General features: G+C 39.3%; 1 protein-coding gene across 2 annotated transcripts; it reads right to left on the reverse strand.

The window, feature by feature from the left end:
* Positions 1–12,695: 12,695 nt before the first annotated feature.
* Positions 12,696–117,101, reverse strand: LOC126278968 (transmembrane protein 68). 2 transcript variants are annotated; one of them, XM_049979261.1, is made up of 7 exons: positions 113,678–117,101; positions 113,401–113,539; positions 59,314–59,408; positions 54,607–54,774; positions 35,132–35,325; positions 24,626–24,829; positions 12,696–23,560 (listed from the first exon to the last, which is right to left on the reverse strand). In XM_049979261.1, exons 1-7 carry the CDS (start codon positions 113,721–113,723, stop codon positions 23,450–23,452), a joined length of 957 nt encoding a protein of 318 aa, XP_049835218.1. In that variant the 5' UTR covers positions 113,724–117,101; the 3' UTR covers positions 12,696–23,449. The 2 variants fall into 2 exon arrangements, with proteins under 2 accessions (XP_049835218.1, XP_049835220.1); XM_049979263.1 differs by lacking the exon at positions 54,607–54,774 and having other exon boundaries at positions 113,678–114,093.
* Between the last annotated feature and the right edge of the window lie 27,078 nt (positions 117,102–144,179).

Raw genomic sequence — 144,179 nt, forward strand, 5'->3', positions numbered from 1 at the left:
AGATTCGGGAGTATCTAACCTGGGCGACATTGTATAAGGACATTCGTAGATTAGTAGAGTCCAAGCCCAACTCTAATGCGAGGAGAGGGTTGCTGCGATCTACCAGGGAGAAAGCACCAATGGACAAGGTGTTCATTGATTATATCAGACCATTACCGAGCATGCAGAATGGCAACAGATATATACTGGTAGTGCATGCACTTTGTAGGCTCATCCCTAGTAGTGGAACAACAGCAGGTTTAACCATTCGCCTTCTGACTAACATTTTTTTAATCTTTGGTCCACCAAGGTCGCTTGTTAGTGGTGACGCCCCTGCTTTTGTTTTGTGGCAGTTTGAGAGATTTTGTTTTGAAAGTGCTATATATCATGTCACTACTATTCCCTACTACCCTCAACCTTCATTTGCTGAGGGAGTAAATCGCAATCGTAAGGCCGCTCTCATAGCCTTCCACCAGAAATCGCATTGAAGATGGGACGAGACGATTCCCTGGTTGAACTTTGCCTTCATTTCCACCTGCGACGATGTGAGTAAGGCATCCTCTCTCTCTCTCTCTGATGCTTATTTATCCTCTGAACAATATGTGGTCCATCAATGATTTATTGCTCAAGGAGGTGACCAGCAAGCTCATTCAGCAGAATGGAAAATATGCCAGGGAAAATATCGAGCTCGCACACTGGTGCAGTGCTACAGTTAAGGTCCAGACAGGGGCAACAGTTTTCACTTGTAATTTTGCGGCGGGGGAGGGGGGGGGGGGGCTAGGGAAAGACAAAATCTTGGGCAAGTTATCACTATTCTTGAACCCAATCAGTTTGCTGGTTTGGAATAGTTGAGTGGGGAAAACTTCATGGGTCCACACTTCTCAGGTCAAGGGAGGGAGCTAACTCTCGTCTCTTGTCTTGGACGAATGGGGGATGGTTTTCGGTTTTCTGAGGGGGAGGATGAGCTGTGTGACTTGATCAGCGATATTCCCACCGCCGGTGGTGTGCATGGTGGTGCCACCTACCGGGCCAGTCGGGGAGTGAGTGGTAACCTCTAGCAAGCAGCGTGGGAATTTGGCTTTGGGACGCCTAGCAGTAATGTTGTTTGCCAAGTCTGACGGACAGCACAGGTGCCGCGTGAGGCAGCAGGGAAAGCACATCAAAAAGGGGCTGTTTACCCAGGTGACGGTGCCGTAGGAAATATCCGGTGTGGAAGCAGTCACATTACTGGGAAGCCGTTAGTGGATTTCACTTGCTATATGTCTCCTGCCACCGGAACCTGCTGCAGCTGGCTTCATCAAACAAGCAAGAGGGTAAGAGCCTTGCTTGTGCTGTAAATTGTGGCCAGAATTGACTACTGGGTTCAGTGCTGTTGACTTCATTTTCTTGGCTGGCTGTTGCTACTCCTACTGAGTCTGTCCTCGAATGTGGTAATTTCAGCTTACTTAGTGAGCAAGGTTCTAGTGACAGCTGTATGTGATGTGATGATTAACATTTACTAGGGCCTGGAGTGCTGATACATTCTGTTTGTAGAGTGTTACTGTCAGTGTTAATTGCAACTGAAAACAGTTTCACTGGTCCTTGTCTAAGTGCCGCCTGGCTATTGTATTTATATCACACATTGGAGTTAAGCTAGCCAATTGCTATAGATATACACGGACAAAATTTTCCCTGGATATATTTTGCTGCGAACTGCAATAACATTACTGTCATGTTTCTACCTGAAGTCATAGTCTGAGACACACGTGCCTAATTCTAAATGAGGAGTCTCAAATTCTTACAAGTTACTGAGAGGCCAGTTGCTATTGTGTGTTTAAATAGTTTGAAACTGATTTTATTAATGAAAGTACAAGAATTCCTTCAATGACAGTATGTGGATATGGTAATCAATACTGATTTAATCACAAATTTAACACTTTCGCTGCGGCATCGGTGCAGGCATGCAACTCTCGAGTGCGGCCCCAGCAACGTTCAAATGCGGGCCGGTAACACTCGAGTGCGGGCCGGTAACACTCTGAAACGGCAGGTACCGCTTGGAGCCAACGCTCCTAAGCACACCTGAGCTACAGGCTGATGTCAAGACCTTGTAAGATCTGTAGGATCATGTTATATACTGACTTAGTGATGACACCTTAGATGCTTCACTTCAAATAAACTCCAAATGTATTGTGGTCATGTTTTAAAGTCTGTTTGCTGTCTGATGCATATAGGGGCCACAGGCGTTATTCAAATGTTTGTAATTTGTTGATAATGTAACAAAAAATACAATTTAAACAAGCAACAAATCTACTGCATTCAGGAAAAATTTGTATTCCGAAATGCAAAATCTTAAGAATGAAAAAAAGGAAATTAAAGTTACTTCAAATGCACATTTTTAAGATTGACTCTGATAGAGGTCGTCAATTTAGTAGCATGTTTGCTCCTGGTATGAGAGAATTAGCCGTCTACATATACCATAGACGCCCAGGGGACGCCCGTATGTGTAGAAATTAGTAAGCGAAACACACCATACGTGGAGGCTTCTCTCATGTCCCCCATCACTTCAAATGTGGTGCTATTAAAACAGATTTAGTACAACAAATTCTTTCGCAAAAAAACTGAAGTGAATGCTTTACAATGCAATAAGGAATAAGTCAACTTAATACAAAAGAAAACCTCATTTTCTGAGTACTCGTCAAAAAAACGTTCTAACCTTTCACGTCATAAAAAGAAACTGTGCCATGTCGAAAGAAATAAGAGTTGTCTTTGATAATTGGAATTTCTCCGATATTATCACGTTTTTGTTACTTATGGGAAGCAGTTCAAGCAGTATCCAGGTTTGTCTGGGCAGGTTGTACAGTCGTATGGTGTATCAGTGGGTTTGCCTTTTTCCGTGCACTTCTTACACCACTTCCTCATAACTTGCTCCTTCCCTGCAGTAGCTTCCCACTTTTGTTCAATGTTCAATGTGTTTGTTTGTGATGTTTCTTGCTCAGATTTCGTGGAACGTCCATTGGTGGAAGGAAGCCCTTTATTATGTTCATTCTTTAATCATACATCATCATTTTATTTCTTGAATATTTGTTGTACAGATATAGAGAATTGAAAACTAGCATGTCAGTGACATGAAAGAATAGTTTTTTCAGCCAGCAGATAGTCTTTTGTTCACAAAAATAATACGATAACATCTGCTCTTGTTTATCAGTCCCAGACATACATGCATTTTACCTAATAATAGGCAAAGGTTTCGTGACGATTTGCTGGCACGCATTTGTCACTTGCTCCATAACATTTAGATGTTCTGTGGAAATGTAGGAAACCTCTCTTCAATCCTTCCATTTTCCAATCATAACTCCATTAGAATACCGTGCATTTGTCTCTCCTCTCCCAAGTTTTGCCGACACAATATCTTTGGAGGTATATTTCCTATTTAATTCAGAATACCTGTGGAAAGTGTTTTTAGGTCAACAGAGTTGCAGCTAAATGAAAACTGTTATAATAATTGTCCAAGTAAATATGATGACCAACATGCAGCTTTTCTGCCATCAAATGCAAAACGACCTTTTCAGTGTGACCTTTATTCCCCATATCTCCACTACTTCCCGTGTACAGAGCACACTTATTTATGAAACTGTCTGGATTGTCGAGCACGTTCATCTTAACGCCATATTTATTACGTTTGCTTTTTATGTATTGTCTAAATGACTATCTTCCCCTCCAAAGAATCATTGATTCATCTATTGATAAATCTCTTCCCGGGTAATACACTTGAGACATTCTCTTGTTAATATAATCCATTATAGGTCATATCTTATACAAACAATCATCTGGTTTCAGGTTTTCTGGAAGTGGATTTTTTGGAAAATGCAGAGAACGTAATATGATCAAATACTGGTCTCTGCTTATACTTATCGCTATTCCTCTATTCTCAAACATCGGTTCTTTTTTCCAATAGTCTTTTAATTGTGGACATTTAATGTTACCTATATGTAACGAAACACCCAGGAAAACCAGTAATGCACCTAGGTTTCCATTTTCAGATCCTAGATCCCCCTTTTGTATTTTCGCTCAGCAATATGTTGACTGCGTTATCATTCATTTTGTCAACTACAAGTTGTAACACTGTTACCAATAATCTGAAGAAATTCACAGGAGAATTGCCAGCAGGATGAATCTGCAAAACTTCTTCCTTCGTAAATGGGTGATACTGCATATTACGTGGTTCTTTATGCCAGGAATCACCTGGATTATCTCTGTGTGACAGGTTGGGTTCATTTTCGTTGTCGGTTTCCACACAATCATCATGATCCATATCCTCAGATTCAGAATTGTCATGAAACAGATTCAAAAGCTGTGCTTCTACGCTATCATCACTCTGCAATTCTTCTGCAGCCTCTAAATGACAATCTCGATGGTATGCCTCGTCCTCACTACACAGAAAATCACTGTCGTCTAGTACACTAAGTAACTGTTCCGCTGTCAATTTAACACTTTTCCTGCTCCTTTTCACATTGGAAGGTCCAGGTATCAGTTCATTAGCTGCCATTATGAACAATATACATTCAACAACTGACCACACAAAACAAAAGTTTACATGCTTTGATGCTAGCTTAGACGCTACACTAGACTGAGTAATCTGACAGTGTGCACGGACGCCGGACGCTTATAAGTGTCAGCTGCACTGGCTTGTGGCTTGTTTTGACACTTATAAGCGTCAGCCGCAACGAAAGTGTTAAGTGTGGTTATTTGCTGTTAGTCGCCTTGTGTATGAGGAGAGGGGGGGGGGGGGGCGGCTCGATATACTGTTAGCCTGCATGCTAGTTACTTGCATTTGATTTTGTTTTATCGGGACTTCTGCTGTTTCGCTTGGTAGCGGATGCGTCCTACTTGTGGTGTTCTGTATTTTTCAGCCCCTTTGCCTGCCCATGTCGGCTGGCCGAGTATCTAATTCACTCGTGGTTTAATGTATAATTTCCCTTGCGCACATAGGATAATAGATTTGTACTCCTTAGCTGATGTTCATTAATAGGTTGAGTAATTCTACAGATGATGTGCTGTAATGAATTACTGTGCTTCTAGATACTTAGGGCAGATGTCAGTCTGTTGTAGATACCCACTAGTTCTGGAATTTTTCGAGCCTATTCGTGAGCATTGCTGCTCCTGCTTGTCGGCCCATGCCAAGCCTATATTGGAAACAGCTGAGTGGGTGGGCGTCAGCTTCTGGGTGTAGTTTGTTGAATTCCACAAGGCTGCCATTTAAGTAACATGGTTGTATGCCATGGTATCTGATTTGTTGTTGCCTGTACTCTGAATTACTTTGGTAATACCAATCACTGCAGTAATGAAAGACTACATTTCCTCATTAAATTTTAGTAAATTGTTCTTCAGGTTGATCATAGATTTTGAGTAAATAATTTTTAACTCATTTCACTAAATGTGTAATACACCCTAAGTGCAATGGTTTATGAAGATTTAAATTTTGAAGTAACTTGCCCTCACCTAACTGGTAATTTTAAAAATGTGTTGATGGTATTATTTGTTATTTGTCTTGTTTAAATGTGCCAAATAAATATTCAGAGCAACTATCAATGGTGATTGCCTGATGTGTCTGTGGTCCAGTCCTACCACCCCACAGCCTATTGTGCTGAACTTGTGTTGTGTAAAAGTTGAATTCCATGCTGTGCTGATACTTTGTCAGCATTTGCTATGGGTCCATATTCACTAAGGCTGCATAATATTTTCTGGGTTTTATCTTTATTTAATTTCATTTTGTTTGCTTTGAACCACATTTTGGCTACTTTGAAAAAAAAAAAAAAAAATATCAACATCGTTCAGTGCTTCCACTGAATTTCTACTTTTAGCTATTAATGTTATATCATCTGCAAAGAACAGGGTATGACCATCACAGCTTAAGACATTGTCAAATATCAAAAGAGCAGAGGACCAAGCAGTACACATCATTCAATCGCCATTTCATGAGATACAAATACTCTGCTGGATACAAATACTCTGCCACCTGTCTCTTAGGTAAGATGATAGTCTCATAAATGACACAATTTATACCATAAGATTTTAGTTTTTTCAACTTTATCTTATGGGAGATGAAATTATTTTATTCAAATGCATACATTATTTTTGTGATTACATAAAGCATTGCAGTAAATATAAATTTCTCTCCACTAAATCAATGTTTGTTATCCAGGATGTGCATATCATCTTCAAAATAACATGACAGTTGATACTTCATAATCCTTGCAATCACTTTTGTTAGTATAGATATTACGGAAATTGCTCTATAGCTGGATGGACTGTTAGAATCACTCCCCCCCCCCCCCCCTTTTTTTAATACACAGGCACTATTTTTACATCTTAAGAAACCTAGACAAGGATTAACCTCAAGGTACTGTTTAATGACAGCAGCCAAAGGTTCAGCAATATCAGATACCGTATCCTGTTCATATACGAGGTGAAATCCAAAATTTTCAGAACCGGTTCTGCGATCTGGAAAGTAGGAGTAGTAGATCTTTGCATCACTAGTTGGTGAGAGCTGCACATCTGATGAGTCAGTGTGCGGAGTGGCATTCAGCTGGGACGACGTGTTGTGTGTCCACAGTGATTTCCGTAATACTCTGTGTTTGGTGTATGGCGATTTTACAATGGATCCACGAACAGAACAACGTGTGTGTACCAAATTCTGTGCAAATCTAGGGAAAAGTGCTACGGAGACCCTTGCAATGATTCAACAAGTGTTTGGGGGACTGAGCACGAGTTGTACGCATGTGTTTGAGTGGTACACTTGGTTCAGGGCCAGCCGTACAGACATCGAAGATCATGCTCACACTGAGAGGTCCATTAGCTGCACAACACCTGACATTGTTCCAAACTTCAACAGTTGGTTCGTGCTGATCAACGTCAAACCATTCAAGACCTTGTGGATGAAGTGGATATTGGTTATGGTACATGTCAATGAATGTTGACTGATTAATTGGGCATGCATCAAGTCACCGCAAAATTTGTGCCACGGATCTTGACTGCCGGTCAGAAGGCACAGCATGTTGAAGTGTTCACGGACCTTTGTCAGACCGCATCTAATGATTCAATCTTCTTGTCACGGGTTATCACCGGCGACGAGAGCTGGATTTACGATTATGACCCAGAGACAAAGCAACAACTGTCCTAGTGGAAGAGCCCGGACTCTCCAAGACCTAAAAAGCGAGACAGGTCAGGAGGAAAATGAAGAGCATGATCATCTTTTCCTTTGATACTAAGGGAATTGCGCACAAGGAATTCATCCCACCCAACCAAACAGTGAATTCCGCATACTAGTGTGACACTTTGCGACAGCTCTGTGAAAACGTGCGTGATAACAGCCTGAACTTAGGCATTAAGGGAACTGGTTACTGCATCACGACAACGTGCCCTGTCACACGTCCTGGCTCACCAGGACCTTTTTGGCACAAAACAACATGGCGGTTGTACCCCACCCACCATACTTGCCAGATTTGGCAGCTTGCAACTTTGCGCTGTTCCCAAAACTGAAACTCAAGTTGAAAGGCTGTCTGTTTGATACTCTAGAGAGGATTCAAGAACTTTGATGGCAGTAATAAACACCATCAAAGAACAGGACTTCCAGAAAACGTTTGACCAGTGGCAGAAGCGCTGGGACCGGTGTGTGCGTGCAGATGGGAACTACTTCGAGGATGATGGTGACCATTAGACCAAAGGTAAGATTTTCAACAGGTGGCAGCACCAGTCCTGAATATTTTGGATAGCACCTCGTATATATGGCCGACAGTGTTTAAACCTTTCACCTCTAGAAGCACTTTCTTCCACCTGGTCAAGATAAAACTATTGATAAAGCTTATAATACTTGTAATTCCAATTTCTAAATCTAATACTTCAGCTGCTTTCTTCCCAACAACATTATAAAATATTTGTCATAATAATCAGGGCCGCAAGTGTTTACTGGTACTGGGCTCTTTTTTCTGTGTTAGTTAACCATTTCCCATGCCACTTTGCATGGGTTGCAGGCTTTAGAAATGAACCTAACATTATAAGCCTTGAAACTTACTGGCAGATTAAAACTTTGTGCCCAACGGAGACTCGAACTCGGGACCTTTGCCACTCGCGGGCAAGTGCTCTACCATCTTGCTGCTTCTAGTTACTTCCTTTCTGTACATTATTTTAGCTTTCAGATAATTACAATTGGCCCTGGCATCTGTGGCTGTTTTAGCTTGGTCAATTAGCAAGAAACAGTAACTCATAAAAAGACATTGGACTACAATGTCTGAGAATCAGAAACTTATAAAAGGAACATTTTGGAAGCTATTTTAGTCAGTCTGCAGATAGGTATGATGTGAGCAAGACCTTTGCCCAAAAATTATTGCACAATGTATGCAGACAAGTTATAACAAATCACAAGTCATAAGAAGGTGCCGAGTTTTATTTTAATTCTTTGTCCAAGTGTTTATATATTGACTGTTTTTTCGATGATTGGTTGTGAACTCATAATTAGATTCATGAATTGTGTTAATCTTCAATAATATTTTCTGTGCAAATAGTAATGGATTGTGGACTCTGTTATTTCTGAATTATATATGAATGCTCGATTTCAAGGACAGTGATTTGAGAACTATATTCAGTGACTATTAATGATTTACTTGCCACACACAAACGTTTGGGTCACTTCAATGGTAAGTTACTGAACTTGAACAATGTCAATATAGAATATCTTGGATGAGAGCCTAGTGTGGACCACATCATTTAAAATCGCCTGCTTCAAACAACTACTTTTCAGCCATATTCAACAGAGGCGCAGTTACCACAGGCATATTAACACAAGTAAGTATGGCTAAGTTGTGGCCCCTTCTGCAAAGTCAAACATTTTGACACGACATAGTCAAACTGGCCTCTTATTAGGAGAAATATGTTCACTGCCAGGGTGATTATGTTGAGAAAAAAACATGTAGACAAGAAGAATTAAAATGTAGAATGCTGACATTTTATTTAGAATGCTGATGTTTTATTTAGAAAGTTTTAAAAGTTTTCACATAAAAAAATATGGGAATTACTTTTCAGCACACCCTCATATTACTAATTACCTCTCTTATTGAACACTATATCCAGGCTAAAGTTCTGCAGTATTTAATAAGTATGTACCGAGTGGCAATTATGATTTGCCTTGTAGTTCACATATACAACACTTATCAAATTCAACACGTGGCTTTACTCCTACCCATCCTTTCACAGATTGAATGAATAGTTTGCACAGCTGCTGACATCAGACAAGTTATACACTACTGGCCATTAAAATTGCTACACTACGAAGATGACATGCTACAGTCATGAAATTTAACCGACAAGAAGAAGATGCTGTGATATGCAAATGATTAGCTTTTCAGAGCATTCACACAAGATTGGCGCCGGTGGCCACACCTACAACGTGCTGACATGAGGAAAGTTTCCAACTGATTTCTCATTCACAAACAGCAATTGACCAGCGTTGCCTGGTGAAACGTTGTGATGCCTCGTGGAAGGAGGAGAAATGTGTACCATCATGTTTCTGACTTTGATAAAGGCCAGATTGTAGCCTATTGTGATTGTGGTTTATCATATCGCGACATTTCTGCTCGCATTGGTCGAGATCTAATGACTGTTGGCAGAATATGGAATCGGTGGGTTCAGGAGGGTAATACGGAATGCCGTGCTGGATCCCAATGGCCTCGTATCACTAGCAGTCGAGAACGGGCATCTTATCTGCTTGGCTGTAACGGATCATGCAGCCATGTCTCGATCCCTGAGTCAACAGATGGGGACGTTTGCAAGACAATAACCATCTTCATGAACAGTTCGACGACGTTTGCAACAGCATGGACTATCAGCTCGGAGACCATGGCTGTGGTTACCCCTGATGCTGAATCACAGACAGGAGCACCTGCGATGGTGTACTCAATGACGAATCCGGGTGCACAAATGGCTAAATGTCATTTTTCAGATGAACCCAGGTTCTGTTTACAGCATCATGATGGTCGCATCTGTGTTTGGCGACATCATGGTGAACGCACATTGGAAGCGTATGTTCGTCATCGCCATACTGGCGTATCACCTGGCGTGATGGTATGGGTGCCATTAGTTACACGTCTTGGTCACCTCATTGGCGGCACTTTGAACAGTGGACGTTACATTTCAGATGTGTTACAACCCGTGACTCTACCCTTCATTCGATCCCTGCAAAACCCGACATTTCAGCAAGATAATGCACGACCGCATGTTGCAGGTCTCGTACGGGCCCTTCTGGATACAGAAAATGTTCCACTGCTGCCCTGGCCAGCACATTTTCCAGATCTCTCACCAACTGAAAACTTCTGGTCAATGGTGGCCGAGCAACTGGCTCGTCACAATAGACCAGTCACTACTGTTGATGAACTGTGGTATCGTGTTGAAGCTGCTTGGGCAGCTGTATCTGTACACACCATCCAAGCTCTGTTTGACTCAATGCCCAGGTGTATCAAGACCATGATTAAGGCCAGAGGTGGTGGTTCTGGGTACTAATTTCTCAGTATCTATGCACCCAAATTGCGTGAAAATGTAATCACATGTCAGTTCTAGTATAATATATTTGTCCAATGAATACCCGTTTATCATCTGCATTTCTTCTTGGTGTAGCAATTGTAATGGCCAGTAGTATATATAGTCATGTTACCGTACTGAAGAATCACCACCTCATAAAAGCAGTATGTAGCACTTTCCACGTGATATCTCCAAACATCAACAAAAGCAAAACGAGGATAATGGAATGTAGTCGAATTAAGTCGGGTAATGCTGAGGGAATTAGATTAAGAAATGAGACACTTAAAGTAGTAAAGGAGTTTTGCTATTTGGGGAGCAAAGTAACTGATAATGGTCAAAGTAGGATGGATATAAAATGTAGACTGGCAATGGCAAGGAAAGCGTTTCTGAAGAAGAGAAATTTTTTAATATTGAGTATTGATTTAAGTGTGAGGAAGTCATTTCTGAAAGTATTTGTATGGAGTGTAGCCATGTATGGAAGTGAAACACGGACGATAAATAGGTTGGACAAGAAGAGAATAGAAGCTTTCGAAATGTGGTGCTACAGAAGAATGCTGAAGATCAGATGGGTAGATCAGATAACTAATGAGGAAGTATTGAATAGGATTGGGGAGAAGAGAAGTTTGTGGCACAACTTGATCAGAAAAACGGATCGGTTGGTAGGACATGTTCCGAGGCATCATGGGATCACCAATTTAGTATTGGAGGGCAGCGTGGAGGGTAAAAATCATAGAGGGAGACCAAGAGATGAATACCCTAAGCAGATTCAAAAGGATGTAGGTTGCAATAGGTACTGGGAGATGAAGAAGCTTGCACAGGATAGAGTAGCATGGAGAGCTGCATCAAACCAGTCTCAGGACTGAAGACAACAACAACAATGCATTACATAATTATTTTGTGAAGAAATTTAAGTTACAGTGTTTGTAAGTTATTTCCGCAGTACAACAACAACAACATCTCCAAACACATGATGCGTACATTTTAATTTATTTAAATTAATTAAGGCAAGCATACAAGTGTATTTCAAAAGAAAGACTAAATGGCATATTTACATTTAGTCTTATTCTGCTATCTCTCTTTGAGAGTTTTACATATAGCCTTTAGGCCACTCCTTACCTCATTTCTATGGCTGAAAGAACTATTTGTTCTGAAAGCTTGAGAGTCAGCTTTCTTTAATAATAATGCTTTTTCTGTAGGCTTTGCTTTAAGACACTAGAAATGTTTGTGACAGTTATCAACTGAAAAATTAAGACTGCAATTGGATGCATCAGTAGTGCTGGCACATCCTCAGGAGCTGTAGCCAGGCCTTAGCAAACAATTGTAGACTGTGGTTTGCCTGAAAGTGTGTCAGCTGTGGTTGCATTCCATTGGAGAAAATCGTTCCTCTCAGCTTTATTGTGGTGGGAGTGATACTAATTTTTCTCAGACAGTTCTCAATATTTTGATCTAGGTTGCTACTATCTAGCATGTATGTCAAGTCTATTTTGTCATGGTCAGCTAACAACTATTTGTCACAGGGAGCTAACAACTAATTTTCCTTGCAAAAACTCAACTGAAACACATGCACACACAGACTAAAAATGTGTTTCTTGGGCTGACAGAGTGGTGAAAGAGGAAAGATGTCTGGCAGTTGGCAGTGGTAAGATGTTCGGGCCTAGGGTGTGGGAAGTTAGCGAGAAAGAACACCCACACTAAAAAAGAGAAACTGCTGGATGTTTCTCTTTTAATTGTGTGATACCCACACTCTTGATGTCACTTTTTCCACAGCTAATGCTGGTTCACACATACTGTTTACATTGTTGAACAAAATGTACAAATGTGAACAACGTAAGACTCATTTTGCCCCATGTATTAAATATGCTCATGTAAATAGAGAAACAGAATGCTGACTTACAACAGAAAGTGCTAAATTCTTCTTTAGATAAAAATAATTGGTTTGGTGCAGTAAAGTGTAGGTATCTGCTCCATATTTACCTAAATAGACAGTGAGTTTTTAGACATCTTGAATAGTACAAAGGAGAGTGTATAGCCATCTACTTTTCTTCTGCTCCACACAGTCTGAATGTAATATGCAGACACTGTAAAAGTATACATGGTGTGGTACATGAGACAACTACTACTTCCCAGGTACTATTAATACTTAATGACATTAAGAAAGAAGTCACTAGTGAAACAAATAATACTGGTGTCTTTATCCAAATTCATTCATATAATACTTGTCACACATTTCCCAATAAAAATTTGTTACATCAGTCTATAACAACAAAACCTCTTACTACAGTAGTAACATAACAATAAAATATGCCATACCCTCATTATAACAGAGGTGAATGATGTATCCATATCATTACGTACAAAAATATAGGCTTCTCTCTTATACAATATTGCACATAGGTGCCAAAGAAATAAAGAAAAACAAAATAATCATTTTCTGTAGTCCGTTAGTATCCAACATATATGCGCAAAAGAAAAATGTGTCACTATTGACACATCACATAAAAGATATCACAGCTATAAAACAAACCAGTACAAAAACATCTACCAAACAAGCTTCAGTGCTTGTATTTTACAAACAGAACTTCAGAAATATCAGTGCTTGTGAAAATATTTGATTTTCAATAATAGCTGAAGTTAATGTTCTGTAATTTACTTCTTAAATAACAATTTACAAGATGCCTTGGTACATTTGCAATACTATGTTCTGAACTATTTGAGATTACTGCTCTTCTCCTGTAAGTGAAGTCAGGAGATCTTTTCCCTATTGTCTATGTCTTAGATCATTACACATTTTTTCCTTAAAAAAGACAAAATTCTTACATAGAATCAAGATATCATTATTCCCTACAGATAACACAAGAATACTTAAACAAAATACAAAATCAAAACACCATCAGAGAAACAAAATCCATGAAGCGCGCCTCATTAAAGGACAAAAAAATTTTGTCATCCACAATTATTTCAGATCATGACTACTAAATTACATGAGTATTAAGTCCTAAAAATAGAAAAATACGGTAGCAGAAAAGGACAGAACACTTTCAGATACATAATGTAAAATTCACACCTTCAGACAATAATGTCAATGTCTGGGAATGTAATAATAATTCCAATTCTGATGCAGCAAAAATTGAAATGATAAACTACAGTAATCACGTATCTCAGGTAGAATATCTGCACATGTAAAAAATCATCTTTTGAGCCACACCTGGAAATTTGTGATCTATTATAAGGATGACATTAAAAATTCATTTTTGCACATTCAATTTGATTATCACCTTGCAATTAAAGACCAAGTTTACAGTTATGTACTTAGATAGATCCAGTTTTTAAACATATACATTACAGCCCATATTCATTTCTAAAACATATTTAACTACAATGGACTACTTCAGGAAAGAGAGAAGAGTGTTGAAGAAATGCACTTCCTGGGAAAGCATAATTGGAACATACAAATGTTGGCATGTATAATGACAATGCGTGAAAGACTGAGTACATCATCCTGAAATTCACATCACCCTGGAATTCACAGCAGTGTTAAACTGAAGAATCAGTTACACCTTAAAAATTCCAACTACACAAACAAACAACAGAGGAGTCTAGTCCATGGGAAAAAACAAGGGGCCACATAATAGAATCAACAACTTACTGCAGCAAAGGGGCTCAGAAACACTGAGGATTTGACTGTTCCCATCACTAGCATTTGGACAGCTGGACGTGTGAAGGAATGTGAGAATTTTCTTAAGCAGAAAACATAAACAGAAAGATAATAAAGCACACAATGAGAAGTAACAAAAAAGGGACGAAGGAAATGTAATAGAAACAGACACACATGGTACCTCTTTATTTGATTAGAAAACGATTGCTGATGGTAGGAAGCTACAATAGAGTGGTCAGCAGCTACACACCAGTCAGTTTCTGTAATTATATTCTGAAAGGTAGGAACTAGAAGTATGTATTTTCAGCATTTTTCTACTGCAAACAGATGATTCCATCACTCCCACTTAATTTGGGATGTATGCTATACAAGTCTTCCAGTATTTATACACCCCTCCTCGAGCTACTGGTTTTGTGCCTGTGGTGCAGGAAAATGAATACTGCAGATGTGTCCTTACATCACGTGTGTACCTCTCCAGTGGCTCCCCCTCTGAAGCTACTTTTACCTGCAACTGGACAGCAGTAAGTACAGTGACTGCATCTTTCAGGGTACTTATGCAAATTTTGGTGCCTTTTATGTCAGCAAGTCCATCTTCTGTTCATATAATCAGACACATTCTTAAAATCATAATAATGTCCAATATTTATATTAATCATAATGACAATATCCAGATTTCCTATATATGTATGTGTTTAAAACTCACACCTAAACAGTAATCACCAGCTTTGCTGTCATGGCCACTGCTACCCAGTCCTATCAGTTATTTGTTTCCACCTGAAGCTTTCTGTTACTGTAATATTACATTATTATTCTAAATCAGTTTTCACACACATCATCCTGATAATGACAAGAGACAATTGCCCTGTAAATGCTGCCAGGGAAGAAGTATATTCTAATACTGTAGAAATGGATGTTAGTTACTATGATTTCCATATATACTTGCTGTTAACTATTCAGACTTGTGTTTTCTGTAACTACCTAATGGGCTTTTAATAAACACCTTGGCAGAAACTACGTAAGATATAACTGGCTCTGTACAGATGAACTGCACAGTTATTTAAACTAGCTGTGAATGGCATATCACTTAACATTCAACAAGCAGAATTGGTACTTTTTGCAGACAACACAAGTGTTATAATAAATATTATTGGAGAGAAAGCAACAGAAGAGATTGACAATGTTTTACAAAAAAAAATATTTAGAGGTTCTCTGAACATGGACTCTACCTCAATTTGAAAAAAAAAACTACAGTTTGTTCAATTCAATACAAGAAATAAGGTCATATCAACAACTCATGTAGCACATGAACAGGAGTCAGTAAATACGGTGAAATGATCCAATTTTTTTAGTTTACTTACTGATGAAAACTTGAACTGGAAGAAGCACATTACAGAGCTTCTCAGACAACTAAGTTCAGCTACTTTTGCTCTGTGTATAATTGCTAATCTTGGAAACATATGAACCAACCTATGACATATTTTGCACATTTACATTCAATAATGTCCAGTGGAATAATTTATTGGGCTAACTTATCACTTACAAAGAAAGCACTGATTCCACAAAAGTTAGCAACTGGAATAATATGTGGTGTTCACTCAGGGTCATCACATAGGGATCTCTTTAAGAAGTTATATCTTCTAATGAAATTCATCACAATTTGAGAAGAACATTCATGTCTGTACCTACAACACCAGAGGAAAAAATGACCTTTATTAACAATGATAAAAGCTGTCCGTAACTCAGAAAGGAGTTCAATATGTAACAACAACAAAAGTTTCAAATCATTTGCTCCACATCATGAAATGTCAGACAGGAAGCAAAAGGTTTCAAACCTAACCTAAAATCATTTCTCCTGGACAGCTCCTTCTGTTCCATTGATGAATTTCTACTTAAACAAATGGTAGCATGTAAAAAAACTAGTTTTTAAGTATAACTGCATGAGCAAGACCAAAAAATGAATTCATTAATGTTAACACTAATCATATATATACTAAAACTGACTCGTTCTACATCATTTAAATAAAAGACTCATTCTACATCATTTTAGTAAAAGAATCATTCAAATGAACTTTGGAACATGTAACTAATTAACTATCAAGCTAGTCACTGGCAGAATGTTTTGTTCAATGTCATGATGGCTTGGAATTTGCTGTACTATCAAATGCAAAAATAAAACATATTTTGTTTCAAAATAATCCACTGTAGCACAAGACAAGTACCATTTTATTTACAAGCTAAACTTCTGACTCACTTTTACAAGGTGCGCCACTTAAAGATTTTTTGTATATCTAGGTGCCATTGCTTCTGTACTCAGAAAGTCAAACAGACTAATTGATACAGGGAAAATAATTATTGATGATGGTCCTTATGGAGGAAATTCTAACACACAAAGAACGATATTAAAACAATATGTATCTAGGTTGGGAGGTGCATAAAAGGGAATATGTAAAGGCACTTTTCATTACTTGATGTAGTTTGGTAATAACAATGTCACTTTAATGATCAGCCATCATTTACCATAAGGTTAAATCAAACAATGAAAACTTCAAGTGGGAATATTAACAATATCAGGAAAAGGATAGATTGCTGCTCACCACAAAGATTACCCACTGAGTAGCATGTAACAGTGTGCCTGTCTTACACAAGGTTACATAGACTGTACTGCATTTATGGTCTCATACATAGTTCTATGATTTATTATGTGACTACTCTTCACACTTACAGCCCCCCCCCACTATTTCATGAAGTACTTCACTTTCTACATCCCAGGTGTGACTCACCATTCTGAAAGACTTTGATGAACACTTCCTTTTTTTCTCAGCTTGTTTTCAATGTTTTCATATAAATTCATGAGGAATAACATACAATAAATCTCACTGAAATGAGAAGTAACCCAAAAAAACATCCATGAATTATATAAATTATATTAGGATACTGTATCAATAGAAGTTGATCATTTGATTGAATTACATAAAATGTGAACAGTGAATGTTATCCACACTAGTTAGTAATAAAAGACCAAAAACTTTCTTGTTCTGGCAAACAACAATGAAGCTTTATACATATAATTCAATGACACACTTGGTTAAAGAAATGTAAATCAATGTAAAGCTTTCCCATATAAAATCTGAAACACAACACTTTACCATATCCCTCAATTAACAAAGAAAACTACTTCATCTAACCTTTGCTAGCATTTAACATTCCAATAACAATATAGAATGTACAATAACTATTTAAATCAGGAGCAGCAGTAACAATTGCTGGGGAGTCTGAATGGCTAACAATTCCTATGATAGCAAACAAGGAGTTTGACAGGAGGGAACAGAGACATTACTTGTTGAAGATTCCACCATGCTTTAGAAGAAGGCGTTAATCATATGTTTGGAACTGGTTTTTATGTCAGAAATGACAGTGTATCAAACTAAACAAATTTTACAGCACAGCGAATCCAGGAATTTCTGTACTCTTACTTGATTTGCTATATCACATTTTACTTTTGTTGACTGCCAGGCACCTACATAGGATAGAACACACTAGAAGAAAGATACTTTCTATGTAGAACTGGAAGACATTGTGAAAGCCGTCCTGAAAGCAAACATTAGAATCCTCATTGACAACTATAATGCCTAAGTTGTGAAAGGGCTATGTTTTACTTCAGTCGTCTAAGTTTTCATAGTCTTCGTGATCATTTTAATAACAATGGAATAAGGTTTGTCAATTTTCCTACATGATATGGCATATCTGTGAGCAGCACTAAATACCTCCACAAAGATATGTATAATGACACATAGGTATCTTCATATGGAAAAACTGCCAAACACATAAATCACATAGCAAACAAAGTTGAAGCTAAGAGCTAGATAACAAATGTCAGAAGTTCATGTGTAGTTGAAAGCAGATTTGACCATTTCTTAGTGAAAAGTAGCTTTTCTAAAATCAGTGAAGAGGAGTGATCTAAAGAAACTGCAGTATTCTGATGTAGTTAAACAAACCCAAGAAGGAAGTAGAAATGATCTGCAATTGATATTCAAAACAGTTTTGTCATATTGACTTATGCAGAAGAGCAGGATGCGGAACAACAATGTAAAGGTATTAAGAGTGTATTCATATATGGGGAAGAGTCAGTCACCAAACAATAAGTAGTGACAAAAAGGAGTGGTTTAAGCAAAACTGTGAGAAAGCAGTTGGAAATAGGAAGCAAGTCAATGAAAAATAAAACAGTGGCCAATTTTTCAAATCAGCATTTGGAGAAAATGCACACAGACACACATTCTGCACCAAGCAGAAAGAAGAAAAATCTCTTCAAAGTGTAATACATGATGCAGATGAAGTTTTCTTAGATACGTTAGCAACGATGTTTACAGAAAGAAATCCTTTCTAAGGACAAATCACAAATCTATCGAGAAATTCATATAAAAACACTAAACGAGAGGTGTCAACAAATGACTCAGATTGCAAATACATGAAAGGAGTGCTTCAGCAATCTACTGAACTGCCCATTCTCAACAACACTGTTTTCTTTTCACAACGAGCACACCATGCACTCTCAGTATGAACCATCAACAGTGGAAGAGATGAAATCAAACACGATATGAATAAGCAAGTGGTATTCAATTAGAAATCATCCATAAATGTGGTGAAGACATAATTTTGAGAATCCACAAGTTAATAATCACTTAAAGTATGAATAGCTATCACAAGACCGCAAAACTGCTTGACCCCGTTCACTGTCATACCAAAACTACTAAGGAGTATTGCATTGCTCATTATTTATTATAAAATATTCTCAAAGTGACTAATGAGGAGGTATTGAATAGGATTGGGGAGAAGAGAAGTTTGTGGCACAGCTTGACTAGAAGAAGGGATCAGTTGGTAGGACATGTTCTGAGGCATCAAGGGATCACCAATTTAGTATTGGAGGGCAGCGTGGAGGGTAAAAATCGTAGAGGGATGTAGGTTGCAGTAAGTACTGGGAGATGAAGCTTGCAAAGGATGGATTAGCATGGAGAGCTGCATCAAACCAGTCTCAGGACTGAAGACAACAACAACAACAACAATATTCTCAAAGAGCTTTTTAGATTGAATTAAGCTCTTAGACCCAATAATTATAGAAGAATACCATGGTGGATTTCACAAAGGGAGATATACAACTGACTAGATCTTTGCTGTATGGCACATTATGAAGAAAACATAGGAATTACATATACTTTTTTCAAGAAAGTATATGATAGCATCCACTGAGAGAGTATAATCAAATGTTTAGAGGGACATGATTTCAATAAAAAGTGTATGAACTTTACTAAAGTACACCTGGCTGACACTTTAGTCAGAATCATGATAGTGAATTAGACAGGAAAGGAAAGGAAAGCACTGTCCAAACAGATCTTTATGGCCCAATGGATGTGGATATGGATATGGATATGGATATGGTGGGGCATGTGGTCAGCACACTGCTCTCCTGGCCACTGTGAGTTTTTGTGATCAGTGATGCTATTTCTCAATCAAGTAGCTTCTCAGTTGGTGAAATTAGGTGACAAGAGGATTCAAAAATCAAGATCGGGTTACAACAGGTTGACAGTCTTTCCCCTGTACTATTCATTTTTGCTTTGTGCTTGATTATGAAAGAGACAATGTCTAAAAAGTTCAGAAGAATTCAGATAGGAAATGAGAGCATTAAGTGGGTTGAGTATATCAATGACTTACAGTTACTATCTAACTTAAGGAAAAAACTACAGGTAGAAGTGGCTCAGACACTGAAATCAGGTGCAAGTAAATTAAGACTACAAAAAAGAATATAGGAGGCAAATTATGGTCAGAAATGGATCCTTGGAAGCATTTGTACATTTCTGAACTGCAGGCAAATCTTACTCCCACATTCAATAATTCAAATATCAGGTGCTATATTCAGACAGGAACACTCCAGCCAAATTGGAACAGAGGCAAGATCACAAGCTGCCAACCACTGCATATTGTGACCTTCATCATCATTTCCAAAAGTCTGTCAACACATTTTAAATTAAACATCTAAAAAAGGTATCCAAAGCTGCACTATATGGATTTACTACCTGAAGCACCAAGTAACAATAGCTGTCAGTGTTTGAAAGAAAGGTGCTTTTTTAAACTGTAGGATCTGTTGCTGATACACAGAGTGAAGAATCTGTTACAATGCTGAACTCTACATAATGTACAATCAGCCAAATATTGGAGCTGTAACAAAAATACAATGTCTACAGTCAGCAGGATGCACTGTTTGCTTGCTAGAAGCAAGAAAATTCAGTGAACAAAATTAATATTAACTGTCAAAATGACTGGAACCAGTTCTGTGGCAAGACCCCAAACATAGTGGGTGGATGGTTTTCAAAAGATCTGCAGTAGGTTGAACTGCTGGTTGAGTCATAGCATGAGCAATGACCAAACACCACTGGGGGCAATCACCCAAGAAGGTGCATGGTCCACAGGACCTGATCACAATGGTTCACACTAGTACATGGAAACAGAACAGATCATGTCTGTCTGACTTGTTTCAGAGAAAGAAATCAAGTCAGCGCCACATATAAGGAATCATTACGCTATTCACTTCAGGTGAATTCATACAAACAATAGGGAGCCTGCACAAGAAACCATGTACATAATCTTGATCATGTAGTGTTTCCTAAGCTTATTAACTGATTAATACCCACATTGTGTTTTAACATATGTTACACATTTGTTTTGATTTTATACTGTCACCACTAGATAGAACAGTGTAGACTGCTTACAATTGTTTTTGTAGACATTCTGCAGATGCTGCTCCATAACAATGGTATTCCCAGTGAAACAAAAATACCATAATGGCACAGTAAGTCATTTCCTCTTAGTATTACTGTGAACTGGCAAAATAATGTGTAATAGGTAAGAATTTTATCCTATACTGAAGTTGCTTATATTAATACTAATGTTTGGCTTGTTCTTGTTTTAGTATTACTCACAGTACCAATTGAGCGCTATGTTGTTTCTGGTTATAAAAGCTTTTTCTAGGTTTCAGTAATACAATAATACATTTTTGTATGATAACTGTCGCTACCTTTATACCTAACTCAGTTAACATTCCTTTTTTTTTTTTACTTTTTGGAGTACAATATTTGATGCAATTGCTTGCAGAGGTCATTTTGCAAAATTCTTATGTAGTATACTTTATCGGTATGTAAAATGAACACTATTATAATCCAGACGATCCTCACAATGCATTAGAGATTCTAAAAATGCTTGAGAGCCTCAGTGATGAAAATAATGTCAGAGGTGGAATAGAATGAGCAGTTGAGCTGGATTTAATCCTCCTTCCACCACATGATGGAAATGATTCTGAATGTAATGATGCTCCTAGTGATGAAAGACACATTAGTTTCAGTGACATTGGTACAGCAGACCTTTTGCAGCAAATGGAAATGCAAGCCATTGCAGAAGGAAACAGGAATGATGTTTCTGAGCAGCCTGTGACAGACAGGAACAATGGAGATAACAACACACCACCAGAGCAATCAAAGAAACTGAATACTATGAATGTTGGCAGTCAAGTAGATTTCACATAAATGCCTTTTCTTGCAGCTGAAATGAAGCAGTTTCGTAAGATGCCTACAGACATGTTCAAAGTAGTTTTTAATGAAGAATTTATGGAGTACATCTGTAAAGAGAGAGTCAAATATCATACTCAGAAAGGATGTTTAGACTATCAAAGTTCTCCCGTTCTGATGAATTACATAAATATTTTGGCATTCTTATTCTTGCAAATTACAATACAGCCCCTTTTAGATGAATGTATTGGGAAACAAGGGCAGATATTTACAACTGTCTTGTAAGTAATTCACTCAGTTGAAACAGGTTTGAAAAAAATCCATCACTTTCTGCATTTCCAAAGATAACACAACTATAGATCCAAGTAATAAAAAGTATAAAATTGATCCTCAACACCATATTTCTGCAACATGTTCAGCCAACAGGGCGGTTTTCTCTTTAGATGAAGCCAGGGAGTCCTACTGGGGACATAACAGGATGAAACAATTCATAAGGGGAGAACCTATTCGTCACGGATACAAGTTATGGTGCCTTGCAGCATCTGATGGCTATGTTGTGAAATTCAGTCCACACACTGGTGCTGGTGACAAAGCAGGAGGAAAAGTATTGGGAACTCCAATAACAGAAAAAAAATGTGTACATGTTTCCTTCCTCCTCATTCTGTTTTCTTTGTTAACACGTATTTCTACTACTGAGTAATTTTTCATAGTAATTTCAACAGCTTACTGCTGGATGTAATCATGCAAAATAGAGTATACACGAGAGTCTCATTTCTCTATCTTAATTTTTTGTCATGACGTTCCAGACTGTAATATCACTTTTCACAATTTAAGATTTCATTTTCATTGTTTATGCCACTCTTGAACGTACACTGTTTCAGACACCTACAGGCTCTTTTTACACATTTTTTAAATGAATTTTGGACATGAGAATCTCATTTGATTCCAATACTTCAAGGACAAAAGGCTATTCACCAATTAATTTTTAATCAGTATTAATGAACCATTTATTAGACAATATAATTGTAATTTGTATTACTAATCACCAAAATCAATTTGATGTTAGCTTCATCATGAATACATCACGAAATTACTTTTTGTTGTGTGAATACTTCAAGAGACAATTGCTTTAGACCAGAAAATAAATTATAAGAACATGTATAAATGAAAAGCAGGAGCTTTGCTTCTTCGTTTTAAGATGCATAGCTATGCATTTCTTGTATTTTTGTTACATCAATGATGAAGCAAAATACTGTTTCCGAAGCATGTATTACACATAGAAGAATATAATGTTCCATAAATCAAGCTCATGAAAAATCTACACCACTGACACAAAGAGAGGGGAAAAAGTGCTAAAATGTAAACATTCATCACCTGATAGAAAAACTCAATGATCATCCTTTCTTTATGATAAAACAAGACATGTAAGACCAGCTTACACCAGTTCCAAAAATAATATAAATTAAATCAAGCACAAAGTTTCCACACACATCAAACTAAGATCACGCTCTTTTATATATTTCTAATGCATGAGTTAGTGTGAAAATAACACACCACAATGAGAATTAATTATAATTCATAAAAACACCACCAATGAAGAGTTGCCTCTTTCTCCTCATTTTTTTCTCATTTATAAATGGCAGTAAGTAGATATAATACTTCATCGTTGTTCAAAATCTGTCACTAATCCACTGCAAATAGAAAAGAAAAGGTATTATGTTTCTTTTTCTTTAGGTATTTCATAAACTCGTTCCTTTAGTGCCCTTAAAATACTTCCAGGTGTTCGCTGGTGTTTCCGGATAAGATCTTCCAAAGCAGAAGCTATCTGTAGAGAAACCAAATCAGCAATTACCAAAAAGAACAACTATAAACTTACGACTTACATGCAGCATGAAAAATGTGTTGTTTACTCGCAAATTTAGGCATACAGATTTTTTCAAACATAGTAATTGTTTCTAAATTTAATACTTAACCTATTAGAAACCAAAGAATTTCCAACAACTTAAATAACTCCTTTTGTATTCCCAGACTAATAAATTATATCTAGAACATTATCATAACAATAATAAGTTGAGATAGCATTGATTTTTCTGTAAAAACACTCAAAATATAGTAAACTAGATAAAAAAATCCTTAAGCGGCATTAAACACAACTATCAAACAGAAAATTTGAAAACAGAAAGCTCATTACATTTGTTCCAGAGCTACCAAATATAACATAAAATAACATAACAAAACAATGGAAATTCCTGGTAGCAATATCAACAATTTAGGAAAAGATAGATTGCTACTTAGTGCAAAGGTGACCTCTTATTGTAAAGATAACTTATTAAGTTGCAGACAGGCAGAATTATAAGACACTTAGGCATAAGCTATTAGCCACTGCCTTCATCACAAAAAGAGGAATACACACAATTTATTCACACAAGCAAGCAAGCCTCATGCACACATGACTGCTAACTCCAGCAGCTCAAGCCATAATGCAACTACATGTGGGATGGAAACAGCAATCTGAAGAGGGTAGGGAAGGGGGAGAGATAGCAGTGTAAGGGTAGGAAAAGAGAGGAGGGCTTTCTGGTGGAATGTGCAGGACCTACTGCCAAAAGGTGCAGTGTCAGGAGGTTATGGACCAGGGAGGTGGGGAAAACTGAGTGAAATGCAGTAAGTAGCAGTCTATCGTTTTCCTACATCATTGGCAACAAACTTAGTTGTGACAACAGAAACAAATCTCTATTTATATGTAAGGGCAGAGTTCTTTCTGAATAGGTGTCTTTTACACAGAGAAGGTCTTTTTATTGGATAAAAATAACCATTGAAACAATATTTAAGTGATATTTTGTATTTGTGCCCCAAAGAAAAATTCACTTAGCACTTAAATAATTCAATTTACCTTAGCCTGCAGTTGTTCTGGTGTGAGGCTGCCATCATACGGTATTGGTTTACCAATGTGGGTTTTAAGCTTAACAGGAAATCCCCCATATATGGGAACAAGAGGGAACCTCGTGATGTTGTACAGTCTCAACCAAAGACGACCACCAAGACCAATACTGCGAAATGCTTCCCTCAAGTTCTGTGTGAACATTGGGATAACTGGCTGCAAAAAATAAATTAAATAATTTTATTTACGTTTGTCTCACACTCTCCATGTGATACCCTGTTCATAAAATGCAGTGGATGGGGTCAAGTTAAGCACTTACCAATTAGGGAAGGCATGCGCAGTGGATAGATGTGCAAATAAGAATTACAGCCCATTGGAGTCTCAATGCCAGGAGAGGACTATCCATTTGGCAGTGCAGGATTATATTACCAAGCTTGGTGTTATTGTGAAGGTAAATAACACTATCCATGACTAGGGCCATACAATTTTTAAAATGTTGTTTAAGAGGGAGGATGGGATGTACGCTTTTGGGATAGAGATGGAAAACCATCATACATCATGCAGATTGACACTTTGGCAGGATAATGTGGATAGGTGAACTTTTTGCTGATGATGCTGTTGTGTACAGAAAGGTGTTGGCATTAAGTGACAGGAGGAGGATACAAGATAACTTGGACAAAGTTTCATGGGTGTGATGAATGACAGATGACTCTAAATATGGAAAAATTTAAGATAATGCAGATGAGTAGGAAAAACAATCTCAATGTTTGAATACTGCATTGGTAGAATACTGCTTGATACAGTCATGTCATTTCAATATCGGCATAATGTTGCAAAGTGATATGAAATGGAATGAGCATATAGGGATGATAGCAGGAAAGGTGAATGGTTGACTTTGGTTTATTGGAAGAATTTTAGGAAAGTGTAGTTCGTCTGTAAGGGAAACCAAATAAAGAAAACTGGTGCGACCCATTCTTGATTACTGCTGAAGTGTTTGGGATCCTCATCAGGTCAGGTTACAGGAAGACATTGAAGCAACTCAGAGGTGGGCTGCTAGATATGTTATTGGTAGGTTTGATGAACATGCCAGTATTGCACCAATGCTTTGGGAACTCAAATGGGAATCACTGGATGGAAAGCAACTGTCTTTTTGAGGAACACTAATCATAAAATTTAAAGAACCAGTATTCAAAGCTGACTGCTGAGCAATTCTACTGCCAGAATGAAATTTTCTCTCTGCAAGGGAGTGTGCACCGATATGAAACTTCCTCTACCAGCACTTGCCCCCGAAAGGCAAAGATCCCGAGTTCGAGTCTCAGTCTAGCACACAGTTTTAATCTGCTAGCAAGTTTCAATTTTACTGCCACAAACGTACATTCTCCATAAGCATCACGAAGGTAGACAAGATATATTAGGGCTCGTACAGAGGCATATACACAGCTGTGTTTCCCTCTCTCTATTTGTGAGTGGAATAGGAAAGGAAATGACTGAGTGATACTAGGTACCCTCCGCCACACTCCATATGGTGGTTTATGGAGTATGTATGTGGATAAAGATAAGTGTAGTAAAGGCTGCCATATCTCACATAGAATTTAAAACTTTATATTTCATTTGATTTAGTTAACCTTCTGAATTATTTAATGTACAAAGATGAAACTGGCATCACGGTGTTCTTGAAGAACTTGATTATGTTTTCCTCATAGACTTATTTACAGCAACAAATTTTTAAGCTGATGTAAAGAATGCTTACAAAAATGCATTTCCTGACAAAGTTAGCGATTTTCTGACACATGGGGAACTTTTTTGTCACTGAAACTAAGAGTATATATTACACAAACAAAATCTTAAGAATAAATCATATTTTCATCAGCTCTGATATAGAACTGTGTCACAGAGTTCTAACATGAGGTAATCTGAGTTACTGTGATACATAATGCTTCTTCCAGTTGCAAGTGAGGAGCTCATAGTTGCAGGAATTATTATTTTATTTTTTGCGTGTTGTTTGATGCTGAACAATATCAGAAACCAGGGTGTTAACAGTTATGAGTGGAAATGTTGAACACTGTTCCCTCGAGGGGAGGGAGGGGGGGGGGGGGGGGTGAGAGGAGGAGGAGAGGGGGTGAGGAGGGGGAGAGCTATGTGAAGTGGTCAAGAGAAAGGGTTTGCATTTTGTAAATCTATTTTGAGAAAGAAAACTTTAATGGAAGCTTGTTTATTTTCATTAACAAGGTGGTTGAAAGAGCTGCAGCTGCTGCTTTAAATATAAACAAAAACACTTCAGTACTGTAAAGGCAGACAAGGGTATGTATGAGAATGGAAAGAAAGCTGGAAAATCATTGAACAGGAAAACTTGGGAATACGCTGTACAGGTCAGCGGATTACCAAACTAACTTATTTGCTGGGAATATAATATATTACGTTTACAATTATATTGCAGAAAGGAATATGTGACACTTAACAAATTATTGATCATGCTTAAGGAAGCAAGTATACTGAAGAGCCAAATAAATTGGTACAGCTGCCTAATATTGTGTAGGGCCCCTGCGAGCACACAGAAGTGCTGCAACACAATGTGGCATGGACTCAACTAATATCTGATGTAGTGCTGGAGAGAACAGATACCACAAATCCTGCAGGGCTGTCCATAAATCCTTAAGAGTACGAGGGGGTGGAAATCTCTTGTGAACAGCACATTGCAAGACATCCCAGATATGCTCAACAATGTCCATGTCTGGGGACTTTGGTGACCAGCATCAGTGTTTAAGGGCAGAAGAATACTCCTGGATCCACTCTGTAGCAATTCTGAATGTGTGGGGTGTCGCGTTGTCCTGCAGGCATTGCCGAAGTCTGTTGGAACGCACAATGTATGCTGATGATCAGACAAAATGCTTATGTACGTGCCATGTCACATGTCAGAATCATATCTAGACATATCAGGGGTCCCATATCACTCCAACTGCACACACACCACACCATTACAGAGCCTCCACCAACTTGAACAGTCCCCTGCTGAGATGCAGGGTCCATGGATTCATGAGGTTGTCTCCATACATGTACACATGCATCTGATCGATACAATTTCAAATGAGACTCATCCAACCAGGCAATAAGTTTTCAGTCATCAACAGTCCAATATCAGTGTTGAAGTACCAGGCGAGGTGTAGAGCTTTGTGTTGTGCAGTCATAAAGGGTACACGGGTGGGCTTTTGGCTCCGAAAGTCCATATTGATGATGTTCCGTTGAATGGTTCACATGTTGAGACATACTGATGGCCCAGCATTGAAATCTGCAACAATTATCAGTGGGATTGCACTCCTGTCACTCCGAACGATTCTCTTCGGTCGTCGTCGGTCCCATTCTTGCAGGATCTTTTTCCTGCGACAGCAATGTCAGAGATTTGTTGTTTTACCGGATTCCTGATATTCACGGTACACTCGTGAAATGGTCGTACGGGAAATATCCCCACATCATCATTACCTTGGTGGTGCTATGTCACATCGCTCGTGCGCCGACTATAATACCACGTTCGAACTCACTTAAATCTGATAACCTGCCATTGTAGCGACAGTGAACGATCTAACAACTGCACCAGACACTTGTTGTCTTCTATAGGGATTGCCGAGCGCAATGCCTTATTCTGCCTGTTTATACATGTCTGTATTTGAATATGCATGCCTATACCAATTTCATTATTAGAAACTGCTTTCTGAGTTTATAGCTAATCTATTATTACATTTCCTGACCAACCACACAGTTAAGTCTTCTCTATCCATCGATATCTTATGTCCAGAGAAATGTCAGCCATGAAAGCTCAGGTTGTGTAGAGCTGTGAATAATCACATGTGAATGCCTTGAAAGGTACCTGCTTCCTTAAGCATGATCAATAATTTGTTAAGTGCCACATATTCCTTTCTGCAATATAATTATTAACTTAATATATAACATTCCCAGCAAATAATCTATTTTGGTAATTCACTGATCTATACAATTTTTTCCCACGTTTTCATTTTCGGCGATTTTCCAGCTTCCTTTTCCTACTAATACATTTCTTTGCCAATCCTTACAGCATTGTAGTGTTTTTGTTTGTATTCAAAGCTGTATCAGCATCAGCTCTTTCAACCACCTTGTTAAAGGAGATATATGAGGTTCTATTGAAGTCTTCTCTCTAAAAGTAGACACACAAAACAAAACAAAACAATTTTCTCTCAATTACTTCGTATGGCAATCCCCTAATTGAATGGTGTTCAGTGTTCCCACTCATACCATCTAGCGCACCTGCTTCTGACACTGTTCAGCATTACACAACAAACAAAAACTAAAAGAAAGACTCCAGGAACCATACTAAATGAAAACAAAAAGAGTCACTGTACCCAACAAATGAAGAGGACAGCAAGGTGTCTCAAACTCAAGGAAACAGGAAGGAAGGAAAATTTGAGTTTAATGTTCCATTGACAGTGTGGTCATTAAAGATGAAGCACAAGCTAAGCTCGCATTAAGGATTTGAAAGGAAATAAGCTGTGTCATTTTGACAGGAACCATTCAGGCATTTACGTGGAGTGATACAAGGAAATCACTAAAAACCTAAATCTGGATGACTGGTGGAGATTTGAGTGTGCTAACCACTGTGCTACCTTACTCAGTCAACTTGCAGACTGGAAGTGGTGGTGTGGGGGTGAAGGTTTGGCAATTGTGATTATTGCCACAGCCACTGGTCTCATGGGATTGGCTGAATGTGTACCATGCTCCCATGTGATCTTCACCCCACTGCATCCTAGTTAGTAGTTAATTTTACAGTATTTTGTACAGAGTACAGTCTAAAAATACAACCACACCTTCCATCAGAACTTCAACTATCTCTCATTCTGTCCCACAATGAGGGATATCCTTTCCTCTGAAGTGGTATTCAATCACTCTCACCATATGCAACACCCTAAGTCCATCCCCCAGCCACTACCGTTCCAATGTTGTACCCAATACCGTTTTTACTCGAATCTAAGCCGCACCTTTTTTCCGGTTTTTGTAATCCAAAAAACCGCCTGCGGCTTAGAATTGAGTGCAAAGCAAGCGGAAATTCTGAAAAATGTTGGTAGGTGCGGCCACGACTAACTTCTGCAGTCGAATATATGTAGGCATACTTTGCAGACACAAAGATAAATACTGGCGCCAAAACCTCTGCGTCAGAAAAAAAAACCACAGAGAAAAATGTAAACATTATGCCATGTATTCTTTCATGTTTGCTACTATCTCATTTAAATCCCGTCTGCCTAATAAACTACGAAACTAGAGTGAGACAACAGCAAACGCAGAAGAATATAAATATCATGTCATGTTTATATTCATATTATTCTTATGCTGAATAGTGACACATTCAGAAATGAGGCACGGCAACTAACAAGATTTTTAAATTTAAGATGACTAATTTATGTGCAGAATGTAATGTACTAAAGAAGCGTCTGCAAAGATTTTCAAACGGAGAAAATTTTTCGCTAAACTCTCGTTCAGAACATCTTCTACAGTCTATTATTTGGTTCTTGTTGATCATTATCAAAGGAAGCAACAGTATAAGTAACAACAAATAGCAGAATTTTGCCATTGTTTTGCTTATGAGACAATTGCTCCCTTTCTTTTTTCTTTTTTTTTTATTGTAAGCCACGGTACCCCACACAAAAACAAGTAATGCTGTGAGCGGCGACAGGTCGTGAGCACTCAGTATCAGAATGCGACAAACAATGCACGACACAGTACAATAATGTGTTTTCAGCTTAAAGTGACATAAACACCTATAACAAAGAGAACGACACTTATCAGATCATAGCAAAATAAGCAATCGATTCAAACCAGATGAAGCACGTGAAAAAAGGAAGGGTACCCGTATAAATACGTGCAGAGCACCTGACACATGGCAATGGCTACTTGGTAAAGCTTAAGTGTTAAACTTACGACTCGACCCAAACTACTGCAGCTGTATTCAAAAAGATTTCGGGCTTGCAGCCGGTTGTTGTGGTAGCTGTGTCTTCATCCGTTCGACCTCAGTTGTGTTTCATGTTACAACGGACCGACTTTGTTTCGGTTTGGAGGGGTGGTCGAAAACCTCTCTCTCACCTTGAATTTTGAGTCTCAAATTTCAGGAGCAGCTTAGATTCAGGAATTTTTTTTTTCTCCATTTCGAGTCTCATTTTTCAGGTGCGGCTTAGAAATGGCTCTGAGCACTATGGGACTTAACATCGATGGTCATCAGTCCCCTAGAACTTAGAACTACTTAAACCTAACCAACCTAAGGACATCATCACACAACACCCAGCCATCACGAGGCAGAGAAAATCCCTGACCCCGCCAGGAATCGAACCAGGGAACCTGGGCTTGGGAAGCGAGAATGCTACCGCATGACCACGAGATGCGGGCGGTGCATCTTAGATTCGAGTAAATACAGTAGGTCATTCTCCATGGATGACCAATGTGCAAGCCTGTATCATACATCATACACCACTATCTATTCCATTCCAGTCATAGGCATTTCCTGTCTGGTCAAAGGCAGTGCAAAGGCAATCAGGTTTTATATCAGCTATGCTGTAAATACCTGGAAGTTTTTATGTTTGTATGATAAATAACCTGTTCTCTACATGCTGGTCACTGCCGAACTGTAGCTAATCACAAACTTGACCTGCCTTCAGCATCTGCTCCTCTGAATGGCATGCTCTCCATTCTTACAACCACACTGGCCTCAATGTGTACTAGTTCTCTTTTGAGCCACTCCATACTGTCTCCCACATCCTAACCCTTTCTTCCCCTTCACATCAAACTTGACACACCTGTACATGCTACTGCACAGGATCACTTTTTGCTACTATTGTTAGTAGGGACAAGCAAATTTTGTGGAAACAACAACACAAAAATAACAGCTTTTAGCAAAAAATGCAAAATTGGTGATTCTTACAAGATATCACAAAATTTAAATCTTCCTGTTGAAAATCTTAAGATAGTAATTTCTTAATTTTTGTAATTGCTGGTTATTGAATGTTGAAATAGCATTTTGTCTTCTAATCTCCTCGAGGTTGAGGTTTGTGCGTAATCTTAAAATGATAATTCAGTGGGTTCATTTCACATTTAAATTGGCAAACCACAGAATTTGGTAAAAGAAAAAAAAACATATTTGTAGAAGAAAAAACACAGAATTTGTTGGAAGCAACACTTAATCCGGCAAAAGAACACTGCATCTGGCAAAAACAACAAATTTGTCAAAAACAACACCAAATTTTTGAAAACAACTTGTAATTTGGGAAAACACAATTTCACAAAAAACTGAATTTGGCAAGAAATAATGTGGGGGAAAAAAACCAAATTTGGCAAAAAATTTCCCAAAAAAAACCATTGAATTTGGCAACAATCATGGAATCTGAAGAGGACCAACACCAAATCTGGAAAGTAAAAAAAAAGAAAAAGGAAAAAAAAGTGATTTTACAATCATCACCAATTTTGGAAGGGGGGGGGGGGGGACCTGTACCAAATTCAGCAAGAATGTGCACCGAAAATGGCAAAAAAACAGTACCAAAAAGGCAATAAAATTTCACTGAATTTCGAAAAATAACTATGAATTTGATTATAAGACACCTAATTTGGCAAAAAGTAACACTCAATCTGACTTTAAATAAAACCTGATTTGGCAATAAATAAATAAATACAGACATCAAATAAGGCAAAAAAGACACGATGTCACAGCAGAAATAACAAATATGTTGGTAAAAATAACACTGAATCTGCCAAAAAAGTAGTAACATATTTGACAAAAAGTAACTTCGAATTTGGCCAAAAATAACACTGAATTTTGCCAAAAAATAAAACTATTTTTTCCTGTCCCTAATGATAAATGCTTAACTTTAGTGGAAATCTGTCCCCAAGGATTGAAGCACACCATACCTGGAACTCATTTTTCCCGAATTTAGCTGCACAAATGAGCCAAACAATTTGGCACATGACCTAGTTACTTCCTATTTCATTAATTTTGCTACCCAAACCTATTTATCTTGATCCATACATGGAAAAGGTACCATACACTATCACATCACTTTCTGCAAATTTCACTTCATTCACAACATACTCAAAGTTAATAAAGTTTGATAGGCATCTGCTAGCTTCTTAAGACACCCTCTGGGGTGCCACATCACGTATTGCAGCTCATATAAAACCTTCCATCCCTCCACAGACCAATGGCAGCATTGTTTGTTTCACACTGAGCAATGACAGCCATTAGTTCACGTATTGGTGGCTTTTCAGCAGCAGCAACAACAACTTAAAAACCAAGTAGTATTGCCTTTTCACAATGGTCTGAGCACGATAGTGCTTGGTACCAATATGTTCCAAAATGCCATGCATGAAAATGCGATTTTTCAGGGGGTCATATCTTGCATTACATCTGTCAGAGAGATAAGGGGTCAAGTGTTTGGATAGCCCCTGGCCTAGTGACCATACGTATAGCTACCAGAAGAATAAACACACTGTAGCTGTCCTAAAGTACAGGTTCAAACTTTAAACATTACACACTTCCTCCAGCCAAGGCAACTGGGACTATAAAGAAACTGCTGCTTCATGGGGCACTTCCTGAATGAAAATACCAATTGTGGAGCTGTCCACTTCACTTCTATAATTTCTATTCAAAGCATATCATAATTTTTCCCACATGTTCTTAAGATGACATTCTTGGGGAACTTTGAGACTTATCAATATCATTATCCGTTACTGACATCCACAGGTTCAAAGTTGCTGTATTTATGCACATAATATACAGTCTGACAAAAATGTAGTTTTAACTGATGTAGTGAACACATAGCAAGGGTTCTAAAGGGTTCTGAAGTCATAAAACTATGTTTTTAGTCAGCATTTATTCACCCATAAAACTTTATGATTCACTGTCTCTGTATAATGACACCTCATGTCTATACAAATATGTGCAAAGTACTATTGCAGTGACAAAAACTGGGCTATAAAGTGTTTTAACATGCCTTTAAAGAACTTAAAATGACTGCCAAAGGTTACACAAAACTGAAAGGATGCAAATTTAGTCAGATATTTTTAATAACATTTCCATTAAATCATAATCTGGACATTTTTGATGAACTATTATTGATGAATGAAGTATTCAGAAAAAATTGTGTGTTACCCTAACATTATACATAATTATTTGTTGTTTATACACATCAAAGTATATTAATATATTGTATATTAATATATTGTTGTTTATACATGTCAAAGTATATTAATATATTGAAGTATATAAATAAAGTGTCAACTCTTCACTGACCTATAGAATTCATTTTATATAAGCAGCACATTCTGCTGTAGCAGAGAAAAGAAGGGAACCAGTGGCGAATGTGTGTGTGTGTGTGTGTGTGTGTGTGTGTGTGTGTGTGTGTGTGCGCGCGCGAGTGTACACCTGTCCTTTTTTTCCCCCCTAAGGGAAGTCTTTCCGCTCCCGGGATTAGAATGACTCCTTACCCTCTCCCTTAAAACCCACATCCTTTCGTCTTTCCCTCTCCTTCCTGAAGAAGCAACCATCGGTTGTGAAAGCTAGTAATTCTGTGTGTGTGTGTGTGTGTGTTTTGTTCATTGTGCCTGTCTGCCGGCGCTTTCCCGCTTGGTAAGTCTTGGAATCTTTGTTTTTAATATATTTTTCCCATGTGTATATGTGAATGTATGCATGCATGCATACATACATACATACATACATAGATCATGTTCCATAAATACCATCAAAGAAAATGGCCCTCTGTGCTGTGGTGTAAGTATAGTTATGCATTGACACTGGCAACTACTGCAGGCTACTTCTGTAAAATATCTTAACTAATACTGACTAGTACTCATCAACTCATAATTAAGAGAATTACTTTCATATATCCAGTCACTACGTGTTATTAGGTTTATGGCAATTGACACTGACTTTTAGTAACAAAATCATTTGGAAATTGAGGATGATAAGAGATATGCATGCATGAACGAAGAGCATCCCTTAATGTACATTCTAAGCAATATTCAAGTTCTGAAAGCCTCATTTCAAGTAAGAATCAAGACCTGGGAACCTTAAGTGCAGTAACAGAATCAGAATAATGTACACACTTTTCTGTCCGGGACGCTTACAATCATAGACTAAGAATTAGGATGTGTACAATTACATGTTTATGACAATTCTTGTATTAATTTTTATTTGTCTCATATTTGAAGACTACTTTACTAATGTGCTGTTAAATGGCTGCTATATCTAAGCATGTTAATTCATGAGTAAAATAAGTATTCTATATTCACAATGGTTTCTTCAGTCTGGATCTATGTAACAATAATGCAAATCAATGAAACTATGTACAACAAGAGGTGTGCATATCTTATTTACCACTGAGAAAGAATGTTAAGGAAAATGGAAGACACTAGCTATTTCTGGTAAGCGGTGTACTTTCATCTGATGACCTTTAATTAACTAAGTATGGTGTTAGTAGTACAGTTACAAACACACACAGATATACACATATTTACCGCTTTGGCTTCAAGTGCAACTTTTGCAAAACCGAGTCTTTTCTTCCACATTAGTCTGTAGTATGAATCTCCAAACTGTGCTTCATACACACCACCTGGTGAAATAGCAAGCAGGTTATTTTCCTTCAGTATATTAGCACATGTGTGCACTGTGCCAGGTATGACTCCCAGCACCTCAGATACAATTGTCCAACCTACAAAAAAAATTATACATTATAAAAATATTGATACACTTAATAAGGTACAATGTAGCAGACTTCAATACATATAATCCATTCTGTCAGTACTTTTGTTACCTAATTAATACAGAATTATTTAATTTTTAAGTGCACACCTACATATCTAAACTCAAGACATTAACAAACACACACACACACACACACACACACACACACACACACACACACACACACACACACACACACACAAGCTGTTAAAGAACAAAAATCATAACAAAAGAAGAGAGAAGACATATGATGACATGATATTTCATAGTGAGGGATGGCACAACTATGTGTATTTTAAGCAAAGTTTGTCTTTACAGTCTCAGTTGTGTGACAAAATGACTGATGACTAGTCTTGACAATAAAAATGATCATCTTCAGAATTGAGTGTTTACAATTGATGATAAGTCAACTCGAATAAAGAGCAGATATATGTGGCTGGCTATTTCTTAGACTCTATGCCTGTTAGTATATGAGGAGGATACCACATCATAAGCAAATGATCACCAGCCTCTCCAGAGAATCTGAGAAAGGCTAGCTGCCTTCACCAAAGCAGCTAGCCACGTGCAAAAACTGAGTATTGCCTCTGAACCCTAACAGAAAGAATCACTTGTGGTGACATGAGTGATCATTTGAAGCTGGGTGCGTGCAGCATGTTTAATCACCATTGACAGAGCCTCTTGCACATCCCAGACAAGGCCCATACAATCAGAGTGGACTTGCTCATTATTTGCTTAAAAGGGCATATCACCTGCCTAACACTGGAGCTCCCAATGAGCAGCACACCCAGCCTCTACACTTGTCTGAAACATTGAGGAAGATCAGGCCCAGTCTCAAAATAAAAAATATCCAATGTTGTCTCAGATGTACTTCAACAAGTATCAGTGCACCAATGCAAAGCCAGTGCCTTGGCCACAGGGCAATACCACTTTGTTATTTATCACAGCTGAGTAGCAGTGCTCTCATATACAATCTGCAATAAAAAATGTTGCAAAATTAGGAGAATATTACTGAAAAATTGGTATTCAGTATAATCATTAGCAACTGATACTACAAAAAATGAAATGTAAAACATTGCACCTAGATAGATAAAATTTCTCGATATTGTTTAAGCACATTATCAGCAACGAAACACCTGACACTCTAATATTGTTTTTCAGCTTACATCAGTGTTAACTAACTTAACGCCCATGAGCTTTTAATAGTGACTTCTCCTCTGTCACTCCCAAGTGGAATGAAAACTGTATGTGATAGTTCTTAGATGATGGTCTATCTATAAAAGTCTCACTAGACACTTAAGTTACTTTAACTCAATGCATCTGCATTAGATACAAATAAAATAAATTCTTAGAGACAATATTCCCTCCAGGGACCCAGTCAGAAATTGATTTTGTGTGAGAGAGGAAGGGTTCATATAAAGACAATCCATGATATGGAAGTCTTGCAGCAGAAGTGAGGTAAAGAAGAAATACCGATCCTGTGAGAAAAAATAGTTCAGGAAACCCAAAAATAGCAACTGTAGAGGCCAAGAGTTTCACACATACCAGAAAGACTCCAGCACAAGCAGCTGCACATGAGTATTTAGATCTCTCCAGGAGATGTTCCTGAGGTGTGGCATTCATCAAGGCACCAGCACAGAACAAAACAGGTTCACTGGTATTGATACTTAGACAAAAAGTTCAGCAGAGGATATTTCACAAAAAAAAAATATGTCTTGACTGGTGAGAGACAATATTAACCCACAATCAAATACCATCTGATGCTTAGTGCTTCCTCATGAGGAGCCCACACAGCAAGATTAAGAGAAGTCACCGATGTGAGGACAAAAGGGAAACCTCATTGTCATTATAACTGTCTACCTGTTCTCTAGGCACTTTCTACACAATGAGTGCTGAACTGTAAGTGACATGCTGCTTACATCAAGTCATGTCTTTTGGACTTTGAAGCACCTCAAGTGAAATTATATTTCTTTCCTTTTGCAGAACAACAAACCACAAATGCATGTTCAATACCCCTTCATCCACTCTTAACCAAACAGTCTACCTTGAGCTACACTACAGATCAGTCAGTCACAACATCCTACATTCCAAAAACTAATACAAATGCAAAAGAAATACTTAGTTAGTGTAGGTATGATGTCATATGCCACATCATCATTACATTATGAGACAAAATTCAACATGCAGTATTGGTAGATTCAGTTGAGCATAAATGCAAGACTAGCAGTAATACCAGCCAATATTTTGCAGACTAAAAATTCACAAATACTACCCAGCCCATTTACTTGATATGAAATCATGTGGCTTCCTCTTTCCTATGACTGAAGAAAAGATGTAACTGCAGATATTTTCTTAAGCTGAACATAGTATATCAGTGCATCAAATGATATTCACCAAAAAAATCGACTAGAACCATTGGTGATGAAGGGAAAGGTGCATAAAGTTTTGTGGGAAATATTTTTATAGGCGTACTGAAAACATTTATTACAACAGGTTCACTAAGGACACTTTTAGCACAATTCTAATAAATGTTTTTAAAACCATATATGTACATGAAATCTGTTAAATCAGAACCGAGAACTAACATTTCAAGTAAGAGGGCACAAAAAGTAAAGGTACGTGTTTATCCAAGATATTTCAATTTCTTCAAACATTGTAAGTTAACTGCAATTATAGCAAACAATATCTATCATTTACAACAACAGTACAAGAAGTTAAAATGATTTTTTTCAGTCTGTGTCTGTTTTGGTGCAAACTGGAACTCTGTATTCTGCTGCAAAAGTCTTCAACAAGCTACAATCTGATACAAAACAAGAAATTGTGAATCCCTACCAACTCAAAAGATTATATGGGGGGAACTACGGGAGCCACCAACTTGGACACAGAAAGTATGGAGCGACAGGAAATACTGGATAAAAATCGAGAGCAGGCCTCGGAGACACTACCTGTATAATGTGCTAAGGATATGATGTCGCCAGGTGGTGTCATATGCTTTGCATGGATCAAAAAAGACAGAAACCAGGTGTTGGCATCTGGAAAAGGCTGTTCAGATGGCAGACTCGAGGGACACACGATTACCAGTGGTAGAGCACCCTTGGCAGAAGCCGCCCTGACACAAAGCCTCCAGGACCCATCCCAACCACCGACACACCATACACTCCAGCAGCTCACAAACAACAATGGTGAGGCTGATAGCTATCCACATGAAGTGGGTTTTTGTCAGGTTTGAGCACCAGAACAATGGTGCTAAGACACCATCGCACCAGATCCAGTTGAAGATGACGAGGAGACGGCGTTTGTAGTGACACGAGAGATGTTTAATCATCTGACTGTGAATCCGATCTGGCCCAGGAGCTGTGTCGGGGCACTGTGCAAGTGCGCTGAGGAGCTCCCACTCCGTAAATGGGGCATTATATGGTTCACTGTGGCGTATAGTGAACAAGAGGACTTTCCTTTCCATCCGTCGTTTGTGGGTGTGAAAGGCTGTGGGGATAGTTTGCTGATGCAGAAGCTCCAGCATTGTGCTCAGCAAAGTGCTCGGCAATCGCGATTGTGTCGGTACATAGCACACCATTGATGTTAACACCGGGAACACTTTTTGGGGTCTAGTACCCGAAAACATGTTTGATCTTCGTCCAGACTTGGGGAGATGACGTATGGCACCCAATGGTCGACACGTACCTCTCCCAACACACCTCTTTCTGTCATGTTATAAGCTGGCGCACACGGGCACGGAGCCGCATGAAGGCTATCAGATCCTCTATGGAAGGGTGTCCCTTATGTTGCTGTAGAGCTCGCCGATGTCCTGCAATTGCCTCAACGACTTCCGGCAACCACTAAGGGACTGTCTTTCCCTGAGGGAACCCTAAAGAGCAAGGAATCGCATGTTCTGCTGCAGAAACGATTGTGATAGTCACCTGCTTAACCATCACATCAATGTTACCATGTGGGGCAAAGTCAACGGTGATATCAGAGGAGGAAGTTTTCCAGTTCACCTAGTTTAAAGCCCATCTGGGCAGGTGTCCGTGGGCCTGACGCCGGGGCAGTTACAGGAAGATGGGGAAGTGGTCACTACCACACAGGTTGTCATGTGCTCTCCAGTGGATAGATGGGAGAAGCCCTGGGCTGCAAATCAATAAATCAATGCCCAAGTTACTACCTCGAGCCACACTGAAATGTGTGGCAGCCCCAACATTTAAGAGGCCGAGGTCGAACTGAGACAATAAAGTTTCGACATCTTTGCCTCAGCCAGTAAGCATGATGTCACCCCACAAGGGGTTATGGGCATTAAAATCTCCCAAAAGTAGGAAAGGTTTAGGGAGTTGATCAATCAGTGCAGCTAATTCATTCAGAGGTACTGAATCATATGGAGGAAGATATACATTGCAGACAGTTATTTCCTGCATCGTCCGTATCTGACAGCCACAGCTTCAAGAGGGGTTTGAAGGGGGCACAGTTTCACTACAGACTGAGTTTAGGACATAAATGCAAACTCCACCCGACACTTGATTGTAGTCACTATGGTTCCTGTAATATTCCGTATAGCCACAGAGGACAGGGGTCCGCATTGCTGGGAAGCAGGTTCCTGGAGGGCTATGCAGAAAGCAGGTGTAAAGTTTAACAGTTTCCGTGGCTCAGCCAGGCAGAGGTAAAAACTGCCACAATTTCACTGGAGGATGACTTCATCGTAAGACTGGGAAGCCATGAACATTCAATGAGGCAGGTTACACCTCAGGGTCACCTGTTGGCACCACCTTATTGCCTGAGCAGTCTATATCAATTGTGACTGAGGCTCCGGCAAGATTTAGGTCCTCAGCAGATGCCAGAATCTCCATCCCATCCTCAAACACAGCCTTACTCTTCTGTGGCTCAGAAGTGGGGACTGAAATCCTTGATGGTTGGGGAGGTGTTGCTCACAAAGTAGGTGGCGTGGGAGCAACAGGGAGGGAATTGCCCCTGAGACTCACAGTTATCAGGTATATTTTATAATACTAACACGAACCTAGCAACCACTAGCTGAATCCAAGACCATTGAGTAACATTAACAGCTTCTTAAGAGTGTAGCTTTCCTGATGGTTAACAAACAAAAATACTTCTGGAGATTGTCATATTTAAATATATGTTTAATTATAATTGACATTGATGAATCAAGCTGTGAGATACATACAGTTAGGCATGTATACAGTGCCATGTCCACTGCAGGTTTACTGGATGTGAGTGGGGGAAGTGTTTTATTGTTTCTTTCCAATACTAACATCTCAGACAAGCACCATTCATTCATACCAATCAGCTGCATGGACTCATGAAAGCATCAGTTAGTTAATTATAATAAATTATTTGTGTTAACATTAATGTGCACCTTAGTTTTTTGGACCTACTGACAACTAATAAAAAAACTGGTTTTATTTAAACAGGCTACCAGTTTTTTTAATGGAAATGCATCCATGGAATACGAGGAGTTGTCAATGAAAAATTATTTTATGTTAGTTTTAAAACTCGCTTTGCTACCTGTCAGACATTTTATGTTACTGTGTGAATGTTCAGATTTTGCTGCATACTGAACTCCTTTCTGAGCCACTGAGTAATGAAGGTCTTTTTTCCTTTAGTGTATGGACATCACTGTTGTTCTCACACTGTGATGGCTCATTTATCACAAATGTTATTAGAATATACACATAATGTGATAGCCTACTCCTTGATGAGGCACCTACATAATGTCCATGGGTGAACACCATTTATTGTTCTTATTGCTCACTTTTATGCAATAAATACCCACTAAGTGATGATTTACCTGAGATAATTATTGTGTAAGACATTATTGAGTGGAAATATGCAAAAAATGTCAACAAGTTGATTCTTTTGTTTCCAAGATTAGCAATCATATAAAGGGTAAAATTAGGTGAACTTAGTTGTTTGAGAAGCTCAGTAATACACTTGTTCCATTTTCAGTTTTCATCAGTGTGTACATCCAAGCATGTGGAGCAGTGTACTCTATTTACTGACTCCTCTTCCTGTGTTACATCAATTTTGGTGTAACCAGTTGCTGTACTGAATTGAATATAGTGTAACAAGTTTCTTGTGCTGGTCATTTTCACAGCAGCTGTATATAAATTACAGTGGTTAAAAAGGAGAACACCTTTTGCATGCTGCCCATTAAGTTTTTTTATTTATCTTGTGTGCCCAGATGAGTTTCGCCTAAATTACAAGGCAGTTTCTGTGGCTGTCCTGAAATACCACAAACTTTTTGTTTGCATATACAGGTTATCATCTGTACTTATATATTTAAAACAGTTCACCAAGATTTTTACAATAAAATGGAAAGGTACTTCCAGATCAGTATCTAATTAATTATATCTAAGCCAAACAGCTTTCTCTCTTTTGTCAAACTGGCTGAAAGTTTCCACTTTTCTTTTTGTCACTGTTGACTACACAATGAAAACAGTGGCAAAAAGTTAAGTGCACACTTATTACTCTCACACTTGCTGTCATTTACCTGTTTCATTCTTTTTGTTGTTGTTGTCTTTGTCACTCAACTACGTAGGTAGAGCTTTTATCTTTTAATTGCTCCACAATGTGTCATTTACTTTATTATGCAGTGTACCTATCTTGTTTTATTTTATATTGTTGACGAGTTCGATTTCATGGAAAGATTCAAAGATGAATAAAGCATCTGTAGTTGCAGTTATTTAAGACAGAAACAAACATCAAGCATTTTACATTAATAATAAGTAATGCCACTTGACAATATACATAATACTTCTTAAGATCTCAGTTGGAAGACAGCTGATTAAATAATGATAAAATATTCCAATGAAAACACACACACACACACACACACACACACACACACACACACACACACACACACACACACACACAGGTGTGGCTCCTTACAGCAGAAGAGTTGAAGGGGAAGGAAGAGTGTGAAGGAAAAAGACTGGAGAGGTTTAGGAACAGGGGTACATTTTGTAAAATTCACCCGAACCCCAGATTTGGGGAGACTTAACGGATGGGATGAGAAGTAAAGGCTGATTGTTTGGGACTGCACCGGACAAGACTGAAAACTTGAGAGGTTAAATTAGGAAGACAGAGTAATATGCAAGACTGAGATTTTTGATAAAAAATTGTGCATTAGTTAATAAGAGTGAAAAGTTAAGTGCATTGTATGTGACACAGATGGAAGGTGAGACAATGAAAAATAGATAGGTCAGAAAATGAAAGATGTTGAAAACTAAAATGAAGTGAAGAAAGGAATAGTTACTGTGAATAAATGCTGTGACAGAAGGAATTAACATAAATTAAGGCCAAGTGGGTGGTGAGAAACAAGGACATGTTGTAGCACTAGTTCCCACCTGTGGAGTTCTGAAAAACTGGCATTTGAGGGAGGAACACAGATGGCGCATGTGGTGAAACAGTCACCAAGGTTACGATTGCCGCCTTGTTGAAATGCTCTGCAATAAAATATTGTGTATTTTTGGTATACACCCTCTGCTTATGCCGATTAATCCTAACTGGCAACTAAGTGGTAATCATGCCGATGTAAAAGGCCAAACAGTGTTTACGCAACAGATGATATATGACATGTCATTTTACAGGTGGCTCTCCCTTTGATAATATATGTTTTGCCAGTTATAGGGCTGATATGGGTGGTGGTAGGAGGGTGTACAGGGCAAGTCTTGCAGCAGGGACAGTCACAGGGGTAGGAGCCATAGGGCAGGGAGATGGGTGCAGAAGGGGCATAAGGTCTGCCAAGGATATTGCAGAGATTGGGAGGGCAATGAAAAGCTATTCTATGTGTTGTGGGCAAAATCTCAGACAGAATGGACCTAATTTCATGGCATGATTCTTGGAAGTAATGTCTTTGTTGAATTAGCTGATTAATACATTCAAGACCAGGATGATATTTAGTGACAAGTCCAGCACTCTGAAGTTGTTTTTTGTGGGAATCAGCAGTGCGATGCCACGGGAAACACATTTTTCAACTAGGTTGATGAGGTAATCCTTTTATCTTCTTCCTGTGATCCACAAACCCAATCATCCTGGCCACTCAATAGTTGCTGGCTTCAGAGCACCCCTGAACATATATCTGCCTTCACTGGTCAACACCTGCAACCCATAGTCCAAAGACTTCCCTCCTATATTAAAGATACCAACAATTTCCTAGATCATCTTAAATCCGTGCCCGCCCCACTCCCACCACACACCTTGATTGTCACCATTGATGCCAGGTCCCTCTATACCAACATCCCCCACATACATGGTTTGTCTGCTGCTGAACATTTCCTCAGTCAGTGCCCACCTGATTCCAAATCTATGACATCCTTCCTGCTCACCTTAATCAACTTTATACTTACCAACAACTACTTCACCTTTGAGGGGCAGACGTTCAAACAGATCAGGGGTACGGTCATGGGAACAAAGATGGCTACTTGCTATGCCAATTTTATCATGGATTGCTTGAAGGGGGATTCCCTGGTATTCACAAGCCTTCAGTGCCTGGTTTGGTTTAGATACATTGATGACATCTTTGCCATATGGACACATGGTGATGCTGACCAGTTAAAATTCCTGGTATCTCTAAATACCTTCTCCCGATTAAATTTCATATGGTCCTATTCTGAATTCCTCAATGTTGATCCCATCTTCATGGAAGGCCAGTTACACATTTCCGTCCCCATAAAACCTACTAACAAACACCACCACTTACATTTCTACAGTTGCCATCATTTCCATGTCAAATGTTCCCTCCCATAAAGCCTTGGCATTCAAGGCAAATATATTTGTTCAGATGCAGACTCTTTACAGCAATACACCACCATTCTCACCTCAGCTTTCACTGGACGTAATTACCCCACCAGCCTAGTTCAAAAGCCAATTTCCCGGGCTGTCCCATCCATTCCTGGTAGTGATGACCTCTCCAAGAGAGGACTTTAGAGCAAACCACTTGACACAAAGTATTATGTATTAATCAGCTATTTCCACAAGGCCATGACTTCCTGAAATCATCCCCTGAAATCAGATCCATTCTGTCTGAGATTTTGCCTGTCACACATAGCCTATACTCCTTCTGCATCATCTCCCTTTCATATGATTCCTACACCTGTGACCGTCACGGCTGCCATGTGCACCCTCCTACTGCCACCTATGCACACCCTGTAACTGGCAAAACATATGCTACCAAAGGAAGAACCACCTGTGACATGACATGTTCTATACCAGCTGTAATTTAACAATGTTCAGCCTTTTACATCAACGTGACCACCACATTGTTATCAGTCAGGTTGAATGGGCAGAGGCAGAGGGTGTATACTGGCAACACACAATATCCTGTTGCAAACCATGCTTTACAACATGACAGTTGAGACATCGGTGCCTGTTTCACCACATGCACCATCTGGATACTTCCTACAAACGCCATTTTCTCAGAACTCTGCAGTTGAGAACTAGTGCTACATGTCCTTGGTTCTCACTGCCCACCTGACCTCAATTTAAGTTAATTCCTTCTGTCTCAGCATTTCTTCATAGAAACTACTCTTTCATTTTCTGACACTCATATTTTTGGGCTTCCCACCTCCCACTTCCGTTATGTACAATGCACTCAGCTTTTCACTCATTTTAATTGTTGCTTGATGTTTCAGTAATCTCTATCTTGCATATTGCCCTGTCTTCCACCTTTATCCTCTCAGGTTTTCAAATCTCACCCAGTGCTGTTCCCAACAATCAGTCATTCCTTCTCATTCCATCTGGTAAGTCTCCTCTGACCCGGTGTTCTGGGCGACTTTTCCGAACTCTACCTCTTTTCCAAAACATCTCCAGTCCTTTTAAGTTTCAGGGTGCATTGATTTTAATTTTTTTCCTTGTGTGGATCTTCATATTTTGATGGCACAATGACTGCTCTATTTAATTCTGGGTGTGGAGCCATATAAATATTGCTGCTTCTTTTAATATTTCGGCTGTGTATCATTCAGCTGTCTTCAAAGTGAGATGAAAGACTGACGCACTAGCATGCACTCTGTCCTTTTACACTCGCAGACTGTGTCACTGCACATGGGCCACAGATGCACCAGTGCCTGACACATTGATCACTAGCCAAGAAGTACAGTGTTTATGGATTAGACCTGTACATGCCTGGTCGATCCTCACTGGAATGTCGATGTATCACTGCGAGCTGCACTGTTGCGATGTCTTTGTAAGTTTATTACTGGTAGTACCAGATTCCATTAATTATCCAAGCTGAAGCCACTATCTCTACTGGACTGTACAAGTTGTCTGTCCGATATATGAAAGGTCACATTTGCTGGGTATCTCCTTAATGCTAACCTTCAGGAGCACCAAGTCATCTTTAATGGAACCCAAGGACGCTGCTGTCTTCCGTGGAAGACAAAAAAAAAAAAAAAAAAAAAAAAAAAAAAAAAAAAAAAAAAAAAAAATCACTAACTTTGTGCTTGCTGAGGATTTGTCTTATTGTGTACAAACAGCTACCACCATCCTTCCCAGATGATGAGTGTTCTCAGATATTTGGTTCATAGTGCCCATGTGGGGAGTGGAGGGGAGAGCAAGGGAGGTAAGGAGAGGCGAGGGGAAGGGGATGAGAGGCGAGGGGAAGGGGATGAGAGGCGGGGGGAAGGGGATGAGAGGCGGGGGGAAGAGGGAAGGGGGAAGGGGGAAGGGGGAAGGGGGAAGGGGGAAGGGGATGAGAGGGGAGAGGAAGGGAAGGGGATGGGATGGGAGGGGCGAGCAGGGGAATGAGGGGCGAGCAGGGGAATGAGGGGCGAGCAGGGGAATGAGGGGCGAGCAGGGGAATGAGGGGCGAGCAGGGGAGGGGCGAGCAGGGGAGAGGCGAGAGTCAGGGCGAGAGGGAGAGAGGGAGAGAGAGAGAGAGAGAGAGAGAGAGAGAGAGAAGCTGGTGTTAGTAGGAAGGATCCAGACAGCAGAGTAATCAATGAAGTGAAGCCAGTTGCGTTGGGCAGCTTGTCAAGCAAATGGGTGGTCCAGCTATCTCACCACCTTCTGGCTTATTTGCTTAACTTAGTACTTCTCAGCTCAACAAGCCACTTCCATCGATGTTGACTTTCACTTCAAAGATGGCTACATCGGTACCTCCATCCAAATCAAACCTAGAAACCACCAGCAATATCTTCACTTGGACAGGTGCCACCAATTCGACACCAAGGAGTTCCTAACAGCCTAGCCACCAGTGTGTCGTATCTTTAGCGATAAGCAGTCCCTCTCGAAACATACCAAGGATCTCACTGAGGCCTTCACAGACAATCTCATACAGAAACAGGTCTCCTGTGCCTTGTCTCTCAAGTCATTTACCAGCTCCCACATTCCCACTGTCTGGTTACTCCCCTTGTGCCTCAGTCCACCCATGACTGGAGAAACTGAATCCAACCCCTTCAACAGTGGTATTCCGCCACCTAATGAACCTAAGCAATATCCTTGTCCATCCCTACTCTACTGCTGCTCCCAACTCCATGCCTCATATCCCTGTAACAGATATAGATGCAATATTTATCCCATACTTCTTCCCACCACCACCACCACCTTCTCCAGTCCAATCACAACCATCACCTATTCCACCAAATGCAGGGCTACATGTGGAAGCAGTAATGTAAGCTACAAACTAAGCTGCAACAACTGTGCTGCTTCCTACATGGGCATGACAAACAACAAGCTGTCTGTCCACTTGAATGGCCACTGACAAACTGTGGCCAAGAGACAGCTGGACCATCCAGTTACTGAACATGCTGCCCATCACAACATGATTCAGTTCCATGACTACTTCATAATGCAGGTGGGAATTTCCCCGCAATATACTATTTGATCAAAAGTATCTGGACACCTGGCTGAAAATGACTTACAAGTTCGTGGTTACCTCCACTGGTAATACTGGAATTCAGTATGGTGTTGGCCCACCCTTAGCCTTGATGACAGCTTCCACTCTCACAGACATACATTCAATCAGGTGTCCGAAGGTTTATTGGGGAATGGCAACCCATTCTTCAGGGAATGCTTCACTGAGGACAGGTATGGATGTCGATCGGCGAGGCCTGGCATGATTTGGAATTCCAAAACATCCCAAAGTTGTTCTATAGGATTCAGGACAGGACTCTGTGCAGGTCAGTCCATTACAATGAATTATTGCCATGTACCCACTCTGCCACAGGTGGTCCATTATGAACAGGTTCTCAATCATGTTGAAAGATGCAACCGACACCCTTGAATTGCTCTTCAACAGTGGGAAGCAAGAAGGTGCTTAAAACATCAATTAAGGCCTGTATTGTGATAGAGCCAAGCAAAATAATAAGGGGTGCAAGCCCCCTCCATGAAAAACATGGCCACACAATAACACCACCACCTCCAAATTTTACTGTTGGCACTACACATGTTGACAGATTACGTTTACCGGGCATTCACCATACCCACACCCTGCCATCTGATCGCTACATTGTGTACCATGACTTGTCACTCGACACATTTTTCCACTGTTCAACCATCCAATGTTTACGCTCCTTACACCAAGCAAGGTGTCATTTGGCATTTACCAGTGTGGTGAGTGGCTTATGAGCAGCAGCTCGACCATGAAATCCAAGTTTTCTCACCTCCCACCTACTGTCTTAGTACTTGCAGTGGGTCCTGATGCAGATTGGGATTCCTACTTTATGGTCTGGATAGATGTCTGCCTATTACACATTACGACCCTCTTCAACTCTTGGCGGTCTCTGTCAGTCAACAGACACGGTCGGCCTGTACGCTTTTGTGCTGTACGTCTCCTTTCACGTTTCCAATTCATTATCACATTGGAAACAGTGGACCTAGGGATGTTTAGGAGTGTGGAAATCTCATGTACAAATGTATTACAAGTGACACCCAATCATCTGACCACATTCGAACTCCATGAGTCCAGCGGAGCGCCCCATTCTGCTCTCTCACAATGTCTAATGACTACTGAGGTTGCTGATATGGAGTAGCTGGCAGTAGGTGGCAGCACAATGCACCTAATATGAAAAACATATGTTTTTGGGGGTTCCGGATACTTTTGATCACCTAGTGTATATCACAAGTTACAGTAACACCCGTGGACTCAACTTTCACTAGTCCCTGTCCTTCATACACCTATTCCCTCACCTGTTCTCACTCTAGCACTACACAGCCTTCTGTTCCATCAACGCACCCACTAATTTGTCTGTGTCTTTCCACGAATCCCTCCTCTACTTCGCTCCTTTTATGCTTCCCCCTCCCGCTCCCCCTCAAACCTCCAGATAGCATCTAGCAGCCCTACCCTGTCCCCACCCCATCCCTGCATGCTCCCATAAACAGCACTATGCCCCCCCTCACCCCTACCATGCTATCTCTCCCCCTTCCCATCCCAACCCAACCTGCTCCTTATCCCTATCACCCAGATTGCTGCTCCCGACTGAAAGTAGTTCACATGTATAGCAGTCCAGTGGTTGTGTGTGTGTGTGTGTGTGTGTGTGTGTGTGTGTGTGTGTGTGTGTGAGGAGGTCTTTTGACTGAAAGTAGTTCACATGTATAGCAGTCTTTTTGTTGTGCCTGTCTGGGGCTCCTCTCCTCTATATAGTGAGTAGCAATGTTTCATAATATATAAGGTAAGTGTACCAAGAAGGCAGGCCCTATAACTGTGTAAATATAGTGGGGGATAGGTTGGAGGATGTCGTGTAGAGAGACACTACATTTGAAGGGAAAAGAAGGAAAGGTGATTTAATAGGAGAAAAGGATGTATCTTAGGAATTAGGTGAAAGTAGTATAATGAACTTTAAACATGAAAAACGGGAAAGACAAACAGTCACCTATAATGGATCAATGTGCAGAGTACAGCTCTATGAAAGTAAGATTTTTAAGTAATCAGAATGTAACTTCAAAAAAATTAACTTTAAGGCAAAAAACCTATTATGAAATGAAAGAATAGGCAGAGTGCTATGGTACTTACGAGACATCAATGTCTTTAAGATTATTTCTTGTAACTAAAGTATGTAAAAGCACAATCAGTTTTGTTTATCAAAATTTGTATTAGAAGTCAGAGTCATGTAAAATATTCAGTTATTAACACATACCAGCCCGGCATCCTGGTTAAAAAACCATAAGATTAGCAGAAATGTTTGTCATAATAAAGCAATACTATGGAAAGATGTAAAGTATGTTACTCTCCCCAAATTAATTTTGTTATTAATTTTCTAATAGAGTGTTATAAAACTCTTTTAGAAGTATAATTATTCATGAAGATGTATTGTGACTGTTACCAAAAGTTTCATTATCAAACTGGTTTTTAATGGGTGAATATAGGTACGCTTATGTATCAAAAAAGATTACTATTCACAGTTAAAGACTTCTAAACGGTGCAAAGATTCCAGTTACACTGAGATGACAAGAGATCACAAGATAAAGCCTAATATTGTGTCGACCACCTTTTGCCTGGCACAGTGCAGCAACTCTATGTGGCATAGACTCAATAAGTCGTTGGAAGTCCCCTGCAGGAATATTGAGCAATGCTGCCTCCATAGCCGGCCACAACTGCAAAAGTGTTACAGAATTTTTTGCATAAACCAACCTCTCGATTACATCCCATAAATGTTGAAAGGGATTCATGTTGGGCAAATGGGTGGCCAAATAGTTTGCTCAAATTGTCCAGAATGTTCTCTAAACCATCTTCAAACATTTATGGCCTGGTGACATTTTGCTCATACATAAAAATTCCATAGTTGTTTGGGAACATGAAGTCTCTGAATAGCTGCAAATGGTTTGTTTCCAAGTAACCAAACACAACCATTTCCAGTCAATGGTCGATTCAGTTGGCTCAGAGGACCCAGTCCATTCCATGTAAACAAAGCCCACACCATTATGAAGCCACCACCAGCTTGCGCAGTGCCTTGTTGTTTGCTTAGGTCCATGGCTTCATGGGCTCTGCACAACACTCTAATACTACCGTCAGCTCGTATCAGCTGAAACTGGAACTCGTCTGACCAGCCCATGATTTTCCAGTTGTCTAGGGTCCAACTGATATGGTCATGAGCTCAGGACAGGTGCTGTAGGCTGTTTTGTGCTGTTAGCAGGCACTTGCACTACTATTAATGCCAAATGTAGCCACAATATCCTAATGGGTACGTTCATCATACATCCCACATTGACTTCTGCTGTTATTTTGCACTGTGTCACTTGTCTGTTCACATCAACAACTCCATGCAAACACTGCTGCTCTCAGTGAAGGCCATCAGCCACTGCATTGTCCATGGTGAGAGGTAATGCCTGAAATTGGGTGTTCTTGGCACACGCTAGATACTGTGGGTACTTGCAGGATTACATAATCATTCTCGAAATAGAATATCCCTTGCATCTAGCTCTAACTACCATTCAGTGTTAATTCCACTTGTGCGGTCATAATCCCATTGAAACCTTTTCACATGAATCACCTGAGTACAAATAACAGCTCTGCCGATGCACTGTCCTTTTATACCTTGCGTGTGTGATACTACTGCCAACTGTATATGTGCATAAACTATCCGATGACTTGTCACCTCATTGTATGTGCCACACGCCAGTCAGCTGCAGATGAATAGTGCCCTATTTCCATTTTTGTTTAGATGCAGTTAACTGTTATTCTAACAAATTACGACACGGTCACAGGAGCCAGCGAAAGTGCTCGTTGGGCAATGTGACCTTGTACCTGATGCCTACATTGCTTTATTTGACAATATTTTACATTAATGACTGAATGCCTCTCCCATGTGTATCTTGCCCTGTCGTTACATAGCATAAAGTGCATCACTTATTTGCTCCATTTTCTACCATCTTTCATTTTACTTTTGCATTTGATTTTCCCTTCTCTTTTTATATAATACATTTAATTAACAAGCTATTTTTATTAAGCAACTATTAAAATATTTTATTATACTTTTCTTGCAGTGGCATGTCGCAGGGTATGTGAGGCTCTCTGGTGGTTAAGTTCCTCTGACTTCTAGCCTAAGCTGCGTTCTGGCGGCTGCGCCAACAGATGTCGCTGATCATTTACTTCAGTCTTTTGTTTTAATCTTTCCTTAGTTATTCTATCAGCTTTATGTTATTTAATGAACTCTATGAGCATGTAATTGTGTATCTTATTATTATTATCTAAAATGACCACCAGAACATCTCCGAGTCATATATTATCACTTAACCGTTTCCTTTCAACAATTTTAAATTTAACTTTATCTGCGTTTTTAGTTATTACACTTCATCCACTGTAATAACTTGTACATTTGGCGAGCCCACTATAGACTTTACTATTGTACTCTTTATTTCTTAAATACTGCACAATCTTTATAACTGAGGGATGTGTGTAGACTTCTAATGAGCTTATGCCATAAACATATGTTGTGGTTACTATGTGCAGTCTGTTATGATTAGTAGTGATAGAGGCAGTGTGGCTTTGCCATAACTGTGGCCTAGTTTACATAATATTTTACATATGTGTGATGATGTTATGCTGATTTTGAATATATTTTGTGACACTGTCACTACGGCTTTATTACACACACATCAGAAAAAGTTTTGCATCACTTCAGTTCTCAGAGTTCCAGAACCTGTACAGAAAATTGGAATAAAGATAAACATAAACATCTTTTCCGCCCTTTTTATTGCTCATGAAAACCACACACTGTATGTTGTACCACCATAAAGCAAGACCTTCAGAGAGGGTGGTCCAGACTGCTGTACACACCAGTACCTCTAATACCCAGCAGCATGTCCTCTTGCATTGATACATGCCTGTATTTGTCGTGGCATACTATCAACAAATTTGTCAAGGCACCATTGGTCCAAATTTTCAGACTACTCAACGGTGACTTGGCATAGATCCCTCAAAGTGGTTGGTAGGTCATGTTGTCCATAAACAGCTCTTTTCAATCTATCCCAGGCAGGTTTGATAGGTTTCATGTCTGGAGAACATGCTGGCCACATTAGTCGAGCAATGTCATTATCCTGTAGGAAGTTATTCACAAGATGTGCACGTCCATGAAGACGAATGCCTCACCAATATGCTGCTGATATGGTTGCACTATCGGTCGGAGGATGGCATTCACCTATCATACAGCCGTTATGGCGCCTTCCATAACCACCAGTGGCATACGTTGGCTTCACATAATGCCACTCCAAAACAGCAGGAAACCTCCCTCCACCTTGCTGCACTCACTGGACAGAGTGTGTAAGGTGCTCAGCCTGACTGGATTGCCCACAAACACTTTTCTGGCGATTGTCTGGTTGAAGGAATATGCAACACTCATTGATGAAGAGAACTTGATGCCAATCCTGAGTGCTCCATTTGCATGTTGTTGGGCCCATCTGTACCGTGCTGCATGGTGTCGTGGTTGCAAAGATGGACCTCACCATGGATATCGGGAGTGAAGTTGTTCATCTTGCAGCCTATTGCACACAGTTTGAGTCTTAACACTACGACCTGTGGCTGCACGAAAAGCATTATACAACATGATAGCATTGCTGTCAGTGTTCCTCCAAGCCATAATCCAAAGGTAGAGGTCATCTACTGCAGTAGTAGCCCTTGGGCTGCCTGAGTGAGGCACATCATCGACAGTTCCTCTCTCTTCGTATCTCCTCCATGTCTGAACAACACCGCTTTGTTTCACTCCAAGACGCCTGTACACTTTCCTTGTTGAGAGCCCTTCCTGGCACAAAGTAACAATGTGGGTGCAATCAAACCATGGTATTGACCATCGAGGCATGGTTGAATTTCAGACAAAATGAGTTGTCTACCTCCTTCCTGGTGGAATGACTGGAACTGATTGGCTGTTGGACCTCCTCTGTCCAATAGGTACTGCTCATCTTTACATCTTTGGGTGGATTTAGTGACATCTCTCAACAGTCAAAGGGACTGTTGTCTGTGATACAATATCCACAGTCAATGTCTGTCTTCAGGATTCTGGGAGCTGGGGTGATGCAAAACATTTTTGATATGTGTATTAGGACACGTCATAAAATATGTTTGTCTCATCATACAGGATAACAATTATTGAACTATATGAAAAAAAATGTAAATTAGTTACAAACTACAGTGTGCACACACTTTATTCAAAATGTAAACATCACTACAGATATTCAGATTTAGGTTATGACATGTTCGATATGCCTGACATCATTGGCGATGAAGTGGTGCAGAAAAATAATGAAATTCTGCATGGCCCACTCAAGTGTCAGACCATCAATGCTGTTGATGACCTCCTAAATGCCTTTTTTCAGCTCAGCAATGGTTTTGGGGTTACTGCTGTACACCTTGTCTTTAATATAGCCCCACAAAAAGGAGTTGTATGTGTTCTGATCCGGAGCCAACTGAGGCCCATGCCAGTGGCTTGTGGATACTCCAGAGCCAGAATGCGGTCCCCAACATGTTCCTCCAGGAGATCAAACACTCTCCTTCTTCGGTGGGCGTTGAGCTCCGTCTCACATGAACCAAATCTTGTCTATACCGGGGTCACTTTGGATAATGGGAATGAAATCATCTTCAAAACCTTCACATACCATTCGGTAGTCACCATGCCACCAAGGAATATTGCACCAATTATTCTGTGACTGGACACTGCACACCACACAGTCCACAGTCACCCGTTGAGGGTGAAGAGGCTTCTCAAACGCAAAATGCAGATTCTCAGTCCCCCAAATGCGTCAGTTTTGCTTATTGATGAATCCATCCAAACAAAAGTAGGTTTTATCACTAAAACAAACCATGCTAATTCCTATTATGCCCCACGGCCAAGCCTGCAGTTTCAACGCCCTAATGCAAACCTTTCAGAAGTTATGACGATTTTATTTCATATACTTCAATAATTGTCATCCTGTATTTTACACGCATGCTTTCATAGTCATGAAAATAGTAATTTTTCATTGGGGCATATTTTATTATTCTAAGATGTAATCTGTTCACTAGTTGTATTTAGTTTCCAATGTTTTGAAGCAGATTTGAAGATGGTCATTGCTGACTGAAACCAGTAGTCTATGGACCAAACTGTTATTCTTTCACAAACATCAACATGGACATGTGATTGTTATGCTACCAATAGAAGAAAAACAGCAGTTATTTATTTCAACTTGGAAAGAGGTATTCCCCCGCTATCCCCCTTTTTCAACAACTAGCATTCCTGCCACATTAAATGTAGCCTATTTAAGTACACATTACACTCTAAATTCCTTTTACTAACACCTGGCCTCAATATTAAGTAAGCGTTTGCCAAAGAAATGCAATCACCTGGTATTTTGAAGAGGAACCTGTCTGCAACTGTATGTATAAGACGATTCTTAAAAAGGTAGGCCTTCGATATAAAATAATACAAGTCAACAGGAATAGCACCATGATAGTAAACAATTAAGGCAGGTGATTCATCTGGGATGTTATCCATTCCATTGACTTCATAACCTGGAAATAAAATAGTATTATTTAACTCCAAAATATTCTGCAATTGAGGTACGTAATAGCTACACAATAGCTACATAACAGAATAAGCAAATACTGATTTACTACATTTTTAAAAATACTCATTACACAAAAATAACACAAATAGTAAAGAAATTCAACATTTTTCTCTATTTACCTTGCTATGTCAATTTGTAAGTACACCTATGCTGTATATAATTGTAGGTACAGATACCATAAGCATAACTAATGTTGTCAAACTGATGGCTTATCCAAATGTTACAGTGCTTTATATGGCGTTGTACAACAAGAGGGAGGAGTTGTTATGTTCTGTGATTCTCTGACCCATGATAAGATTACCAACTCAGTTGTCTGAGCGCAAAGGGGAAGATGGACGAGAGTACAGATTTCCGTTCAATCTGGAGTTCTGACAATAGACATACTTGGTAATTTGCATATGTAAAAACCATTTCCAGCAATCTACAATGATTAGTCCCACAAAATAAGTTCCAATACTACCTGGAAATATAAAAATTACTATAATTATTTTAAAATTTCCAGGACAAATATAGGTTACTTAAGTACTGGTAAAACGAGTTTTAGTTTTATTAATATTTATATTTCAGTGGAATGTAAACTGTTTTTAGAGGCTATACCAATTACGGTTGATCACATACTTGTGGCTACAGTCTTAGAAACAGACATTTCTTATTTAATGTCATTATTGCTTTGAATATGTATTTTTAGTTTTCTTACTCGTTTAGTATATCTAGGTAAAATAGAGACTTTGTATTTTCGGGGTCTCTAGTATCTGAAACCTTACATATTTTGGTTAGCTGAAAGGGACGTTAAGTGCCTTTGCCATGTCCCATATTTTGTGGCTTAGAGGAGTGTGACTACTGCTGATTTACTGTGTTTTTCAAGCAAATATGCCACCACATGTTCACGGATAAAGCACAGAACTGTAGAGGCTCATAAGTTCGAGCATTCCATCAAAGACCTTATGCAAGAGTTATACACATTGCAGATTATTCACAATACTTGATACTACAGGCACTCAGTACTCATTGTCATCTCGGGGGAAAATGAGAAGCATGCTTCATCAATTATCTAGGAACTGTCCCCACCCCTTCTTTTTCTTTGCAAATTTATGCTGATAAATTATCACTTGCTGATACCATCTAAAATACAAAACAAAGAAGACAATTTGCCTAGTATGTATCATTTTAAAAGCTTCATACACTGGAGTGCCAATGAAACTAGTTTAGGCATGCATATTCAAATACAGAGATATGTAAACAGGCAGAATACAGCACTGTAGTCAGCAAAGCCTACATAAGACAACAAGTGTCTGGTACAGTTGCTAGATTGGTTATTGCTGCTACAATAGCAGGTTATCAAGATTTAAGCGAGTTTAAATGTGGTGTTATAGTCGGCGCACAAGCGATGGGACACAGCAACTCTGAGGTAGCAATCAACTGGGAATTTTTCCGTACAACCATTTCAAGAGCATACCGTGAATATCAGGAATCTGGTAAAACATCAAATCTCTGACATTGACGCAGCCGGAAAAAGATCCTCCAAGAGCGGGACGAACGACGACTGAAGAAAATCATTCAACGTGATGTAAGTGCAACCCTTCTGCAAATTGCTGTATATTTCCATGCTGGGCCATTCAACAACTGCACGACACAAAGCTTTATGCCTCGCCTGGACCCGTCAGTGGACTGTTTATGACTGCAAACATGTACGATGGTCGGACGACTCATTTAAAATTGTATCTAGTGGTTGGACGTGTACAGGTGTGGAAACAATCTCGTGAATCCATGGACCATTCATGTCAGCAGGGGACTGTTCAAGCTGGTGGAAGCTCTGTTAAAGGTGTAGGGTGTGTGTAGTTGGAGTGATATGGGACCCCTAATATCTCTAGAGATGACTTTGACTGGTGACACATACGTAAGCATCCTGTCTGATCACCTGCATCCACTGAAGTCCATTGCGCATTCCGATAGACTTGCGCAATTTCATCAGGAAAATGCAACACACCATGTCTAGAATTGATACAGAGTGGCTCCAGGAACATTCTTCCAAGTTTAACCACTTCCACTGATCACCAAACTCCCCCAGACATAATTATTGAGAATATCTGGGACGCCTTGCAACGTGCTGTTCAGAAGAGATCTCCATCCCCTAGTACCCTTACATATCTATGGATAGCCCTGCAGGATTCCTGGTGTCAATTTATTGTGAGTAACAAATATCCTTTTCATAGTATTGTCATTATTTCTTCCTTGATTTTCCATTTTTTATGTATCCTTTTCATAATATAGCTAATATCTAACCTGGACTTGCACAGTCTAAGCGCATGTAATTAAATTTTTGTTTTGTTGTAATTCATATTCAAAAATCAGATAACTGTCACGGTTCATTGAAATTAACGAACAGTAGTGTACCTGGCAGGCAGTTTTAATAGTAATATCAGATTTTTTTGCAGATGTGCAGTTATACATAATTAAGTACAGGGTGGTTATAATTACACTTTCGCTACCTGATGGGGTCCCTATGACAAACATGTGATCATAGGACAATGAAACTTAGTAGAAACATTTATAAGAACATGCAGAAAAGAGATAACCAATAAATCGTTGAAAGAAACACATTTTAATTTCATGAGAGAGTAACATCTGTTAACTGTGTACCATGTTTACATTACATGTTACAAACGTTGCTCAATATGCAACCATCTGCACCCATGACAGCCTGGAAGCACACTAGAGATTGCTCTGCTGCTGCCCCAAACAACGGTGGACCACGGAAAGTGCAGCTGTTGTGACACAGCCCATGCACTGCTTGAAGGTTGCACACTGCATCCAATATTCTCAGCCATGGAAACTGTAACTTCTTCAATAATTTGTGGTGCAATTGGCTGTCAGCCTCTCCCAGGAGCAATTCCCAAATCACCAGTTCATTAGAACTTCTGAAGTACGTCCTTCAACCCCAGTGTGGAGAGATTACCTCTGTGTATTCCTTTAATGTATCGATAGTCGCGAAGAGTAGCAGCACTATTGCTGTTGAATAGATAAAACAGCTTAACAAGTAAAGCTCTGCACACCTTGTACAGATCCATGTTGACTCTGCAACTGTGATGCAAACTGATGCTTACGTTTTCAACCCTATGTTGCTCTACCAGTACCGGTGCCTAATGGCAACTACCAACAACACAAATCCTGCTGCACACAGCCTGCACATCAATCCTCTACAGGTTGGTAACCATATGGTAAATAGTCTCAAATCCACACTGAACATATACAAAGAAAATTAGTTTGACCATGGAAGAGCTTACAGAATTGCAGAAAAACCTGAAGTGTCAGAAACTTGGATACAGATGACAACTAACTTGCCAAAGCCTACTTACAAAATTTTGAGAACCAGTATTAAGTGAGGATTTAGTACTATACAACAACCCTCTATGTATCACTATTGTAGTGACTGCAAAGACCAGATTAGACCAATTACACCAAGCACAAAGTATGTAAGTTATCATTCTTCCTGTACTCAATACACAAATGGAATGGGAACAAACACTAACAAGTGATAAAATGGGAAGTACCCTTTCTACATCTACATCTACATACATGCACTTCACAGTGGTTTCCACAATATGGATGTAGATTTACATTTTACAGTAAACTTACCAGTATTTAAGATTACACACAGGAGTCTTAACAGGCTTCCTTATTGTTTACCATTTTGTGAATGGAAAAGGAAAGGGGAAGGGGGGGCGGATTATGTATGCAGTATACTCTATAAGGTCTACAATATAACACCTGGTGGCTATTTGTGGGAAGTCAGACAAGTTTTCTTAGATATGTAAAAGAGAAAGAACCCTCAGAGCAATGCAGAAATTGTGCATGGTTTACTCAACAAATACAAATATGTAAGCCTCACAGCTGATGCAGTTCCCTCTACATGAACTCTTAATACTTTTGACATAACCAACGGCTTTTGATGGTATAGTAGAAGAAATAAATTTTGTTGAGCAACATTCTCACATCACACAATATTACAATATGTCAAGTGGGTGTTGTGTAGAGATGCCAACAGCAGAGACAGAAAAGTTTTCTCCAATTGCCAATAACAAAGGTCTATCACGCTGCCTCTACTAGTAATGACCCAGATACTGAATTGCTTCACAAACTCTCATTTCCTGTTCTGTGAACTAACTGAAACATAGACTTGTTAACAAAACACCATTCTCCTTTGTACTTACCTCTTTAATCTCTTAGTTTTATTATCTTATAATGTGCGTGATTTTACTAAAGTTATGTTGTTATGAACTGATCAAAAATTTTTCCCAGGCAGGCTCCAGACCAACTCTTGCCTTGCATGTTCCACTCAGTTTTCCACATTTTTTAATCAAAAAAGGTAAAGTACTACCTTAAGTTATGCTGCCTTTAATTTTATATGAACTGTGGTTACAACAAAAATATTCAAAATTACAAGTTTACATGAGAAGAATTTATGGTATCAAGTGTTATCTACCATGCCAAAGCCAGCCATGGGCGTCCCATAAGGCAGCAATTGTTTTCCGAGCACCATCCCAGAAGTCTGTCTCGTATGCATGTCGAAGGCGTTCCCTGTAATTTTCATGCACACCATGTTCAACTGAAAAATTCTAACAGTAACAAAAGGAGCTGAAAGAAAGAAAGAGAACTTGTCTTTTCTAGCACACAATAATGCATGCATGCACCCCCCCCCCCCACACACACAAACACACACACACACACACACACACACACACACACACACACACACACACACACACACACACACACACACACACACAACAAACAAACTAAATTACTGGAGGGGGAGGGGGTGGTGGCGAGGGCGAGGGGGAGGGGGCGAGGGGGAGGGGGCGAGGGGGAGGGGGCGAGGGGGAGGGGGCGAGGGGGAGGGGGCGAGGGGGAGGGGGCGAGGGGGAGGGGGCGAGGGGGAGGGGGCGAGGGTGAGGGAGATATGGGGGGGGAGATTAGAGGAGAGTAGGTTGTGTACTAATATTAGATGGAGAACAAAGTTCAAAAGGTACTGTGATGACATGCTTTTCCAAGAGCACTAATGTGACACACATCTGTCTGCAATGTGCTTTATAATTTTTTGTCTGTTGTTCCCTTCTTCAAATTTCCATTGTTATAAAATACTGAACAGCTGTACCAAGTATCAAAAATATGAAAGGTTTCATGGTGTTTTCAGTATGAAACGGCAATAATCAATTTTTATGATAAGTGATTACACATCTTTCATAAACTTGGAAAAATGAGTTTTTGTATTATTCTTCTAGGTTTGTTCCCTCAATGGTTCGTTAACTAATGTCTCATTAGATATTGGGCAGTAGCTTGGCTCTGACACAGATGGGAAGAAATTGGGTGTTATCTGAATGTAGGGTACAAGTTAAAACTTTGTTGAAGACCAGTACTATCTCCACTGTTTTTTATTTTTCATATAATCAAGGAAAAATGGAAAAATTGAAACAACAAAGGGGAAATATATGTGTAAACAGTTAATTAGGGATGATATGGCAACAAGTCTGAATTATAACAGGTTGCAATTATGAGCTAACACTCTCTCTCTCTCTCTCTCTCTCTCTCTCTCTCTCTCTCTCTCTCTCTCTCTCCCCCCCCCCCCATCCCTCCCCCACCATCACCCCACTCTCTCTCTCTCTCTCTCTCTCTCTCTCTCTCTCTCTCTCACACACACACACACACACACACACACACACACACACACACACACACACACACACACACACAGTTTATGTATATAAAACATTTCACAAACAAAGTAAAAATGGTTCAAAGCATCAACAAACAAACAAATGATAACAGTTGAACAAGAAATTAAGTGAATTTGACTTACTCTAACAGACACTGTTTACATAGCAGACACTTGTTTCTAAACCAGTGTTAAAACCTTGGGCTGACTCAAAAACACTGTCCTTGACCTATCTTTGTAATTCCTTAATAACACAAGATATGCTTCCTGAAAGACTTAAACACACACTACTCCCACCTGGCATCTACAATGGATTCTCAATTAGCCAACCTAATGTGGCAGAAGGTCCAGCTCAATAATAAAAAAGCTGAATAGGCCAGAGTTCTAAAAAACCTCTCTTCCAGCCCCAGCGGTACCATTCAAAACACCCTTTTTTATACCAAAACCCAATTTTATAAATATTTAGTGACTTCTTACATAATACATGTAAGTCAGACGTGTTTGTTATGTATGTACTGCTAATCTCAAAAATTAATGATGATGTAAATAAAACAGAAAGAAACTTCCACATGGGAAAAATATATTAAAAACAAAGATTCCAAGACTTACCAAGCGGGAAAGCGCCAGTAGATAGGCACAATGAATTTGCATTTAAATATGTCTGCTTGTGTCTGTGTATGTATGGATGGATGTGTGTGTGTGCGCGCGAGTATATACCTATCCTTTTTTCCCCCTAAGGTAAGTCTTTCCGCTCCCGGGATTGGAATGACTCCTTACCCTCTCCCTTAAAACCCACATCCTTTCCTCTTTCCTTTTCCTTCCCTCTTTCCTTACGAAGCAGTCGTCGGTTGCGAAAGCTCAAAATTCTGTGTGTGTGTTTTATTCATTGTGCCTATCTACCGGTGCTTTCCCGCTTGGTAAGTCTTAGAATCTTTGTTTTTAATATAATCTCAAAAATTAGTACATGAAACATAAAACAATCTGCATTGTAAAGAACGAATGTATGATTACACATGTCAAAAGTCAGACCTAACAAAAAAGAGGTATTTTTAAAAGGTTTTGATAGAAGACTGTTTCCCTCCTTTATCCCTCTCCTGTGCTGTAATATCCCTCCACTTGCACAATCCGATGTTATCAGCTGGCATTGCTTCCTCCTGCTCACTAATGTACTGTTGTGCAGTCTCAACCATCTAGAACCCTTGAGAATGTGGGACAAGATTTCTCCTGTCATCTAAGTTTGACTCCTTCTCTTGTGTTACTTCCACTGCATCATCATTTCCAGAATACTGTTGTCAGTTAATTCATCAGCATGATCATTTGCCATGCATTCTGTTATGCCCTCTGCATCGGTGTTCTTACAGTCCAGTACATTTTTGACCAAGAAAACAATATCATTTACGTATTTCAATTTGGCTTAACACATGGGTTCAAAATTAAAATGCCCAACTTCATTGTCTAAAAGAATTTTCATGACTTTAAAAATGATACGTTTGGAATCTCTTTCCACACTTCAGCCAATCACCTTACGACATATAGCAAGTCAATCCTCTTCAGTACGCTGACTGTCTTCATTATTATCAATCACCGATAAACAAACTGAGAGGACTTTAGCAATACTTCTTTTTAGCAACTCAAGGATACCCTGCTCCATCGACTGACAAAGAGCAGTCAGATTTGGTGTTTAAAAAAAGCTCTGATATCTCCACCTGTGAGTTCATCACTGGTGGGATGTGAACGTGCATTATCAAAAAGGAGCAACAGATTTCCTCAGTAAACTGTTGATATTCAAATATTTATCTACAGCTGGTATGAATTCATTTTGGAATCAGGTTTAAAAGACTTATGAATTCATCTATGCTTTCTTTTGATTAGTGTAATGTAGGGGCAGTGATTTGGGATTTTTCAGTTCTAAGTTTCCATGATTTTGCTATCACTGTAAAACTAAGCTCGTGGCTGTCATTTGCATTACTGCAAGCCAACATGGTAACTAATTCAATAATTTCCTTGTATCTGGGTGCTGCAGCTTCCTTTTCTGAAGCAAGCATTTTCACAGGGTGCATCTTGTAAATTAATCAGTCTCATCACCATTGTACAACTGTTCACCAGACATTCTTACTTCATAAATTAACTTCAAAAAGCGGTCTTCAAACAATGATACAGCCTCTTTGTCAGCACATAAAGCCTCTTCAGTAATGGTAATCTGGCAAATAGTGAATTGTTTTTTCCAATGATCCAGCCACCCATCACTGGCAATAAATTCTCAATCTGCTCCTCCTATTTGCCACTGAAATGGCAATGCTTTTCCCTGCAATAGTGACCCAGCAATGAGCTAAACTTTTCCTCTAAAATGTTCATGCCTCTAAAATAAAGCTTTCCTAGTTTCTTTATGCTTACCATTCAACATTGTCTTCCTGACTCTTATTCCACTTCCACTAGCTTGGGAAGCACACCACTTTTCAATTTCTGCTCAATTTCTTTTCAAGTCTCTGACAGTATTTTTTCCTACCCGTGACACCAAAGCAATAATTTTGGCTGCTACCCCAGAAGCCAATCGCATTGCGGCATGCTGTTTCTGATGCAGAGTCACAAAGTTTTGTTTATCACCCATTTAATTAAAACACAAAGGAACGCACAAAACAACAATTTAACAACACATGCACTTTGGACATATGATATGCAATTGAAGAAACAAAGAGCACAAAGTTGCCAACACACTGCTCTTTATGCATGTTCATCATTGTTAGTGAGTGCTGAAAGAGGTCTTGTAAGTATCATTTGTTGAAAAGGTGTTCCAGTAATTTATTCAATATTTGCAAATACAGTATGCACCTTATAATTGTGACTCCAGATGTGCTAGGTGGAATGAAGACACACAAAATATTTAGTAAGACCATACAACACTGTGGCTGGTGACCGCTTGTTAAAAATTTGGAAAAGTACAGTGAGTACAATAAATTAATCCTCATTTTATCATGGAGTAATATTAATCAGTAATATCTGATTAACACACTGTCAGCTTACTATGCAACTGCTAAACTGCTAATCATAGTAACACCTAATCACTTAGCAATTACTGAAACTCATAAAACAAAATCTTATTAACAATGTAAACAATGTGATTATTTGAACTATTGTAATATTTATTAAAACACTAAAAGATAATATATGTATATTTGAAACCAGAAACCTGTTAGAAAGTTTTGGATGGGGTACTTTCAGAGCCATTAACAAAAATGTAGTCAGCATTGTTTATTTGTATCATTTCACTAATTTTTCTGCGGAAACAACATATTATTTGATTCTGTATTCCACTTCATATACTTCAATTGTAACCACCAAATGATAACATTTTCTGTAATTTTGAACAACTTCTGTGATTATAATTAGCAAAATTACTATATGTAACAATGTTACAATTGGCAGCAAATGTATGCAGCACCTGCAAGAAACTGCACAAGGTGACCAGTAAGATATAAGATTTTGACAAGGACTCTGATGTAACATATTGTACACCTGAAACAACAACTGTCTTTATATGACTACTGTGAATCATACAATAATCCAGTTTTTTTTTTCACTTAAAAAATATCTAGGAAACAGTATCTGCAGTGAAGCGTCAAGTGCAAGATAAGTTGACACTTAATTATTATTCTAAAGATACTAAGTTATACCCACCATATTGCAAGAACTTGATTTTTCAGTGATCGTTAACATTACAGAAAGATGATTAACTTTCAGTTTGTTTTCTTATAGTGACAAAATTTTCTTTTATGCTCAGCATTGCAGGTACACCACAGGGGCCTTCGGCTTTCATGGGCAAGTGCTCTACTCACTGAGCTACACAAATACAACTCACAACCTGTCCTCTGGGTCTTACTTCCACCAGTACCTTGTCTCCTACCTTCCAAGCAAAGCTGTGTGGAGTCAGTCATGCTTGGGCAGCTCAATCAGCAGAGCACTTGTCCACAAAAGGCAAAGGTCCTGAGTTCGAGTCTCTGTCCAGCACATAGTTTTAATCTACCATGAAGTTTCATATCAGCAGTGAGATGAGATGAGTGACTATTGTAGAAAAAGTCTAGGATGTCAAATATTTTTACTTGTGTTAGGTTTATTAGCATATTACAAGACATGACAACTCTTGGTGCAACTATGTGATTACCATTTATTTTGAGCTGACAACTCTCAAGAGGGCAACACATAGAATTGTCAAAGTAGTTTCAGAAGATACTAACATCATATCTGGAACATACAAATATACACTACGTGATCAAAAGTATCCAGAACCCTGGCTGAAACTGACTTAAGTTTGTGGCGCTCTCCATCATTAATGCTGGAATTCAATATGGTGTTGGCCCACCCTCAGCCTTGATGACAGCTTCCACTCTCACAGACATACATTCGATCAGGTGCTGGAAGGTTTATTGGGGAATGGCAACCCATTCTTCAGGGAGTGCTTCACTGAGGACAGGTATGGATGTCGGTCGGTGAGGCCTGGCATGGAGTCGGCATTCCAAAACATCCCAAAGTTGTTCTATAGGATTCAGGACAGGACTCTGTGCGGGTCAGTCCATTACAATGATGTTATTGTTGTGTAACCATTCTGCCACATGCCGTGCAATATGAACAGCTGGTCGATCTTGCTGAAAGATGAAATCACTATCCCCGAATTGCTCTTCAACAGTGGGAAGCAAGAAGTTGCTTAAAACATTAATGTAGGCCTGTGCTGTGATAGTGCCACACAAAACAACAAGGGGTGCTAAGCCCCCTCTCCATGAAAAACACAGCCACACCATTGCTTCCGAATTTTACTCTTGGCACTACACATGCTGGCAGATGACATTCACCAGTCATTCGCCATACCCACACCCTGCCATCCGATCGCCATATTGTGTACCATGATTTGTCACTCGACACAATGTTTTTCCACTGTTCAATCATCCAATGTTTACGATCCTTACACCAAGCAAAGTGTCATTTGGCATTTACCAGTTTGATGTGTGGCTTATGAGCAGCAGCTTGACCAAGAAATACAAGTTTTCTCACCTCCCACCTACTGTCATAGTACTTGCTGTGGGTCCTGATGCAGTTTGGTATTCCTATGTGATGGTCTGGATTGATGTCTGCCTATTATACAGTATGACTCTTCAACTCTCGGTGGTCTCTGCCAGTCAACAGATGAGGTAGGCCTGTACGCTTTTGTGCTGTATGTGTCCTTTCACATTTCCACTTCATTATCACATTGGCAACAGTAGACCTAGGGATGTTTAGGAGTGTGGAAATCTCATGTACAAATGTATGACACAAGTGACACCCAATCACGTGACCTCATTCGAAGTCCACAAGTCCAGTGGAGCGCTCGATTCTGCTCTCTCACAATGTCTAATGACTACTGAGGTCACTGATATGGAGTACCTGGCAGTAGGTGGCAGCACAATGCACCTAATATGAAAACCATATGTTTTTGGGAGTGTCCAGATACTTTTGATCATATAGCTTAGGCAGACAGATAAGCAGTATGACTGTGTGTAGGCTTGCCTGACCCTTGGTCATCCTGAACTGAAGGACACACATGAGAACCACTTTTGTGACACCTTTCCACCATTCCGTTGCCTTCATGCATCGGTAAGATCCATGCTGGTTTCACTCTTTCAATGGAGACACTGATAGTTTTTCCATTTTGCAAGATGTCTATAGCATGGGTATTACATCACAGTACTTGGTGGGGCCCAGTATTAGGAGGTTGTAGAGGAGCCCATTGGCATCCATGCGCAACATGATGTGCGAGCAATCAGCCAATGCTTTGTGAATGAAGACCGGATGTTAATGATGGTGAGATGCCGGTGGCCCTCTCACCCTTCCCACATTGTCACGAATGCACTGTACCAGCAGCAGTAGCTCTGTGTGTGGTGGTAGTGGTGCTGTTGTGAGATAGTCTGCCGGAATTCTCCACAGTTCTCCATAAACCAACTCTGCCACTTATGCACCTATATTTGTCTTATACAGGGTCTGTAGTGCCTCTTTCCAACTCTCTCGGTGACACACGAGAACCACTTGCAGTGTTTTGTGACACCATTCCGTTGTTTGTCATGTGATCACTGGTTGTGCAGTGATACTGGAGTATAGACAGTTCAGCCAGTTCATCAAAAAGATTAGATTAGAATTGTCAAGCCTGATCTGTTGTAATATGTAGGGATATGTAGGGAGCATCTGAAACATGCTAACCTATGTGCAACAAATGTCTTTGGTATCGTCTCGGCTGCTCCATCTGTCACTGGTATAGCCTCTGCCCATCTTGTACATCTATCGACTGCTGTGAGCAAATCTTAATAACTCTTGCCTGGGAACCTCCAAAATTTCCGACCTCTGCATGAACATGTCACCACCCTGTTTTACAATACTTTCATTGAAGACATGAGTGACTCCAATTCCTGGAATCCGTTTTAATCAATGGTCACACAAACTGCTTGGTTAGCAACTTGATAGTGGTGTTTGCCCTGGGTGTGTCAAGCTGTGGACACTGTCAAAAGCCAGTTTGCAGAATTGCTGCATAATGTAGGGACATGGCCTCCATTGTGATACATCACACCATATTTTAATCATGCTTCCTGGCACTTCTATTTGTTCCAGTCATAATCCTGTGTGCTGACCTGTTAGTAAGTTTTGCAACTCTTGATCACTCTCTTGTGCTGTGATGAGGTCATCATGATTTAAGATGCTGAGTAAGCTGCATACTCACGAAAAATTATTGTCGGCTATGTTTCCCGCACCTCTAATATGTCATATGTCTGTAATGAACTGGCTGATGAACTCTATGTGGTGGAACATTTGTCACTGATGTTGTGGAAGGCTGACATGGTATGTTTATGATCCATGAAAACTGTCGCTGGCCGGGTTCCAATGCAAGGGCAAAAATATCTCACGCTCTTATATATTGCCAGTAACTCCCTATTCCAAGCATTCCATTTTGTCTGCCTGTGCTGTAGCTTCTTTGAAAAAAAAAATATAAATAAATAAAAAAAATTCAAAGGCTGTCAATGTCCATTCACTTCTTGGTGTAGTGCTGCTCCAATTGTGACCTGGCTGGTGTCTATCACAATATTCAATGGTGCACCTGGGAAAGGGTGGGCAAGCAATACAGTTTCTTCAAAGCTGGCTTTTAATACGCTGTAAGCATTACTCATTTCTGGCGTCTAGTGTAATATATGCTTGCTCTTGGAATTCTTAGCTGCACGCTCATCCGTTAGCAGTACCTTGGTGACAGCTGTTACTGGCAAATGACAGCGGTAAAAATTTACCGTGCCTAAAAATAGTCTAAGGTGCTTATTACCTGTTGGCTTCGGTAGCTTACTTAACGTGGCAATTTTTCCAGGCAAAGGTCAGATCACATTGGCCAAGACCTTGTGGCCTAGGAAAGTTAATTCGATTTTGCACATGATGCATTTCCCTTCATTTAGTACTATTCCATAGTTACAGAGCCTCTGCAAAACTTCACGTATATGATGGTCAGGAACTTGTGCATCAGCTGAATATATTAATATGACATCTAAATACCTGAAGCAAAATGGCAAGCCTTGCAATGCTTCATTAATGAATCTCTGTCAGGTTTTGGCTGCATTTTTAAGACCAAATGGCACGGATATTAAGTACTGAATACTTATCTGGGACTGTTCTTGCATACAGCCTACGGTAATTGCCACATGGGTACCATGTGCTGTCCTTTTTGTGCACTTTGTGTAATGGGGATGACCATAGGCTGTCTGACCTTCATATAACACAAGCACAGAGCATATCTTCAAATACTGCTTATTCTCAGCCAATCGCTCTGGGATATTCTAGAGGCACGTCGTTAAAACTGGCGCACCTGGGGTCGTGGGTATATAATACACTGTATTGTGCTTAACACTGGCTGCACCGACGTATCTGGGGTTAACTGTTCACTTGCAGCATTAATTACTCGTATTACATTGTCCACAGAACCTCTCTGAATTACTTTTACCCTGCCACATTGTGTCTCACTTATAAGCCAGACATTTGCCAAGTCTACAGTCAGTGCGAAGTGCAACAGAAAATCAACACCTAAGATGCATTATGTAATATCCACACCACCATGAAACTCCAATTGTACAGCATAGAAAAGTCGATGTCTATTGCCATGTCTTTGTGCCTATCGTATTTACTCGAATCTAAGCCGCACTCGAATCTAAGCCGCACGTAAAAAATGAGGCTCGAAATAAAGGGAAAAAAAATTCCCGATTCTAAGCCGCACCTGAGATTTGAGACTCGAAATTCAAGGAGAGAGAAGAGTTTTAGGCAGCACCTCCATATCGAAACAAAGTTGGTCCACTGTAATATTTGACAATTTAGGTCGAATGAATGACGATACAGCTACAGTAGTTTGGTGCGAGTCGTAAGCTTAGCAGTTAAGCTTTACCAGGTAGCCATTGCTATGCGTCAGGCACTCCGTCCGTATTTATACGGGTACCCTTCCTTTTTCACGTGCTTCGTCTGGTTTGAATCGATTGCTGATTTTGCTTTGATCTGATAAGTGCCGTTTTCTTTGTTACAGGTGTTTACGTCACTCTAAGCTGAAAATGCATTACTGTACTCTGTCATGCATTGTTTGTCGCATTCTGATAGTGCGTGTTTACGGCCTGTCGCTGCTCGCGGCATGGCTTGCTTTTGTGCGCGCTACCGCCGCTTACAATTAAAAAAAAAAGAGAGTGATCGTCTCATTAGCGAAACAATGGCAAGAGACTGCTATTTGTTGTTACTTACACTGCTGCTTTCTTTGATAATGATCAACAAGAATCAAATAATAGAGTGCGTATGATAAAACATGTTCTGAACGAGAGTTAGGCGAAAATTTTTCTCCGTTTGAAAATCTTTGCGGCCGCTTCTTTAGTACATCAAATTCTGCACAGAAATTTGAGTCATATTAGATTTAAAAATCTAGTCAGTTGCCGTGCTTCATTTCTGACTGTATCACTATTAGGCATAAGAATAATACGAATATAAACATGACACGATTCGTATATTCTTCCGCGTTTGCTGTTGTCTCACTCTAGTTCCGTAGTTTATTAGGCAGACAGGATTTAAATGAGATAGCTGCAAACGCGAAAGAATACATGGCAAAATGTTTATATTCGTATTATTCTTGTGGTGAAGAGAATACTGTATGTGATTCACATTCCATCAGTTTCCTATTAGCAACCATCTCTTCTCACAGGTAGGAAAAAAATTCAGAACGTAGAGTTGGCCATATTGACAAACATCCCACTCTTGCCAGTCGGATTTTCGTAGTACATTGAAATTCTGCTACATTCGAAGATGAACAATACGGAATTTGTATTTACTTCGTTGGATAATGTATGACAATGCAGTGGTCGAAACTCGGGGCAGAGAAAAAAAACTCTTCTTCCACCTTTTTTTTTTAATTTATTTACTGACGCAGAGGTTTTGGCGCCAGTATTTAGCTTTGTGCCCACAAAGCATGCCTGTGTAGCGCTACGTATATTCGACGGCACAAGTTAGTTGTGGCGGCAACTACCAACATTTTTCAGAACTTCCGCTTGCTTTGCACTCGATTCTAAGCCGCAGGCGGTTTTTTGGATTACAAAAACCGGAAAAAAGTGCGGCTTAGATTCGAGTAAATACGGTATATGCTTTGATGTTGGAGCCAGATAACAACTGTTTAGATTAGATTAGATTAGATTAGATTAATACTTGTTCCATAGATCATGAATACGACACTTCGTAATGATGTGGAACGTGTCAGGTTAATAAAAGATGTCTGTACAAGAAATTACATTACACAAAATATTGCATGACACTAATGATTAAGTTTTTTTTTTTTTTTTTTACTTACTTTATATCTAAAAATTCAGCCAATGAGTAGAAGGAGTTGTCATCTAGAAATTCTTTTAATTTATTTTTAAATGTTAGTTGGCTATCTGTCACGCTTTTGATGCTGTTTGGTAGGTGCCCAAAGACTTTTGTGGCAGCATAATTTACCCCTTTCTGTGCCAAAGTCAGATTTAACCCTGCATAGTGAAGATCATCCTTTCTCCTGGTGTTATAGGTATGCACACTGCTATTACTTTTGAATTGGGTTGGATTATTATCAACAAATTTCATAAGGGAATATATATACTGTGAGGTTACTGTGAGGATCCCTAGATCCTTAAATAGATGTCTGCAGGATGACCGTGGGTGGGCTCCAGCAATTATTCTGATTACACGTTTTTGTGCAATGAATACTTTTCTACTCAACGATGAATTACCCCAGAATATGATGCCATACGAAAGCAGTGAATGAAAGTAGGCATAGTAAGCTAATTTACTGAGATTCTTATCACCAAAATTTGCAATAACCCTAATAGCATACGTAGCTGAACTCAGACGTTTCAGCAGACCATCAATGTGTTGCTTCCAGTTTAACCTCTCATCAATGGACACACCTACAAATTTTGAAAATTCTACCTTAGCTACAGACTTCTGTTCAAATTCTATATTTATTACTGGAGTTTTGCCATTTACTGTACGGAACTGTATATACTGTGTTTTATCAAAATTTAAAGAGAGTCCGTTTGCTGAGAACCACTTAATAATTTTGTGAAAAACATCATTTACAATTACATCACTTAGTTCTTGGTTTTTGGATGTTATTACTATACTTGTATCATCAGCAAAAAGAACTAACTTTGCATCTTCATCAATGTGGAATGGTAAGTCATTAATGTATATCAAGAACAGTAAAGGACCTAAGACCGAACCCTGTGGGACCCCGTGCTTGATAGCACCCCAGTTTGAGGAATCAGCTGTTTTAACATTACACGAACCACTTATTTCAACTTTCTGCATTCTTCCAGTTAAGTATGAATTAAACCATTTGTGCACTGCCCCACTCAAACCATAATGATTTAGCTTATCTAAAAGAATTCCATGATTTACACAATCAAAGGCCTTTGAGAGATCACAAAAAATACCAATGGGTGATGTCCGGTTATTCAGAGCATTTAATATTTGATCAGTGAAAGCATATATAGCATTTTCTGTTGAAAAGCCTTTCTGAAAACCAAACTGACATTTTGTTAGTACTTTATTTTTACAAATATGGGAGGCTACTCTTGAATACATTACTTTCTCAAAAATTTTTGATAAAGCTGTCAGAAGAGAGATTGGGCGGTAGTTGTTGACATCCGACATATCCCCCTTTTTATGCAATGGTTTTACAATGGCATATTTCAGTCTATCAGGGAAAACACCCTGCTCCAAAGAGCTATTACATACGTGGCTGAGAATTCTACTTATCTGTGGGGAACAAGCTTTAAGTACTTTGCTGGAGATGCCATCAATTCCGTAAGAGCTTTTACTTTTCAGTGAGTTTATTATTTTACTGATTTCAGAGGGAGAGGTTGGTGGAATTACAGCTGTTTCAAACTGTGCAGGTATGGCCTCTTCTATTAATAGCCTTGCCTCTTCTAGTGAAGATCTAGATCCTATTTTCTCCACAACATTTAAAAAATGATTATTCAAAATATTTTCAATTTCTGATTGTTTGTTAGTGCACTTGTCATTCAATTTTATTGCACTAAAGTCTTCCTGTGCTCTTGGTTGCCCTGTTTCCCTTTCAATAATATTCCAAATTGCTTTAATTTTATTATCAGAGTTACTGATCTCAGACATGATACACATGCTTCTGGACTTTTTAATAACTTTTCTTAGTACCGCACAATAGTTTTTATAATATTGAACAATTTCGGGGTCAGTACTCCATCTTGCTGTTAGATACAGTTCTCTTTTGCGGTTGCAAGATATTCTTATTCCTTTAGTTAGCCAAGGTTTTTTATATGTTTTCTTGGAATTATGTTTAACTATTTTCTTGGGAAAACAATTTTCAAATACCCTTAAAAATGTATTGTGAAATAAGTTATATTTCAAGTTTGCATCGGGTTCCTTATACACTTCATCCCAGTCTAGCTGCTGTAGGCTTTCCCTAAAGTTTGCAATATTTATATTGTTAATTGAACGCACTGCTTTGAAAGTCTGATTTATTATACTGCATGGAGCTATGTCATGTACTGTAACAAGCTGTGCACTATGATCTGAAAGACCATTCTCAACAGGATAAGCATTTATGTCCTTAAACTTATCTTGGTCTATAAAAAAGTTATCTATCAATGTACTGCTGTTCTTTGTTATCCGAGTAGGAAAATCAATGACGGAGCTCAAATTGAAAGAACTGAGTAATACTAAAAGGTCATTCTTCCTATTACACTCTTTCAGGGAATCGACATTGAAATCCCCACAAATGATAATTTGCTTCCCCCTGTCTGACAGATAGCACAACAAAGCATCCAAGTTTTCCAGAAATAGCTGGAAATTCCCTGAGGGGGACCTATACACTGTTACAATTATGAAAGTGCCATCCTTTAGTTTAAGTTCAGTGGCACATGCTTCCATATGTTGCTCTACACAAAATTTTTTAGTTTCTAAATTTTTTGCACTGTGGAAGCTTTTGACATATATGGCAACTCCTCCTCTCATCATATTATCTCTACTTACATGTGCAGCTAATTTGTACCCATTGATGCTAACCTTTTGCATATCAGTGACAATGTGATGCTCAGACAGGCATAGTACATCTATTACATTCTCAGTTTCTATATCTTCTAAACAAAGCAGAAGCTCATCAATTTTATTGTTCAATCCCCCAATATTTTGATGAAATATACTAACATTTTTCATTTTACTTTTGCAACTATCTTGAACTTTTTTGACATCTTTAGTACTTGCATGGCTGAGTTTCCCACTGGACACTGATCTTACACTAAAAAAGAGTTTCCACCATGAGATGTAGTTCCTCCCCCCTTTAAATTTCCTGCTATCAGCCCAGCCAGTTTACCCTTCCCTTTCCTGTTGAGGTGTAGGCCATGTCTAGTATAGTCCCACCTACAGAGTGAATCAACACGAACCACACCAATGTGTGACCCCGCACCAGATCCAAGTAGCCGTTCCAACTCCAAATTAACTCTCCTGACAGAAGAGGTCAAATGAGGTCGGTCGTGGCGCTCCAGAACCGACACAAACCCAACACTGGTATGATTCGATGCCGATGCAATCTTTGCCAGGTCACACTCTATGCTGTACCCCGGATCTCTGTCAATACTGTTGCCCGGCCCACCCACAATAACCACGGTGTCTTCCTTAGTAAAACCTTTACATAGTGAACCTAAATCCTCTGTAACCTGCCCAAGTTCAGCACTAGGTTTGAAAAAACTTGTGACCTGGTAATCCAACCCTAATTCATCCTGCAGAAGTTGGCCCACACCCCTAGCATGCGAACTACCTAGCAACAAGACTTTCTTTCTCTTTGCAGACTTCCCTACATTCTTAATCAATTTGCTGCTGAAAGCTTGTTGAGCCCTGTGTACATCTACTTCTGTGAGAGGCTCATCAGTTTCTGACTGAGGCAACAGGTCAAACCTATTTTGTACATTAATAACAAAGCGGTCAGAAGAATTTCTTGGCCTGTTCCTCATGCCTGTTGCCACTTCCCACCCCTGTTTACCCTTCTCCCCCCTTAACCTGCCCAGTTCTCGCCTAGCCTCATCTAACTCAGCCTGAAGGGCAGCAATTTTCCCCTCCTGTTCCACAATCTTCCTATCTCTACTGCATAGCCTACAGAACCACTGATGAGTCTCGCTCATTTTCCCAATTCCCACGCCACTACAGTCGCCCCAATGAAAAAAGTTACTACATCCATCACACCAGACCCCGGAGCTAACGATCCTACGGCACGTCAGGCACTTTACACTCATGGTACAAATCTATTTTAGTGACAGAAAGACAATTAAGTTACCGGAAAACAATGAAAATACGTGTACGAAAAATTAGGCCTACTCGCGACTATGTAAGGGCTCCTTCTGTCCATAACTGGAAGGGTGCTGACTGCTGAACTGGTGTCTATTAAAAATCTTATGCCTGAAATCTTATCAATCACGTGCAAACCGATGTGATGTCGTACCGTGACTCTGAGAAGTAGTGTGCATGCCATTTTGGGGCTTACCTTTACCATGTATCCATCTGTGCTTTGATGCAATACAATGCTTCTTACATCGGCAGTGCCACTCGTGAGCATGCAGACCTAGGTACCTAATTCGGATTGCCCTTGTCATTTGGATACTCACATGACTTAGTGCACTTTGTAGCATGGAAGCTGAAATGTCTATGGTACCAGCAGATATCAGCAGCAGTAATTTGAACTTGAGTGGTGTCTAACGGCTGTAGGTTGCATGAACAATGTGACCGCGTTTTCTTATCAGAGTCTGTCCGTAACTACAAGATCTGTAACTGCATGACAACTTTTCCCGTTGTGGTCCGTAACTATTTGGGTTCCCCAGAGATGTCTGATGATTGTTGATAAGATGCGGCATCACAATTCGATATCGGCTCCTCCATAAACTCCAATGCGTGTTTTCATCTTTTGATGTGACACTAGTATTTGTTAGTGCTACACAAGTCACAGTAGTTGACTCCAATGTGGCATATGCTCTATCACCTACTTGCAGCCATTTATCCAATGGTTGTCCTTCACACATTATTAATGTCAACTCTACTCAAGATGGAAGCTGTTGTCACCAAATATGTAGCACCAACTCATTAGATATTATGCAACAGTCCACTAACACACTCAAATGTCTCCAAAATTCCGACATGTTTCTGTCCCAACATTTCTCCCGGTAAAACACTTGTGAAAGCCTCTGGTCAGGTAACTTCATGCAGTGAGTGATTAGCGAAGACTTCAGCATGAGGTATGCTTGTTGATGAGGTAGGTGTAGAATCATATTGGAAACTATTGTCATCGCTCTCTGGTCCAAACTGCAAATTGTCAGTACAAATTGTTCAGTCTCCCGTGATCCATTGTAGTGCAAAAATGTTTACCAAGATTGCAAATCAAATGTCTGGTTGTTTGGATGTAAATGAAGGTGCCCACAGTTGTAGGTGTAGAGCAGCTGACACAAACAAATTGGCACACACAATATTTTCGGCGGGGTTATGCACTCATGAGGCATCCGTTATCGCTGGAGTTTGTGATTTCATCATATCTGTCCTGCTGTACTGTTTCTCAGTGTCGACAGTTTTAAGACATCAATCTCTTGTTGCAGCAGCCAGATCTCATCACCAATTGTACATAAAAAAATATTTGTGCCTTCCATTATTAACGGATGTAATCCGAAAAAGGTTATTGGGACTTAAACTGTTCCTGTTTTTTGGGGTCACCAATTATGTAAGTCAGAAATTGAGCCCACATACACTTTGAGACACTTATTTAGTTAGCTTACAGTCAGAAGTAACAACTATAAGAGAAACAAATAAAAACAGCCAACTCTCAAAATCAGTTACTCTTCCAAGGAATAAACAATGCACTGCACTGGTTGGTCTGTTGTTACCACAAAACATTCATAAGATTTGTTCACAAATCAAATCAACATAACACACGTGATTTGATTGTAACATAATACCCACAAGACATTTAAAACTCAACAGGAGTCTTTAGATATTTATACATTCAAAATTTGACAGGTGCCTCAAGATGTTCATTACATAGTCATGTGCTACCTCTCCAGAGATTATGAAGTTAAAAGAAAATACAAAGATATCGGGTGGTAAAGGACTCAAACATACATTATTTTATAATGACATGAACAGTATTGAGCTGACTGTGTACTGACTCATATTTCATTTTTAAAGACAGCAAAAAATTATTGTACTTAATTTTGGGTTGTTCATTCAATGATTGTTCTGACTCCTTTATCTTCTATTTATATATTTTTCATTGCTCATGTATGTTAAGTCTCACTCCTTTGGGTGCTACATGTAAAATATATGATAGTATTTTCAATACTACAAGCCACATGTTTTGTGCTTTGCAAATGCTTGATCCCTACACAAAAGTAGATTCTTTCAGAGGTGATGGAGATAAGTATTTCCTCTTGGGCCAACCGATCCTCATGAGTATGTGCATTAGCTGGAACAAAAATGATGAAACAAAAGCACTCATCCAATACAAGGTGTGACGTGATCCATGCCAATGGATGCTTGGCACGCAGGATGATGTGCCATGAACAGAACCTCAGGGTTACAGGCAATCTTCTGGAGTAATTAGCCTTACACAAGTGTGGAGTTCCTCTGATGTGGACCAATATTTTTCCAATGCTCACAGAACCAAAAGTGGAGAACAATGCAGGAAAACAAATAAGCTGAAGGGCTTGGCATGTAGGATACATCAAACACCCAAACACTGGGCAGTGAACCGATGGAAGCTGTTTCTGCAACTAGGTCAGGGAATACACCAGTCTCAGAAGTGAAAAACATTTTTGAGAATTTGGACCAGATTAAGATCAGAACTTTGTCTTGGACAAGAAGGAGAAAACTACTCAGAGAACAAAGGGAAAAGGAAAGTAAAGAATGGCTTCCTAAGAACAAATGGAGAGAATTAAAGGATCTTGCTCCAAACACCTTCAAGAAAAGACACTCTCAAAGGGAAGAGGGTAAGAAAACTCTTTCTACTTCTAAGACAGGGAATAAAAGATGAGGGAGCAGCCTGATAGTTCACAGGGTAACTGCAATACTGCAGTCTCAGTTTCTAAGATGCCAGTAATCCAACACAGATATCCTTGTGTCAGCATCATATTACAGCAGGAGGAGCTAGTCTAGATAACTTTCTTCAGAAAAGTTCGGGAAGATCCCATTCAAAGCCCCAATTTCTGGAATGACTACATGGAAAATGATCCGCCACTCTTCATCTGTGAGGGGATAAGGATAGTGGACTGGCTGAGTGAGATGGTGCCCAGGAAAGCTCTGTGGCTGGTCAAGACAGCAGGGGAACTATTCACAACCACTAAGGTATTAATCTGTGTACCCAAAACTACTCAAGACTCTGCTGGAGAAAGTACAGGTTGAAAAACACAAAATCTCAACAAAGGACTGGAGGCATTAACCAGAAAATTGGAACTGATGGCCAAACCTTTGAGGTGCAAGTTGGAGAAAAATTGCTGCAGGCAATGTAAGAGCAAGACCTAAAACTGTATTTCGGGGTCTTACAGATTACTGTCAGGGTGATCAAGGACATCAGAGTTGACAATGAAAACTTGGCAGCTGCAGGTGCTATAGATAAATCTGCAGGAAAGTAAGGGGCAACTGCCACCCTGAGTCACTTTCTGGGAAAACAGAAGGTGGACGTGGCACTGATCCAAGAATCCTATTTCCAGAAATGGGCTATTTCAGGTCTTTGAGGAACTGGGGGTAAGTTGATTTATGACAGGAATCTAAAAACCCCTACAACATGCATTTATGTTAGAGAAGGTATTTCATTCAACCTGATGATAAATTACATTCCAGGGACAGAGTGCCCAATAAAGTGAAATAGTGTGATGAAGGGAGCAGGAGGAAATTTTTATTCACATCAGCATACCTTCCTTACGAGGACAGCACACCTCCATCCCAGGAAGTGAGGAGACTGGTAGACAGCTGCTTGCAGTTGGCTGAACAACTGTGGCGGCTGCGGTGCCCACAACCTAGTGTGGAGAAACAGCAGAGGTAAGTACCTATTTGAATATCTATTCAAGTAGTGGTCTATTAATTGTTGACAGTTCATATGTATGGTGAATAATGGTACCCATTAGGGATTAACTGTTGTCAGATCAAATGTACAGCAAATAATGGTACCCTTTAAGGAAATGGCAGCAAGGGATGAGAAGCAACATTCAATAGACTCAATGCATATGGCTGGTGGCTCCATTCAGCATGTTCAAGAGGCTATTTTGGCAGCCACTGAGGAAACAGGGTGCCATCAACTGCACACTGGAACACACAATGCCTCTCAGCTCGGTTCTTAGGTCATACTTGGATCACTCCAGTGATGAGCACAGAGGGTGGAGAATGCCCATCTTGCTCATGGAGTTTCAATGAAGAAGCTCATAATCTGCAGCATTGTTTCTACAACAGATTATGACCCCATGGTCCTTAGTTGAGTGGATGGCGGGAACCAGATAATCCAAGGGTTCTGCGGCAAGCTAGGCTATGACTTCCTAGACTTGTGCCATTGAGCTGAAAGTTGTACAGTCCCCCTAAATAGGTCAAGTGTGCACTACAAATCAGAGGCAGTTACCCAAGTAACAACCTGTGACAAGCATTTTTGGATTAGGCATCCCTTCACCCAATCCTGACAATGATACATGTGGGAAATCCATACATATCAGTGTAAGGGCAAAATAAATGTCTCCCACAGGTGAGAGTATCAAAATCCTGGTGATTAATTGCCAAATCATTCACAACGAAGTGATAGAGTTTGAAGAGCTCCTAAAAACAAACACTGATGCAGTGTCTAGGAAGCAGGGGAGAGGCTGACATGAAGTTCAGCATGCCTTTGTGGTAGATTTGAGCGACCGCAGTTTGTTTTCTGTAACTTGCGACCATTCAGTCTCCCATTGACGCATGACACATCTGTCAGAAAATGAGGTGATGTGCACTAGGACAGCCTGTGGAAAAACCTGGGGGGTCTTAGTCCCAAGAGCATGTTGACTAAAGAGCACTATTTCTCTGGGGAAAATGGCCATGGTATTCCAGGTGGAGATATTCGCTATCAGAATATGTATGAGGAGAATCTACACAGATGTAACATGAATGATTGCATATACATCAATTCAGACAGCCAAGCATCTCTGGAAACCATCAGCCCCTGCAACTAGATCAAAGTTTATTGGAGAATGCCATGGAGTCTTTGTGAGGCTTTGGGAAAGCAATAGGGTAAACCTGCTGCGGGACCCTGGTCACTCACGTATCAGTGGTAATGAAGAAGATGATAGTCTAGCCGGGATGAATTCAATGGTGGCCAGAACTTATTATATTACTAAGGTGATGGTAAAATCTAAATCATGTAGCTGTATTAGGAGGCAGTACATGGAACACTGAACTAAAACCTGAAAAGAAAAATGGGAAGCTGAGTTTAAAGAAAAACTCTGTAATCCTGAGGTTGAACAGGAGGCAGATTAAACTCCTAAGTTTAACGAATGGTCATGGAAGCTTCAAAAAGCATCTGTACATGACAGGAACAGTGAAAGAAGTACCTAATTGCACACTATGCTGTATGGAGAATAAAACTGCACCACATTTAATCTTTTAATGGAAAGCACTGGAGGTCAAAAGGAACAAAAATATTTGAGTCACTAATTCTCAAACAAAATGGGGCTAACAGAGACCTAGTAGAGGGACTCCTACTACTATTTCAGAGTAATGGTTAGCTTTTCTAGACTGACAGGGAGAGATACCACACAAATAACTTAATTTTGGTGCAGGGAACAGGAAGCTAAGGCCACTTTTGATTTCTCTAACTGGTTAAATCAGACCAAATCAAATTATGTAGACAGCATTCTATGGTCGGAGAATTTGTCTGGTGTCAGCCAGTCTGAGTATATGAGGCACAGGAATTCTTCAGGTCCGAAACTTAAGTAAAGCTGGAGGTCCAAATGGCAATACAGCATTTACAAAAAAGCAGAATAGGTAAGATGTCAAAGACAAATAAGGAGCAAAACAGCAACCTCAAAAGTAACTCCTGTGCTATTTTTGAGAGAGTGACTTTTCATTCCTACAGAAAAGATGTTACTGTGTTTCTCAACATCTTTCAAACCACTTCAGCAGCACACTATCTTTAATTTTTGGCTGTCACACTTTTGTAGAGTGTCAAAACTGAAGGTCTCATAGGCAATAGTGTGGCCTCACAGTTTTCTACAATATACGCCAGGTAATCATTACATTAATTACTTCATCAGGTGCTCAATAGTATGAAAGTGACAATCAACTTGAATCAAGCATTCTCATAGTTTAGTCACTGCATAACCTCTTCACCATCTGACAGGAATGAGGTTTGTGTGAGGTTTTTTGATGGCGAGATCATTTTTATAGAACCTGATTTGCATTCCATGGTTTTTGTTTGGCTTACATCTTATGGTGGTATAGCCGATTTAAATAATAACACCACACAATCCAATAACGTTTACTGTCAGAATCACCAGTGTAATCTCTACATTTACGAATAAATGGCAATGTCCCAACTGGCTGACTCACTCACTGACTCATCCTTACCCAGCCCCAACTGCTATGGATAGAAACCAGATATTTGGAGAGAGTGTTGATCTTATACTGTAGGGATCGTTTAAGATTGGATTTTTCGAAATTCCACCACTAAGGGCATGAAATAGGGATGAATTTTTTTTTAAGTATGTCACTATTAAAGCAATTTTGAAGCCAGAACTACAAAAATTGGTATTTGGTTTCTCCCTCAGGAAAAAAAAAAAAAAAAAACGTATTTCACATTTTTGGAAATTTGAACCCTATGGTGGTGAAATAGTGAGTGAAAGTTTTTTTTTTTTAATAAATTATTATTAAAGAACTACTAAAGTATTTTAAACTACATTTTTGAAATTTGGCAATTGACTTCTGGGTTACAAATAAAAAATGTGTGTTCCAGTATTTCTGGAAATTCAACCCTAAAGGATGTGAAATAGGAGATGGAATGTTTTATGAACTATTTCATTATGACTGGATTTTCAAAGCTAAATCTATGAAAATTTGCGTTTGGCTTCTTGGTTAGAAATAGAAAATCAGATGATGATGAAGTCCCATGCTCCTTGACAGAACGTAGGCGACGATGCTGTAGACCCGCACCACTGTACTAGACAAAGTTCTAGCGGAGGTGGTTTGCCATTGCCATCCTCTGACCGTAATGGGGATGGATGGATTATGATGATGATGATGATGATGATGATGATGATGATGACACAACAACACCCAGTCATCGTGAGGCAGGTGAAATCCCTGACCCCACCGGGAATCAAACCCAGGACCCCATGCTTGGGAAGCGAGAATGCTACCGTGAGACCACGAGCTGCGGACTGCAAAAAAATGTATGTCATTGGTTTTGGAAATTCAACCCTAATGGGGTGAAATAGGAGGTGAAATGATTCTGAAAATATTTCATTGTGAAAGCATTTTTAAAGCTAAATCTATGAAAAATGGTATTTGGCTTCTAAGACAGAAATGAAAGAAATACCTGTTTCACTGTTTTTGAAAATTCGACCCTTAAGGTGTTGAAATAGGACCAGATTGATTCATTGACTCATCATTGCCCAACCAAAACTGCCAAGCAGAGAAACTTAAAATTTGGAGAGGGGTGTGGATCATATGCTGTAAGTATTGCTTAAGAATGGATTGTTCGAAATTCCACTCTTAAAGGGAGTGAAATAGAGAATGAAAGGCTTTTTGAAAGTATGTCACTATTATGGCAATTTTGACTCTAGAACTACAAAAATTGGTACTTGGTTTCTGAATCAGAAATTTAAAAAAATATATACATTTCAGCATTTTTGAAAATTCAATCACTATAGGGGTAAAATAGTGGATGAAAGTTGAATTCATTAATAAAGAACTATTAACGTATTTTTAAAGCTACATCTATGAAAATTGGTTACGGTGTTTTTGAGAATTCAGACCCCCCAACAGAAAAAAATAGGGGATGAAGAGTTTTAAGAATTTTTTTTAAATTATGAAAACATTATCAAAGCTATGAAGATTTGTATTTGGTGTCTATGTCAGAAATGAAAAAATACGCATTTCATTATGTTTAGAAATTCAATCTCTTTGGTGTTCAAAATTTTTAAGAAAATATTTCACTATATTAAAAAAAATTTAAAGCTAAATCTATGAAAACTCTTATTTCACTTCTCAGTTAGATACAAGGAAATGTGTGTTAGGGGATGAAAGTTCCCATGGAAAAATCACTACAAGAACACAAAAGGTATGATTATCAAAAATCTTTGGCTCCAGCTACCAGAATCGCTTGCTGGTCAGAAGTACATCCGGTAAACACCATATTTATAGAGTCTTCATTAGCATAAAAAGTTTAGGATGTGTTGCAATTTTGAAACAACATAAAAATTTGATTAAAGAAAGAAAAAAAAATCTGTGCAGACCATACAGACTATGTGAGCAAAGCAGCGGGTGGTAAGCTACTCCATGATAATGTTACAACGTTCACCTATTATACAACTTAAACTTAAGTATGTAGCCAGAAAGATGGACATTTTTGCCCTGTAGACTACCTCCAATCTTTTTATAATGACAATGTGCCAAGTTGGTTATACTTGTGCACTTCAGTCTTTACTAAGGATTCTAATTTGTGGATGTGATGCTCTACAAACCTTTGGTTCAGACAAATGCCACATTATTGGCATACAATTACTCTTAATTCTTTCCTGCATTGATATAGAAATGGCTCAAAATACAACACACTATGGAACTGACAAGACCTTTTATGTGTGTAGCACTAACTGATTGCCACTAGTTAGTGAAAATTGTCTGTAGAGAGGGTGTACACAGAAGTCTTTTTATATGTGATATACTGACCACTGTGTCCAACATTTTCATTTTCAGAAATCTAAGTCTTACTGAAACACATGGTGTTTTTGAAACAAGTTGTGATTATAACAATTACATGGTATTGCAAGAACCGATTCCTGTCAGTTCCTCCACATTCTTTGGCCAAGTTGTGAAGACTGCATCTAACACACACTGAACAAAAAACTAAACTGGTCACCCACAGGAGACATTACACCAATGCCCTATAACACAGTCTCTAGCCTCAACAAGTCTCAGTTCGATAAGGTTGATGGGAACATGTAAAGATACATAACTGCTGGGAAGTTGCTTGCGATGTGTCACCCGCTGTTCCAAAAAGTCCCAAACATTTCCTGTGGGATTAAGACCAGATGATTTAGCATGCCAGTTCAGGTGTGATAGGATATTCAAGTGTTCATTAAACCAAGAATGTATATATGCACGCAGTCCCATGATCACAGCTGTTGTCATCTTGGAAGATGAGAGCATCCACAGCATACTCACTATGAAGATGCAGAAGACAGGGGGAACACCTGGTCACCAAGAATGTTAAAATAAACATCACGATTCAACTTCATGGTAACCTGAATGTGTCATCTGGGCCACTAAAGATGTGCAGTTTATGAGCTGTGATCGAGACATCCTTGAAGACGTTGTTCTAGAAGGCCGGCCCATTGAGAGCTGTGGTAGATTGCAAAATTGTCGCCAAAGAGGGAGCTCAAGACATCGGGAAGGAGACAATCCATAATTGGATTTATGGCAATGGCAATGGAAAACAGTACAACACTTAGCTCGGAGCCCTGGGGCATCCTGTTTTCTTGGGAGGAGGTACAAGATAGAGTAGTGTTCACCTACACTTTAAATGTGTGATCTGTCATAAATTCATGGATGAAAAGAGGTAGCCGACCACAAAAGCCTCAATAGAACAGTGTGCAGAGGCTGCCTGTCATCCAAAAGATATTGCATGCCCTCTCCGGATCAAAGAATATTGCCAACATTTGGTGTTTCCTGTGAAAGTTGTTCATGATATAAGTGGAGAGAGCAACAAGATGGTCATCTGCGAATCAATGCTTTCGGAAACCTCATTGAGTAGTGGTTAAAAGATTTTGGGACTACAGTCACCAGCCTAAATGGCAATTTACCATATGCTTCAAAACCTTTCAAACAATACTCATGAGAGAGATTGGGCGACAGTTGGAGGGGAGATGTCTGTCCTTTCCCAGTTTCGGAACAGGAATGATGATAGCTTCCCGCCATCTTCTGGGGAAGGTTCCGTCAACCCAAAGTTGGTTATAAAGGTGAAGGAGGTTGCTTTGTTTTATTTTGCTTTAGGGTGCAAAAACAACTGCAGTCATACATGCTAAAGTCGAAACTAAGGAACATGAACACAGAGAGAAGTTAAGCAGTTATATGTCAGTCCCTATGGCAATTAAGGGACAGCTGAAAACAGGCACATGGAAAACTGGCTAAAAAACACCAAACGGAAATGGAGGTCCAAAACTAAAAATTAAATGGCCTGGTGAAGGAGGTAGCACAGACTAGAGTATGATGTATGCAGCACCATTTGGACGTAGATACCATCCGGTCCCGGAGCAGAAGAGCAAGAGGAGGAGAGTGCATGTCCGAGTTCCTGCATTGAAAAAACTGCTTTATAGCTTTCACAATTTTGAGAGGAAAAGCAAGAGGTCACACTTCTGCTACCCGTTTCTTTGGGAGAAAGGCTGGTGGGTAATTAGAAGAGCTCAAAATCTCAGCAAAGTGTTGACCCAATGAATTAGAGATTGTGACTGGGTCCGCTAAGGTATCCTGCACGACAGATAGCCCAGAGATTGGGAAATAACTGGACATGCTGGATAGCCATCGGATTAGACTTCAAACTAATGAGGGTGTGAAGGTATTAAAAGGAGCTGGTAAAGCAGTCCCAGCTTGCCTTCTTGCATTCGCGTATGATGTGGTGGCATCGCACACGTGACAGCTTATAGCAGATACAATTGGCCAATGTAGGATAATTCCGGAAAACGTGAAGAGCACGTCTCCGTTCATGTATTGCATCACGGCATGACTCATTCCACCAAGGGACTGGGGGGTGCCGGGGCAAAGGGGAGGTACAGGGTACTGAATGTTCTGCGGCTGTAAGAATAACTTCCGTAACACGAGTGACCTGATCATCAATGCTAGGAAACTGACAGTCATCAAATGTTGCTAGAGAGGAGAAAAGTGTCCAATCGGCTTGGGAAAACTTCCAGGGTCTTGGGCGCGATGATGGCAGGCAAGGCTGTAATCAAACAACACATGGAAAGTGGTCACTTGAGTGAGTATCAGCAAAAGCGAACCATTCAAAGCCCCAAGATAGCCGAACAGCACCGACTGAAAGGCCCAAATGAGAGTAGGTTAACTTCGAGGCAGACAAAAATGTAGGTTCCTCAGTGTTGAGCCAAACAAGTTCTGTTTGGTGTAAAAGGTTAAGCAATAGGGAGCCTCTCGGACAAGGATGTGGAGATCCCCAAAGCGGGTGGTGGGTTTTGAAGTACCCAAACCAGCAAATAGGGGGGTGGGACCTGACAAAGGAGATAAAGGAGATCGGCTCTTTCCATTGGCGTGGACGATGGAATGTATATGGTAAAAAGAGAGAAGGTTAATCCAGAAAGGGAGAGACGTACAGCGACAGCTTGGAAGAAACTGTGGAAGTGGAGAGGGTGGTAAGTGATAGTAACATGGAGGAGAATCTTAAGTCCCCCATGTGCCAAGATGCCAGCAACAGAGGGGAGATCAAATCAGACTGACTGGAAATGAGGGGAGACAAAGCGATCTTGGGGACATAGCTTTGTTTCCTGAGGACAGAATATGACCATGGAGTAGGATCGTAAGTGGATCGATAGTCCATCCAGATTGGAGCAAATTCCATGGATATTCCAATGGATAATTGACATAGGGTGGACGAAAAAAGGAAAAATTACGCCATGGTTGCCATCAACTCAGCGACCTCCGAGAGCCGGTGGCTGACAGCGTGGAATAGCACTTGGCCAAAGGCAGAAGATCCTGATCCATAGGTTGTTTGAGAACAGCTCCTGCCACCAGTGATCGGCTGGTTGATCAGCCGCCAGCGGTGCGTCTCAGCGACACAAAAGATCGCTGAGGGCAGCTAAGGCTGGGTGGCGCTGTAGAAGAGACACACCATGGCAGAGATGGAGAGGAACTGTGCTTGTTATGAGTATTCTTGGAAGCAGGATGTTAAGATGGAGGAGGAATGGAGGATTGGGAGGTCTGGGTACATAAAAAAACCTTCATGAGTATGCTCTTTTTCCCAAGTCCGGGCATCCGATTTAGCAGGAGCCAATGAAGGTTGAGCCTTAGAGTGAGCGGAAGATAAGGGGAGGTGGAACGAGCAATCTTTCGGCTGGCCGATCTGACAACCGTGGCGCTAAAGCCATAATTACCTGCATCTCCGATGGCACGCTCCTTCCTAGTGGGGGCCGGCCCTCTCTGAGGGCACTCCCACCTCATGATGATGATAATTGGTTCTGTTGGGCACTCAACTGCACAGTCATCAGCGTCCGTACAAAGTCCCAATTTTTTCCACCCAGTCCAATTTAGCCACTGTCACGAATGATGGTGATGGTGATGGTGGAGATGATGATGATGATGATGATGATGATGATGATGATGACAGCACAAACATCCAGTTTCCGTGCAGAGAAAATCCCTAACCCAGCCGGGAATCGAACCCGGGACCACGTAATCCAGAAGCACTCCCACCTTAGATGATTGTCCACAACTCAGGTCACACATACCAAGAAACGGACTGAGGGACCAATCAACACATTCAGAAGGTACCCCAGCTCAGGTAATCACCCCTCCCTGGGCCTGACCTTTACCGGGGGTACATACGTGTCCCACTTGTTGACCTGGGGTGGGGAATTACACATTACCCCATCACCGGCTATGCATGGGAACGTGTGAGTAGGCCTTCAGACATGCACAGGGAGGAAAGAAAGAAAAAGGGAGAAAAAAAAAGGAAAGACGAGAAGAATTCTCAAACGCTGTAGCGGAGGAGGTAAAGAGAAGTATCAAGGAAAAGAGAAGGACAAAGTAAGGGCAGAGACTTTCCATTATAGAAATCAAAGAAGAGAAACCACATCATACATTCACAAGCACCCGTCTCCGGATGTAGGCACAAAACAGACTCTCAAAGAGAGGGAGAAAGGGAAGGGAAAGGGCTGGAGGGGGGGGGGGGGGGAGGGAGGAAGGATCAGAGACAGGGAGGGAAGTGGAAAGGGAAGGTATGCAGCACGGAAAAGAAAGAGAACTGCACTAGCTCTGGGTCCCGTGCTCGCCACACACGTATCCACAGAAGAGTTGTGGGGACCCTCTAGGGGGAGCGAAAATATGTACGGTTGTTTCATGCACGGAAATGCAAGACCACATATCACCAATGCTTTTATGACAGCATTATGAAGTTTTTTGATGATAGAACAGCTGACTAGCTGCCTCATTCTCCAGATCTAAATCTGTGACATTTTTATCTTTGGGCAACGTTAAAAGATGAGGTGTATGCAACACTTGAAGAGTTGGAAGACAGGGTTCAGCTAGTCATTTCCCCAGATGTCAGCAGCCAAAATTTTTTGAGTGTTTGCTAATGTGTTCGCGAGACATCAGGCTGCTCTTACCACAGAGGAACACCATTTTGAACACCGAATGTAAATAAAGGTAAGAATCAAATGGCAATGTTGTTTATGCTTCACTCACAGGAAGTGCACGCACAGCCAACTACCAGCAGACTAGTATCTGAGAGTCGGGCGCAGCAGCTGCCAGCAGATGCAGTGGAGGTGATCAGTGGCTGTGTTGCGGACCCCTCCTGGGCATTTTTCGTGAGACACCCTGTACCTTAATGATGCGGTGACTGTAAAATGGTACAGTGGCTCAGGTTTGCATTAACACTGCTGAGTGTACCTACTACGTGAAGTAATCTGTCAACCTGATGCAGTGTCAATAATTGTACTGTGGTCTTTCATCCCTGCCTGCAGAGGGTCGAAGGCTTTAAGAGAGCTCATATTCTCTAGCAACTAGCTGTGAAATTACATAACCACTCTTTAAAAATCTCTTCTGTGTTTAACATTTTTCGAAAGGTATTACAACATCCAGTAAGCAGATTGCTCACATACACTGAGGTAACAAAAGACATGGGGTAGTGATATGCACATATACACATGGGATTGTACTATGTACACAAGGTATAAAAGGCCGGTGCATTGTTAGAGCTGTCATTTGTAATCAGGTGCTTCATGTGAAAAGGTTTCCAAAGTGATTACGGCCACACAATGGGAATTAACAGACTCCGATCACTGAATGGTTGTTGGAGCTGTATGCATGGGACATTCCATTTTGAAAACCATTAGGGAATTCAATATTCCCTAATTCACAGTATCAAGAGTGTGCCAAGAATACCAAATTTCGAGCATTACCTCTCACCATGGACAATGCATTGGCTAATGCTGACCGAGAGCAGCAGTTTTGTGTAGAGTTTTTAGTGCTAACAGACAAGCAACACTGCATGGAATAACTGCAGAAATCAATGTGGGATGTGCGACAAACATGTCCATTAGAACAGTGCAGCGAAATTTGGTGTTAATGGGCTATGGCATCATACAACTGAAGTGAGTGCCTTTGCTAACAGCAAGCAGTGCTTCTCCTGGGCTCATGACCATATCAATTGAATCCTCGATGACTGGAAAACCGTTGTCTGGTAAGATAAGTCCAGATGTCAGTTAGTAAGAGCTGACAGAGTTCAGTTGTGGTGCAGACCCCATAAAGCCATGAATCTAGATTGTCAACAAGGCACACTGTGCAAGCTGGTGGTGGCTCTGTAACAGTGTGGGGTGTATTTATATGGAATTGACTGCATCCGCTGCTTCAACTTAACCGATCACTGACTGGAAATGGTTATGTTCGGCTACTTAGAAACCATTTACATCCATTCATGAACATGTTACCAAACAACAATGCAATTTTATGGATGACAATGCACCACATCACCAGGCTACAGATGTTCACAACTGGTTGAAGAACAGTATTTGGCCACCCATATCGCCCAACATGAATCCAACTGAATGTTTACAAGACATAATCAAGAGGTCAGTTTGTGCACAAAATCCTGCACTGACAACACTTTCGCAATTACAGATGGCTATAGAGGCTGCATGGCTCAGTATTTCTGCTCAGGACTTACAACACCTTGTTGACTCCATGTTATATCGAGGCACTGCACCGTGGCGGGCAAAAGGGGGTCCAACACAATACTGGGAGGTACCCCATGACTCTTGTCACCTCAGTGTACAACATGCTTGTAGCCAGTATAGACAAAATAACTCATTGAATGACAGTAAGTATGTGATTAAATAACATAAGCTTGTTTTTTCTGAGGCTAGACCATCGTCATCAGATCCCTTCTTCTCTGGAGTACACAGCATACCCAAAGCGCAACTGCAAATTGTGAACGACTTCTCCATCGCAAGAGACTCATTGTCACAACTTGCTGATGCACTGTGCTCAAATTTCTCTCTTTACATCTGTATATACACCTATCAGCCAGAACATTATGACCGCCTACTTAATAGCCAGTATGTCCACCTTTGGCACATAACAGTGGCAACACATTGTGACATGGAAGCAATAAGGCCCTGGTAGGTCACTGGAGGGAGTTGGCACCACCACATCTGTACACCCAAGCCATCTAATTCTGGTAAATTCTATGGAGGGGGGGGGGGGGGGGGGATGAGCTGAGATAACACCACGATCAATCACATCCCAGATGTACTTTATCAGGTTCAGATCTCGTGATTTGGGGAGACCAGCACATCAATCAGAACTTGCCACGGTGTTCCTCAAACCACTACATCACACTCTTGGTCTTGTGACATGGTGCATTATCTTGTTGAAAAATGCCATTGCCAATTGTAAACATGGTCATCACGAAGGAGCGTACATGGTCTGCAACCAGTGTACTACACTCATTGGCTATCAAGGTGCCTTGTATGAGCTCCACTGGGCCCACAGATGCCCACATGAATATTCCCAAGAGCACAATGGGGCTGCCATCAGCTTGTCTTTGTCCCTCAGTACAAGTGTCAAGGAGCTGTTCACCAGGAAGACTGTGAATTTGTACCCTCCCATTGGTATGATGAAAAAGGTATTGGAATTTATCAGACCATCAAATGCTCTGCCACAGTACTACCATCCAGTGCCAATGGCCATGTGCCCATTTCAGTTGTAGTTCAGATGTGGTGTTAACATTGGCACATGCATCAGTCTGCCAACACCAATTGTTAGGGGTGTTTGTGCACTGTGTGTTCAGACACACTTGCACTCTGCCCAGCATTAAAGTCTGATGTTAGATGCACCACAGTTCACTGCCTGTCCCACTTCACCAGTCTGCCTAACCTACAATGTCTAACATCTGTAATAAGGAGTGCCCACGCAACCCCGTAACATCTGGATATGGTCTCACCTTGGTTTTGCCACATGTTGAAGACACTACGGCACTCCTTGAATACCCGACAAATCTAGCAGTTTCCAAAATGCTCACGCCGAGCCTCCGTGCTATCACAATCTACCCTTGGTCAAACTCAGATAGACAATGTGCCTTCCACATTCTACACAAGGAAATAATGCTCTCTGATGCTACATGCTCCACACGTATGTCTTGCTAGCAGTCATACCTTGCCAGGTGACGCTGTTACCACTTTGACAAACTTATATCTATAGTAGGGTCAGTGGTCACAATGTTCTAGCTGATCAATATAAATTCAATAAATGTGCACACAGTTGGTGATCCTTTTTATACTACTAATTAAAATCATGTTTCTATGTGAATAACCTTCATCTGTACAGTAGAAAGAAGTAAGACATGTTGCTATACTAAATAGGAACATGTACTCCTACAGCAGTCAGGGTAGCTCCAGTGTAGTGTTGTCCTTTCACAATATGCAGCTGTGTTCAAAGTAGGTATGACCAATACTGAGTCTCTTTGAAGGGGATGAAGTGACATTCTCCACTTTTTGGAGAATGTCTTACTGTTTTTAGCTTGTTGGGCTGGATGTTGATCATCTCTTTTTCTTTTTACTTTTGTAAGATTCGGTATCTGAGTCAGCATACTGGATTTGTATCAGCTGCAGGACCATGGAGGAGATTTCCTCAACTAATATATAGGTATGACCATTCCCTTGAATGCTTAGGTAGCTCAACATCCAGATGCATACTACAAAGGTTCTTATATTTTGGAGGTGGCATAAAAACTTTACAAAATTGTGAAGACAAATAAATGAGTTGCACAGTAATTTTCAATCACATTTAAGCTTCTAAGAGAGTTATTGAGCACGAGAATATTTATTGAAGGTTGAGGTTTCACGTATGAGGGAGCTCTGTGTACTGCTGCCAATTCTTCCATGTAGATGCTGTATTCAGTGAGCTGTTTTCCGTAAAAATGTTTGTTCTCAAATATATAGCTGACTTTCTCATCGTCCTGGTAGTCATTGGTATATTTCAGGCTAAGGAAAGAGTAAACTTACAGTGATGGATATTAGAGTCTGGTCAGGGGATGCACCACAGGGGAATCTCTGTATGTTGTGCAAAAAAAGAGCCCCTGTTGCATGTCTTCTAGTCTAACCCCTGTTCTTCTCCCTGTTCTCACATGATTCATAGGTCTCACATGGAAAGTTACAGACACAAGGTGGACTCCACTGTGGTGCACACAGTCTAATAGGCCTGAAATGGAAAGTGTTGCTAAGCAGTAAGTGGCACTAAATGGTTTAATCACGCTAAAATCAAATACTCATAAAATTTTGCTACAATCTGTTATTCTGTTTCCAAAGGAAGGATAGTGAGTTTAAATTTCCACACACAGTTCATTTCGAGATGCTTTACATGTGGTAATTATGTCAGTTTTGATAAACTGCAGTCCTAAAAGCAAATGCGATATACCACTTCCCGCAGTTGGTTATCCAGATAGAATTTAGGATGTGGTTGTATCGATTGAATTCTGCAGAAGTGTATGACCATAGATTTTATTGGTTAAAAACAATACTCTTGAATGGTTGTCTGAAGGTGACATTCTGCTGAGCTGAGCACAGTGATGTTGAATTACAGTACAGAAAAAAATCAATGACAGACAATCGTGATGATACATTTGGTCCTGCAATACCAGAAAATTGGGTAATGACAAATGCAGAGATTAGCACTCAAGAGTGAAACCACTGGAACCCTTTTTTCTTGTACATGTTGATTACTATGTGCTATATGAAGTCTAATGCAGAAATGCCGATCGGATAAGAAATTTTTAATAAAAATTGGTAGACTCTCTCAGAAGCACTATCCATACAACATGGCTAAGGTGTGTAACTACCATGTTGTACTGTATGCCTTTTGTAAATCGAAGACCTCTACCAGGTGTCGACTATGCACAAAGGCCTCCCTGACCATCAACCAAACTATAAAAGGTGGTCAGGAGACCTTCAAGAGCCACACTGAAATGGCAAAAGCAAATTTCTTATCTTCCAGACACTAACAAAGCCCCTAATTCAGCAGTTTGCATAGGGTTTCTGTTAAGGTTATCAGTCTGTAGCTATCTGTATTGTGACAGTTTTTAACAGGTTTCAATATTGGCATAGTGATACTTTCTGTCTATGAGTGGAAAAAATCCCCTCTTGTCAAATCTTGTTAATTATCATCAGAATACTTTGTCTGCTATTTCACCGAGGTGGTGAAGCATTTGATTGTGTATGCTGCCTGAGGAGATATCTTTGCACTTCGTAGCGACTACCACAAATAAGCACAGTGGGTTTCAAGTATGGCATTCATTAAATGACTAGATAACAGACGACGTTTTACAAATCACTGTGGACATGCCTTTGTGTCACAGCTACAAGTCTAGGTCTGCAAAGTATTAAGCCATCTGCAGTAAAATAAAATGTGTTGGTATCCCTCTATTCTGACAAAGCCAAAAACCCAAGAAGACTTGCTCAACTAGCTGATCTGTACTAACAGTGTGTGTTGAAATCACAAAGCAAGGTAAAAAGAGAGGCTAACTGAGGTAATAGTGCTGTGGTGTTACACACCACTCTAGAGAATTTGTGTGTATCCCTGTGAATTCTTACCAATTAATGAAGAAAATCATAAAATAAGCTACCCTAAAGAAGAACCCACATACTATGTGGCTCTTATTTTATTTGCATGTGGAGAATCATGTTGGAGGATGGTGTCTCTCTTCAATACGGGACACAAGAGGAAGTTACTGCGTGAACATGAACATGAACATGGATGCTCCTCACATTGCCAGCCTACTTTGGAGACGTGTCAAGTCCTTGGAAAATACGTATATATTTTTGACAATAGTTATGTTTCATTCATATTCATTCTTTAAACAGACTTGTGTGCCGAGGCTTCACGCTGGACATTATGATTTGACAGAAGATTGATGTTATCCAGTTGATGTGGTGTTATGTTCATCAAAACATACAGATTACAAATATGAAAGGTTTCACATAAACACTAAACGCTGTAGGAAATGGACAGAATGCTACTAACTACACAGAGGAGGCACTGAGTCGCAGACAGGCACAGTGAAAAAGACTGCTAAAATGTTAAGCTTTCAAACAAAGTCCTCCTTCCAAAAATAGAAAACACACACATTCAAATAAGCACAACTCACTCAGACATGACTGCTGTCTCCACATACTGGAGCAGTTGTGTTCCAATATCTGGAGACAGTGGTTGTGTGTGAGTTGTGCATGGCCTTCTCTATGTGGTAAAAATCAGTCTATCATTTCCATATAGTTATTATTCCATCCAGGACTTTCCAAAGGTCTTTAGTATATTAGTCAACAGAAGTTGAGAAGCAGTTTTAAATTTCCTGACAGCAATAATCACACAATGAGGAGATAAAGTGTGTCATAGTCTTACGCATGAACACGACTGAACAACAAGAATGTAATGAGGAAACAATATTAAAATCTACATTAAATAAATCAAGTCAAACTGAACGGAATAGCAAACAAAGCTCTTCCGGCTCCTGACGGGATATACCTGTACACTGGTGGGGATTTAGGTGGCGGTTTATGAGTTGCAAATTGTTACCAAGTCAGTCAGACGATCGAAGCCCAACAGCTACAGCTTTCAGTATGGTGTTCAATAGCACCAGCCCACTAAAAGTAGATAATTGTATCAACATGCAAATGCCCCTAACAGCCATCACTGCATTAGTTCAGTTGTTACTGAAAATGTGGTAGTTTTTGACTGTAGGAAGGCAATCTACCAATAACCACAATTCTTGAAAGCAACATAAATGGCAGAGAAGAGGGAGATCAGTTGCTCGAGTTCCACGAATTGGCAGTAATAACTGTTATAATTCCATTGTATGATCATTAAAAAGAGAACAGGGAGTTGGGGTACCAAAAGTGAAAGGCAGTGAAACATTCACATTTACAGGTAGTTTTACCGTAAACAAAGATTCACCAGAAAAAGGTACTGTCAAAAATATTTCTGATTTACATCTTTTCCTTTCCTTCTCTCACTTTTTCCCTTGGAGGACTGAAATTCTCATGAAAGCTTTCATGCTGTATATCTGGATACAAGGATGACTGAACCATGTCAAGGACCTATGCTTTTCCTCCTTCCTCCCATTGATTTTATTTGAGTGTGGATCAGTTAAAAATATGGGGTGGTATGGGGAGGGGGGAGGGACGTTTTCTCCAGTGAAGCTGGAGAAGGGTAGAATATCTCCAGCTACATCAACACAGCTGTATCCATTTACCAGATTGATGTGTAGTTTATGACTTCTAAATTTGCAAAATTTATTATCACATGAATTGGATGAAAAGTTGGCTCTTTTTCGGGTTTTGATGTATGACATTAACTAATTTTACATTCCTCTATCAAACAATGTAAACTCTAGGTTGGAATATCAACAATGTAAGAAAAAAGAGTGATGCCTACTCACCATAAAGATGACGTATTACGTTACAGACAGGCCAAATTAAAAAAATCAATTACCCATTGGCTTTTGGCTACAGCCTTTGTAAGAAAAATAAAGAGAAACACAAACACATTCATCATATCTGGCAACTCGGCAGCCCGGTCATGTGTGTGTTATGTATGCTTGCTGGTGTGATGCTCTCCAAGCTGCTGGAGACAATGGTCATGAGTGTATGAGGTGTGGTTGCTTGTTTGAATTAACGCACACGTTTTTCTCTTTCTTTTCTATCGAATGCTAACGTGCGACTGTCTTTTAATTGTGCCTGACTGCAACTTAACTGTCATAGTAGTAATCAATCTTTTCCTCACATTATATTCCTCTATATTTTTGTCCCTATTTTAAATCAGGCAAACCTGCAACTGTGGCCGGTGGTGGTACGCACAGTGGAGGTTATTCACAATGTATATCATAGTATGGCAGTCAGCAACAATTTTCATAGATAGGTTTAGAAGTACAGTGAGATGACATGTAACAAAAAAAGAAACACCAGAAGTAGCTCACGGGTGGTGGAAAGTAGGGCTTAATGCCAGTTCATAAACCGTGGCTTTTACTTTTTCCAGTAACAAGTGTCCTTCCTATATGCAAGCACATGGTGTCTTCCTTCAAAATGCACTTTGGAGGAAGACACTCTTACCCAGTTAACAAGCCAACAGAACCAGTGTTGTATACTGTCACTGGAAGAGGGTTTGGAGTTAAATCCACAACATTGGCACAACTTACTTCCCATCACTACAAAAATTTTGAAGGTGAAAAACTTTTCACATCTGAGATATGAGCTAATTATTATAACTGATGTGCTAGTGAATGAACCGAGTTTCTATAAAATGTGACACCATATGACATATTGGAGCCAAAAAAAGCAAATTACACAAGCTTATGAGTGTCAGTTACGGCAGGTATTATTTGATGGTGTGGGCAACACTATTAATTTTCTGCATAAGGGCTTGGCTATTTTCATTCCCGACAAAGCTTTCTGTCTGTCTTCATTTTGGAAATTTTCTACAACACTGTGTGATTGTTGATAAGACATCATGTTTATATATGCTCTGTGTTAGAAACTGTATGCATTGCTTTATTTTTCTCTTTTTTCCCTATCATATGAAAATCTTTCTCTATAAGCCACATGCAGGTCCTACCTGCTACTCTATATGGAAATCCACTTACATTACATTACAACATGTTTCTTTGTGGCACGAATTTCTACTAACTTTGGGCTGCCATCATTTTTGGGCTCTTTTCTGAGCCAAGGGAACGGTCTTCGCTTCCTCTGCAATTTCCAAATTATGTTATTAAACCCTGGTGGGTCTTTTCTGCACACACTTCTCCAGGGCACGATTTACAATCCATTTAAACCTGGTCCATAATTCCTCTACATCCATCGTATTGGAACTACATAATGTCTATTTTGTAAGTGGAATGCTAACAACTGCCTATCTGCTCTTTTCAGGAAAAATACGCTCTTATCTTTCATGGTGGATTTGTTAATTTTAATGTTGTTATGATGCCATCATGATCATTATTCCCTGCCTCTATATTGACACTGTTTGATAAGATCAGGCCTGTCTGAAGCTATAAGGTCTAAATTATTTCCATTGTGTGTGGCCTGTCAAAATAGATGCTGAAAACATTTTTTGGAAAAAGTGTTCAAAAAGTACTTCACAAGACTGACACTTTATACAACCCGAAATGAATCCATAGATGTCCCTGTCTATACACAGTAGGTTAAAGTCGCCAACTAATATTGCACGACTGGGACATATCCACACTACTATGTGTAGTACTCTTCTGAATGATTCTAAAACTGTACACGGCAGAATCGGATAGCTGGTAAAACCATCCAATAACTAGCTTGAGTTCATCTAGAGCTATTACACATGCAGATAACTTCACAGTCAGACTAAATTCCGACCTTAGTAGCTACAATATTTTTGCTGATTGCAATTAACACTCCTACTCCTGTGGTGTCTAATCTGTCTTTTCTATATACGTTCCATACCTCAATATTTCAGAGCTTTCTACTTCAGGTTTCAGACAGCTCTTAGTTTTGAAAATAATTTAGTGTGTCAACTTTACTGGAGGGCAGTAAATTCTGGAACTTTGCTGAGAATAATTTGGCAATCTACTGTTAAAGTTTTGAAAGTCAAAGTGTCTATTTTGTATGCAGCCTGATTTCTTGTACTGACTGGCGAGCATTCATCAAAGGTCTTCAAACTACTGCCTAGTCTAATGAAACAGTAGTCCACTGAGCAGGCATTAATTTACAAGCCCCTCTCTCATTGATGATTAATAAAATGTTGAGAAACATTGATAAAAATGAAGCAATATAAAAATGAAAACTAAGGCCAACTACCTAGCTGTACACAACCCATAAAAATCAGGCAGTAAGAGTGCATAATAATAAATGGCACTGGAACATAAGAGAAACTTTCCCATAACATAGCAATAACTGATGCATGGGGAAACACGTCATATAAATTACAGAAAGTTAACAGTCAGGTCACATGTAAAGACACACATTTACCCACACTGTTCATTTCAGGTAGGGTCACAATTATTCATCATCTAGTTTTTTTCTGAGCTGTAGATATACATTTCTATTATTTAATCACTTTTGTTAGAAATTATCACTTTCATTTGCCATCCTCTCTCTAAGGTTTCATTCAATCTATCACTATCTAGACCTTTATTTGGTATCTTCCCTGCAACTATCTATTGCAACACACAGTTCAAGGTTGTTCCCTTTTGCCAGGTGAAAAATGGCAGTGCCAGGACTAAATCATTAGAAAAATATTAAATATATGCCAAATATGACTAATGAAGAGAGAGACAAAGTTACAGAACAACAATTATAACCTGTACAGCACAGGAAGAGCCCTGACAGTTAAAGCTGGCTCAGTGCAACCTCTTTGGGCATCTACCAAAACAAATAACAAACGTGATTCTGTATATGACTCTATGGAAATGCCTCAGTATTGCTACAGCTATACTATTATTTTTGTAGCATAGCTTTGGTACTACTAGCAGCCTTCTGTGCTTTGTAGTTAAAAGTTGACAAAAAGCATTGTCATATGTTGGACCACTTGTTTCATCAAAAGGAGTATAACTACAGCAGGAAATGGATATATCACATTTTGTCAGTAGGTATTGTTCATTCATCAGCAATACCTAATTTTGACGCAAACTTACAATTCAGCTGTCAAAAGCTTTTGCACCAGATTTCATTATTAGTGACACAAAAAGCCACCAGGTACAGTCTAATGAAGAAGTGATGTTTGCAGTGTTGGGAAAAAGTCTTTGAATTCTAAGCAGTCAGAAACGATTCCATCACAGTGCTGCAATTTCTTACAGCACTGTAACTGTTTTGTTCACAGTTTTACGTTCATATTTATTTCTTATTCCACACTGTTAAGTTTTCCTAGCAGTTCATCCAAATTCTTATTTTATGAAAAGGATAGATTGATACTTACCATAAAGATGACACAGTGAATTGCAGACAGGCCAACGAAAAGACTGTTACATTTAACATTTTGGCCAATGCCTTCTTCAGAAAACAAAACATTCACACAAGCAAGCAAATCTCACACAATACATGACCACTTTCTCTGGCCAGAATGCAAATGAAATGGGAGCAACAATCCGTAGTGCGGTGGGGAAGGGCTGGCAGTACCTGACAAGTGGAAAGAGGAATCCGCACTGCCTGGCAGAGTGTGCAAGGACTAGAAGTGATAGGCCAGGGCTGCCAGCAACATTTCAAGGCTGTGGGAGACGGAGAGTGGAGGTGTGTGTGTGTGTGGTGGGGGGGGGGGGGGGGGGGGGGAGGGAGCTTGGGGAGCAGAAAGGAGAGGAGCAGAGCGGAGGTGGGGAAAAGACTCACTGAAGGTGATGGGAGGCAAACTGTGAGGAAGTGACAGGACAGATGGGGCAGGAACAGTTTTATGGAGGGTATGGGGATAGTAGATTACTGTACACTGAAGCTGGGATGATTTCAGGAACAGTGAATATCCTGTAAGGGTAACTCCCATCTGCATAGTTAAGAAAAACTGATAGTGGAGGGAAGGGTCCATATGACCCTGGTTAAGAAGCAGCCATTGAAATCAAACACATTATGTTCAGCTGCATGTCTAAACCAATCAATCCCGCCATGTTCCGTAGATCATTTTCATGATTATTTTATCGATATGATGTGGAAGAAGTCAGATTACAAGATATATATTAAAAACAAAGATTCCAAGACGTACCAAGCGGGAAAGCGCCGGTAGACAGGCACAATAAAATAACACACAAACACACACACAAAATTTCGAGCTTTCACAATCGGCGGTTGCTTCGTCAGGAAAGAGGGAAGGAGAAGGAAAGATGAAAGGATGTGGGTTTTAAGGGAGAGGGTAAGGAGTCATTCCAATCCCAGGAGCGGAATGACTCCTTACCCTCTCCCTTAAAACCCACATCCTTTCATCTTTCCTTCTCCTTCCCTCTTTCCTGACGAAGCAACCGCAGGTTGTGAAAGCTCGAAATTTTGTGTGTGTGTTTGTGTGTTATTTTATTGTGCCTGTCTACCGGCACTTCCCCGCTTGGTAAGTCTTGGAATCTTTGTTTTTAATATATTTTTCCCATGTGGAAGTTTCTTTATATATATATATATATATATAGTGTTGTATGTATGAACATCACTGTATTTCGCGAATTGAGATGGATTATTTATAATGAATTTCATTAGCGAATATATGTACTCTGATGGTGCAGTTAAAATACCTAACTCCTGCCCACATGAAGCTCTTGGGTGAACATCACTTATTATTCTCACCGCTCCCTTTTGAGCAATCAATATTTTATGTCTAAGTGGTGAGTTACCCCAGAAAACTACTACATAAGACATTATTGAGCAGAAATATGCGAAGTAGGTTAGGAGGCTGATCTGTTTATTACCAAGACTGGCGATTATATGAAGACTGAAAGAACTGAACTTAATTGTTTGAGAAGCTCAGTAATATGCTTCTTCCAGTTCAAGTTGTCATCAATGTGAACACCCAAAAATTTGGAGAAAACTACCCTGTTAACTCAGCCCTGTTCATATGCTATATCAATTGTCGGTATAACTCTTATTCTGTGTACAGAACTGAATATAGTAAGTTTTTTTTTTCAAAATTAAGGGAGAGTCCATTTTTTGTGAACCACTTAATAATTCATTGAAAGACACCCTGAACAATATCTTCAGCTGCTTTTTCTGGAAAGGGATATATTATAATACTCGTGTCATCTGCAAAAAGTACTCGTTCTGCTTGCTGAGTGTTAAGTGAGAGGTCATTCACATGAATAAGGAACAGCGGAGGACCCAAAATTGAACCCTGTGGGACTCCCTTTATGGTAACTCCCCATTCACTAGAATTTACCACCCTCCTAACATTATTTGTGTTATTCAGCACAACTTTTTGCTTTCTCTTCGCTAAGTATGATTCAAATCAGCTGTGTGTATAGCCTTCAATTTCATAAAACCCGAGTTTTTCTAAGAGTGGGACATGATCCACACAGTCAAATGCCTTGGAACGGTCACAAAACATACCAACTGGTGATAATTTGTTATTTAGGGCTTGTACTACTTGATGGGTAATACGTCATTCAGCCTGCCGTAGGGCACCACTATCAACAAACTATCCTACTTTGTCATCAGCTGCTAGTAGCAACCAGACCCCGCCGAAGTGACTTTTTCCATTTACCACATCCCCCAAAACTCCCTTCCAACACTCCACTAAATCCAGAGCTGAAACAATCATACATCACTGTTTATAACCTTTGCACTAAAAATTCTCAGCTCCCCAGAAGTTTCAGCTATGTACAAAGGGCTCACCTTCAGCACTACACCAAATTTACCCACGTTAGACATGTCAAAGACCTGTTCTTCTTCTCCCCAACTCTGCAATAGAAACACTTATTTGCCACAAATCTCTCCACCCAAAGCCAGTCTAATCTCAACAGTTAACCTGCCTCTCTGGTTCATACCACTGTCCCACTGTGATCCTCCAACCAACCCACCTAACCACCCCCTGGTCATCTTCCAGAATCCCTCACCTCCAACTTGACCTCACCATCCTTCTGCAGGTCATCCCTTCCTAAGAACATTAACCTTTCAGCAGAAGATAGGATAGCCATACACAGCCTATAACATATCCTCACCTACCCTCCCTACCTGTTGACAAATTTCCCCCACTGTTGGCATCCAGCAATTATCTGACTATGCCACCAATAAATTCTGCCACAGTGATCCCATCCAAAACATGCAACATAACTTCCACACCCTGCTTAAAGCCTTAGGCCTTCCTAGAGCCTCTCCTGTGAATTCATTTCCCTCCTCACCACTATGACACCCCAGACACACAACTTCCACGTTGCTCCCCAAAATTTACCAACCCAACAATCCTGTACACACCACTGTAGCTGGTTATTGTGCTCCCACTGTAAGAATTTCAGCCCTCATTGGCCAACACCTCCAAGCTATGGCCCAAAATCTAGCCTCCTACATCTTATGTACCAACCACTTCTTTTATAAACTCTCCACCATCCACACCCCTCTACCTCCTGGACCCCTACTCGTCACTGTTGGCACCACATCCATGTACACCAACATCTGTCATATCCATATAGTCTTGCCACTATTTAACACTAATTCTCCCAACATGCTTCATACTTCAAACCCACTACCTCATTAGTCAAACTCCTTAGTAACTACACCCTAGCGCACACCTACTTTTCCTTTGAAGGGAAGGTATATAAACAAATCTGTAGCACAGCCATGTGCACCCACATGGCATCCTCCCGTGGCAACCTGTTTATAGGTCATCTACAGGAAACCTTCCTAGCCTCCCAAACCCATGGTATGATTCAGGGTGATATCTTAATGATCTGGACTCAGGGTCAGAACACCTTATGCTTATTTCTTCACAACCTCAATCCTTCCTATCCCATCCATTTCACTTAGTTCTCCTTAACCCCGTGTCCCACCTTCCCAGATGTTGAACTTCTCCTTTCTGATGGCTCCACTCCATCCAAACCTCCGTCCACATTAAAACCACCAACAGTATCTGAATTTCAACAACTGCAGTGACTGTGGCAGTGCTATGTTGTCCACAGAAGGCACCTCAGACTGTGTGTGTGTGTGTGTGTGTGTGTGTGTGTGTGTGTGTGTGTGTGAGAGAGAGAGAGAGAGAGAGAGAGAGAGAGAGAGAGATCACCATCAGAGCCTGCTATTGGCCCCAGTATGTTTAAGGCTGGTCAAGCTATTGTACAATTGCTTTGTGTACAAATTGATGGATGTAAGGTCCGACAGTTATGCAAAACATTTTTTCCAAGTTCTCAAACATATTTTAGCACATCTGTGCCATTATCAGTGGGTTTCTGTTTTATTTAATCTCCAACATGAACATTTTTACTAAATGATTACAAAATTATGTGGATATTTAGTTCAAACAACAATTAGTTTCTTTTTGTTAATACCTTTAGACTCAGTTTACATGGTTTTTCAGGACCACTTGTGTATTATTTATTACAGATAGCTTATCATCTGCAACCAAACGATGTTGATGAGAAATTTTGTTGGGAGTTAACCTATAATTTTATGCTCGAAATGTAATTTAGTTTGTCGCGATATTTCGTGCTTATATTCATTTTTACTTATGTTTTTGTGTACGTAATTGGTTCCTGCTGAATGTTACTTAAATATTGTTTTCAAGTCGTTAATGCATCTGTGGAATAAAGTTGTTTACAGTCTACTGGTTGTGTTGTACTTATACCTAATTACAACACAACTAGCGATGGGTGTGGTCCTGTTCTCTGTGCAAATTTGTACTCTAGTTGGTCGTCCATTTATTCTATCAGTGATACAGAGGACATTTTATGTTGGTTGTTGAACAGCAAGAATCATTCACTCAGCGCTGCACCTTGAATCACAAGCACTGGATGATCAAATTCAAATACTTCAATCACTAGCTTTGTCTAGTCAGTCAGTCTGTGCCGCCTGCTGTTTTGCCCTCCAAGGTCCGCTTGGTTTATCTGCCTCCAATTACTACATACAGTGAGCCTGTTGAAGAATGGGACGCATACGAGAAATGTCTGCGACAACACTTTCAAGCTTTAGGGATTATTGATGCTATTTTATGTCCTGCGTTATTCCTTTCGAGAATATTGCCAAGGATGTATCAAGTCCTATGTCAACTTGCCCATTTGCAAGACCTGTCTTCTTTAACATCCAACCAAATGTGTGAACTACTTTCAAAGTACTACTGTAAGCACAACCATGTTATTGCAACCTGGGTTGAATTTCACCACTGCAGGAAGCAACCACATCAAACCTGTCAAGCATGGGCAGCTAAACTCCACAGATTACGTCATCGTCATTTTGTGTCCGATGAGCATAAAGAGCCATATGCTTATCAGATGGTGAGAGATGCTATCATTCATTAATTCTGGATCATGAGGTGTGAAAGTGTGCCCTCCAGTGCGAAAATCAAGCCCTCTCCAGGGTTTTAGCTACCGCACAGTTGTTCAAGGTGTCACAAGCTGTTGGTAATCAGACTGAGTCACAGTGGGAGGTATTGGCAATCCAACCTTCTCCTCCACACCAAGCTTCTGATAAGTTTCAGGGTCAAGCTTCAGGTAGTTCTCATGGGGAAGGCACAGTGGTGGCAGTCTGCACACGATCACAGTGTCAAGGCAACCGAACTTGCTCTCAGCAGCAGCCCCACCAACAAAGTAAACAAGTCAGTCAACAGCAACATACATGCTTCACACTCTCGGTCTGCCCTTCTTGTTTCATTAACCACAAGCACCTAGACTGCCCAAAATGTTGGACTACCTGTCAATTGTAACAGAAAAGGTCACATTGCTTTGCGTGTAATGCAAAAATCCAAAGGTCCTTTTGTTGATATGGATGTAAACATTGTTATCGGCTATTTCTGTAGCACCAAATACAGCTTTTCATTGATGTTATGTTTTTTCATAAAGTTCTGCACATGCTGTGGTAACCTAGTTAAACTCACATACTTATATGGACTTGGGCTCCCATTTGCTTCTCCGTCTGTCACAAAAGTTAGCAAATTGGCCAATTCTCTGCCCCGGTGACCTATAAATGAGTAGTCTGGTTACTTATATTTCTTGTTGTAGATAATGCACATATGGAGAATCTTTTTGGATTAGATGTTTTTAAGTTGTTTGGTTTTATTGTTTCAGATGACAACAATTTAATGTCTGAGCATGTGCACACAGATGCATTACATTCCGAGTTTTCCTCTTTGTTCTCTCTGGGATTGGGGTGTGCCAACAATTTCCATGTGCAAATTACCGTAAAACCTTCTGCTCGTTCTCATTTTTTCTGGGCCTGTCTGGTTACAGTGGCACTCAGGGAACAAGTCAAAGATGAATTACACTGGCTCACAGAATCTGTTGTTGCTCAGCTTACTGCATCAAGTGAATGCTCTACCCCTTAATTTTAGTAAAGAAACTGTTGGACCAGTCATGCCTCTGTGGCGATTTTAAAGTTTCTGCGAATGCACATACCCAATAGCGCACCTGGACAAATTGTCTGCAAAGTTACCAGGTGGTCAATATTTCTGAAAAATTTAATTGTCAGAAGCCTACTTACAATTCTTTTTATATACAGAGTCACAACGTATGTTAGTTGTCAATAATCCTTTTAGGCTGTACCAATACTTGCGGTTGCCTTCTGTAGTCGCCAATGCTCCCACTATTTTTCAACATTTTTTGGAATAAGTTCCAGTGTCTGTGATGGGTTGTGCAAACTATCTGGAAGAAATTGTGGTTTACCATGCCTCCACTGAGGAACATTTGCAAACTCTTTTTGCATCCTCCAGTTAGAAGTGTACTTTAGAAAAATGTCATTTTTTTTTAACCTTCTATCATTTATCTTGGGTCTGAAGTTACTTGTGAGGGTCTCAAACATTGCATCAACATATTTCTGCTACTGAGTCGCTTCTACGTCTACGATGTTAGGCGGTGGCATTTTGCGTTTCCTACGACATTCATCACACCCTCACCCCACCTAGTGCAAATATTAAAATCTCAGCTGAAAAGTACGTTGCCAATTCTTCGTCTGACGTTGCCTTAGATCAGTTTCTCTCCTTGTACTCTTGCATGCAGTTCGGCAAGAACAACCCAGTGGAGCTACTCCACGGGCACCAGCCAAGGACACTCCTACACTTGATGTGTCCAACACCTGGAAATCAACTCGTGCAGCTGCCATGCCTCTTCTGGCCGGGAGTGACTGTTTCGGTGCACGGTTTCAGACATGCCCTGAATGGATTCCAGCTGTCATTGCCAGATGGGGGCAGTGACTCTGTGACATCTGCATAGAGGATTGCCTCTACTTGAGGGACCATAATCAGTTTTGCCTTCGTGTAGACGGCTGGATGCCCCCTGATGTCAAACCAATGCCTCCAAGCCCCTTCACATCGGACATCGCATCACCTGCTGCTGCTGGTCCTCCACTCCCACATGGGCGAGGGCATTCATCCTCAGTGGTCGAACCAACAGTTCCTCTAACGTTTCCAATACTATCATCAGCAATTCTGTCACCCCATGCCCAAGCAACTGCTGGTAAAAATATGATCAGCATCACAAGCACCGTCACCAGAGCCAATGCCCGAGGTCGACATGGAACAGTCCCGGTGTCGCGAGTGTTGCCGTACGGTGTGACCCACAACATGTCACCTTAGGCAGAACACAGAGGACAAGGAGGACAGCATGGACGTCTTAAGAATTCATGATCTCTCTAAGAGCAGTGGAATGCAGTGACGCATGCAAGTACTTTCAAAAGGCCGTGCCTGTGGCAGTGGTATGTCATCTGCAGAGGGCACCTCAGATGTGTTTAAATATTTTCAGCATTCTGTCTTCATGCCTCTCTGTAGCTCAACACTTCCTCTTTGTGGTGAGTAGTGATCTATGCTTTTCCATATTATTGTTATTCCATCCTGGACTTGCCACCATTTGATTTTACCTAGATCATAGCATATGAATCTATAGTTACAGCTGATTACAACAGATCACACTGAAATAAGAGTTCCAGAACCCATCCTAAAGTTATGTATGATTATTTTTATCAATAATACCACATAACCAGTTTAATGAGTTATTGGATCAAAGTAGTAGACAGTAAAAATAGGTAATTATACATAAATGTAGATGAAGAAATTGATGAAATGTATGATGAGATAAAATAAATTATTCAGGTAGTGAAGGGAGACGAAAATTTAATAGTTATGGGTGACTGGAATTCGACAGTAGGGACAGGAAGTGAAGGAAACATAGTAGGTGAATACGGATTGGGGCTAAGAAATGCAAGAGGAAGCCGGCTGGTAGAGTTTTGCACAGAGCACAACTTAATCATCGCTAACAATTGGTTCAAGAATCATGAGAGAAGGTTGTATACATGGAAGAACCCTGGAGATACTAGAAAGTTTCAGATAGATTACATAACGGTGAGACAGAGAGTTAGGAACCAGGTTTTAAATTGTAAGACATTTCCAGGGGCAGATATGGACTCTGACCACAATCTATTGGTTATGAACTGTAGATTAAAACTGAAGAAACTACAAAAAGGTGCTAATTTAAGGAGATGGGACCTGGATAAACTGACTAAACCAGCGATTGTACAGAGTTTCAGGGTGAACATAAGGGAACAATTGACAGGAATGGGGGAAGGAATACAGTAGAAGAAGAATGGGTAGCTTTGAGAGATGAAGTAGTGAAGGCAGCAGAGGATCTAGTAGGTAAAGAGACGAGGGCTAGTAGAAATCCTTGAGTAACAGAAGAAATACTGAATTTAATTGATGAAAGGAGAAAATATAAAAATGCACTAAATGAGGCAGGCAAAAAGGAAGACACACATCTCAAAAATGAGATCAACAGGAAGTCAAAATGGCTAAGCAGGTATGGCTTGAGGACAAATGTAAGGATGTAGAGGGTTATCACACTAGGGGTAAGATAGATACTGCCTACTGGAAAATTAAAGAGACCTTTGGAGAAAAGAGAACCACTTGTATGAACATCAAGAGTTCAGATGGAAACCCAGTTCTAAGCAAAGAAGGGAAACCAGAAAGGTGGAAGGAGTATATAGAGGGTCTATACAAGGGCGATGTACTTGAGGACAATATTATGGAAATGGAAGAGGATGTAGATGAAGATGAAATGGGAGATATGATACTGCGTGAAGAGTTTGACAGAGCACTGAAAGACCTGAGTCGAAACAAGGCCCTGGGACTAGACAATATTCCATTATAAATACTGACAGCCTTGGGAGAGCCAGTCCTGACAAAACTCTACCATCCGGTAAGTAAGATGTACGAGACAGGCGAAATACCCTCAGACTTCTAGAAGAATATAATAATTCCAATCCCAAGGAAAGCAGGTAGTGACAGATGTGAAAATTACCGAACAATCAGTTTAATGAGTCACGGATGCAAATTACTGATGTGAATTCTTTTCAAACAAATGGAAAAAGTGGTAGAGGTCGACCTCGGGGAAGATCAGTTTGGATTCCGTAGAAATATTGGAACACGTGAGGCAATACTGACCCTACAACTTATCTTAAAGGCTAGGTTAAGGAAGGGCAAACCTATGTTTCTAGCATTTATAGACTTAGAGAAAGCTTTTGACAATGTTGACTGGAATACTCTTTTAAATTCTGAGGTGGCAGGGATAAAATACAGGGAGCGAAAGGCTATTTACAATTTGTACAGAAAGCAGATGGCAGATATAAGAGTCGAGGGACATGAAAGGGAAGCAGAGGTTGGGAAGGGAGTGAGACAGGGTTGTAGCCTATCCCCGATGTTATTCAATCTGTATATTGAGCAAGCAGTAAAGGAAACGAAAGAAAAATTCGGAGTAGGTATTGAAGTCCATGGAGAAGAAATAAAAAGTTTGAGGTTCGCCGATGACATCGTAATTCTGTCGGAGACAGCAAAGGACTTAGAAGAGCAGATGAACAGAATGGATAGTGTCTTGAAAGGAGGATATAAGATGAACATAACAAAAGCAAATCGAGGATAATGCAATGTAGTCGAATTAAGTCGGGTGATGCACGAGGATTTAGATTAGGAAGTAACTCAGTAACTCTCCCTCTCTTGCCTGTTCTGCTGCCCCCCCCCCCCCCCCCACACTCACTAACTCCCACTCCCTCCCTCTCTCCCTCTCCCTCCCCCCCCCCCCCCCCCCTCTCTCTCTCTCTCTCTCTCTCTCTCTCTCTCTCTCTCTCTCTCTCTCTCTCTCTCTCTCTCTCTCTCTCTCTCTCTGTGTGTGTGTGTGTGTGTGTGTGTGTGTGTGTGTGTGTGTGTGTGTGTGTGTGTGTGTGTGTGTGTGTGTGTGTGTGTGTACCTATGCGAGGCAAGCAAAATGTATCCAGAATGAGTACATTATAACCAGAACACACAAATATATCGAGTTGTGGTTTTTGCTAAGTCACAGTGGACGGACAATTTGAGTAATTACTTGACACAAGCAAGTAATTTTTTACTCTTTTAGCTACCAAATTATGACACTGAAAGTAATCAATGTTTGACAATATAATGTAGTTGAATAGATTAAAAAGTCTACTAACCAAGAACCGGCAGGAGAAAACACATAAAAAAAAAGGTTTCACTTATGCAAGCTTTTGGAGGCGGTGGCTCCTCCTCCTGGCACAATGGATATTATAATATAATTGGACAGATAAAAAATTACTCACCAAGTGGCAGCAGAAGAACACACATAATAAAAATTTTTACTTTTGGAAGCCCTTCTGCCCTAACATGGGAACATCTCCATTGCACCCCCCTCAGATTTAGTTATAAGTTGGCACAGTGGATAGGCCTTGAAAAACTGAACACAGATCAATCGAGAAAACAGGAAGTAGTTGTTTGGAACTATGAAAAAATAAACAAAATATACAAACTGAGTAGTCCATGCGCAAGATAGGCAATATTAAGGACAGTGTGAGCTCAGGAGAGCCATGGTCCCGTGGTTAGCGTGAGCAGCTGCGGAACGAGAGAGCTTTGGTTCAAATCTTCCCTCGACTGAAAATTTTACTTTCGCAAAGTTATGATCTGTCCGTTCGTTCATTGATGTCTCTGTTCACTGTAATGAGTTTAGCATCTGTGTTTTGCGACTGCACCGCAAAACTGTGCAATTAGTTGACGAAAGGACGTGCCTCTCCAATGGGAACCGAAAACATTTGATCGCAAGGTCATAGGTCAACCGATTCCTCCACAGGATAACATGTCTGATATATTCTATACGTCACTGGTGACAGTATGTGCGTCACATGACAGGAATATGTTGTCGACCCACCTAACTAGTACACTTGGCGAATGGGTAAAAAGATTCTTCTACCTTGTCCGATTTAGGTTTTCTCGTGGATGTGATAATCACTCCCAAAAAAGTGATGAAAACATAAGAGTTTGTCACAAACTGAAAAAATTAAACTTTTCACTCAAGGGGAGACTTGAACCAAGGACCCCTCGTTCCGCAGCTGGTCACACTAACCACGGGACCACGGCATTCCTGAGCTCATCCTGTCCTTGATATAGCCTATCTTGTGCATGGACACCTCAGTTTGTATAATTTGCTTGTTTTTTTCATAGTTCCACAAAACTTCTTCCTATTTTCTCGATCGACCTGTGTTCAGTTTTTCAAGGCCTATCCACTGTGCCAACTTATAACTAAATCTGAGGGGGCTGCGATGTGGAGGTTCCCTTGTAAGAAGGAACCACTGGCTTCAAAAGCTCGCATAAGTAAAACATTTTTTACATGTGTGTTCTCCTGCTGCCGCTTGAGTAATTTTTATATATTTGATAATGTATCAATAATTTATGTTAATGTCTTCCACCTCAGCGTTTCTTCACAGAACTACTCAATTCTTCACTGCTTTCTAGTTTTCCACATCTTTCATTTTCTGGCCTGTCTATTTTTCGCCATCCTCCTCCAACTTTTGTAATATGTAGTGTAGTTAGCTTTGCACTCTTATTAACGTGTGCACAATGTTCTAGATGTAACCTCTGCCTTGCATATTACATTGTCTTCGACCTTTAAGCTCACAGGCTTTCAAATCTCATCTAGTGTAGTCCCCAACAATCAGTCTTTACTTCTCATCCCACCCTGACCCGGTGTTCCAGGTGACTTTTCCAAACTCTACCCCTTTTCCCAAACCTCTCCAGTACATTTCCCTACACCCTTCCCCTCCAAAATCTTTTTGTATATGTGTGTTTTCCTGCCAACACATGGTGAGTAAATTTTTTATCTATCCAATTACACTGAATTACCATAGTGGGATTTTAATTTAAATGCTAGGACTATATATCTTATCCTGTGGAACTGGAAAGAGGAATTTAACATAACATTTAGTAACAAGATAACAGTGCAATATATCACTGTCCGTCATTAGAAGCAGAGGTCCCACAACATTTGTCCTACTGTACCAAAAACATAACTCGGGAATAATTCATTTATTAATATGAAAGTCATATAAGGTGCTCAAAATGTTGATTCTGGGCACTGATATCTATATCCACATCCACACTCTGCGAACCACAGTGAAAATCATTATCAGGGGGCATCCCACTGTACCAGTTATTTGGTCTTTTCCCCATTCCATACATACATACATACATAGAGTACGGGAAAACTGATTGTTTAGATGCCTGTGTGTGTGTGCTGGAATTAATCTAGTCTTATTCTCATGATCCCTTTGGGGGGTGATATTTAGGAGGTCGTAGTATATTCCAAGAGACATCATTTAAAGCCTTCTCTTGAAACTATTAGTAGACATTCTTGAGATAGTTTCTGTCCATCTTCAAGAGTCTGCTAGTTCCGTTCTTTCACATCTCAGTGATACTCTCCTGCGGGTCAAGAACACCTGTGACCGTTCGTGCTGCCCTTCTCTGTATATGTTCGATATCTCCTGCTAGTCCTATCTGGTACGTATCCCACATATTGTAATATTCTAGGATGGGTCACATGAGTGATTTGGAAGCAATCTGCTTTGTAGACTGATTGCATTTCCCTAGTATTCTACCAATAAACTGAAGTCTGCTACTTGCTTTACCCATGAATGAGCCTAAGTGATCATTCCACTTCATGTCCCTACTAAGTGTTGTGCTCCAGATTCCAACTATGACTCATTAATACTATATTCGTCAGATATACCTTTTTTTGTTTTGTCTCTTGAAGTGAAGAATTTTACATTTTTGAACATTTAAAGCTAGCTGTCAATCAATGCACCACTTTGAAATCATATCACAATCAGACTGAATATATGTAGATCTCCATTTGGACTGTATTTCATTTTTACAGTCAATAAAGTGATCATCTACAGATAAGATCGCATGCTGAACTTCATTGGGAATTTTCATAGTGTAGGTCCACGTTATGCAGCATTTTATGTCCTCTGGACTGAACAAGGTTTTCTTATAAACCTTTTTTATTTATTTATTTTCCCTACGTATTAAAGTCGTGAGATGTCAAGTCTCGCGAGCATGCAAGCAACTGTGTGTTTCCTAAATGACCAATCCAACAATTTCTGAATATTATGTTAAGGAAAATGTATCAGTTTCTGTTACACTCTAGAACAGCAGTTACCTGTGCAGATTGGGAGGGACTGGCATCATACAGATTACCTTTTGTCCAGTGGGATGTCCTTTAATGACTGGGGAAACATATCTGTTAAGAACTGCAGATATATGTGATTAGTTAGAGTCCCATCAATAAAACAGGTAGCAATGGCATAATTTTTGAAAAGCCCAAAGCCATGCTAACAGATAAAGATCATCGTTTATCCATTTCTCTGGGGATTTTCAGTTCATCAGTAAGTGCATACAATGAAGACTGATTTGTCCATAGTTTGTAAATGCTTCATCTATAAACAAAATCTTGCACAGAAATGCACCAACACTTTGCAATTTCGAGAGATTCACAGAACTGAAACCAATTTTGAAAATCCTCCTGATGAGCCTGCAAGTGAAATGTGGAAAGAATGAAATATGCGAGACTTTGCTATTTGCACAATGCTCCTTTAGCTGATCCCATTCAAACATACAAGTTGCCCAACAGTGACAGATGGTTTGTGTGTTACCATTGCTAAAATATTAGTTGCATTCCTCCAATCAGTTCTCATTCTTTAAAGTTTTTGTCTTTTATTCTTCACACCTCCAGTGAAGAATAAAGTCCTTGAAACTTTTCTCACTATATTTGCAAAGACGAGTCTTAAGGGCTTGGTACAATCGGAACATATTTTGGGTATCACCTGTAGCATTCCTCAAACAGTACTGGGATATTTAGCATTAACAAAAACCATATTCTCTATGTTCTATAAACTATTAAATTCTAAATAGCTTCACCAACAAGTTGTATGGTCATTACAAAAGCAGAACATAGATTGACTTCACACAAGAACATAGATTGACTGACTTCACACAGGTAAAGACACAGATCGTATTTGCTTTAGATCTGTTTATTATATTTGGCAGCAGGGCACATATTTGATAAGCTTCTTTTCCTGACAACTGGATGGTAGTTTGTGACACTTTTATTGTGTTGTTATTCTATCATGTTCAACACACCGTAAAATTCCTCTTAGAAGGCTCTTTGCAATGCCACAAAAAAGGCATATGCTTCCACTTAAAAAAAGAAACCAAGCCGGTGTCATAGTTTGGCAGCTTTAAATGTTGAAAACAACTTTTAGACATAGAAATGTAGCATAAAATATCTGTTGGTAGAAATAAATTATTTTCTACAAGTATACCCAACTGTCCCTCGGAAAATATTCTGTACATACAAAAATTTCCTAGTAAAAGCACACTCCACAACTATTACAGTATTTTACTGTCTTCCTTGAACTCTATGATACACAGTGTTATGTTATCCCACACTGTAGCTTTTTTTATTATTGTTCATTGCAGTCCTAAAACACAAAATCCCAATAAAATAAATCAGTATAACTTTACACTGGGAAAATGGTGTGCAAAGAATGTTTCAGAGTTATGTCATCTGAGATATGTCTTGTCTTACACGTAATAGCGTCTCTCTTCCAATTTACCAGCAATATATATGGCTACAGGCATATCTTAACTATATTTTGTCCTTTGCAATAATTTATTAAACACAGGATTCGTCATAAAAATTGTCTCTTTATTGCAGGCTTCAGGTTAAAATCTAGGACATATACACTGTGTGGAGAGTACAGGCAAAAATGTGATATCTGCTCAGAAAAGCCTGTCCTTTGCATACATAATCGATAGACAGAGTGCCAGTCAAGGAAAATAAGTTTAGTTTCGAAGAAAATCTTCACTTAAATACCTTTTAAATTAGTAAATTGAAATTACCGAAGAAAAATTTCAACTTACCTATGTAGCTTGTAAATGTAGAGTATAACGGCATTCATATAGAACATTAAAAATATGACTAGAGGCAACATGAAGGTAAGCAGAAGCGGCGCTAAAAGCCATGTCAACCACAACGTAAAGTGGACATCTATGTATTCAACTGGAAAAAAAAGACACGGAAAAGCCAAAGGCGAAAATTACTAATTATTGGCCGTTGTCAACATCTACGGGAATATCGCACAGAATGTGTGCCTATGTGCAAAATCTTATTCTGAGTATAAAACGCTCTGCAACCTACCAATTGCATTTTCAAAATATCTTGTGACATTTGTCAAAACTGTCATTCCTATAAAATTGGTACACTTATAGCTTATGAAAGTAGGAAATCGTATAATGTACTGCACTTGTGGTACGTCACTTTTACTGTGACAAACTTAAAATAATTGACGTACGGACCATGCTTACTGGTCACATTTGTATGTCAACACACGTAGTCACTCTCCTGCGATGGAAAACAACGTGCTAGAAGATATGTCAGTTTCGCAATAGCCTGCATGGTATTACGAGTCGAATATACCGTTAAGTTAAGAAATGTGTGTCGCAAGAGAAGTGCGACGATGAAGCTATGCACCATCTCTTCATTATACCAATTTTGCCTTAACCAATGTGAGGCTACTGTTTGTGAATTTTCGATTTCCTCCGAGAGTCGCCTGTAACGTAATTTATATGGTATCGACTGCTTTGTTCAGTTAAGATGGCGGTGAAAAAAGGTTCACGAAAATCGAGTTCCTCGAAAAACGTAAAAAAGAATGAGTCTCTATGTATTCAGTACAAAAAAAAAGTATCGTTGTTCGACCTGGAAACTGTTACTGCTGCGAAGTTAAAGTAAAAAACGCAAACGAAATCATTACAAGATCAAAATCTAGTGAAAAAACCGCAGCAAATGCAAATTCAGTGACATCGACATGTAAACATTGCGATGATTTTCGTCTCGTTTTAAGTGCAAAAAACAGTGAAATCAGTGAACTTAAAATGACTGTAGCCTAACTGGAGAAAGAGCTGCAACATCTTGGCTGTAAAACTCAACAAACAGAGCATCGTCTGAACCTGGAAGAAATATCGGCTACGAGTGATGTAATCAAAGGAAGAACTACTGTTGAAACCAATACAAAACTTGGAAATAATAAAGTAAGTGCATCAAACAGTTATAATGGCAAACGTGATTCCACAAACAATGTCAATCAGGAACATATGAGTCCAGATAATAATTATAAACAACAACAGCCGTGCACTGTAATTTTTTCGCGCAGGTCGCATCCTAAACAAAGAAATGTGATTAAAAAATCAGTCGGCTGGCCTCAGGTGTGCAAACAGAACAAAAAGTGTTGATTTTTGCCGATAATCATGGACGCCAGATAGCAGAAAAGGTTGCAGATACACAAACTAACGCAAGTGTCCAAGCCTTTGTCAAACCAGGAGCAGACATTGCAGAAGTGACAAAAACAGTAGTAAAATCGTGTTAAAACCTTAACCAAAAAGACTGTGTCGTAATTTTTGCATGTGCGAATGATGTTGCCAGAGATAAAGGTAGTGAACTCATCACTGTTCTTGAAAGTGTGCTACCCAAATTAGGCAACACAAATGTAGCTGTTGTAAATCAACCACACAGATACGACCTTCCGCCTTGATCATGTGTAAATAAATTAATGGAAAGAGTAAACAAAGAGATAGATATTTTATGCAAAAAGTTTCTGTATGTGAACTTAATAAATGTAAGCACGTTAGACAGGTCCATGCACACCAGCCATGGCCTTCATTTAAATCACAGTGGGAAACAATTTTTGATTGAAGAAGTCTCTCGTCTACAAATTGGAATCACAATAGGACTAATATAGAAGCAGTCCAAAGTACTTTGGACAAATGGGTCATAAAGAAAGATGCGATGTCTTATAAAAAGGGTGAAAGACATTTTTAGGGAAGTAGACAGTATCACAAAAAAATGTGATGCAGTATTAAATTGCAGATATAGACTGAAGATTGTACACCAAAATGTACAGTCATTAACAAACAAAGTTAATGAAAGAAATATACTCCTCAATAGTGAATGGAAAGGTGTTTCAGTGTTATGTTTTTGTGTGCATTGGTTACAAAATGAGTATTTTCAGTACTTAAAAATATTACATTTTAACCTTGCAAACTGCTTTTGTAAAATGGAATCAAAACATGGGGGAACCTGTATACATGTAAAAGAAAATGTAGATTATAAGAGTATAACATCTGTTTGCAAACTTGGTTGTGAAAGAGACTTTGAAATCTCAGCTGTAGAATTAATGTCTGAAAATACTATTATTTTATGTATGTATAGATCTCCTGTTAGCAACATAAGTGCTTTTTTCAAAAAAATTGGACCTTGCTTTAGGCAAACTTAAGACAACTGGGAAAACAGTGGTACTATATGGTGATTTTAATATTGAATTTCTGAGCCATAGCCCTCACAGGGAAACGTTTTTAAATATTATAAAAGCCTACAATCTTTGTCTTACTGTTAGCTCTCCAACACATGTAACTAAAACTAGTGTCACTCTCCTTGATCAGGTATGTGTAAACACAGACAAGTGTACATAAGAAAACTTTGATACCGGCTATAGTGACCACCTTTCGCAATTACTGATCATACCTGTAAATCACATTTCAACCAGTATAGAAAATGTTATCCATAAAAGGATTTATAGTGGGAAAAATATAGAATGCTTCCAGTACCTAATCAGTGAACAATCTTGGAGAGAAGTACACGACACAGACAATACTAACGAAAAGATGGATCATTTTTTGAACATTTTCAAGCATAATTTTGACATAGCTTTTCCACACAGGAAAGTTCTTTCCAAGAGCACAGATAGATTCAGAAACTGGATTACACCAGGCATCAGAGTATCTTATAAACGGAAGCGGGAACTTTTTCTGCAGTCAAAAACTAACAGCAGTCCAGAATTTATTAATTATTTAAAAAAATCCAAGCTAGTTTTGAAATGCATCATAATGGAGTCAAAAATTAAGGAAAATGACAAATATATTATGAAGTCATCCAATAAAACTAAGTCCATGTGGAAAGCTGTGCAGGATCTTACTGGGAAGAAGACAACTCACAAAAATATTGTGATATCACATGATGGCAAGAATGTCACTGACCCTAGGGAAGTGGCAAATAGTTTCAATTCTTACTATGCAACTGTTGCTGGGAAACTAGTGAAGGAAAAATTTGGAAATCCACCTAATACAATATGGAAAGAACTTTCATCTACTGAAATAAACAATATATCCATGTTCCTCAGTCTAGTAAGCCCAACAGAGCTCCTAAATACCATTAATTCACTGAAGAGTAAGTATTCAATTGGTATTGATGATATTCCAGATTATATTATAAAAATAACAGCAAGACAAATACTTTCACCTTTATTGGACATATGCAATTCGTCCTTATCATGTGGTGTCTTCCCTCAGCAACTGAAAATGGCAAAAGTAATACCCCTATATAAAAAAGGTGATCATCAATGTATGGGTAACTATAGGCCGGTGTCTCTATTGTCAGGGTTTTCGAAAATTATTGAAAATGTGTTCCTTTCAAAACTAATTACATTCTTTGACAAGAATAATATTATTTCTGGATGTCAACATGGCTTCAGACCACAGAGATAAATTGAAACTGCCACTTTCAATCTGGTAAACCATGTCTTAAATGCAGTGGACAACCACAGAAATATATCAGGTTTATTCTTGGACCTAACAAAAGCTTTTGATCTGGTTGATCATTCTATACTCCTGAGGAAGCTCGAGTGGTATGGTGTATGAGGTGTGCCAAATCAGTGGATCAAATCATATTTGGAATATCGCTCACAGGTAACTGAAATTAAGTACATGGAAGGAAATGAACTCCAGGTACACGTTTCAGAACCATGTGGACTAACTCATAGTGTTCCACAGGGCTCCATTTTAGGTCCCTTTCTTTTTTTGGCCTACATTAATGATTTCCCATCACACGTTAGGGATTCTGAACCAGTACTGTTTGCAGATGACACCAGTCTATAGATTGAAGGGAATAATGAAGAAAATCTTACTACATCTGCAAAAGATATTACAAAAGGAGTGTCTGAATGGTTTACCACAAACAGGCTAATAGTTAATCCCCAAAAAACGGTACTCACGAATTTCAGCACTGATCAAAATAAAAATCCGGCACAACCTGTAATATGTATAGATAACCAAAACATTAGCTCTGTCAATGAATCTAAATTTATTGGGATTCATATCCAGGAAAATCTTAAATGGAACACTCATATCACAGCCCTAAATTCAAAACTAGCAAAAATGAGCTATGTGGTAAGAATTCTCTGCAACAGTACTAGTGCAGAAACAGTCAGGGCTGTATACTTTGCTCGTGTACATTCAATACTGAAGTATGGTATCATTTTCTGGGGAAATGTACATCAGGCCATAACAGTTTTCAGGAAACAAAAGGCAATTATAAGAATAATGAAACAAGTGAGCAGCAGAAAATCATGCAAACCTTTCTTTAAAGATCCTTCCCTGCATTTATATACTGGAAGTAGTCACGCATGTCAAAAAAAGCATACTGAGAAAAGAAAACCTTTTTCCTCAAAACAAAAGTGTCCATGATTACAGTACCAGGTCAGACAGTGACAGTGACATACATGTCAAAGGTGTATATCATGCAGGAACAAAACTTTACATGAGATTACCAAGACCTATAAAATCTCTTACTGAACTACAAAGCTTTAAAAAGTCTGTGACATCCTACCTTCTGAAAACTGCTACTATTCAGTCTCACAGTATCTTATGCAAGAAAAAATGTAATTTGTATCTTTAATTGTAGAAATAAGTTATAAATATAGAGTATTTCAAAAATTTGTAATTATTAACTGTATAGATCCAATTTCTCACAAAATTTATAAAATTAATGTTTGACATTTGAAAATCCAATAGCTAAAAAGGTTTTCTGTACAATATCCTGTGTACAATATATGTACTTAAAAAGAGATTTATATGGACAAATAAATAAATAAATACACATATTCTTATCGAATTCTATGTGTCACATCTTGTTTTTGTAAGTCCTTGTGCCTCATTGCAATATATACATATGTGATTAGTGACATATTTTCCCTTTATTTACAGAATACGCCAAAGAAAACCGCAATTTGATAATAAGTGCACTAGTCACGCCTGGACACATACTTCTAAAATGCAAACATGACAGAAACACCAATTTATTTAGATTTGTTGATGATATACATAATTGCTTTTAAACGGTGTTCACATATAGACGGGGATCAGTAATCGTTATGCACTTGAAGCAGTAGTGATTAAGGTTCAATGGGCTCCCAAGACAAAGCAGCAAAATATGCGCGATCTGTAAATTCAGGTAATAAATACGAAGAGCATTATAGAAGCCCCAGAAACCGTGTACCTAGTACGATAATTAAAGATATTATGGGACAGCAAATGTACACAAACAATGTTAGAGAGCGTCTTAAGAGTTTTCCGACCAGCAGATACAAAGGAACCAGTAAACTATTCGCAGGCATTAATCCAATAAAGGCTTCATGAACCGAGGTTGTCGCTGTATGTTCCATTCACAGAAAACTCCTTTTTCCGGTGAAAATAACTTGATTGTAGAATAATTCGTGGTGTGTAGAAATATTACGTTCTGCACATGTGATATAACAAAACTATATGTATTTCCTGGGGTAAATTACTAAAAATATTTCGTTTGAACTATAACTACGAAAGCACGTCTCTAGCCACAAATTTTATAACTAATAGCTCAAATTAACCCGACTCCCATCTGTAAAACTTTTTTAAATCTATTGAATGTCCAGTTACCCCAGCTGCGATATCAAACAACAGTGTCAGATAAGCTTATATTTTTTAATTCTGTCTGCATAAATTTCTCTAAATCCCATCAAAAAATTTTACTTCCTTTTCCATTTTGTTTCCATAATTTTTTTAGAAACATCTTATGTTACACATCATTGATCTAAAGTAACATTTTTAATGTTCTTTTATGCTTTCATTCTTCACATTAAACATATGTGCTGGACCGAGACTCGAACTCGGGACCTTTGCCACTTGTACCTGGGGATAAATTTAAAATGTGAGCTCTGTTGTAGGGTAGTAAGGAAAGGGAAATGATGAGTACAGTATTTTGGAATTGACAGAGAATAAGAAAGAAATATCTGTACAGGCACAGCTACAGAAGGTGAATCGCTTACGTAACATTAAGAGGGAAGGGGTAATGTTGTGATTAGTGGCTTGCAAGAATAGTTGGTTACTTACTTTCATGGTACATGGATCATTTAGCACTGTACATAGTAATGATGTAGCAAAACTCATTTTACATTTACGTGGAAAATTGATTTGTAAGTGTGGCTACATTCTGGATATGTCTCCTACCCATGATCTTTTACACATTAGAATAATAGAAATTTTTCTTTTGAATAGGAGATATCAAGGAGAAACTTTCTCAGTTTGTTTTCAGATTTTACTTTTCTGCCTGTCAGACATTTTATATCACCAAGTATGTGATCAGAAATTTTTGTTGCAGCCTTGTGCATTCCTTTTTGTGCTAAAGAGAACCTTAATGTGGAGTAATGGATGTAATTTTTCCTTCTGGTATTGTAATTATCATTGTTTCTTTTGAACTACAGCGGATTATTTACAATAAACTCCATAAGGGAATAAATATACTGCGAAGCAATAGTCAGAATGCCCAATTGCTTAACATATGTCTACAAGATCGTTGTTTGTGAGCACAGCAAATTATTCTTACAGTATGTTTTTGAACAACAAAGACTTTCTTTATTACAGGTGAGCTACACCACATCATTATCCCATATGCCATTATTGAATGAAAGTAAGCAAAATATGTAAACTTACTGATTTGCCTCTCCTCAAGCTTTGCAACGATTCTAAGCGCAAATGCGACGGAACTAAGTTGTTTTATGAGTTCCAAAATGTGTTTTTTCCAGTTTAAATACTCATCAGTGTGAACAACTAAAAATTTTGAAGATTCCACCCCACTGATCAGTTCCCCATCTTGCATTATTCTGATCATTAGTCTAGTATCCCTAGATGCACAGAGCTGAACATGTTTTTAAAATTGAGGATGAAACCATTTGCAGAAAACCAGCCAACAATAATTTTAAGAACTTTGTTTTTCATTTCTTGTGTTTCTATTTGTCTGCTTAGATTAATTGCAATATTAGTGTTACCTACAAAAAGAAATAATTCTACTTGTTGTATGCTAGGTGGATAATCATTAAGATATAAGAGGAAGAATAGCAGACTTAAAATTGAGCCCTGTGGAAACCCCATACAAGATTTCTTCCCAGTCACAATCATTTCCTTGGACTATATTGACTGAATTGCTAAGTACAACCTTCTGCATTCTTTTGGTTAGATATGACATTGTCCATTTCTTTGCTATACCATCAATCCCATGAAACATCAATTTATCTAGGAGAATACTGTGATCCACACAGTCAAATGCCTTAGATAGGTCACAGAAGGCAGGGAGAAAGATTTTACGCTATGACAGTTTAGTTTGGACAACCCCTACCCCCAAAAAAGAAAAACAGCATTTACCAGCCATCAAGGTTAAGCCTATTCACACATTGCATCTTAAGGTGTACACCCACACAGGAGCTCTCCAAACCTAGGTGTTTGGAACTGGAGACTGGTTAACATTAACTAACTACACAACACATGTGGGAGTTTTTATTTTTATTTATTTTATTTACATAAAGGCTGATTCCCTCTAGATGTCAATAGACCTTCACATCAGGGTGTATTCACAGTGGAGGTCATGTCACATCATGTCAGTTCACTTAAGCCCAAGATACCATACGTCATACTTACAAAAAGCAAGAATATAGTATAGGACTTGAGGAACTGAAAACAATAAAGTTTATTAACGGCCAAATATAACTTCATAACATATGTTCTTGATCAATTTCATTCGGAAAAGTACCAAGAAGTGAAGGGAAACATTTTAAAACATCGACATTTACTTACTAGCAAAGATATATACATACAAACACATAAAACAATATTCATTTCATAAGGGAATAAATAGAGCCCAATTACCTAATTCGTCATGCCTATTTTGCTATGTAACAAAGAAAACCATAAACAATTGCAATTTTCTCCTTTGTTACAGCTGACTTTTTCACTTAAAAATGTTATTGGATAAAAATTTCCTCGTCAGCTTAAGTACTCACTTATACAAGGTGTGGACATCTGCTCTGTTCTGTTATTGTAAAACCTATACAATGTTTCGTTATCAGATACCTGATCTCACTTGTGGATGAACACTATGGGAAAAATATACACATTGTTATGGAAGATTTGCAATTCACCACTAAAGTAAAGCAAATAATTAGTATGTGCGGTGAAAATAGGTATACTTCCAACAATAGTTGACGACGAAACCGTAAAAACTCTCTTCCCAGGAAACCTTGACGGTGACATGGCGAGATGGCATCATATGTTCATGGCCTATGTGAATGTTGCAATTTGAAATGCACTGTGGATTGTTTTTACATGACTTGATGGCTAGTGTGAATACAGACGCGAATCTGTGTGCATGCACTAGATGACAATAACGCTCGAAAGTTGAAGAAGAACGATTGATTTCCTGTTATGTTCACTGTATTGGAAAAACAGCCAGCCAATTGCAAAATACAAGTGAATTAAATCTTGACCATGGTTTTGACAATTTCTATTACATTCAATGTGGGGATGCGACACTAGCACCAAAGTGCGCTCTAGTTTTTATTTAGTAAGTCTATGATTCAAACTAACTGTGCAAAAGCCGCACAATCTGCAACGATTTAAATTAAGTTGTTTCACTTTCAGAAAAACAGAGAAGCTGAGCAGCATTGGGATGATCCTATGTTGAAAGGCACGTAATTCAGTTGCTCAAGACATGACTACCAAACAACGCGACAGAAAAATTACTTAATGTACGAGAACATGACATTGAACTATTCATGTTACATTGCATTAGATTTATCGTGTTCCATGTATCCCTCGAAGAAGAGTCCCTGGGATGTGGGAAGAATCAATGTTAGACTCCATCGATTCAATATGCAAGGATTTAAAACTAAACTGTGGTCATGAAAATAGTCGTGAATTACAATCCACACATGAAAACAGGCATAATTCATCAAACTGTAAAAATAACTGTAACTGTAGACGCTATGGTTACAATCGTAACAATAACAGGTCACCTAATGGAATGGCCAATCCCAGTACAACAGGAAGTGTAGGCATGATGACTGATATAATGCTAATTATAATAGCTATTCCAAAGGAAAACACATAATCAACGACAAGGAGGATACCCACATCAGTGGGAGCAAAACCAAATACCATTGCTTAACAACCAGAATATAACCAGAAATCAAAGCAACAATTCTGCATAACAGGGACCAAACAATCCGCCCCATGGTATAATCTAAATCATAATGTACACATCACAGAGGTAATGGATGACAACCATCTGGGACCCTAGAATCAAACAAACTATACATGGCCGGAATTTGCTCTCTATTGTTGGCCATGAGATGAAGTGACAGGGCCAGCAGTTATGCAGGAAACGAAAATAGTATGTTGCTCCACAAATAGTGTGTTGGAATAGAATAAGACTTGTTGACCAAACACCATAAGTGCAATCAACCTAACATTGAACTGATACAAGCAGTGGTAGAGGCAGGTATCTGCAAATTTAATTATTGATTCCAGAGCCGCAGTGAATGTTATGTATATGCAATTTTTCAAAAAGACGAGTCAAGATAACTAAATATCGACATTTCCAGTTAGCAACTGCAAAGTGACCAGTGCTATTGGCACCCAGTCATAACTTGTAAAGCACCCAGTACAGACAGAGATTAAAATAAGAGATCAAGTGATTACATATCTTTTTTGTGATAGAGGGTCTTGTGGTAGCCTACATACTTCGCTGCAAGATCTTGCAGCAGAGGAAAAAAAAGTTGGCCTCTCAACTGTGGACCTAAGCATTGAGAATAGGAGTAAGAGAGTAGCTCTGGAAATTGTTCAGACAAAAGAAATCCATAGTAAATATTGCCAAAGGATTCAAGTACACTATCAATGACTGAAGGAACTGCATATCACAAATGAAATATCTGAGCACAAATATTATTACTCAGGCTTGGAACAGGAATTATGTGCAAGCTACAACTAATTAGCTCTAAAGTTAAGGAACCTGGATAGTAAATCACAGAGCAACAGAACGGTCTCAATCAATTACTAACCAATTATGTATGTATATTTGCTGAGCAACCCTGGATAATCAAAGGCTACACATACCATACAGAGATGGCACCTCACAAAACCTTCTGCCATGCTACTTACTCTGTCCCATTGTCAAAAAAGGAAGCACAAAGGAGACTAGAAATATATTTCAGTGGCAACCAATTGAGCCATCAGTGTCACCATATAGCAGTCTTCAAGTCGCTGCATATAAGGCAGGGTGCAAAATTAGGGTGGTTCTAGACACTCGTGACATTAATGAAATCATAGTCCCTGTTGGTATTGGAGTGGAAAATCTGGAAGAGAAGACACAAAAATTCTTTAGTGTGAAATATTTAACCTCACAGGACCTCTGGTTATCGGTACTGGCAGATCCCATTATCAGAAAGTTCATGGAAATATACTGCTTTCATTTTTAGTGGGAGGAGCTATCAATTCAGATTGTTGTCGTTTGGGTTGAACATTAACACAGGGGTATTTATAACTCCATTAGACTCAGTATCATGTCTAGAGCTTTTAGATAAAGTGATATTGTATGTGTACAATCAATTAACAGCCACGGCCACTTGGGGAGAACACATGCACTTATTAACAAGAGTGTTGAAAACATCTGCTGAAGCTGGCATAACTGCCAACTTCGAGAAATCCAAGTTTGGGAGGAGAGAATAAAATTCTTTGGTCACTCATTGATCCTAAAAAAATGATTGCAATACAGAAATTTCTCCAACCTTGTACTAAAAAGCAGTTGAAAGCATTCATTGGTTTAGTTTCATTTTTCCAGCAATTTATTCCAGATCAAGTAATCCACGTTCCCTCCAGATTCGAATGTGCCGAAAATTACTCTCGAGACCAAATTAGGTCATCTGTGAAACGAACGTCGGCCCACTGTTCGACCACTCAAGTGTCGTGTTGAGGACTCCACTATAGACCTTCTTTCTGTGAAGATGCATCAAAGATACACATACAGTAAGTCTCCAGCAATAAAGGTCACTCTTCTAAAACCTGGACAACGTTTGTCTCGATGCAGCACGTCCAGTGGATGCTGTGATGTCAGATGCCAGTTCCTGTACAGTGGTAAGGCAGTACCATTTTACGTCCAAATAACGGCTCTCTCTCTCTCTCTCTCTCTCTTTCATGCTCAGGTTTTTGGGGTACTGTTTTGATCTCTATAAATTGTTGCCATATCCGAAAAACAACAGTACAAATCACACCAAGTTATAGTGCCTCATCAGTTTGGGCCTGTCCTGCTTCCTTTCTTCTTATGGCCTTCCACCACAGAGAGTCTGGTAGGCGTCTTCTTTGAGACATACTGCATCGTCGTTGGCCATGTACACAGCGATTGTGGATGTGGGCCTACCCAGCAAACACTACCCTGTTCGATATGTGCCCTGACATCACCATTGATGCGGTTGTCCGTTGACTGGAATGCCTTTCTACCAGGTGTAGAAGTGTGAAGCCGGAATTTCCCTATAGAAGGTGCTAACCGTCAGTGTAGGGCCCGTGAGACCGCGTCTGCAGCGCAATCTGCTTTCTGACATCGAATGTTAGCACACATTAACCCAAGTTCCGTACATCGGTATCTGTTTCAAACCTGTAAACATGTCGAGTTTGGTGATTACGAGCTACGATTTGCGGACAGCATTGGTTTTCTGTTATCATTTGGAGAAAACAACTGCGGAATCGCATCGAATACTTGTCGAAGCTTTTGGCGTACATGCACTTTGGAAAACAGTGCTTCAAAAAATTCAAAAGTGGTGATTTTGAATTGAGAAACGACGAGTCCGGACAACCACTAAAAATGTTCGAAGACAACGAACTGCACGGCTCATTGGATGGAGATGATTCTCAGACTAAACAGGAACTCGCGGAACAATTGATTACAACGCAAAAGCCGCTTCTTTTAGGTTGAAAGCTATGGCAAAGGTGCAGAAAGTTTGAAAATGGTTTCCACGGCAAGCAAATCGAAAGACCACCTTTGAAATGCCGCTCACCAGATATAAAAGAGAGTCGTTTCTCCATCGAATAGTGACAGGTGTTGAAAAATGGATGTATTTTGAGTCCTAAGCATCGTAAATCCAGACAGACCATCGACATCCACTGCAAGACGAAATCGCTTTGGAAAGGAGACATTGCTCTGTGTTTGGTGGGATCAAGAGGTGTCATCTATTATGAGCTGCTAAAACGCGGTAAAAATGTCAACGCTGATCGCCACCAACAGCAAATAATCGATTTAAATCGAACATTACGTGAAAAACGACCGGAATATGGAAAAAGGCAACACAGAGTCATATTGCTCCATGATAACGCCCCACACAGAAAGACGGATCATGGAAACGATCCAGGCGTTCAGTTTGGAAATACTAGGGCATGCGGCTTATTCGCCAGACTTGGCTCCGTCCGATTATCATGTATTTACATCACTGGGACACGCTCTTGTTGAACAACGCTTCAATTCCTATGAAAATGTAAGAAAATGGCTCGCCAACTTGTTCGCTTCAAAAGAAGAACTGTTTTTCTTGGCGTATGGGTGGGAGAAATATACAAATACCAACGGAGATTATTTTGCATAAATTATTGTTTTCAGTTTCAAACAACAGACGTGTAATTATTGCTACCAAATTACGGTTTCTTACTTCTACACTTAGTAAGTGCAGAAGACGAATGTATGGACATCTGTTGACAGTTTGTTTGGTTACACAGTAAATTACACATAAGACAAGATATAGCAGTTCATTGCTTTAATTTTGGACACCAGCGTATGATACAGTACTTGTGACAGAAAGTAATATATATATATATATTTGTTCACTAATGTATTTCTGTATTCACTGTTTTTTGTTATATATGTACACACACCTGATGACAGCTTATGTAAAGTCTTTCAACAAATGGGTGCAACGTATTTATAAACTGTGCATAAAATATGAAATTTAAACAGAAGTGATAAACAAATCCAAGTGTTATGGCATGCTACTCACAAACTTCGAATGAGTGTGCTCATAGTGTGCCAGAGGACTATATGTTATGAACAATGAATAATAAACAGTAATGTAAACCTTTTTCTAGGAAATATTCACAAAACGCTAAGAATGATTGCATGTTGAATATGTGTAATCATTGAAGAATAACTATATATTAAAAATATGTATGTTAGAGCTACATTATAATAATGCTATATAAGGTCATGTTAATTCTTCGTTATTAAAAGAGAGCCATTACATATTTCATTCTCTCCTCTGCTTGCTTTCAATATGCAATAAAAGAACATTTGTTGCAATTATTTAGGTACAGTAAATACCCTTCCATGCCAAATTCATTAAGATTTTTTAACAATTAGCATTTTTAGCTGTTCGAGCATCTTCACTGACGATCTGCAGCCGCCATCATTAGACAACAAATATAAATTTAAACTAACTGTGCAAAAGACACATGACCTGCGATTGAAATTAAGTTGTTTCATTTTCAGAATAGCAGAGAAGCTGAGCAGTACAATTTTTAAACATTTTCTTACTTAATTTTTACTTAAGGCTCAACTTTCTTTTTCATTTTTCATTCCTCCACTGGAAGGGTGGGGATGCCTCATAGAGGGCTTAATGCCGCTTTGGAGCCTTAGCTTAGACTTAAGCACTGCTTTTTTGGCAGCATTTACTTTTCAGTTTGGTTAAGGATCTAATTTGTCTTTTTGTTTTGTTCTGGTATTTTTGTATTATTTTCGTTATTGTTATTGTTCTTTTTTTGTTTTTTGTTATTGTTGGGGGATATACACAACTGTGGCATTTGCCTTACAGCTGCGGGAAACGACCTCAGCTGGAGTCAGGTAGCATTCCTTTGTTATTCTAGTCTTCTATTTTAAATTTTAATGTCTTCATAGGTGTGGTGGTAATTGTCTGTCTTCATTTCTTCATGCTTCCCTGGGTGTATGGTTTCTGTTGCTATGACCATGATGTGTGTTGGATATGGGTATTTGTATCTTGATATTTTGAGATAATATGAAATTTTTTGGAAGAGTTGCTTGATGTTACTGCTAGTGATGATCCTATTGTTTCCATATGTAGCCATTTGCCTTACTAATCCTTCCTCCGCTGAGTTTGTTGCAAGCGTGGCATGTAATGTGGCTGTTGGTTCATATAGTAGTTCTGCAATTGTTCTCAACATTCTTTGCTCTGTGGATCTGATTCTATTATATTGCGTTTCTGTCCCCCATATTTCGATACTGGCCTAGGAAACATTTTGTAGATGTGTAGGACAACAGAAATTGTAGCTCCTCTGGTTTAGTACTGTAGTAGTTTTATTTGTGATAATTTTGTGCTTCTTATCCCAATTTTTTTTCGTCGTATTTTTCGCTCAATTCAGTAGGTTGTCTATTTCCAGCCTGAGGTACATTGCTGTCATTGTTGGCTCTACTTTTTGTCCCCATAAAGTGATTTTGTGCATTATCTGGGTTCTGTGGCTTGTATTGCGTCATGTGTCTATGTCCTTTAATTAGGAGTTTTGATTTTGTTGGGTTGAGGCACATCCTCTATGTTGACATCGATTTTTCTCGGGTTTTGATATATCTGTTTATTTTTTTCCGTGCTTGGCGCTTGACACCAGAAGGCCATATTGTTGGCATATAGAAATATCTCCTCATTCAATCCTCTTGGTTTTGGTATGTCTGCTGAGTATAAGTTGTAGAGTAGTGGTGATATTATCACCCCATGCAGTACTCCTGCTGCTGGTGCGTGTGTTTCTGAGAATTCATTTCCTACTTCTATTTTTATGGATCCTTCTATTACTATGTTTTTGATCAATTTGACTACCTCTATTAGTGTATCAAGTGTTATCAACTTGTGCAGTAGCCCTATATGACATACTTTGTCGAACACCCTTTCAGTGTTGAGCAGTAGTGCAGCTGCTACATTTCCTACATTTATTGTTTCTATGCTTCTACTAACCAGTTGCAATATTGGATCTACAGTGCCCCTGTTTTTATGGAATCATGCTTGTTCCTCTAGTATTAAATTTTTCTTGTCTATGAATCTCTGAAGTCTATTCGTGAGGATGGCGCCAAATATTTATCCAATGATCGAATAGAGGGTTTATCAGTCTATAAGATTTGGCGTCTTGTTTCGGTTTTTTCCATTTAGGTAGCATTTTGACATTGGTACTTTTTCATTGTTGAGACTCTGTGTGGATCTATATAGGTACTTATAATATTTTTGTGAGAAGTAAATAGTTTTGCTATATAAAAGCAATGAAAGTATTAACTACTACAACAGTAAAGTATTTCTCTCGTAGTCAGTATACTTCAGTTCTACGCAGGCCAATACAAATCTATATGCACCTCTCCACCTAATTTAAAAGTTATAATACGAAATATTCTAAATGTAAGACAACTAAACTTAGCTGGTAAATAATAATAATAATCATTCTCAACTGCATTATTGTGGTCAAACAAAAACAGACAGAAGTTATTTCATTGCCATTTTTCAAGACAATCTGCAACAAAATTATAAAAAAAATATTTCAATGGAGATGTGGCATATTATCATGTTCTATCTTGAAGGCTTGTACCATTGATGCGTTATTGTGTGACATTTACTGATAATGGTGATACGTTTGTGATAAATTTCCAATGTTTTTCAAATGTGTGTGAAATCTTATGGAACTCAACAGCTCAGGTCATCAGACCCTAAGTTTACACACTGCTTAACCTAAATTATCCTAAGGACAAACACACACACCCATGCCCAAGGGAGGACTCGAACCTCCTCCAGAACCAGCCGCACAGTCCATGACTGTAGCACTTTAGACCGCTCGGCTAAACCCATGTGGCATTTTCAGTGAGGGGCATAAATCATTATGCAACATTTCATTATAGCAATCATTATAATAAATCATTCCAAGAAAGACGTATTTTTGTAAATCTCTGGTTAGTACGGTTAGCATCCAGTTAAGTGCTATTCTTGAAATAGTGTAAGAAACACTTTGTATGGACCCAAAATGCACCTAACTAGAGGAAAAAAACTCCGGATAACTTAACTAGCGATTTCTGAACGAGTAGCAAACATACCCAGGAATTTTTCAAGATGGCAGCAATTATGACAGATGCAGACAGCGATGACGATATTTTGGCTGAACTGTTCATGAGAATATGGAAAGGAAAGTACGACGACGCCAGTTGCTTATTTACATCCAGATTTTGCTTATCAGAGGATGGTGTGCTTCATCTTTTCAATCTTGTGCGTGAGAAACTGTAACATATGATAAACAGGTGAGACTATTTCATTGTTTTCTTAAATAATACTGTTTATTTGCAGTAATATGCATTTGATTTCAGTACTTCGTGGATTCCGAAGTGTTATTTAAGTAAATCAATAATATTAAAATGACGATTGTTGCAAAAATAATCTTGTCTATCTCGCATGTGTTGCAAGTGCTGCAATAGTGGAAAGGACTGTTTCGTTTTATGTAGCAGATAGTGCCATAATAGACTATTTGTATTAACAGCTTCTTCTGTTTTAGAAAAAAACGATTTTTCGTTCTGCAAAACATTTTGATAAAACAGTAGTGCCCCAATTTCCTCAGTGAGATCACATTAATAGCAGCAAATATTGCTCCAATCGGTTTCCTATTGGGAATTCCTCTTTTAGTAAACATAACAGTAGTGTCAGAACAACAATTCCACCTTTTACTGAAAATATTGGGATCACAAGCCCATTAATGCTTCAGAGCAACAACATTGTCTAACAATTACCATTATTCAATGAAGCTTGTGAACTATTTGTGTTGACACAGGCTAAGTTCACCACTGTAGGATTAAGAGGAAAGTTAGCATTTTTTTTCTTTTTTTGTTTCTTATAAATGATGATGTTTTCCCAGCTATAGAGCATCATTGTTGTGTTTCTCAGTTATTGGTAGTATCATGGTAAGCCAACCCATATTTATCACTGAATTATAGCTATATAAGAGCAGAACAGATCTCTAGTTACTGAATCAGCATAGCTGTAGCACATGGAAGAAGTGCATGGAATGCTATGTTTTTAACTTGAATATCAAGTTATTTTCACTGTTCCTCTTTATGTCAAATTTGGTTGAAAATAACTTCAATTGAAATATATTGTACTTGTATGAAGCACCATATTTTTTTACTTGATGGCTTATTATGATTTTTTAATGTAACAAAGTCTGACAGAGCATTAATATCCAGAGTTCACACAGCCACATTTGTAGCAAAAATATTGTTCACTTGTATCTTCACTTGTATCTCCCATACCCCTGAACATGTAAATTATCTGTGCTTACTCAAGCTAAGGTTAGCACAGTAAAATTAACAAGAAAGTCAGTTTTTTTTAAAGACATCTATAGCATCTGTTGTTTCTTAACTTATTAGTATAACCACATACATATTTATCATAAAGTAATTGTTATCTTTGTGTTATAAGAACATAGGTACTTGTCATTCAGCTAACAGGAATCTCTAATTATTGAATCTACATAATCTTCATAGTGGAAGGAGTGGTTGACAAGTTTTTTATTCTCTTGAACTGCCATATGTCATTCTTTTTTTTCTTTCCGAAATAACTATTCCACCAATGAACCAGCTACTACAGACACACTTTTGTGATATCCTTTGGTCCATTGCAGACTTCAGTGCTATTGGAAAGTTGACCTTGGGCAGGATTATTAAAAATATATGAATGACACTGGACAACATGCACATGAGACAGTTTTTTAATTATTGCAGTTCTCTGATGTAATGACATGAAAATAAAATAAACAAGTGTATATCGATTGATATACAGGGTGAATCTGAAAGAATCATCTGATTTGGCACATCTATATTTCTGAAACTAATAAACATATATAATGAATTTTGTTTTTTGATGAACTGGAAACTCCTTTTTTTCATACCTTTTAATAGGTGTACAATATTCTGCCATTGAGATGCACTACATATATCAGTGTGGTATTCAAATTGTTCCCACACTGCAGCAAGCATGTCTGAGTTACAGTTTCCACAGCTATTGTTATGCGATGTCTCACTTCATTCATTGTTGTTGGTAATGGAGGCACGTAAACAGAGTATTTTATATTCCCCCCATAAGAAATATTCACATACAGTCAGAATTCGGTGACGTTGGAGGCCAGTAATGTAAGGCTGAATCATTTGGTCCAGTATGATCGATCCATCTTTCAGTAATTCTTTGATTTAAATATTCCCACACTACCAGATGCCAGTGTGGTGGTGCCCCATCCTGTTGATAAGCGAAGTCTCCAACTGTGAAAAAAGAAAGTTCTCAAGCATATCGAGAGATGTGCTCCCAGTAACAGAGTTATTGGCAAATCAAAATGGACAATACACCTTTTCTCAAGAAACTACACGAAACATATGAAAGTCCCTCTCGTGTTGTACAGCTTCATGTGCTTGTTCTGTACCCTATAATTTCACAATGTTACGGTTCACCTTTCCATTCAAATGGAATGTTGCCTCATTTCTAGACACTAAGTGTGGAGGGTAGCTGTCATTCTCTATCTTGCTAAGAACAAAATTACAGAACTTCACAGGTTGTTGTTCGTCACCCTCACAAAGAGCTTGCAGTAGCTGAATTTTGTGTGGTTACATGTGTAAACGAAAACGCAACACATGCCAGATGGACGTCGGGGAGCATGCTGTGCTGTCGAACTGCACGGCGTATGGATTTCAGCAGACTCATTGTGAAACTATGACAGATGCATTCGATGTCTGTGTCAGACACTCGGGGGTGGCCCGGCGATTTGCGTTTACACAAACAAACTGTTTCTTAAAACTGTTCATGCCTTTCTCTAGTGCTCTATGATGTAGAAGCCACACCACACCTCGTACAATAGTCACGCTGAATAGTTATTATTGACTTGAACTGTGTAAAACATAGAACACAAAATGATTTCTGTTGTCCCAACACCATTTCTACTAGAACTGAAGTGGGTGCATACTGCTGCTACCTAGTGGGAACCATCTAAAACTCGATATTTTGATCTTTCCAACAGTCCACTGTTCGCTCACATATCTCAAATAGTTATGATTTTTGAAATTGGATGATTCTTTTTGATACACCCCGTATTTTTATTCTGAAATCATTTCATTAATTTTGATTTTCTGATCCTATTTTTTTTTACCAATACAGTTGTTCCTCCCTTCTCTGGTTCCTGTCAAGCAACTTTTGAAGCAGTAACATTTGCAATGCTGCTAATTCTTTCACATTTGAGAACAGGTATTTTTATTCTGAAAACAAAACTGACAGTTCTAAGCTGATATGACTGTAGAAAAGAAGGAAGAACACAGTAAAGGAGTCACACTTCCAGTTACTCCCGCTTCATTCCCAGAATCCATATAGCACCTAAAGATGATTACACAATCCAACATTATGATTAAAATAGTTACCTCAAACACTTGGGGTGAGATAAAATAACAGCAGCCTCCAGTTTGATATGTACCACACATACATTTTTACTCGAGGATTATATAAAGATAATAGTTGCTTGTTGTAAATTTTGGCATATTGTTCTTCATAGATACCCTCAATGTAATTAATAATCACAGCATAGAATCAGAATTTGCATATGCCCAAAAACTGCAAAAGTGGATGCACAAAGTGTTCAAGGAGGAAGGGTATTTTTTGTAGCACTCTTATTGCTGCCGTAATGAATTAATTATTCTAAGTTGTAAATACAAAAGCACGCTAGCCAGAAACATCTTGCAGAATTTTAAGTCAAATCAATTTTCATGATGTCTGTATCGTCACAGTTTGTTGGAGAGACTGAAAAGACCAACTACTTCACAAAGTAGGCAGAATTTCACAGATGTTTCTATATTACATACGTACTTACAATTCACCAACTACCACATAGCTACATTTCATTCCATGTGTAGAAATATTGCACTTGAATGGAACTTGTGGGGCCTGCTTCTGTTGACAATTTTCTCAAATCTTGTATTACACTGTACACAGCTCGGACCTTACATTCCATGTTTGAGGCACCAGCAATTTTCAGCCCTTGCTATCTTTTGTGGACATCATATTTACATGTTTAAAAACAATATTTCGTATGTCTGCTATAGTTACTCTGTCAATCTATGTAAAGTTCTTTGTGAATAGAAATTTGCATATTTTTTCCCATAATTTACTCGGAAATCTAGAAAGATCTTTCACTGGTCAAACAAGAAATACCTGATTCTTTAACTAATTTCAGGATAGATCGTTATAATGTTGTTCATATAAGTAGCCTACCAATTTAGTTAAATTTTCTGCACTAATGTTTTCAATGAATGAGACTGCAGCAGTTTTCATGTTTTCTACTACATTCTTTAACTCCTTTGCAGTACCTACCAGCCTCAAAGCATCCCCAAACGAATAATTTGGCATCTTGAACGCTTACCACTCATGTTTGACAGACTATTTCTGCAGTGGACCCCTTAGTAAATAGGAAATGACGTATTAAACACGCAAACAAACTTGACACTCGGCGCGCTGGCTGATGGGAACGGCTGCAAATGGGAAATGCCTTAGTAGTTGCTTCCTTCAGCCACCGCGCCAAGAGTCAACTTACTTTGCGTGTACAATACATGGAAGTACCCAGAGTGATCTTCAGTTGTTGCCAATGTAACTGGACTTGAACGTTATTTCGGGAATAACTAACAGAGGAATAAAATGGCGTCCTACAACGTTTACTCCAAGTTAACACAATTCCTCGATTAGCTATCCCTGGATTTATCTCGAGATTGTACAACGAATCATGAGTCTTATTCCACGTTGATAGAGTCACACAAAACATTATTATGACGTGTACATGCTGTATCGCAGACGACAGAGTTCGTGTATCGACCTTTGCGATCGTTCGAAACACTAAACTGCAATAGCCATATTTGCAGACGAATCGAAGGGGCAGCCTATTATCTCTCAATTGGTATATTCATTGTAGTTTTGGAAGCTATTGATGTGTTTATTTTCATTGAAAATGTGAGCCTGCAAAACGTTTGGAAAAAAGGAGCTCACAAGAATCTTATTAATGATAGAGATGGGAGGACATCTATTAACTTCACGATGACACAATCTGTTAAACGAAATTATCTGGTGCAAGAAGAGAGGCACTTTTTTTTTCTTTTGTAAATGCGAAAATTGCCGCCAAGTTGCGGCTTCGTATGGAGTCCGCGTAATACTCAACGCAAGTAGGAAATTTTCTTCAGAAATGATTCAGTTGTTAAATTAAAGACAGAATTGTCTAACACCAAAGTATATTCTCCATATTGTCGAGCAGTAACACATATCATATCAGTAAAATGCTAAAGTTTGTTAACATTGCTTATCCTAAATACTTAAGGTATGACCAATGTGAATGTGTTTCTACATGTACATTTGCATGGATACTAAGCAAATCCTAAATACTTAAGGTATGACCAATGTGAATGTGTTTCTACATGTACATTTGCATGGATACTAAGCAAATCATATTTAAGTGCCTGGCAGAGGGGTCATTGAGCCATTTACAGAGCGCGGAAAAAGCGAACACCTATGTCTTTCCGTGCAGGCTCTGTATTCCCTTATTTTAGTGTGATGATCGTTTCTCCCTATGTAGGTCACCGTCAACAAAACATTTTCGCATTCAGAGGAGAAAATTGGTGATTGAAATTTCGTGAGAAGATTATGCTGCAACGAGAAAAGTCTTTGTTTCAATGATGTCCACACCAAATCCTGTCCCATTTCAGTGACATTCTCTCCCTTATTTCGCGGTAATACAAAATGTGCTGCCTTTCTCTGAACGTTTCCGATGTGTAATGTAATTTCTTGTACAGACATCATTTATTAACCTGACACGTTCCACATCATTACGAAGTGTCGTATTCATGATCTATGGAACAAGTATTTATCTAATCTAATCTAATCTAATCTTCGTCAGTCCTGTCTGGTAAGGATCCCACACCATGCAGCAGTGTTCTAAAAGAGGACAGACAAGCATGGTGTAGACAGTCTCTTTAGTAGATATGTTACATTTTCCAAGTGTCCTGCCAATAAAATGCAGTCTTTGGTTACCCTTCCCCACAATATATTCTATGTGTTCCTTCAATTTAAGTTGTTCGTAACTGTAATTGTTTAAGAAAAGTAGTCTGGCCTTATATATGGAAGACGTATGCAGAAGGGCATTGTGTGCCATAGATTATTTTGTCAACTACTTTAATAACATCATACCCTTTTCCTCGAAAACAGAATTATTCAATCCAATATTCATCATAATTTGGTTACTGCAATGAAAGTGTCAAATGAGTAATGTTAACATAACTTTCCACTTTACTGACATGAAGAAGCATTTCCAAATACTGTCAACTCAGTACAGACACTTCATACTGGTAGTTCAGAAAAAAGCTCTTTGGTCACCTACTTTCAGCAGAAATGCTGCACCTATGACATACACAGAAACTATACTCATGAGCCAAAGAAACTGACATAGGCAAGCGTATTTAAATACAGAGATATGTAAACAGGCAGAGTACGATGCTGCGGTCGGCAATGCCTGTTAAAGACAACCAGTGTCGGGTGCAGTTGTTAGATCGGTTACTGCTGCTACAATGGCAGTTTATCAAGAATTAAGTGACTTTAAACGTGGTGTTATACTCGGCGCACGAGCGATAGGACACAGCACTTCCGACGTAGCAAAGAAGCGGGGATTTTCCCGCATTAGAATTTAACGAGTGTACTGTAAATATCATGAATCTGGTAAGACATCAAATCTCAGACATTCCTGTTCAATGCTGGGGCATCAACAAGTGTCACCTTGTGAGCCATTCAACGGATCATCGATATGCGCTTTCTGAGCCAAAGAGCCACTTGTGTAGCCTTGATGACTACACTACACAAAGCTTTACGCCTCGCCTGGACCCATCAACACCGACTTCGGACCGTTGGTGAGTGGAAACATGTTGCCTGGTTGGACAAGTCTCGTTTCAGATTGTGTCAAGTGAATTGTCATGTACGGCTATGGAGATAACGTGATGAATCCATGGACCCTGCATCTCAGCAGGGAACTGTTCAAGCTGGTGGGGGTCTGTAATGGTGTGGGACGTGTGCCGTTCGAGAGATATAGGATCCCTGATACTTCTAGATACAACACTGACATGTGACACATACATAATCATCCTGTATGATCACCATCCACTCATTTACACTGTGCATTCTGACGGATTTGGGCCATTCCAGCAGGACAATGCGACATCCTTGATGACTGCATGACACAGAGCTTATACATTTTGCCTGGGCCCATCAGTACCAACGTTAGACTGTTGATCACTGGAAACATATTGCCTGGTTTGATGAGTCTCGTTTCAACATGTATCGAGCAGATGACATGTACGGGTATGGAGACAACGTCGTGCATCCATGGACCCTGCATCTCAGCAGGGGACTGTCAGAGCGGGTGGAGGCTCTGTAATGGTGTGGGGCATTCACAGTTGGAGTGATATGGGACTCCTGATACGTCTAGATACAACCATGGCAGGTGATACGTACATAAGCATCCTGTCTGATCATGTGCATTAATTCATGTCCATTGTGCATTCTGACAGACTTGGGAAATTCCAACAAGACACTGCAACACCCAACATGTCTAGAATTGCTACAGAGTGGCTCCAGGAACAGTCTTCCAAGTTTAAACACTTCTGCTAGCCACCAAACTCCCCAGATGTGAACATTATTGAGCATATCTGTAATGCCTTGCCACATGTTGTTCAGAAGAGATCTTCACCCTCTCTAACTCTTACTGATTTATCTGCAGCCCTGCAGGATTCATGATGTCATTTCCCTCCAGCACTACTTCTGACATCAGTCGAGTCCATGCCACATTGTATTGCGGCACTTCTGCGTGTTGCAGGAACCCTACACAATATTAGGCAGGTGTACCCGTTTCTTTGGGTCTTCAGTGTAAATGAGAAGTTAAATTTAGCATTAGATGTGACTAATGGCTTCCCTGATGTCTCACAGCAGTAGAGTCAGACTATTACCAACCTCTCCCTGGTGACATTGAAAACCTCTAAAGTGTGTTTGGAGGTCAGATACAATAATTATTACTGATAAATTAACAATTCTGGGGCAATTTCGGACACATTGATGCAATTCTTCAGTGAAATTTGTAAGAGGTTGATTATATGTAGGATATGCTTTAGCAGTAGACATTTCAGTCTTTAATTTTGACAACTGAAGATAATTTCCTACTTGAATCTAGTTTAATGTAGACTTCAAACCACACTGCACACTGCTACTTAGACACAATTTTCACACATTTTAATAAAACTTTGACTATTAGGAATTTCGAACATAGGACCTTTGTCACTGCATAATTTGGTATGTCTGACTGAACCACTGTGACGTTAATCAAACTCTCACCTATAGTACTGCTTACATAGCATATGGTGAGTTCTTTTTGCAGAAGTTGGCAGGTGCAAATTTTCAAAGAAAGTAAGCTCATCAATAGCTTCCAAAATTGCAGTGAATATACCAACTGAGGATACAATGTGCTGTTCCTTCAATTCGTCTGAAAAATGGCTACTACAGTTTAGCATTTCAAACAATCGAGAAAGCTGAAACGTGGTCTCCATCGTATTCAATACAGCATGTACCCATCATAATGACGTCAAGCATAATGCTACCAACTTGCAATAACACTCACCCATATTAAATGACACACCCAACATATACATATGCCTTTATTAGTAGAGATGTCATGAGAAGTACTGTGGCTGTACTCCTTTCAAAGATATATTTTGGCTGAAGGACCTGCATGACGCCAAATTGTATTTCATCAGTCTCATATTTGGTGTGTTTTATATTATAACCAAATTATCTTCTTTCCTATAAATAAATGCTGTTCCACAATACTAAAACTTAAAGAACCTCCCGAAAATGTACAGTTTATTGATATTAAATGTCAGATGAGTTATTGCATTTAAATTTCAGGGACTGTATGTAACAGGACTAAGGAGAGAATTGCATTTGATCACTCTTGTATAGTGGATAATGACTGTAGAAGGTGGTAAGGCAATTTAATTGCAACTGGCTGCTTCAGTTTGAGTCCTGCAATCCTCAAAAATTTTATTATTCATCCTCACGGTTCTGAGGACAACTGGGATTTGACGTCAATAATTTACAAATTAAGCTTGAAACACGGAAATGCGATGAAATATTCAAAACATTTTGATTATTTGATAAAAACAAAATACCACTCATTATTAGAAAAAAAAGTAAAAGAACTGACACAAGTGAGAGAGAATTAAAAGGTGTCTTAGTATCACTGTCAGCCACCTATGAAGTATAATAGAAAATTTACAAGGTAATTATGTTTGAAGACTTCTTGTACAAACAAGAGAACATACTTATCACTTACATATCATTAAGTCACACTGGCTGTGACCTCATGTCACATCCCATCCAAACATTCTGTAAAGCATTTCAAATTTCGCTATCGACACTGGCCATCCCATCACGTCATGTCACAGCACCATCAAGGTTTCTTAGCAAGAAAGCTTTGATGACTGATGTCAACAGTTCATTGTTGACCACATGACCCCAAACTCATTTACTCCTGATGTACGGCCATGCGCAGATCTCCTTATTTTGTTCATTTGTGGTTTTAGTGATTAATATCAGTTTTTTGTATGTTATTTGTTATAAAATTGTTTGGTTTCATTCTTTCTTTTGTTAAAATTTATAATAAACAACGAAAGATTAATTGAAGTAGTGAGGCAGCAATCTGAATGCTATGACATGAGCGTACTACATTACTTGTCGCCTACTACATCTATAAAGTGGATATTTATACATATCATTGTGGTATTTAATATATTACAATGAAATGCATGCAACATGGCTGCAACTTGAAGTGAAAAATTCAGGGTGATTATCAGGTGGAATTTATTTTTATATTGTGAGGCATTTGTAGCGTTTTATAAAGGAATCGCTTGAAACCTTCAGACACTGCTAGTTTTTTGTTTAACCCCTTACTGCAAGATTTTTTAAAAATTTTCTGTAAAAATGTTACATGTTATGTTCGATGTTCTGATTTCATAAAAAAATGCTTAAAAAATTCAAAATCTTATGTAGGGGCGGTTATTTTAGAATTAAGGCTTTGTGCCATATATGGGACAGCATGCAGTAACGACTAATACCATGTGATACCAGTTTTGAGATTGATGATGCACAATGAGGAAAATACACAATAAGATACATACATGAACTAGCAGAACTGTATTTATGTAAAACAATTACACTTTCTATTCATTACAATACACATATTTAGAGAAAATAACACACATTCTGTTTACATTTTTCTCTATTCTGTATGAAACTTGATGAAGCAATTTCTCTCCTTATTCAAGCACAATGTTGAACTGCACTTCATACACGCTATATAGGAATTTCCCTTGCATTCTGGATACTTGCAACAACCACGGTTTTCCATCCAGATAGGCATGTGCCCCCATCCAGTTGCACCTGACGCTGTGGTAGATCTGTTGTAGGGCCTCTCTTCTTCTTGCAGTCAAGGTGTTTCTGCATTTCATTGCTTGGCCTACCACGTTTCTTGGATAAGGATTTCCCAGTTTTACAGAGGGCCTCTGCAACTGCGACCTTGAAATCAACAAGGGGCATGTAGTCCGTATTTCTTCTTCTCCATAACTGCCAGCTGTTCACACAAGCAAAGTCAACTAGATGAAAGAATATCTTCAAGTACCATTTCTTTGATCTGATTTGAATTCTATAATATCCTAGCATAGAATCTAATAGATCGACATCCCCCATGTAGTCATTGTAGATCATCACAGAGTGTGGACAAGGTACCTTTTTGTATTCTTTTTCCTCCCTGAAAAGCCTCTTGATCTCGCTTTCTGGTTTGCATCCAACGTAAGTTGACAAAGTGTTGCCTACTTATTATCAAACCAGGAGACTACGGACAGCTGCACACCGTCTACTGTTGCTATCTTTTCCTCCATGCTGCCTTGACCATTCTTCTTCATTGCTGCATCCTTAGGTAAAATGCAACCACGTACTCGATTGGTCCAGACTGCATGTTGTGCCATATCCGTCACAGACTTATTTTTCAGTATTATATGTATTCTAATGAACAAATATATAAACTTACCTCTTTATAACTGTCCACAGATGTACTTTTTCCCCTGAAAATAATATAAACACTGAAATCAATCGTTTACTGTACTTGATTGCAACTCTTTGTGTGACCAAACTTGGATGTAAACAGCTAGCAGCACAAAGCAAAGATTCATAACACGTAATTCCTTACTCTCCCAACAGATGGCATACACTACTTGCACAGCTGCTCTGGATGTGTGCCATTTCTGTCCCAACATGCAGTTTGGAAATATATTCTCGGATATGAGATTGACAAAGAGAAAAGTGGTATGTGCCATATCTGGCACATTATGCAGTAAGGGATTAAATATGGAATTATGGCAGGCTTATTTATAATTAAGTAGAGCTCAGAATCGTGGGTGAAATAGTTTTGCAGGCATCAGTCAATATTTATGTGGTTTCGGGTAGTCAACCCCTGCACAAATAAGGCAATTGATCCATTAAAAGCCACATAAAAGAAGTGAAGAAAACCTATAACTCTTGGAAGGAAAGTTATTGAAGGAGATATGACTAATGTGCAAAAGTTTCCACTGAAGTAGCAAGTAAAGTTAACTTAAAACCAAATTTTTATAGAACGTAATGGCGGCTTGTAACATCGTTTTTTTTTAGTTTTCGATGCAATTTGACATATTAAATTAAAAAACTGATGCTTCGACTTTCTAACATGTAAAATTAAGATTCTGCTTCCTTGATCTCTTTGTAAGGTATGTTAAATACCCTTTCTGTACCAAATAATAGTATTTTTGGAACCCATTCTTTAGTGTGTAATTTTGCTCTTCAGTCTTCCTTCTGTGATATACAAGCTTCAAACCATTTGAGTCCAATGAATGTTATTTTAGTACAAATGTGGACTCAAATATCAATGTATATAAGCTACCACACTGTGTATGTACACTTACTGTGTAATAACAGCTGAAAGTCATCATGTGAAGATCGCAATTCCCAATTCCCGCGAAAAGAAAAATAGTTGAGGCCAGCCATGCAAGTTGAGATCACGTGACTTGACTCGATTTGACGTGACATGCCGTCATGTGGTAGACAGTGTGAATATAATTTGATGGCATGGTGCTGTAACGTGACAGTGCTGTAATGGCCATTGTGAATTGGCCTTTAGGAGAGCTTTTTAAGTACTTTTCAAATTATAGACCGCTATGTAAATAATGAGTATAAGATAAGCAGGTTGTTACTTTCAAAGATATCAGTGAGTCATACCACAGTCTAACACAACAGTCGCGTCACTTACTGCTGTAAAAGTTGTTACGAGTCGTAAGCATAATGTTTGTTTTGCATCGTTTTCCTACATAATTTACGAAATATTTGAGTTATTTTCTTGCCTCCAAGGGTTTGTGTAGTATAAGAAGGCATATGTTTCTAAAAATGATTCTAAAATAAACGCAAGTATGGACAAAAACCATGAATCGAGTGGCAAGCTGCAACACATTCGTGAAGAAACACTTGTGACGTTGGATAATATTGCAGCTTACCTCGTTGATATCAAAAGAACATAAACACACAGATTCACACGTAGGAAGCATACACATGTACCTCTACATGCAAAAGCGATCGACAGCTCATTTATCGTTCTGTAGGCCTTTTGTGTTTGTCATTGTCGGCTATTGCGACCTTCATCTTTATATTATTCTAAGTGGGAAAAGCAACTGCCAAATAGTAGGTGAAATATGTCGAAAACATTATAATGAGTTTATTACATTGCATTTCACACAAAACCAAATATTTGAATAATTTATCGAACAGTCTGCCAGTGAACAAAGTGCCAATAAAATAATGTCATCACACGAAGGAAGCAAGGAAAATTAAGTGACTAACAACAGAAGTGAATGAAATACATCCCAAACATGAAGATTTTGTAAGACATGAATAATGCACTTAATCTAACCAATTCATCGTCAAAGCAGGTCTGTGCTGACGATTCACACGAATCTGGCACTGATAAATGTGCAGCTGAACTGGCTGCTTCTGTGTCATAAGACTGTTTTACAGCTGCTGATGGATTGTTGAATCTTAGTGGCAGTTTCCTCTTCATCATCAGCTGAGGTGGCTTATTTGCGATGTCAAACAGTGTGGGTATTGCATTTCATACGAGTTTATTATTGTTTTCGTTCATGAACTGGTTTTGTTCGAAATGTAGCGAATAAAACCTAATATTATTATACATTCAAACTAGGTCTTTTTTCATAAGGTCTTCTCGTCTGCTATTAACTAGCCATTTTCTGCTCCTAAAACGAAACATTAATCATTAATACACATGTAGTTTGCAAGTGAATCCTGACAATATAGTTTAGTAACATGATGGTATATACCGCTCAGGATCGTCAGGAAACCTAAAAACGGCACCTGTGGTGTCTTCATATTGTTGCTGCAATTTATTGCACTACAAACTCTCCCGCGTATAAAAACCATTGTAGAACTCAAAATAAACAACCACTATTCGCTTTCACGATCGCGCTGAACTCACAGTTTAAGTTACTGGCCGCTTGGGGCTCCTTGGTTCATTTCTTCGACAATAAGAATGTAATACATCCATATCATAAGACACAAGGTTCTTAGAACGAAGTACGGATGTAGGACAAAGGTGGCATACGGCATCTAACGTTAACTGTGCTTTTTAGTTGCCACTTGCGACTTCTAGTTACTACTTGTCACAGAAATGGCAGCTAGATTCAATAGCGGGTCACAAAGAAAAACAGCAATAAAAATAATAATAATAGGCCATCAGCTGGCACACGGCGTTGAAATTTAACACTTTTTGAGATGCTACTTGTGACTTGCCACTGAAATCGCAGCTAGACAAGAGGTTCACAGGAAGAAGTACGAAATTCTCCCAACAGATGGCACATGGCGTTGAATGGTATTTGCGCTTTTTAGCTGCTACTTGCGACATGTCACTGAAAGGGTCAGAGAAAGCAGTACGAAATTCGGCCAACAGATGACACACGGCGCTGAATGTTAAGTGCTGCTTGCGACTCCTAGTTTTGACTGAAATCGCACCCAGATTCTGTAAAGTTGTTATTGTGACCTGGAACAGCAGCTGAGCGGAATGGACAGTGTCTTGTTAGGAGGATAAAAGATGAATATCAACAGAAGCAAGAGGATAATGGAATGTAGTCAAATTAAATCAGGTGATATATTTTAGCAGTAAAATAACAGATGATGGTCGAAGTAGAGAGGATATAAAATGTAGAATGGCAAGGAATGCGTTTCTGAAGAAGAGAAATTTCATAACATCGGGCATAGATTTAGGTGTCATGAAGTCTTTTCTGAAAGTATTTGTATGGAGTG

The sequence above is a fragment of the Schistocerca gregaria genome, chromosome 6, assembly GCF_023897955.1.
Source record: "Schistocerca gregaria isolate iqSchGreg1 chromosome 6, iqSchGreg1.2, whole genome shotgun sequence".
NCBI lineage: Eukaryota > Metazoa > Arthropoda > Insecta > Orthoptera > Acrididae > Schistocerca > Schistocerca gregaria.

What these genes read in the sequence shown, in the direction of transcription:
- LOC126278968 (XM_049979261.1), bottom strand. Translation starts at nt 113,723, where the DNA reads ATGACAGTTTTGACAAATGTCACAAGATATTTTGAAAATGCAATTG. An exon ending in ATATTTTGAAAATGCAATTG is followed by an intron (nt 113,540 to 113,677) that starts GTAGGTTGCAGA and finishes TTTTTTTTCCAG; the next exon opens with TTGAATACATAGATGTCCAC. An exon ending in TTGCACTTGAAGCCAAAGCG is followed by an intron (nt 24,830 to 35,131) that starts GTAAATATGTGT and finishes TATTTTTTGCAG; the next exon opens with CCAGTTATCCCAATGTTCAC.